This window comes from Platalea leucorodia (assembly GCF_965183815.1).
Source record: "Platalea leucorodia genome assembly, chromosome: 9".
Classification (NCBI taxonomy): domain Eukaryota; kingdom Metazoa; phylum Chordata; class Aves; order Pelecaniformes; family Threskiornithidae; genus Platalea; species Platalea leucorodia.
This window is the reverse complement of record NC_138831.1, coordinates 10,046,423-10,168,318: the sequence shown is the minus strand read 5'-3', so window position 1 is coordinate 10,168,318 and position 121,896 is coordinate 10,046,423. Positions and strand designations below refer to the sequence as shown.

The window sequence follows — 121,896 nt, the reverse complement described above, 5'->3', positions numbered from 1 at the left end:
GTCCCTGCCCTATGCTGCTTGGTGTGAACAGCAGCATTGTGGGGGACCGATCCCTTGGAGGAGCTGCTGGCTCAGGTGAACAGCAAATTTCTGCACTGGATTTTGGTCTGTATAGTAAAATTGTAAGGTGGCTTTTAACAGCTGCAGGTGTGAATCAATGGCAGTGTATGCCCTGTGTGCAGGCCGCTGTGCCTGGTGGTGTGAGCCCTCACTGGGGCTGTGCCCTGTCCTCCCCCCAGCCACGCTGCCCCGTGGGACAGGCTGCCAGCACCAAAGTGTACTGACATCCCGCTGTGCCAGCCACACTGTTCGAGCACTGGCAAAGGTTTTGCTTTGTTTCCATAGGGGAAAGATACTTCAGGGTGGGCTTTTTTATCCTGTATTTCTCTGGCTGTTTGTATATTATGGTGGTCTTGGTGGGTATGTGTGTGGGGAGGGTTGGAACTGGTATAAGTCCTGTCTGACAGCTACCATCATCACTGTGATCACTAGGATTCAAAATACAACTAAGGATGTGGTTGGTGACACTGAAATCCCTGGGGGGACTGCCCAGGCAGTGTGTTGGGGAGTTCCTCCTGGCTTGATGTTTACACGTGAGGGTCTCCAAAACTATAAGCAATGTGTGCTGCAGGCTGCTGAGGAGAAAAGCCAGAGAGAGGAGACCTCAGCAGTGTTGGATGGTTTTAGTGCTAGAGCTGCCCTCTCTGAAGAGCAGGTGTGTGGATGCAGGAGGGGCATCGTAGCAAAATTCACCTGGGAGGCGAATTGGATGGATTCCCCACGAGAGCAGGCTTGAAACAGGCGCCAGTGCCCTGGGCTGTTGAAAGACTGGTCCTGCAGCTGCAAAGTGCTGCTGCTTTGAGGAGCTGCTTGTAGGAGATACCCAGGGGGTAGGATTGGGTAAGTGGGGTTAGAAGAGCTTAGTCAGGATGTGTTTGTTTAAAGGATCTGCTTCAGCCTGACTTCAGTAATTAGGTAAGGTGTGCATTTCTGTTCCTTGGAAATACTTCATTCATTAATCTAATGGAGGGAAGGATTATGCAGAGATGATCTTAAAAGATGTTAAGCGAGGTTGGGTTTGCATCTGGAATGAACCCAGGCATGCAGCAGACATAACTGCTAGAAAGGGGAGCACCAGAAACTTTCAGGGAGCCATGCCACAGTTCAGTCTGTGCACCAGTGTCTTGGCAATATACCTGGTTTCATCTGTAGATTGCCTCCTATTAGGCTTGGACAGGGAGGTTGTTCTGGGTGACTGTGGGTGAAAACTTGGAAAACTGTAACAGTTTAGGATGCATGAGACTTTTTGTAAGGGAAAATAGATACTCTTTGCTGTTGTGTCCTAGCAAAGGGACTGGATAAAAGGAAGGAGAGTGAAATGATGAAAAGGATGAAATCCGTATGTGGTAATGGGAAGTGAGGATTAAGCAAAGGCAGGAGACTGCACCACAACTACAGGTATGAATTGATAAAAGCTTCTCTTAGCAAAGCAGTCCAGTAGCATGCCAGAAGTGCACCTACATGGAGGTGTTTCAAATTCTGGATGTTGCTGTCTCCAAGCTGAGTGCTCTGGATGCTGTAGGGAAGCCAGCAGCTTCTTTGAGGGTGCTGATTTTACACACATCCTCCAGGGATGCACAGTGGAGTGGGTGAATCTCTCCCTGAGTAGCAACAGTTCTCTACCACAAGGCAGTGGTAGCTGAAATGCAGCAAAGCATAGACACTAACGGGGCTACAGTGATGAAGGATGAGACATCCAATACCTCGATTTCTCCCTAGGAAGGCATTTTATTGGGGAGAATGAGAAAAAGAGACCTGAGGTCTGAGCTCCTTGAGCTGACCTGAAGAGCTGAAGCCTGAGTATGTTTCCAGCAGTCGAGGGGGAGTCCTGCAGCCATGGACAGGCTGGCTTCTCCTGCACTTGCTGGTACTGAATGCAGCCAGGCTACCTCAGCCTGGGATCAGCCTTTCCCTCCACGCAGTGCTGGCTCAGAGCTGCAGCAGCCAGTTGCATTTGTATGGTGGATCCCGTGTGCAACAAAACAGCTACTGAAACCTGCAACTGTAGGAACGGAGATATTTAAGGCATAAGAAAGGTATCCCAGGTTGTATTTCTAGATCAGATGAAACTTTCTTGAAACATTCATGGATCCTCTCCTTTCCTTCCGTGGGAAGTTAAGACATGGCGGCTGGTCGTTTGTCAAGTGATGCTGGTTGTCTTGATTCCTTAAAGCCTGTGTGATAGATGAGGCTGGAGGGGAGAGAAGTGGAAACAATACTCCCCATTCCTGACTCTGTTCAGTAAAACTAGGGCTGTGGAAGAGGAGGTACGTATACGTAAAACAATCTGGGAGAAGGAAGAGCTTTTTCTATTGTAAATTTGGCATTGAAGTTCTAACTCTTGTTTTGTTCTCTTTTTAGTCATCAAATATCCCCTTTGAAAATGGTTAAGTGAAAATCTTAAATCCTATGAAGCCACTTTCTTTTCCTTTTTTTTTCCTTCCAAGCTGGGGCAGAAGCAAACACATGACTTAGACACCTCCTCTGCCGAGCTCGCCTTCAGCATAGGTAGCAACAGGCTGAACCAGTTTGCTCATTGCTTTCGTCTCCTGACAGGCACTCTCTTGTCCTGGGTGCCCTGGGAGGTGCTTAGCCTCTTCTCCCAGGAATTCCCCTGCCTCCAGCCACCAGCTTGGGTGCCGTGGTGTGTGGCCAGCAGCCTTCCACCAGTGGCAGCTCCACGGAGGAGGCTTTGCAGAAGACCTGAGCTGAGGTTGGGGGACTGAGTGGAGCATCTGGATAGAGTTAAGGAGGGGTTTTTATGGCGTGTGGCAGAGGGTAAGGTGTGCAAGCAGCTTTCACCTCCAGAAGGTACCTGCCTCCGAGTCTCAGGTGAGAGAAACTTCTTGTTTGAGTTGACAAGTTGAGTTGCTTGAGCCTGGGAGACTGGTATTGCCTTTTGAGTTGGGGGGGGTGTGTTCCTGTGGTTGGTGGAGGTGCTCCTGGGAGCTCAGATCAGAAGTGACTGAGCATGAAGGGTATTAAAAGCCTCTCCTAAGCTTACTTTGTGTGGGTGTTGCCAGTGGCAAACCCGCTTCTGGTGTGGTTCCTGATGCTGGCCTGGCTGGTGGGTCAGGCACTCATTTGGACGCAGTGTTTACTGTGGATGTTGAGGGGACCAACACTTAACCACATGGGGTTGCTGCCCTGCCTTGGGCTGGGCACTGGAGCCTGTAGCGAGAACCTCACAGGCTGAAAGCATTTGCTACTGCAGCAGGAGCCAGTGCTGCTCTAGGCTGTGGTGGACTTTGCTGTCCTTGCTGATCACAGAGCCTCAACAGCTGCTCTGCAGGCAGAAGAGCAGGAATTTGGGGTGAGTCGAGAGGGTGGGTTTTGCTCTGTTGCCTGCCAGGTCTGTCCTTTAATAGCTCTGTACCCAGCCGAGGGAGCTGCAGGATGGGGCAGCCCATCTTCAGCTGAGCCCTTGCAGGGCTCTGCACCCCGTGCCCCCCTCACTGGGCCTGGGCACCCACCGAAACCTTCCTGGGGACTGTTGCCTTCAGGATCTGCTCTATACTGAGCTCCCTGGTGCTCTGGCTACTATTTAAGGTCTGCTCAAAACAGATAGATGCAAGAAGTTGAAAGCTCCCTGATTAATGACTGATACTTTCATGTGTGCTTGTGTACAAGTCCCTTAAATTTTAATCTAAAGATGTGGAAATGTTGGCTGCTTTTCTCCTTTCCCTTCATCTATCATAATAGAAAAACTTGCAGTAACCCTCAGAATATTTAGAAATGAAATTGCTGATAGAAATGTACTCTGGCATAAGGCGCAAACAGCTGGAAAATGTGCTTTCTTCTGCAGTATTTTGAGGATGCATAGCATCATTAAGGGCTATTCACTAGAGCTGGCACTGTGAGCCTATCCCATATGTCAGAAAACAAATGATCTGTCCCCACCTTTTGGTAGGGTATATCCCAAATGTGCAGTGGGCAGGTGACAGATCCCTTTCTCTGGTGACAGACATTCTGCCCATCAGCTCAGCCGTACCTCAAAAGGGATATGCAAGTAAATCCCTGCTACGGTAGCTGGCAGCAAGCATATTGAGAAACAGATGGTGCTGTGCTACAATTTTAGCTGCTGTAAGACCAATACATAATTTAGCAATACAGAAACATGAATTGTATTCCAGTGGTTGCTGCGTTCTTGTGGGGGTTTTAGTTGATTTAACAGTCGGCAGGAGAAAGGGGTAAAGGATATTATATGTAACTTTTTTTTTACTCCCAGAGGATTTGAAATGTGGTATCCACTAGATTTGTTTTTGAGTCCCTGAGTTTATTTTCCCTTTGCCATTTCTGTGTGAATACTAGGAATGAGTTGTGAGCTGTGGTGTGTGTGCTGAAGGAGCTTGCTGCCTCTGTGGAAGGGGCAGATGCCCCTGTGTCCTGCCAAGGCCAGTTAGTGCATGGGGAGGGGTGGGAAGGACAGGGCTGTGTAGGGGAGGGACAGTCCCCTCTATCTGTGCCCCTAATGAGAGATGTTACTCTGTCTACAGGCAGCCTGTGGTATATTGGAGCCCCTTTCTACAGTCTACAGCTGTGCTTTTCCTATCCCCCAAGACCTGGAGCTTTTCCCCACCCTAAAGCTACTGCCTGTCTCCTGACAGTTTCTCCAACCCTTTTTCCCCCCCACTGTGGCCTGAATATCCTTTTTTTTCCCCCCCACTGTGGCCTGAATATCCTTGTTTGCCTCGCTGAAGGATGATAAACAGGTTTCAAATGTAGGGGGCAAGAGGCATACAGCAGCCTCAGCTTTGGTGGATGCTGAAGATGGGACAGGACCTGGTGAGCCACGTGATATCCCATAGTCCACGGTGTCTTGTACTGAGAGGGGCAGGTGCATGTAATGAGAAAGAAGTTTGTTCCTTGTGTGGCATTTCAAGACTTGAGAAACAAGTATATGAGACACAAGGTAATGAAACTAGGTGTAGCAGGGCCCAGTCAGCAATAGCTGGAAGTCTTCCTTCTTCCTCCTGATGTAGTACTGGAGGAAGAGAAGGACTGGATGCTCTGGTTTCCCTGGGCTTCGTGTCCCCTGTCCTCTTCCCTTCCAACCACATGTGCAGGATGGGAGCAGGGCTCCTGGGAAGCATCCTCCAGCAGCAGCCGGGCAGGATGGTGTGACCTGCTGAAACAGGCAGGCAAAGGGCTTCTTGTGCTACAGTTTTGCCCATTAACCTGAATGAGAATAGCAGCTATTTTTTTAAATGTCAATTTGATCCTCTGACCTCAGAAAGGGCCTAATATGAGCACTCCAGCTCTGTTTCCAAGCATCCTCTTCCTGCTCCAAATGGCTTCCTTTCCCTGGCTAACCTCACATCGTGTCCTCTCCAAGGAGGGTGGGAAAAATGCATTATAATTTTGCAGTCTTGGCAAATGAGGAATCATGCCCATGAAAACAAATACCCGTTAATTAGGACCATGAAATGCTGATTGAATCACAGCTCTGATAATGGCAAGGGCAGTTTGCAAGCCTGCTTTATATCCCAAAGGGGAAAAAAAAAGAAATGAGAATTTTTCTTTTAAAAGCCATTGCAGCCACTCCTATCCATCTATTTAAAAGTTTCTCTGCCAACAGGTACTGCTCAGTTACTGCGTTGTTTCCATTTGAAGTACAAGGGGGAGACTGAAGTTATTGCCTAGGATAATTGTTAACAAATGCTGAATTCTCATTTGTGCCCATTATAGCAGGAATAACTCTTTTAAGTGTATGAATGGTCTTGGATTGACCCCTGTTAGGGAGTTTCTGTTGCTGCAGGACTGCCAGAAGAGAGATGAGGAAACTGTGGGGAGCCTGGCTGGGGTAAAGCCCTGTTCCTGGTGTGTCTACTTGCCTTCCCTCTCTGCCAAGGTGACTAGGGAAAAGTTTAAAGGGGTTAAACAACAAAACACTGGATCCAAACTATGTTTAAGAGCTTTTTTTTTTTTTGCTGAAGATGTGTTTTAACAGTCTCTGCTATCAACAGCCCTTTGGTAAAATCCACTCTCTCTGCCATCACCTCTTCCCTCTTATTCTCCCCAGTCAGCTACAAAACAAGTGACTCTGCTTGGTTTAGTAGTGGGCTGGGGTAACCAACACCCCTGCACCCATGTCATCACCCTCTGCATACACTGGGATATAAGGGGTTGCACAGCTTTACCTGATGGGTCTGGCTGCAGATGTGCTGGCGAGCCCCTGCTTGCCTGCTGAGGTGGGCGAGACCAGTGCTGTGCCACACGTCTGGTGGGGGACCGTGAGAAAGAGGTGAGATGTGGGGAAACCTCGTCTGGCGGGGACAAGGCTCTGTGTCCAACACCCGCACCCTGCTTTCTGAAGGGGTGAGGTCCTGCTTGCCTCCTGCCTTGAACAGGCTGATTCAGCAGCTGGGGCCACAGACTGTGCAGCCATCCCACCATCCCCTCCATCCCCTCCGCCTTTCCCTCCCGCTTCCTTTCTCATTGTTTGTGTTTCTGAATTTCCTTATGTCACTGCTCCCCGCCCTCGAGGCATCTGATAAAGTGTCAGGACTTTCTCTTGGTGCTTTTTTTTAAAAAGGGAGGGAAAATTGGACTGGGACTCCTTGAGTTTGTTCTTGGAGGAGCTCTGCTCAGCTTGGACATGTAAAATACGTGTTGTCTTAACTTGGCCCGTCTTTCTTGGTGAGAAGAACTTTGAATTTATGTTAGTATCAATGCAGATTTCTTCTCCAAATACTGAAAGCTTCAGGGCAAATGCAAGGGTGGTAACTGGGGGAGGACTGACCTTGTGTGGTTGGCTCCAGGACTCCAGGACATGTGGACATCATGAAGTCCAAGGCAGAGTTTTGGTTCAGGCTTTCTATGCCAATATATATGTTGTTGGCCCCAGCTACATGGGTGATTGGTTCCTGACCCATCCATGTTCCTGTATTCCCAGGGATGGGTAGAAAAAAAATATTTAAAAATAATTTTTTTAATTTTAATATAACATAAATAACTTTAGATGGCTTGAGTAGCTAATGATTGCAAAATGCCTGCTGAGGCCAAGGACAGAACAGCTGAGCAATGGCAGGAGGAGCTGCAGGATGTGGCGGTGAAGAGTCACCGTTGGGGGTTGGCCTGTTGGTGGGGCAGTGCGTGGAGCTCTCGTGGCATGCCCGGCCTCACTGCGAGCCTATTGAAGACAGTTGGAGTCTTTCCATTGGTTTCAATGGGCTTTGGATCAAGCCCATGGCCTGCTGCTTGTTTATTTTGGAGGCCTTTTAAGGGTAAAAGCACCCTTTCAAAGCTGCTCTTTTTCCTTTTTCTTTGGTTCAGTTGCTCCTTGCGCCCCATGGCCTCATGCCGTTTGGATGCACACCTACTTTCTGAACAGCTAGCAGCTCGTGTGCTTTGGAAAGCTTGCTTTAGTCCTGCTTGTAGCAATGTTTAGTGCCCTGTTATAAGCAATGTGATCCCTCTGCAGGGAAATGCCATGAGCTGTGCTTGACTTGTTTCCTTTTCCATGGTCAAACACTCAGCACCGAGGCTCACCTACAAGAAATGCTTACGCCAGAGCTCATTTGCTCTGACACCAGAACACAGTGATTTGCCTCCTTTCAGATTCTAGATGGTTATTCCCCATTTATTTGCCCAGAGCTGGCAAATGCGCACTGTACAGTACTTTTAGTAAAACGAGGCACTAATTGCTGTAGCAAGAGATGATACATTGTGAAATTGTTTTTTTTTTTTGCTTTTTAGCTTGAGAAGCACAGTTGCAGCAGACCTGCATTGTCAGAAAACATCACTCCATAGCACTGAGAGTGATGACAACTTATATAGATCTACAGTATCAATTTCTTTTTGCCTCTTCTGTTTACCAGGGATGTGTCTGCTGCTTTGTGATTGTTCCTCTGCAAAAATTGGCTAGGAAGATGCACTGCTCTGCCTCAAAAAGCTCTGAACTGAACTTGCCTGTGGCAGGTGGAACAAGACCTGTTGACTTCAGGTTGTGCTGGATCAAATCCAAAATAAAAATGGCACAAGGACAGTTCTCTTACTCAAGTGGGGCTGGATGCTGGTGGTCCAGCCTGGGGGAGATGAGGCGAGTACTGTGGCCCTGGGAGAGCATCAGCTGCCTGTGCCATGCTGCTGCCCTCATCCCTGCTGACCTCTGCCAGCCACTGACAATGGGGATGGGGCTCAGTTACTTTTAAATATGGATTTTGATGAAAAGCTTATATTGGTGTTGGTGCTTTGGTGTGCCAAATACTGAATGGACACAGAAATGAATTTTCCTCTGCTGGGTTTATGGTCTGAAACTGGGGGTAGGGAGAAGCACAAAGGCGTCCCAAAATAGTCTCCTTGTTCCTGTTTATTAGGATGTAGTAATCTAAACTCTGTCATTTGAGCATGTACACAGGGAAGGACAAGTCCTTTCCCGGGTGTACACCTTTCCTAGGCTAGACATGACCCATAAAGACTAATCAAGGGCAGAGCATTGCTCTGAGTCATGATTTTTCTGGAGGCTACAGCATCCTGGGTTACTCATCCCAATACAATGAATGCACTGAGGATGTAATTATAATAGTTAGACATCATTTATTCTCACTCTTTAAAAGATTCTTGCCAGGAGACTGATAGGTTTGGGTTGTATTTTTGTCTTTGTGGCCATATATCATGCAAAATGCTGAAACTTTACTATCTCATTTATGCTGCCTCTTACAGCGTTGTAGATCTCTGCCCAGTATTTAGGTTATGTAGTAATTCTACCCCATTTGCCATAGATTAACAAGGCTATAAAATAATCATAAAGCTGGGGCAGCCCTGGATTTTCATGCTCCTCATGTATTTATACCTACCACAAAATACTTCATCCAAAAGTAATTACCTGACTTCTTCAGGCTCCCTTTAATACTCCCTGTCAACTCAAAATGCTGGAGACGCTGCCCCATTTTTGGCTGCGACAGCAGCAGGGCAATGCCAGCATCCATCATGGACCGGTGCCCCAGGGAAGCCGAGCAGGTTTGGTACCTGTCGGGGAGTGTGGTGCCTGTCCGAGTGAGCAGTGGGAGAGTCAGGGAAGCACAGAACAAACCAGTGGGGCTGGACATGTTGCCCTGCCTGGCACTCCAGCCCCTTGGTCCTCCAGACTTTGAACCTACCACTCCTCTGATAAGACCCAAAAGCATTTCATGGCTCTAGTAAGGCGATGGATGGGAAAAGTGGCATCCATTACTAAAATGCAGACCATGGAGAGGCATATGGTGTTACTCTGAGGTGCTGGGAAGCTGTTGAAGCAGGCCTAGGTGGGAGGTGGAGGGGACTATGCTGACCCACCTGAATATTTGGGCATGTGAGGTGGAAATTTTGTCAGAATGGTGTGTCAGTGCACCAAACCTATTATAATTTTGCCATCAAAACTAGGATGCTAAAAGTATTTTGTGCGCTTTGCTACTCCCCTGCCAGTTTGGGGGAGGTAGAGGTATGAGTCTGCTAAGACTGCAGGCGTAGAGGGAAAATGTGGTTTTGTCCCTTCCTATCATTTATTTGCGGCATGTGACAGCTGTCTTTTCCTTTGCTCTGCAGGGTCTCAAGCCCACTTCTGTAGAGGCTCCTTGTCTCTTTTCAGGCTTGGGGACCATCTCCATGGTCTGGTTATTGGGAGAGGAGGCATGTGCACAGTCTGCATGTGAGTGAGAGTGACCTGCTATGGGGCTGGATATTAGGAAGGCAAAATCGGCAGCTTGGAGAGAAATCGCTCCTCCTGCCACAATTTCCAAAGGCAGTCACGGCCTCTCCTCTGTCCCATCACTTCCCACGGGTCATCCCTGCAAGTGTGGAGGTCGGGGGGTCCTCCCTCTCGCAAGGGCCTGGCCCGGCAGCAAGCTTGTGCAGTGTGAATCACTTCCTCCAGCAGTGCTATCACTGCCCTGGTCACAGTGTGGCTCTGGGCAAAGCCCTCTCCAGGAAAGGCGGCGGCGGTGGTGGTGTTGCTTTCTCTGCAGCCCTAAGGATGCCCCAGGTTTCCACCCTGTATTGGTTTGCTCTCTCGTTTCCTCCAGATGTGACTTGGGAGTAGCACTTGAGTGCAGGATGATTTCCCATGTCACTGGTGGTGACTCTCCTCTCCTGATGAAGCTTTTCCTGAGAAGGAAGCCCTTCCCACCAAGCAGAGAAGAGGATCTCTAGGCTCCTGCCTCATCCTGAAGCATCGTCACATTAATCCCATGGCCCTCCCAACACACCGTACTGTGTCCCTGGGGCAGGTCTCCCCCGGAGAGCTGCAGACAGCAGCACTGATGACTGAGCAGATGGCAACATTCCTGCAGGTTCCCAGCCTGCTCAGCTTGCCATCACCGGTGCTGCTGAGAAAGGGCATAAAGATGCAGTTTGTCTGAAAGCATTTGCAGACTCCGTGTGTGTAATAGAAATAAATCCTCTTTCAGCTGGGAATCTAATTTTTTTCTCATGTTTTTCATTCTTCTTTCCCCAGAAGTCTGGGGTGGTGTTTCCCCTCATTACATATCTTCCCTGTGTAAACTGACTTCATGGTGCTATAGACTTCTACTGACTTAGAAATATGTGTGTATAAAAATGTAAATACAATTTGTATATAGGTGTATGTTAAATAGTGACATTCATTAGAAGACGTGCTCACTGCTGCCAAATTGCACGTAGACTTCTTGAACTACATCCTCACCTGATTACACAGGTATGGACATGTGAGGTTTCGCTGAAGTCAGTGGAGCTGTGCCAAATTACACCCCTGATGCACTGGCCATAAGGTACTGGAGGAGCTAGATTTGTGTTATAAAACCTGGGTGGTGTGTTCTGATGGTGTGGTAGTGAAAGATGATAAACTCTGACTTGTGAAACTGGAGCATGTGCTACTTGTTTTGAACCTGACCTGATTTTGTAGTTCTAGGTATGGCGGGTATGAAAGTTTGCTGTTCGAGGAATCAGACTGCAAGCTGTTTAATCATTTATGAAGTTAAAAGGCAGTGGCACATCATTTCTGATGTGAAGTGCTAATTAGTTTACTATGGGATACACACTGCAGGAAATCTATGTTTCTGGCACAGTGGCTGGTTTATCTTTCAAAATGTGTTTATTTGTCAGGACATTGTTTGTATCATCAGTGTAGAGCAATATATGTACAGCCTGAGCTCTCTGAGAGGAGGGAAGAAGGTAGCACCTCATTTAGAAGTATGTAAGGCTGCTGTTAAATGAGCTTATTAAAGGCTGTGCCTTATCCAGAGAGGAGAGCAGTGGGTACTAAAGCCTCCCTCTGCAGCTGTGGATCATTTTGGTTATAGTTGTGGCTTTCAGCTATATTCAGCCACTTGACTTGGGGGTAGTTCAGTGGGCAAAAGCTGGGAATTTAAATTCCCAGTGCAGCACCTGGGGCTGGGGAGTGGGTGTTCCAATACCTACATCGGATGCTGTTATTAGCCTTAAAGGAGGGTGGCATGGCCCTTTCATGCAGATTTCATTTGCTTTCTAAATTAAGGTTTGGTAATGTGAATGGTGGTAGATAAATCTTTGTGGAACTGTAGACTTATTTCTGAGAGGTCCTCAAAATTAATGCTAATATAAAGGATTAAAGTGGGTGGGTTAGAAATATCTTATGACTTTTTTTAATCATCTCAAAGTACCAAATTGGTTTGCAAACACCTTTTACCAGAAGTTGAGTCTTACTTCAAAAACTCTTGATCAGGGCAGGTTGGATTACAGACATATCCTATGCACCGGTGCTGCTTTTTAAGCATCTTAGGTACTGAGAGGTTACAACATCAAAGAGAGGGTGCCTGATGACTGTATTTAACTTTATCTTTAAGTTGGTAATTAAGGGCCAGAGTGTAGCAAAAATGATTTTTGAAAAGTCACTTCATCTTTATTTGGGGTTAATTGCATTAATGCTCACAGCTTGACGGGCTTGTTTCATGACAGGAATTTAAAAAAAAAAAATGTTAGGGATATGCAGCTTCAGCATTGTCTGAGAAAGCCCTAATTCCCAAGTAATCAGGTTGGTCATGCTCATGAAAACTCCTATAAATCAGCACCTTTGGGCATTTTTTAAATGTATTTTTAAAAGCAGTGTGATCATGTGCTGTTGGCTTGTAACTGGAGCAAAATGGGGAAATTTTGATGAAAATCTGCACACAGATTTGTGCAGAAAGGAGAATTGTGTCTGGATGTAGCAGGGTGAGGTGGGATTGCAGCTGGTTTCTGGTGGGAATTCAGTGGACAATGTGGTACCGCAGCCCTTTGGGTCCTAGCATGGGCCTCGGCAATGCATATCATTGCCCTGAGACATTGCCCCAGGGTATCAGGGCTTGAGGGTTTGAGCCCTTGGAGTTGAGGTAACAGCAGATATCAAAATAGTGATGTGTGCCATGAAACAGAACTGTTTCTCATAACCTTGTGAGGGCTGTCTAAGTGGTTTTTTTGGTCTTTGAACTTTACTGTTTGCTCTACAGAATATTATGAATATTGGTTGCAATCATGTGTCGTCAATATACAAGGACAAATTATGGATTAAAGTGTGTTTTAAAGCACCAGTTAGGACAGACATCTGCTAGCCCATATAATTAGGCATTTTGTGCATCTGCACAATAACTCACCTTTTACTGTTGAAGGTTCAGAGACCAAAAATGATCAAAGTTTTAATTTCATTACCTGCCACCAGGGACTTTGTGTGTGTCTTTTTTCCTACATGTCTAATCAAACGTTGTATCTAGGGGCAATACTGCTTTGTAGATATCAGGGAAGATTGATGCTCTTGTCCTGTGGTCTCATAGGTAGACGAATTCTCTATTCCTATTCCTAAGCCTTTTTGAAAAGAAAAGCAGCATTTCAGCTAAGCCTTGTTCTGTTCATTTTGGCACAGAAGATAACATGCAAGGAAGCCTGAGAATCCACTTGGGATCGTCTTTTCCTACTATGTTGATAGCAAACCTTTGTTCTCTTTTTAATACTCGTTATTCTGGAAGTACGATCAATAATGTAAGGAAAAGCATGAATCTGCCACACATCAAGTTTTCTGTCTTCTTTTTAAGTGATGTTCTCCTTAGATTCCTGTTGTGTAGCCTTATTCCTTACCAGAAATGAATGCCCTGTTGTTCATATGACTGTACATCGGATAGATTTGCAGTAGCTGTCTCTTGTGTTCCCTTGAAAGTGGTACATACATCTACAAAGACCTTTCCTGAGAGATGTCTCCCCACGCCCTGCTTCCTCATAGAATAAAGACCTGAATACTACAGCCTTTGGAAACTGTCTGGGTATCCTACTGGCTTTCCCTTTCTGAATTTTGTGTGATCTCTGTTCTGTCTCTAAGGAGCCTGGATATTATGTAGGTGCTTCAAATTAACCCACCTGCAATGAGGTTCTGAAAGCGGAAGTCAATAAAAGAGTAAGATTGATTTGAATGGGTAATTCATCATCTGCATGTTAAAACACCAAAATCATTCTAAATTGCATTTAGTTCCTAGCATCATAAACGTTCTTTGCTTTTTTTGTGGGTGTTCAATGCTATGCCCCAGGTCCAAGGGACAGTGCACCATGGTGTGATTACTGCCTCATGTACTTGGGTCAGCTGGGAAGGTGAAGTCCTTATGGCACTTTCTTTGTATTTCTTTTATCACCTGCTTTGTCTGCAGAAGGGATGACAAGGTGTGTGTGAAGCTTTTATTCATGAGACTGGACTTGAAGTCCATGTACCCTAAGTAAGGGTGGGGGAAAAGGTTCTTGCCTTGCTCTCGCCTACACGTGGAGCTGTAACTTTACTATAAGAGCGTAAAACCTGCACAAGTAATAGAAATATTAATGGGTAAAGCGGTTGGGAGCACTGAGGAGAGAGGGCCTGAGTACATATGGCTCTGCCTTCTGAGATGGAGCTATCTGAGGCCATTGCTCAGGCACACAGTAACTTGCAAAGTATAAAGAGTAACTGTGCAAAAAGTCCAAGTTCTTATTTAGAGATACCATGGATCATAGACCAACTTAGGAAAAAAAAAATCCCTTGTGCTGTGTTAAAGGAGAAAATCCTCATCCTTAATTTTTCCACTCTAATTAGGTGATAAGGAAAACAAAAAGGCACTGAAGGCAGCAGGCACAGCAGAAGCATTTAAGCTTTTTGAAGTGGGCTGGCTGGATTTTCCTGGCTCAGGACGGGACTGTTCCCTGCACTATTTAACTACAAAGCTCCTTTTCTTTTCAAAATGGAGCTCAAAAATTGGATTTTCTTTTTTTACCTCAGTGTTTAAATTTGGATATGACTTGACCATAACACATAGATGCCATTGGAGATTTTCCTGGCTGGTTCCTCTCCAAAGCAGTGTTATCTGAGGGAATGGCAATTGCCCACTGCCGAGCCTGGCACTGGCTTAGGTTACTGGAATAACTCTCTGTAGATATTTGTCACTGCTCTCTCCCGGTGGAAAACAAACTTTTTCCATTTTGTACATTTGTGTTGATGTTAAAGTTCTCTAAATGCAGAACAGTAATAATGAGCACCACTGGAGGAGGAGGAAGACTTCCTTGTGGCCACCAGCTCTAAGACAGCATTCGGAGGAGCAATAAAACTCTTGGGGTGGGTTTATGGATGCTGGATTTGAATTGTAGAGCCTGAGTCTTTGCTTGCCTCTTGTTATAACAAGCCGTATCTCTCTGCAGTGGCTCACTTTGTAACTGCTTCTAACAATGTTTGAAATATAGTTGTTGTTTTCCCTGTGTGAAAGCAGGGCTTGGAGAGATTTAAACTCCCTGGCAGCAACATAGCCAATAGATATCAGCACCAAGGGGAGCAGAGTTGCTCTTGCTTCATTATGTGTAAGAGGAAAAAGTGTGATGCTTGGAGACACACAGGTCCAAAGCCGGTCTGAAACGGGCAGTCATCTGTCTACATAATTACATCACCCCCAGCTACGATATGGGAGCTGTCTGTGCGTGAGTGTAGGCTCTTGCAATACAAAGCAGGTTGATAAATATGGAGTTAAAAAAGTTCTATGAACACTTGCACTGTCCTACGAGCATGCAGGGTGTCTTCCTCCCATGAAGAGCATTTGGGACAATGCTGTTGTGATGCTGGTGTAGAGGCCATTTGCAGACAGTGCCCTTGGGGAAGCGGTACCAGCAACACCATGGGATGTTAGCTCTCTCATGCAGCCTTTACGCAAGCTGTTCCTGCCCCCTTTTCCTTCGTTTCATTGCATGAGAGAGACTACTTTTACAGAGAGGTTGCTCTTGCTGATGGCTTTAGCCAAAAATCTACTCTTTAAGGAGTTTCTTCAGCAAGGTGCTGATGGTGGTGTGTGGGGGACCCCCACAGCTTCTGTCCCATAAAGCTTAAGAAATATCAAATCCTTTGAGGGGTCTTAAAAAGATTAACTGCCCTTTAACTTCCACCTTCTCTTAGCTTTTAATAGGAAAGAGCTCACAAATGAAAGGTGCAGCTTGCTGGCATTAACAGATTGAGCCCCAGAAGGGCAGGGTGCTGCTTAATTTTATACTGACTGTCAAGGCAAGGCTGGATTCTCTTGTGGGCTATTATTTCAGTGTTTATTTGCTGTGGGCTGTTTGTGAAGAGCTCAGCTAGCATGAGCAGCTTTGTTTTTCTCATGCAGCAAGTGCTGTGTTAATGGAGTTATGTTAGTTTAAGAGTAGAGCAAAATTGTCTCTTTAGCAGGTGTTGAGCGTTTAATTGGTGCGATGCAACAACAGAGCGGGAGGTGCGGAGCAGGGAGATGGCTTTGTGCTCTGGGCATCTGCAACAACCTCAGCTGGAAGAGAAGTTAGTGCATCTATTTCTGCAGGAGTATTCTGATCCTTATTTTTCTGACTCTTGAAAGTGCTTTTTAAAATAGGATTTCTAGTGTATAATTTGAGCACGGGATCAGCCAGGAGAAAACGATGACAGCTTTGTTCCCTGTGTTGCAGATAAGGAGGTGTCAGAGGCAGATAGTGCTGGGTGTTAGGCGGGAGCTGTGTATGAAGCGCCTGCCCAGCTTACTGAAGTGCGGCAGCGATTTAATGCCGGCGAGCGGTTTCCTTCTTTTCCTCTAGTGTCTAAATGGGGTTGTTGTCAGGGCATATGGCAAAAGGGTTAAAATTTAATTAGAAAACATAGTGGTAGCTGCTGGAGCTTAACAGAGATTTATATAAGCTGCTAAGAAGGACAAGGCTGCTGTGTGAGCTGCTGGTAGGGCTGAGCTACTGCAGCCGCTGGCTCGGCTTCAGGCGCCGCGGGCCGGGGCATGCCTGGGAATCTGCCCAGGAAGCGCCGTGAAAGAGGAGTTTGTTTTAAGGCTTGACCCTGGCTCTGTGCAACACCCCTGTCCTCCGCCTGCCGTATAAAGCCGGGCTGCCATCATGCCAGGCGTTTGAACGCGGGAGAGAGAGCCAGCGGGAGCCAGCTGGGACGGGGATTTTGTTTTGCCGGCGGAGCAGCTCATGGCTTCGGTGTTCATGTGCGGGGTGGAGGATCTGCTGTTCAGCGGGAGCCGCTTCGTCTGGACGGTGACGGTGGCAGCGCTGAGGAGGTGGTACGCTGCCCGGCTGCGGGCTTGCCGGCAAGCCCTGCGAGCATGGTGTGGCCTCCGGGACGTCTACCAGGTAAAAACCCCTCGGTAATCCCTCCAGGTTTCGCTAAAAAAGCATCGTGCCACCTATGGACACGTGCTCGCTCACCTGTCTGATTCCTCAGTGGGCGCACCCCAGGTGAGGCGGCTGGGACGGGGTGAGGATGAAGAGCATCGTGCTGGAGCTGTGGCTCGCACAGCCCCAGTGTGAAGATACCCAGCAGGTTTATAACCTGAGAGTCTGCACTGATGTCCAATATTGCTTTCAAACAGCCAGGGCTGTGTGTCTGCCTTAAATTCAGGGTTTGGGGGAGAAATTTTCTATGTTAAATGTTTATCAGCCAGTTTATCTAAAACTGTTTTGGCAGCTGACTGCCCCCTGTGTTGCAGCCCCTCAGGAGCCCCGCACACTGCTGTCACCATCCTCACACTCAGGATCTGGGAGATGTAGCTCAGCTCTCAGCCTGTGCTGCCATCGGACACTCGGAGCACGATGCTGCTGTGGGAGAGACTGGCTGTATTTTTTTTTTTCTGCCGTTTGTGTTGCTGAATAGTGGCAGACTGTAATGTGATACACTTTGCGTTGCAAAGGGGTTGCTATTTGGGGGGGCTGCAGTGGGTCCTGAAACGACGATTGGGAGGCTCCCCTTCCTGCAGGCAAAAAATACAGCACTGTACTTGCAGTTACTGTGGTATCCAGTTGCAGTTAGGGTGGTGTCACTCTTTTTGGAGTCTGTTTTTACTGGCAGTTATTTATTTTTGTGTCTGTATTTATTTTTGTCTTGTGTGTAAACTTGTGATGTGTGCCTGGTCGTAGTGTCAGTGTGTGTGTTTGCTAGCTTATGCTGAATATTTCAAAGCTGCTTCTCCCATCTCCCTGGTGTGTTGCAATACAGAGAATGCCACAGTTCGTAGCAAACAGCTCTCCAGAACCATCAGGATGTAACTTCCTTGGGAAAGTCATGCTAAAAGGACATCTGTGCCTATTTAATCCCAAACGGATCTGTTGCTATTTAGCTTTAAGGTATGCCCAGAAGTGGGAGAACAGCTTTACAGTGATAGAAGTTCTTCCAAGTGCTTGAATGCATCTTGTACAGATGATGGATGTAAACACTTTGTGATACATGTGATGTGTGTCACTTGAGGAATATGGATTGTGTAGTTAGGGAATGCAGGAGTACAGGCATCATTGCTCCCTATCTGCCCACTTTTACTGACCTGAAGAAATGTGGGATGTGGCCCTGGCTCCCTTCTTTATAAATAAAATCCAGCTACACCTGTACTATGTGGGTGTTGTTTTTGGAGTCTGTTCATGTAAAGAGCATGGAACTTGGACTGCCTTCGCTCCCTGCTGTGCCCCCATGGAGGCAAACCCCATCCCTCCAGGGCTGGAATAACGGCTCGGTAAGGACCAGCTCTGACAACAGCTATATTCAGCCTGTTGAGCTGTGATTCTCCGATGGTTGGCTCAAAGTGAAAAGAGATTTTTTTTTTTTCCCCCCAAAACAAAGTGTGACTGTACCTCTGTCCAAACCTACTGTGTCCTAGTGGCTGTTGGTGGAATAATCTGTCGTCTTTATGAAGAGCATCGCTGACTTGTGCCTGTGTCCTAAAGTGGGGATGTGAAAATAGGTAAAACGAGGAGATGGGTCCTTGCATTGTCCTTCCAGGTGGCCCATGAGCCGGGGGGTGGATGGGGAGTGCCCTTTCCCTGCTCCCACAGCTTGTCACAGCCACGAGGAGAGCACAGCCAGACTGCTGGGGACATGCAGTGACCTTTTGCCCTGTGTTCGCTGCACTGAGGGTCGGACTGTGCCCTACCATCCCTGTGAGATGAAACTGGGCAGAAACAAGGCGACTCTCACATTTTAATGTCAGGAATTTCCTAGTGGTAATTTGGGGTGTATTAAAGAGGGATGGCTGAAAGAGTGCCCTGCAGCTCTTCCTTGGGTTGCATAACACAGTGTTTTTTTGCTGAAGTCTTGGCTCTTTGCTGTTAAAACCACTGGCAGTATCCTGGCTGAGTCCAGTGGGTGCAGGACTGAGCACACAGCATTAAAAGTCCCTGGTCTGTTTGGATGTCAGAGACCTGAAGAGGTTGAATCAGATACTATTTTTCTTTTCCTTCCTGCCAGGGATGCTATTTGTCTTAACTTCTTGCTAGAATAAGTCCTGTAGTTAGTGCAGCCACGTGAAAACACACTTTTGCCTTGTGTTCTTATTCATATTGGCATGTGGACAGGTGCTTAACAAAGTCCTTTCCCACCTTGGCTTCATCAAGAATGTTCATATTTCTGTAACTCCTTTGTATTCATATTCCAGGTGTGAAAAATAACATGGGTTGTATATAAAGGCTCTTTTGACTAAACTTGCACTTTTGCCCTCTATGAGGACTCCCTGGGCTGTGCCCGGTATAACAAACCAGGAAAGAAGGCAGAACTTTGTCACTGAGCTGTGTCCAAGGGAAGGGTGAGGTGACAGGCACTTGCACTGCTGGTCAGCCCTGGAGGCATCGGTTTGCTTTGATCCATATTTGGGGTTCATGTCTTGTGGGTCTGGCTGGTTTTGGGTGAGTTGGACACTGCTAGCAGTATCTTTTTTTTTTGAGTCATCAGTACATTATTGTGGTGAAAGGAAAGCCAGAAGGATTTCTTCTCCTTGGGCTGCTAAGTTTGTTATTGTGGTGGTGGGGTTTTGTGGTCTGTCTTTTTTTTAAATATAAAATGCTTGCTAGCGTCATGAGACCTGAGCTTGAGTCCCAGCATGGCGAAGCCACTAACACCTTGATGCTTCTACACAGGGCTCTCGCCTATGTCTTTTGCAGTTGGCAGGTGCGGAGGTTGTCACGCGGGCAGAGCTGTCTGGCCAGGGGAGGCTGAAATCCTCTCTGCCAGCATAAAGCCTTTACCTGCCTTAGCAGCTTTAAGTTGGGGGGGGGGGGGGGAGGGGGGAAACAAACCCAAGAACAAACCAGCCTTTGTCAGCTACCTCCTCTTTAGCCTTCTTGTTTCTAGCATGTGTGTAGGAAACACCTTCCAAGGTCTTACTGGCTGCTGTTTCACCCTTTCATTGGTGCAGGGACTTTGGCCCCGGCAAGCCAAGCTCAGGCGCTTTCCCAAGCTGGTCTCTGCTCCAAGGTGCTTGCCATCTTCTGTCTCATCTGCTAAAGGAGGAGGGATGTCCTATTTGCGCAGAGCCTATTCATCTGGAGGAGTTTGTGAGCCAAAGTGTTGGTGGGGTGTCCCGTTTCACTCTGAAATAACCTCTGCACCCATGCGAGGGGAGGAGGGTTGTACAGTATGTGAATTTATCCTCTCCGTGAGCGCTTGGGTTGTATGCCAGGGAACATTGTCTTGTCTATGGCAGAGAGCATCTGAAAGCCTGTCCTAGAAAAAAGACTTGCAGAGACAGCTGATGGAAGAGCTGGCACAGATCTTTAACTGCAGCAAGTCAATATGAGCTGTTGGGGCTATTAGGGCTTGGAAAAAGTCCTAGGTGAGAATTCAGCATAAAGCCTTCATCCAAGAGTACCCAGTTCCCATGTGGGCTGTATTTTGTTGCGGAGATCTGGCGTGTAGCGCTCTGGCCTGCCAGCTGGGCTTTGGGGGCCTTCCCAGAGCCCTCCTGATGCCCACAATGGGACAGTGTGGCACTTCTGGGTGTCCTGATACTAATTCCAAAATAAAGCTTTTGGCAGGGCTCTCCACATGTTGGTTTTATAGGCCACCTGTCTTAGATTTAATTATAGAGCAGTAAAACAGAAAGTGAAATTTTTATATAATGAGGTTAATAAGCAGCAGCAAAGCCAAAAACTTTCAGGATCAACATCTATCGCGTGTTTAGTTACTTGTGTTACCACTGGCCTGACTTTCATTGGGATGTCAATGCTACCATATTCTGGTGCACATCTTCCCCTGATGTATGAATATCAATTTTTTTTTTCCTATAAATCCCATGGCACAGTCATTCTTCATTGGCCCCTATGCTTTAAGCATGAAAGAAACATTGCATCAAAGTCTATTTGATAATGTAACTAATTTTGTAAATTAAAAACTGGTGAATGCTTTAGTGTCAGGGTTAAAATGCATGTCAGCCAGTCAGCTTGATGCAAAGTGGAAAAGAGAAGCCAGGCAAATTGTCCCCAAACTCCCTGCAGAATATGATGACATGTTGTGATTAATATCTGGTGGACCTGAAACCGGGTATGGGAGCATCTCTGTGATTAAGCTATTCAGTTACACTGGTAATTTGGACAACAATCTCTGGTGTAAAAGTGTAAATTGAATTCATGTGGCTTTTTGGACAAAGTGCTTTTTAACCTCTGAAAGGTCACTTCCTTTGCGTGAAGTAGAAAACAAAATTTGCTGATGAAGCACAATAAATAAGCTTTGTACATGTGTCCGTCCCATACGTACCTGGGGTGGAGGAGCGAGAGAGGAAGCGGTTGACTTCTGTTTCCTATGGTGCTAACGTAGTTGGTTTGGATAGTGAGGACCACGTTTCCTCTGCTACCACACCTTACCTTTAACATTATAAAAAATGCTGACAACAAATTGGAGATGCCTTTTTTTCCCTTCTATTTTCACAATGATGAAAAGCAGTGCTGGAGCAGTGAGGGAGAGCACGAAGGGGGAGCTCTGTGTTGTTAGGGCAGAGCTTTCCTTCCTCTGCACCAGACAGACCCTGGGAGCAATGCTCAGAGGAAATGTCTTGGGTGTCCTTATGGGTCAGGGCTTTCCAAAGGGAGCTTGAAGACCTTTTCAGAGGATGCTGAATATGTGCCACTTCAAAGATTTTTAAACTTGGGCACTGGGGATTACCGGTTGCTCTGGGAAAGCTTTGCTCTGACTGCTTTCATCCAGCTGTTTTTCTTTTTGAAAGGATCTAATCTAATTCTGTGACACTTCTCATGCATCACCTGCGGAGCTTTGGCTTTGCTTGAAACCCCTGTCATGTCCGAACACAGCATGTGGAGGCTCCCCTGTGGCTGGGGCTTTCGGGGAGCCTCTTGCAGAGCTGAGAACAGAACCGGCTCTAGGTGCTGCCTCCCAACAGCTTAGAGTTAAACTTGGCTTTACACGCTTCCAACAGCAGCTTTCCAAAGCTCTCTTCCAGAAATATTTCCATTTGAGCTCATGATATAGTGTTTTCTGTTTGAGAGAGTTTATTCAAACAAAAACATGATTTTTGTACCGCGCCTCTCTTCCCTAGCAGACAAACTTCACAACCAGACTGTGAACTTCATCTCATTTCCTTCAGGGTGTCACGGTGCCAGTTTCAAACAGTGCCTTCTATTCACTACCTGCTTTGGCCTGTATAAATATTTTTTTTCGATCTGATGCAGTTCACAAAATATGTTAGATTTCAAATGTCGCTGGCGCCACTTTTCAGAACCAGGCTCCTGCAAAAAGGTGTTGCTCCATGAACTTCTCTGGATAAATCCCCGTTTTGGTCATGTGCAGAGAGGCTGGCCAGCTTGCTCTGACTGGACAAGAGGCTCATGAAAAGGCAAATTAAATGTTTCGGGCACATGCTGGTTTTTCCATATTTCATTTTTTTGTCCTTCTGAGTGTTTAGCTTTGCGTCACTCCTTTTGCTAGTGCTGTCACTGCAGTTCTTTGCAATCTTGGATGGACTGTCCATGTGCTTAAAATAACACTGCTATCTCTGTCTCCTCATTTTCTAAAAATCAGGCCACCGTTGTGCAGTCTGCATTGCTCTTAAAACCTCTGAGTCATAATTAGTGATTAGTAATTCTACTAATCTTCTGTACAGATGGAGACCAGTTCATTCTCAGAGACTGCAAAGAGGATAAAGTTATCAGCGCTGGAATATATTAGCTTAAATACCCTCCCACACAAATACACATGTACACTTTTCCCTGCTAATTGGCCTGTCATTTATTTAAACATGCATCAACTCTGTGTGTTGGGGAAGGAGAGGTGGGGAGAATAAGGGTCATCAAAATGCTGAGAATAGCCTGAATGTGCTGCTGTTTAGCCATTAAAAGCCATCATTGACTATCCAAGCAATGTTTGGTTTAAGACTGATGTTTCCATAGTTGATTTTTTTTTTCCAGATGATGTAGAATAGGTGCTCTCCCAGTGATGGGTGCACCAGCGTTCATCTTCCTGCTCACCATTGGGTGCAAATGTGTGGTGCCAGCAGAGCTGGGAGTGGCGATGGAGAAGTTATTGCATGCAGCACTTACACCGCACGGCCACTGCTAATTATGTGCTGCTTTCTGAGCACCCTGGGTTTACCTTTCGCTGGGTCAGTGGTTTCTAGGTAGGGTGACATGAGCAGAAGGTGCATGAGGTGGGGAAGGACATGCTTTTTGGTATGTCGTGCAGGCAGGTTCCTGGCTTGTGTATGGGAGAGGAATGCAAAGGACTGGAGAATGGGAGTGAAGAAGCTGGAACAGCAGGAGAGGGCAGTGTAAGAATTACATAGCATGAAAGGTACAGGCTGTGCAGACAAGGAAAGAGACCAGGGAATTAAAAAAAAAAATCATTCTGACCCCATTCAGGTGTATGTCAAAACCCCCAATATTCCAAACTGAGCGCAAGCTTGCAAGCAATGTGGGAAAACAAACAAGTAGGAAAAAACAGCAGCAGGAGTGCAATAGGAGAGGAAAACTGAGGTTGTAGACAGACAAGAAAAAATAAGAAGGGAGCAATCTCTTCAGAAAGGTGGCTGCCCTAGGCAAAGAGGACCCCATTGTGCTGAGGGTAGAGTTGTTTGGCTGATGCTGGACTGGATGCGTCTGGTTGCCACAGTTGTTTTGGGAGAGCAAATATGTTGGTGTAGATGAAGCCCAATGGGAATCTGGTTGGGCAGGGGCACTTAGCAGGGGTGCAAGTTGGTGTTTGCTAAGCCATAGCAAAAGTGGGAGTAATTCCTCTCTAATATCAAGCATATTGCATCTGCTCACCTCATTCAGAGAGGCAGGAGTGTGCTGCATTTGCTGTAGGGTTATGTACCCTTTGGCGGGGAGTCGCAGTGCTGCCATCCCCAAACCCCAGCTCGGAGCTCTTCTGGTGGCCTCTAAATTGCAGAGACTTTCCCCTGCTCACCTCTTGCTGCTCTAACAGCTTCCCACTGCTAGAGCCTCTTACAGATATGCTGTATTTCTTTTAAACTGTAGTTTTAATTCTTGTTTAGAAGAATTATCTGTGACCCAAAGTAGAGCTGAATTATACAGCCCAGATCTGTATTTGTTTGGAAGCCCTGGATCCTCTGAGGAGCTGTGCTCTCCCATTTCTCCAGCTATTCCTGTCCCTGGGGTTGTCCCAGCAGGGCAGGAGTTGGCACCACCCAGGTAACATTCACGTCATTCCTCTAAGGAAAAATGACTCACTGTCTATTTTCCATCTTATTTTGAGGCTTTGGAGTATGTGTCTTGGAGACAAACACAAGTTTGTTACTCTGAAATACTCTCCCAAAACTGTCTCAGCTGCCACCCCAGTCTGGACCAGCTGGCTGGACTGAGCTGGCATCCTCCTGCCTGATGTAGGGCCAGCTCATGGTTTTTTCATGAAACCTGTGATACTGAGCATTGTGTGGAGAGCTTTTGTAGACTCATGAGAATATTAGCTTTTACAAAGTAACTTTGGGGGGAAAAAAAAAAATCCTCTTGTCTGCAGCTATTTAAAAGGTGGATATTTGATCCAAGCTAGTTCCTTTGCATTAAACAAGGAGGGTGAGACACCTCTGGCACCTCACTACATCCCAGGTGCCTGGGGTAGCCGGGATGGGTTGCTCTCTGGAGGTGTCTGGATTGCTGGTAACTTAGGGGGCAGCCCCAGTGCCTGGCCCAGGCAAGGGGAGCGGGGCTGACGCGCGTAGTTTGGTTGTGTGGACTGGGCAGCCCTGTTTCTGCTTCTCTTCACAGCAGCATCAGCAAGGCTCTGGCTGTACACTGTGCTCTGCAGATTAATGGAGCCCGTTGTCGGCCTCAAACGCTTGGTACATGGGGCCTCCTCTTTGGGGCAGTTTAGCCCCCAAGAAGGCTCAGTACATTTAAGAAGTGGGAGCTGTTTGTCTCTGAGCAGGTGTTGCTTTCAAAAGTTTGACCCTGAGGTTCTTGCTTCCCATTCTGGTAAAAGCAAGCTAGTTTGTTCCAGGTGTTGAACTTAAATTTTCTATTAAGATAGATCCATAGATTATAAAAAAAAAAAAATGATGGGGTGGAAAAGTCTTCATAGTTTGTCCTCTCTGTGCATAGTTACTTCTCAGTTGTGGGAAGCATAAATAATGAAAGGAGAGTTTCCAGCTGAAGGGAAGAGGTTGTTCTCACTCCCAGGTGAGGTCTTGGTGTGCATCCAGAGCTCCTACCTGCTCTGGTAGCATTTTGTGATGTTCCCCTTGGCCTATATCTTCCAGCCCATGTTGGATGCTGTGGACCTGGGCTGTGGTGTTCTCTTGGCATCAATCTTCCTACCATAATTTGTGCAACCAGAGGATGCAAGTCAATGGTGTAATTTAAAAGCTTGGGTACCCATAGTCACATCACATAACAGGAAATTAATAATGCTGAGCTGTGTTTGTGAAGGAGGAACAGGGTTGTACTTTAGATTTTGAAGTAACTGCATGTGTAAATTTGAGATCTTGTGCACCTGCATGGAGGTCAGGTTGGAGCTCTGGAGGTTAAAGCCTCCTGGATTTGGGTGCACAGTTCTTTGGTTTTCTGTTCTGTTTTTTTTCTTTTTTTTTTTTTCAGTGAAAGCAGTGTTATATAGTCATCTGACATTTCTTCTGGAGGAGAGCTCAGTTTTTGTGCCTTTGTGTGATACCTGTGCTCTGCCTGACACTGTTAGCGTTGCTGTGTCAAAGCCCAGAGGTGTGTGAAGCCTTGCAGGTTGATGTGCCAGAAGAGAAGAAATCGGAGAGATTAAGTATAACTTGGTGTTTTGCACACAGAAAACAGTCCTGCAAAGAGAGCAGTGGAACAGCAGGTAGATGATTTACTCCTGCACCTCTGCCAGCAGCAAACTGCGCTCCTGGAGACCAACTCTGACCCCAGAACAAATTCAGATTGGTGGCCAAGGGTATAAACTCTGTCTGCACTCCCGGTTCCCTCCCCAATGTGCCGTAGCCCATGTCAGAGGCAGCAGCCCAAAGCGTGCTTTGGAAAGGAGCTAGGGAAATCCAGTGAAACCCTGTACCCGGGGGTACCTGTCACAGCAAGGGACTATGGAGATGTGAGTGTATGAAATGAGGGCAGGTATACTGAGAAGACAAGCTCTGGTTATCTTTGTTTACCTGTATACCTTCAGATCTGTAGAGGAGCCTCCTTGCTGCCGTGGGGCTAAGCCCCTGCTCCCAGGGGTCAAAAGCGAAGGCAGTGGCTTGAAGTTTTAGCGCTGTGCCAAGTTTTAGCATAAAGGTCCCTTCTGTCCCCTGGGTGGGGATGAGCGGGGAGGAAGAGCCGGAGGGGCGATGGCAGCTCCCAACAAGCACAGCGCTGTTGGCATGGGGGTCCTCGGCTGGCTGCCGTGGCACAGGGGGGCTGGCAGGGACCCGTGTTCCCACAGCAAAGCGTCTCACTGCCCCGGGGCCAGTACCTTGTGCTATGGCTTTAGTCAGTAATTGATGTTTTTTTACTTGGTTTTGTTTCATAATAAAGGGGTTAATATTACAAAGGAAAAAAAATAATTGTAATGCTTTCCCAGCTTGCCTTCATTTTTAACAATCATGTTTCAGCCTCTTATGTCCCCTGACTCATGCTGGAAGGGCTTTTGTTTCTGAATCTGTAATCAAAGCAACAAATACGAAGGTCACTTCCTTGAGATTATATGGCAACGGAAGAAGTCTGGGATCGTGTCTCCCTTCTTCTCCCAGCTTGAATGTACAGAAAACACGAAGGTGTAGTACATGCATGCTGTTGAGTACTTCTTGGGTTTCTTCAGTCCTTTTAAACCACCAGGGTGTGTGGCTTGGAGGTAAGAGGCTATATTTTAATTTCTGATCCTTAGCAGCAACAGATAATGTTGTTTAGTGCTGTTACATTAAACATCATGCAGACCTCGGAGCTGTGAGTGCAGGAGAGCAGGCAGCCAAAAAGCAGCACAGAGCAAAGCAAGTTTGCTTTGGGGTACTTCGGTAGTGCAGGCTAAAACCTTTTTGCTTGGTCTTTGCCCTGAAAGATCAGCCTGTAAAAATTTCTTTGCATCTTTTCCACTCCGTTGTGGAGATAAGGGGCTGTTTGTTTACTCCCAGCATTTACAGCTGCTTTTTCCTGCCTTTGTTGTAAGTGCTGCCTTGGCTGCTTTAGGAAAGTGCTAAATCCAAGCTTGATTCTGGTAACTTTGCTGCAGCTGGAGAGCAGGTCTGTAATTTCTGATTATAGAGAAAAACCCATTTTCAGAGATTACCGTTATAGACTGCTCTGAGATATGACTTAAACTGAACAAAGCACAGATTCATAAGTCCTGAGAAAAGGCAGCCAGTGCCTGGTACAGTAGCTCCTTTCAGCATGTAACTATTAAATGTCTCATCAGTAAGGTCCCCACCCCTCTTGCCCCCCCCCCCCCCCCAAAAGAAAACAACTCATGAAGAGGTTGGCACTGGAGATGCAGCAATGCACATGGAGTTCGTTAACGGCTGTTGAGAAAAGAGCCTTTGATCTGAAGCGCTTGTTTTGCTTTAAAAGTGGAGTGTGGAGCAGTCCAAATCCGTCAAACCCCCCGAGTGCCTGGCAAGGTGCTGGCGGCTGGGCAGGATGGCTCCTTGCCACAGAAACGCTGCTCAGCGCCCGTTGCAGCCAATACCCGCTCTTTTGACTTCTTCCAAAGAGCTTAGGATTTCAGGCTTTGCTTGTTTTATTCGCTTGCTCTTTGCGCTTTTTAAAGAGTTACAGAAGTTAAAGGCAGTTCAGATGGACTTGTGATACAGCCCTTTTTAATTATTTTTCATCACCTGCTTACCTAATGTCTGTTCAAGGCTGGCATCTGGGTTTCCCAAGGGTCTGCTGCCAAGTGAGAGTGACTGGAAAAGTCCAGGGGGAGCGTGGGGACAGGGTGGGGGATGAGCTGGGTGCAAGGACCCCGATGGGGTGGGGTGGGGGGGAAGAGATGCAAGATGCCCTTGGAGGATGTGGTGCTACCTGGAGAGGATGGTAGATATTTGGTCAAGGCTTGCTCTGCCTAGGTCTCCTGTCCCAGGTGCCTTCCCTCAAAAACCCAACCCAGGGGTGAGTAGGGAGAAGCAAGAAGTACGGTGGAGGGGATGGAGGAACAGCCTGTGAGAAGCCATCAAAGAGATGAGGGAGAGCTTCAGGGCTCCCTTTCTGGGGCCGACATGGCATTTGCTCTGTTGGGTAGTCAGGGAAGCTCTCTGGTCCCACAGGATCTCTTTGTCCCCTGAGTTCCCAGGAGATTGCACTGGAACAAAACATCACCATGGGCCCGTGCACGGTAATGACCCGACTGCAGTGCCTCAGTGCTGTTGGTGATAAGCGTGTCTCCACCAGATGCTAATTTACTAGCTGTGTTCTGCCAAGGAAAGCAGATGTTGGATGAAGTATTTCATTGACTTGATATTTGTGGCAGATTTGCACGATTGTTTCCTATTAATTTTCCTGATTTTTAGGATTAGCTGTAGAGTTGCCTGTCTATTCTTTTCTTGCTGTTATTTTAAATACATTGCAAAGTGGTGGGAATGGTAATGTCAGCACGCATGGAATGACATGACCTGTTTGAGAAACATTTCAGTTTTGAGTATGACACCTTTATTAAATATAAGGAGAATACTGATGCAACAAGGGGGCTGTTTCTTCAAGAAGATAGCTAACTTCTCCCCCCCTGTCAGAGGGACTTGGCATCTACTCATAACACTGCTGACAAGATCCCATGCCCTTTGGCAGTGTCAGGAGAGGTGAGATGCTGTCTGGATGCTGCTTGTCAGCTGAAAAGCATGGGACCAGTGGAGCCAGCAAAGGCTCTTCTGCAGCAGTACATCCCTCTGCCTCGTGCTGTGGGAACCGATGCTGCCTGCATGCTTGTAGCACACTCCTCTGCGTGCTGGCGCACAGGTTGTGCGTGGCTGAACACCCCCTGCACCCCCCGGCATGGGGGGAGCAGCAGCGAGTATGTGAAACCACCATCAGTAGCATCAAGACAGACAGCCATGCCCCAAAATTTCCTTGTTGGGGATGAGAGGGGTTAGTTTTTTACATTGCACGCTCCTGGTAGAGACCAAGAAGCAGCAACTCCCCTGTTTATATTTTGCTCTTGGCAAAGGGCTTTATCTCCTGGCCAGGACACTGTATTTATCATTTTGAGGAAGACTGAATTCATGCGTTCCCTGGATTTTCATTTATCACTGTTCTTTCATTTTGTCTTTTCATTGCAATGTGCTCATCATTATTTCTGAGCATTGCACGTGAGCATTTTGGGAGAGGAGGATGAGCTTTAGAGCCCCACAACCTGCTCCAGTGAGTGGGATCTTTCTAATGACCACAAGAGGCTGTGCCTGTTGTTCTGTTCAAATCAGCAAACCATCAATAAAGCAAGTGAAAGAGTCCCTTAGATTTGCCATCCCCTGCAACAAGAAATAGTAGAATAAATGGAGAAAAGGAGAATTGCATGGAAAGTGTGTTGGCACTTGGCCCTGAAAAGCCACAGTGCCTGCAGTCAGGGAGAGCACTTGGGCTGTTGCTTTGCCAGATTTTTTTACTAGCTCAGCTGGTGGGACTTACATGAAAGTCAGTTGATGCTCTGCAGGAGCCAGGTTTTTTTAATTGTATCTTCAGTTCATGTGGCTATTTTAGGAAGGTGCCATGCAACCCAGAGAGCCTCTCGGTCCCCAGTTCCAGGCAGCATGTTTCATCTCCCTTTGCCAAACTTCAGCAGAGGTGACATTTCCATGGAAAGCATCATCAAAGGGCCATTTGTACCAGCTTGCACTTAAGTTTTCTCCAGCCTGTTTCACGTTAAAACATTATTTCTGTGCATGTTGTATTCAATCTGGTCTTCAAGTGTCTGTCCCTGCCTGGCTGCTCCTGAGACAAGAAGCACAGGGTCACGCTGAGGTTGCTGTGGGTAAATACCCCGTGAGCACTGGGACAAGACAGGAGTGGCACTGGGAGTCACCCTGGCATAGTGAGATGGGTCCCACAAGGTGGCTTGCCATAGCACAAAGGGTGAGAGCTGTAGACAGCCACTTCAGTGCATCACTGGCTATTTAACATTAAGCAGATACTGGCTTCTGTTAAGGTTAATACCAAGATAAATTATTTAAGGCAAAATCCTGTCCCTGATAAAGTTCATGGCCAAATTCATCGACTACATTGGAGCCAAGACTTCGGGCAAAGGTTTCTTTATGACTTAAAGATTAGGAAGGAGAGGCAGTGTGACTGGAGACATGGTCTGCTCCCTGTAAAGCTGGTGGAAGCTTTGCTGTTGCCTTTGAAGGGATCATGTCAAGTTTATTGCGCCTGCGTGAGCCAGGCTGTGGTGCTGTGGCAGGGAACCCACTGGCTGCCCAGGCTGGTGTGTGGAGAGACCGGGGGGAAACCTGAGTTTTCAGATGCAGAGCCAACCTTTGTGTTTAGCAGGAGGTATTGGGGAGTCCAGGAGACTTCATTGAGTGGAAGGTGACCAGGCAGAGGAGGCATCACCTGGGGGCTCTTGCACTGCACCCCTTGCTGCAAAGGAGGTGATGGAGAGGTGCGCAGTGGGACGGAGGTGCATTGCCCTTCCCCAGATCTACACCCCTGTGAGGGTGGAGTGCTTACAACCCCCCCATCCATCTGTGTCCCCCCCCGGAGTGCCTCCCACCATGCGACACTTGGTGACGGGCACCTACGCTGGGTCAGGGAGGACCTGCGGGCTGCAAACAGGCTGACAAGGAGTGCGCATCAAGGCATTTTTGGAGACCTATGTGGATCCTTTAAAAACTTTCCATAGAAATGCTGGTATAAAACCAAACTCCTGTTTATTATTTTTCTGCTTATTCCTTAAAGCTTTGAGCGACTCCGAGTGCTGGAACACGACGAGGCTTTGCTCTCCCAACAGACACACCAGGAAACTCTGAGGTCATTTCAAGCATTATAACTTTTTTTCCTCTTCCCCCCCAGCTGCATGCAGGCCCCTTCCTTCCAGGAGGACAGGCAAAGGCTTTTATTTTCTTGAGATGTGCCTTGTTAGGACAGCTCTATATTGCAATACATTCTTGCATCTTATTTTATATTTTTATCAAGCTGTGTGCATTTATGGGCCAGATGTAAGCTGGCCAGTTTTATCAAAGTCAATGAAGGAATGCTGATCTAAGGCAGCTGAGGATCTGATCCTAAATGCCTTCAGGACTGAAGGGAAAAAACCCCACCTAAATGCCACAGAAACTGAGGTCAGTCTAGGGGCTTCAGTATTGAGCTTTGAAATCTCTTACAGGCTTATGAGTTACAGAGAAGGGTTGGGGAAATAAAAAAACCTTACAGGAAATTACTGGGGATGCTTTATAGCTGGCTAACTGCAGCTCAGGTACAGATTTTGAGATGAAATTCTCTTTTAAGTGCAAGGCTGGTTCTCTGGGCTCCTACACCTGCATAGCAGTGCTGCTGCCTCTGAGACACCGGTCCAAAGCAGGATGGCAGGATTTTGGCCGCCCCCTCCCCATGCCGCAGGCTTTGTGGAGGCTGGGTCAGTGTGGCGAAGGGACAGCATTTCCTAGCTGACCACGTGCATCTTGTAAGTGAGTGGGAATATTGCTCTCTTGCTTTGTTATCCGTATCTTCTTCAGCGCTCAGACTGCTTGAGCCACTGTGATGTGCCTGTTTCAGAAACAAATGATTCAGTTTTTACAATCCATGTTCTAACGATGCACCACAGCCTGCTTTCTTGCTTTTAAAACTGCAGGTTTAAGGCTTTGTGTGCCAGCTATTTATTTAGTGAAAATGGTTCCCCTTTCTCTCTCATCGCTGGATGCATCAGTGCAGTTTTTTTCTTCCTGTAAAATACCTTCCAGAGCTTACTCACCTGCCAGTGAAGTTTATTTTCACATGGTTACCCTGCAAGGAGCTTATGGAAATAACGTGAGTGGTTCTGTGCAGCTGGGACCAAATCCCTGGTGTTGCAGTCGGGTGTTTTCCAGGCAGAGCCCCTGCAGGTGCTCGGTGACACCCATGCCTGAGCAAAAGGGTTTCTCTTGAGAGGAAGGGAAGACACTTGCTATTTCCGAAAGATTTCTTATGGCTTGTGGAGTTTGGGGTGTTAGAGATGTGAAGCCTCACTGGGGTGGGGGGTGGTTTTAAAGCTTACAGCAAATCTGTATTTATGTGGATGCAGGACGCTGGCACAGTCTGGCTGTCCCTGGGCAAGTCACCGTTACCCATCGGTGCAACACGGTTGTGCCAGAAGTGTGTGCACATGGGCTGCTGAAGCCCAAATCATGGCGCATCCCAGATGCTCTCATGCTCTCAAATGCTGGGATGTGTGCACAGACCTCTAAGCATTTTGACGGCAGAAACAGTTCCCAATTTAGTCTCAGTTATGTGCAGCTTATGTGTAATCCTCTCTTCTTTGGCCACAGAGTTGTTAGGGTTTAGGGTTTTTTTGGCTTTCCTTAATAGTGAAGACTCCAGACCTTCTAAAACAAAAAAGGCTTAAAAATAGAAGTCAGTGACAGATATGGCCAGCTATCTGTCAGCCAAGCGCTGTCTCTGTAATTTGCCCAGTTCTGGGAGGTGAAATCTGGTCTGGAGGGGGTGCAACACATTGGGTTTGCTTCTGACCCGAACTCTCCATGATTTCCCATTTGTAAGCTATGCTTCAGGAGATACGTTATTCTCTCAGCTTTTTTTTTGGCTGAAGTTTTTTTGAGGTTTCCTGTTTACACCCTGTCTAATTACTTTTTTCTTATTTTTTTTTCCTAACTGGATGACACACATGGATGTCTAAAAATATTGCATGTAACAACCAGCTTCGAATAAGGAGGATGTTTCTGCTGAAGAGAAATAGCATAAATATCCTGTATGGTTTTTTTCCCAAATAAACATTCAGGCTCAGGATATCACAGGGAATTGGTTTAAGTAACCAAGAAGTAGAGGTTTTTTTTCTCTCTACCCTGTTGTTTTTTTTGTTTTTAAAGGAGTGATGTTTTGGAAAGTCTGCCCCAATGACTTTAGGTGGAGAATTTATCTTAACTTTTGTGTCACAGGCGAGGTGGAGGAAAAATTTTTTTTCCAGCTATATGAAACCTTTCTGAACATGTTAACCTGCTATGTAGAATTGCAGTCTCACCCTATGCTTTAATTTCCACACATGGAGATTCTGAGAATCGTGTGCTTCTCCTTCATTATCTGCCTTTTTCACTGAAGATCTGGGTAAATTAGGTTCTTGCTGAAAGCCCGCTGCCAGTACCTGCCTGTAAGTTAGCAAGGCTGCAATATTTTGATTTTACTGCATTTCTGCATTGGACAGTGTTTGTCTCCTTTTCACTCCTGTCCATTTTGGAGTTTTTGTTGCTTACTTGTGTGCAGAGCATACAGGTGACTTTGGGAAACAATAAGAATCCAGCATCCCAGTATCTCAGTATGGTTTTGCCAAAAATGGGGCTGTGCATTACGTCGCCCCGCTAATTTCCTTTTCGGAATGAGATGAGATGCAGAGATACTTCCTGAATTCTATGCTCCTGCTTCTTTTACTGGATAATAGCTAAAATATTAGCAGGCTTTTAAAAATAACTGCTAAAAAGAACAACTTGGGGCACGTTGCAGAAATATAGCAAAATTGTTCATTTGTATGGACAATGCAAAATCAATGAGAATAAGCTGAAAACATAGATGTGTGTGTATATATATATCTCAAGACTGCTCATGCCACCTCTTAACTGAGCCAGACAGCTGTGCTCATCTTGTGATGGATTGGTCCAACTACATAGAAAATCAATTATATTGTTCAGATTAGCAAGACGAGCTGAATTCAAGATGAAAACATATCCTCTGAGGAGGAGCCCAGTGCCCCGAGAGCTGGGGAGTCAAATGCGGGTCCCTTCCCAGAGCCCAAGGAAACAGGCCTGCGAGCGGATGTGCTGCGGGGAAATAAATCACGCTGGTGTCAGTGGGAGAGTTTAAAAATGAGTCCTTCGCTGCTTTGGCTCCAAGAGCTCAGGGTCTCCGGTCGCTGAGCTGGAGGCACTCTTCCATAGCCAAAATCCTTTATATATTCTGTGATACTATGGTGGGGAAGTTCTCTTTTTGAAGCTCCCCAGCTCTTCTTCAGGCAAGAGGACTGGAGCAGACCATTGATACCTGTGGCCGTGCTGGAGTGTGTGGCATTGCTGTGCCGCAGTCATGTCGCATCTCCACATCACTGCGCTGGGACAATATGGGACCAGTGGAAGGCGACTGATACTCTAAAGCTTGTGAGGTGGTCTTGCGGCTGCAATAGCCTCTGAAGCTTTTGGTTCTGCCCCCTGTACAAATGAGGCTTGCAAAATGTGAGTACTATCTTGTATATAGGAGCCCTGTCTGCACAGGGGGGCAGCTCCATGTGAGGAGAGTTGTCTCCTGGAGATGACCTCTCTGGTGGGTGACACTCCTGATGCAGGAAGGGCTTGTGTTGCTCTGTGATAGTAATTGGGAGTGATTTGCTTCTGATTGTGTTTGTAAGTATGGAGTAAGCCAAGTGAAGTGCTCTCTGCCCCATCAGGAATGGGGTGGGGATACTTGGAGTGAGCTCTTGCACAGCTGCAGAAACCAGGGTGCTGGTTGCTGAAGCCTTTGGTCTGCCAGAGGAGGATAAGGGCTGATGTTTGGACTGTCCTAGCTAACATCGCTTTGTTTAGGGTCGGAGCCCGCAAATGCAAAGCTGGTGGTCAGCCCAGCAGAGTTGTGTTCCTCAACTGGGCTGTGGTGCCACGCAGTGAGTATCCATGTTGTGCCTCTCAGCCCAGGTGGAGAAGGCATCTTAGCAGGGATGTAGCCCTCAGATGTGCGTGCGTGGGCTGGGGAGGCAGAGGGGTGCAAGCAGCAAATGAAGGGGCTCCAAGGCTCCCCTCTTCCTTGAGCTACAGCAAGCAGCAGGCCCTGGACATTGCTGTTGTGTCCCACCATGCGACAGAGCATTCCTGGGGTGACACAAGCTCATTGCCACAGAGCTCTGGGGAGACAGACAGGAGCTGACAGGTTTGTCACAGTAATGGTATTTTGTGGTTCTTTATCGCTGAGCACCCTGGCATCCTCTGCAACTTCTTGATTGGGCTTTCCAGTACTCTGGGAAGCAGCTGTATGATTCCTTCTGAGATGAGGGACTGGAGACCTGGAGACTCAGGTACTAGATGTATCTATATCTGTAAATCAGACTTAAGCTATGTCCTTATGTTTTCTCATCAATAAAATCGGGGATATTTATATCTTGCCTATCTTCAGGGGTTTCATGAGGTTTAATTACTTTTGAGGTGCTTTGCAATTACCTTGGATAGCTGAATAGAAGCACAGATTATGGTTGGTATTTCTTTTATGTTTTAATCTTCCCGGCAACCTTCCTTTCTCCTCAGCACAAGGCTTTGTGGATGTGTTTGCTGTAATAGAAACCTTTTTTACTTAACAATAGACAACCGAGGCAATTAAAACAGTCAGAAGTGATTAATGTGATTTCACTGGGTGAAAGCTAAAGCAGCTAGCAATTAAATAATGGCAACCCTTGTGCTATCTCGGAGCAACAGATGGGAAATTATTTAAAAACACTATTGGATCAGACACTTCGCAACAGGGGCAGATTGGTAACAGTATGTCAGAGCCAGAAATATGCACCACCTTGAAGGGTGTGCTGATGAAATGATTAATTGATGGTAACATGTGACTTATTTATGAGCACACGATGGCAGACCTTCAGCTCTCAGGAACAAATGGACCTGTGATCAGATCATAATGGATTTAAGGGCTCCGGGCGGCATGTTTGGTGAGCGGGTAATTCGCAGGGAGCGTGCTGGAAGCTGGAATCGGGACGCTGCAGCTTTGCTTCCAAAACCTGAAGGATAAAGCGCTGGAAGTGGTACCCTGCTGGGAGCATGGGCCTGGGGCTAGAGCAGCTCTGGGCTGATGCCTCCTCGGGGTGCTGTACCGTGGGGTGAGGCTGTGGTTTGCATGGGGAGCATTGCTGCTGTCTTTGTGAGGGTGCAGTCTGTTCTGCACCCTTGCATGCACAAGTTGTCACTCTTCATCTGGCACTTCTCTACAAATTCACATTCACAGCAGTAGGATAAATGAAAAAGAAGGGGTTTCTTCCAGCTAGACTCGCTCTGCAAATGGTCCTTTTACTAGTATTGCCGCTTTGATGAGCGATGTGATGATAGGTGTTTAGTTAGTGCCGTAAGTTGCCAGCGCTGGTGCCACAGATGCCGTAGCCCCGTCTTCCCAGACACTAGACAAAGTTGTGCTGGCAGATGCCCATCTCTGACCTGTTGGCAGAGCTCCTCGGGAAGGGGCTCCCTCCTCGGTTTTGGTCAAAATGAGCTCAATTAGTTGAAACAAAGCTTTGTTAATTTGGCTTCTTACAGCTGAAACGGGCTGACTGGTGACAGAAGAGGCTGTGTCTCGGCAGCCCTCGCTGTGCAAGCAGCCGTGTGTTGAAACGGGGGCAGTGCTGGGGGAGGCAGGAGGTCTCTCTGGTTATACTGCAATTGGGTATAAATTGTATTTATTTTTAAGTCTTTAAGATTTGGATGTGCAGGACAGGAGGTGATGGGGGGGAGTACTGGTGGCAGCAGAGCTCAGTCCTGTCCTTGTCCTCGTCCCTGCGGAGCCAGAGGGATGTGAAAGGAGAAACCGCTGTGTGTTGCTGTTTAATCCCTCCGGGAGCCCCTATCTAAGCAAACCACCCTTGGCCTCTGCTCAGAGCTCAGAATTTATAGTCTGTGAGAAGCTTGTGCTGTCAGGAAAATGAGTTACTCTGAGACTGGGAGAATAAATACAAAAGCCAGGTTTCCTTCACCATCTCTTGCCTGGAGAGCATTGTGAAGCCAGTCCTCACCAAAGCCAGTGAAGAGGCCCAGAATTAGAACAGATTTTAAATAATGTAAAAGCTTTCGTGGAAATGTATTAGATTTCAAAGGGCAGATATTAAAGGGGCATAATGTGCAGCTATTTCTGAATTGCTCTCCTCTTAAAGAGAGAAAGACATGTTGTTTGCAAGAGAAGTGTGACACAAAATGGGAACCGAGGTGGTCCAGAAATAATGTTAGAGGTTGCAAAGCTCATCCTGTTCTTAATCATTCTATTCAAGCACCTGTCTTGACATGTGCAAGCACCTATGTAAGAATCCTATGGAAGCAATGACTTCTAATGCTTGTGAAGAGTTATCCAAGGGAGAGCATTAATGTGCTGCTAGAGACTCTATCTAGACTAGAGACCAGGTCCTCTGTCAAGGGACCAAATTTAGGCTGACCCATCTGCAGGGAGGGTTGGACAGATGGGGATTTCATGGGTCCCTGGTCATCTTTGCTCCTCACCAGAGCAAAAGGCCATTGCTGCTGCTTCTGGCTATAGTACTAGCCAGGCTGGTTCATCCTCAAATTAAATTCTCTCAGCACTTATGTCACTTTTATCTGATCCCAAGTGCTGCTAAGCACCCTTAATTCTGGCTTGAAGTTGATGGGAGCAGGGAGTGCTGAGGCAGCTCCCCAGACCGAGTCCTTGGAGAAGGACGCTCAGCTCTGGTACGGAGTCGATTCCCTTATCAGTGCAGATTAAATGCTTGCTACGTGCTGTCCTTGCCCCTGAGCCGCACGTGGGCCTGTGCAAGCCAGGAAAGTCATGGATCCTGCCCTTCCTCATGGTGCTGTGTTGCTCTCTTTGCAGATGACAGAGGGCCGGCACTGTCAGGTGCATCTCCTCGATGACAGGAACTTGGAGCTGCTGGTTCAGGTACAGACCCCTCTCTTTTGGGCACCGGTAGCATGGTGCCAGATTTCTCTACTTATTCCCTTTATCAGTTCTTTTGGGGGCTGATGCATAAGTGATGTTTGAAGAAAAGTTATATCTCTTATTAAAACAACTCATAAAGTGGAATAAATGGGCATGCTGTTAGGCACGCACGCCCCTCCTCAGAGCTGAATTAGCAGGAGGGTTTCCCTTGGACGTCGGTGCATAGCGGGCAAAATGTTTGCCATCAGTTTTGCATTCAGTTTTTCATCTGCTTTCACCCAAATTCATAAAGTGTATTAAATGCACCCCTTGTGGTGGTGTGTTTTTGTAATTTAGAAAGGAAGAAAAGTCTGTATTTTTGGAGGATGTGTTTTATTCCCATAACAGAACCCAAAGCATGAGATCCTCCAGTACACAATATTTTCTTAATTGAAAAATCCCTCCTGCTGTAAGTGCAGGAAAGCTTCCAGAAGGAGGAAAGCAGCAGTCTGTCTGCACACTTCAGCTTGATGTCGTGGGTTAAGTACATAATTGCCTCTCCATGCTCCGCATGTCCTGCGGCTCCACGGAGACACCGCATCCGACTGCCCCGAGTCTGATGAAGCCACTTCTGTATTGAGTTGTACAGCAGGGTTTTAACCTGGCCACGTGTACTTAAATGTCAGTATTTGCAGAGAGAATTTTTATTACATGTGAAAAGCCTGGACTGAAATGAATTAAATTATTTTTATTCTTTCGATAGCCCAAACTTTTGTCTCGGGAGTTACTGGATCTGGTGGCCTCACACTTCAACCTGAAAGAAAAGGAGTATTTTGGGATAACGTTTATAGATGATACGTAAGTATGTTCATTTATTTTAAACAGCTGTGTGATTATTGCAATGTGAAACCTGTCCCCAACACTGTGGCAGCTCAGTGTGATGGAAAAATGACTTTCTTTTGAAGAAGAAAGATTTTTCCTACCTTGTGCTGCTTGGCTGAGGAAAGGGGAGGGCACAAAACAGAAAATATTTGGAAAATATCTTCCAGACACAAACCAGAGAATCCTTGTAAAATACTTTCCTGACGCTTTCACTTTTCATGTTTGTCTCACAAGGTGGAAAAATTGATTCAGCAATGATTTCCGACGTGAACACCCTCAGCTTTCCTACTCTGCAATTTTAGTAACAACAAAAAGTTTTGCATTTATTTTCAAAATGAATTGTTCCTATTGCTTTGCACTTTAATCTCAAATGTTTTATTGAGTCTTTTAAACCCAAACTTCCCTAGCAGCAGTGAAATATGAGGTTAGTCCTTCCCATAAACAACTTTTCTCTAGCTTCCTTATTACTTTTAGCTATCCAAGCTATTCTGCAGACTACCAAAAAGAGCTGCAAAAGCAGAACATGCTCGAAATGCACAACCCTTCCTTCCCGGCAGCTGGATGATGGCGAGTGTGCGGTGGTGGTGGGTGCGGTTTGGTATCGCTGCTGATGTGAGTGGGGCAGCTCAGGCAGCCGCTGCCCATCCCCTGCCACCCTCCGCTGGCGGCTGCCGCGGGGCTGGGTGAGATGCTACAGCCAGGCTCCGGAGCACCACGGGAGTTCTGCTTCTGTGGCATTAACCCAGAGCTGGCTGGGTTAATTGAATCTCAGCTGGTGTTTAGACTCATGTCTCAGCATTGCACTGAAATGCTTCCTCACATCTGCTGGGTGCAGGACCGAAACCCGCAGGCAGGACTCTGCTGTCCAGGGCTGGCGTCTCCAGAAGAGTTACCTTCAGCTCCCCGAAAAAGCTGGAGCAGAGCTGCTTAGGGCAGTGGGGAAATGGAGTTGTGCACTAATACAGCCCCTAAATAAACCTCTTCTTGTCTAACGGGAATAATATTAGTCCCTGGTGCTCTCCATTGCTGCTTTTTATGGTGTCCTGGATGAAAACCTTCACCTACAAATCACGTCGGAGCCATGTTTGGGGCCACCCTGCCAAGGCAGTTCCCATCTGCAGGTGCAGGACTGGCCCTGGGGAAAGGGCTGGTGCTTGCAGAGCTGGTAGGAGCCGCTCGTGGGGCCCTGGCTGCAGCAGTGTGTTATTTTTACCAGCCACTCTCATCTTGGGCTCTCCCTAGAATGTATTTATGACATCCTTGTGCTTTCAAGTGTTGGAAAATACTTTCTTCCAGCTCTTCTGTAAATCCCTTGAGGATGCTGTTTGCAGTTGGCTTATTTTTTCCCCCAGAAGAGCTGCCATGAAATTCTTCTGGAGGTTTTTGGTTGCTTGATCTCCCTCACGGTGAGCTTTAAAGTGCTGCCAGGGGATTTACCTAAAAGCTGTTGGCTTCCCCAGAAACACCAGCGGGGCTCCAGAGGCTGCCTTGGGTGTATGGGGCTGGGCTGGGTGCTTGGAGGGAGCGTGTGGCCTCTGGAGGGCACCCATGCTTCAGCCTTTTGGGGCAGCCACAGGCTTCTGTGCTCCCCCTTGGCCCCAGGGTCCTCAGAGAGGTTATTGGGGTTTGGGGGATTTTTGTTTTCTTTCTGGCTTCCTTCCTATTTCAATCAGAGAAGCTGCTGCAGAGAGAACTGTTTCATACACCTGCCTCGCTTAATGAGCGTGCCTGTGGTAAACCCCTCTGCTGTGAAGTGGGGTTTTATGTCATGCTGGGACTGGGGATGGTGCAGAGCTGGAGGAGTGGGGGATACGGCTGCAGAGCTGTGCGGTCCCCGTGCAGCAGAAGAGATCAGACCCATTTCTGCTGTAGGCAAAAGTCCAGCCTCTGCTACAGATCAGATCCCCCCGCTAGATACGAGAAGTCAATGGAAGCATCCCTATCTATAGCAAAGGAGGGTATTTCAATAATATTTAGTTTTTCTGCGTGCCATGCTATGACTTTTGTGCTGCAGCTGAAAATACAATGGCAAAGAATGTTCTCTAATGTCCAAAAGTGAACTACATCAAAATCTGCAAGTTAGGAAAAAAGGAAAGAATTGGATGATATGTTTGCCTGCCTCAGAGCTGAACCTTGCATTTTTTTTAAAGTAGCACTTGGAATAACCATGAGCACTGAAAAGACCCCGTTTCTGTATTTCCTGCCCCGGTTTTTAACCGCCTCCCCAACCTGTTTCTGCAGAGGTCAGAGCGTCTGGCTGCAGCTGGATCACCGAGTCCTAGACCATGACTTGCCCAAGAAACCAGGCCCAGCAACTTTGTACTTTGCTGTTAGGTGAGTAATTGTTTCCACAGAGAAAACATTACCACTGGGGTTTGTTTATCACCAGGGGGTTTTGTTTAAAAGAACTGATTACGGATTTGATAAAGGAAATAAATGTCAAAGCAATATATTGTTTTTAGAAGGAGATTAGGTCCTGGATAAGTGCTGCTCTCTTTTGTATTTAACCATGAAATAAAGTCTTTTGGAACGTGGTACTTTTTAAACTGTTACTAGGACATTGTTCCTTGGTTTTTTTTATTTATAACCTTGTATTTTAAATATCTTCTTTGCCTGACTTGTCTTTAATAGTGCTAAATTTTAATACAGTTTGTTTAATCGTACTTACTTTTTCTTCTCTTACGTTTACTTAAGGGTTGTCTGTACTTGAAAGGGATTGCTGATGGCTTCTTTGCTCACACAGCTTAAGCCAGTCCCTAGGAGAGAATAAAATCCCTGGCAAAGTGATGATTTTGGCCAATGTAATTGCATTACTTTAGGGCTTTTGCTGGCAAAGCTCTGCTGGTTAAGGGCCTGAAAAAAAAACACATCCTATGAGACAGAGCTGTGCTGGCAGAAAAGACCAAGCATCATATTCTTAATATTATTGGAGTTTTTGTTTTCCTTACAGTCTATGAGGAAAATGAGAGCAGACTGACCTCATTTGCTTTTCATATCTTGGTAAATTTATGCCTTGCGTGCTTAATTATTTGAAGCACTTCCAAGGCAGAGCCTCTTGTGTAGTTGGGTCGGTTGGCACTGTCGCCTCACCACGTCCTCCACACCCTGGTCATCGAGGGAACAGTTCAAACAAGCAGTACTTTGTTTTTGCTGAATATGTGCTTATTTGTGATGGAGTTCAGAGCTTCTCTTCCCTTCCCCACTTCTAACAGAAAGACAGAAATCAATTTTAAAAGGGATGATGGGCTCTTCAGTTTATTCACTGTGTTTGAGGATCTGGGAGGCTAAAAATCTATGACTGCCCAAGAAAGCTGTGAAGGCGCCCACGTGACTTGGGCATTTCTTTGGTTGGGATTAATGCTGTTGGCTTGTGATGTTCATTTTGGTGCTCTCTGTTGCAAGATGGTCCTCTACAGGACAGGGTGTGCAGAGACCTGGGCAAGAGTTAATGTGTAAAGAGTGGGCTTGGAAAGCTCAACATCTGGAAGCTAATTTTAAGCCTGACTGGTCCAGGGTCATGAGATCCAAAACAAGCAATTAGGAGCCAAGGTGGTGGGCAGTAAGTGAGAAGCAGAGCAGAAGGAAGATGATACAGAAATAATTAGCAAATATAGAAACTGATCCGTAGAAAATAGATATCCCAGCAGAAAAAGCCACTTCAAAATCTGCAGCCCTCTTTCTTACAACTTTTTGGATAAGGAAATGACTCCAGGCCTTTGCTCCATGGCATATGCCTTGGGTGGTTAGTTCAGACACTTATCTTGTGTGAACACATTTGCCTTGTCATAGCCTATTCCTTAATTAAACACCCATGAGAGCAGCCGAAATACACAGTTACAGCTATGTGTGCCCATGGCTCAAACAGAAAAGCATAGTGGGGTGTGGGGCAAGTGGCATGGAGGGGCTGGGCAGAGAGCCCCAGCACTCAGCGGCTGTTCCCCCGGGGCTGGACAGTCTCCGGCGGTGCACGATGTGACAGCGGTGGATGCTGTTGCAGCTGCAGGGCGTCCCCCGGGCTGGGCAAGCCCTCCTGTGTGTTCGCAGTAGGTTCAACCACAGAATAAATACTGCTTCAGTGTCACTTTTATTTGAGGTGTGAGTATAATGAGGCAGGGCACTGAGCCACTGTTCTCATAACAAGCAGCAAATGTGCAACAGCATTGGTTCTCGGTATCTTACTGCACTGGACAAGTTTCCAGATGGGGGTGATCCTCAGATACTTGGTTATGACACTCCTTTGGTTCATAACTCCTCAGCCCTGAGCTTTTGCTGTTCAGTAATGAAACACATGATAATCCTTTCAGATTTTAATTATTTTTCTTCAGCTGGGATAAACTCACCCCAGTCACGTAAGTTTTCATATGGTAGACACAGCCCTGGTGAAGGGCTCTATAATGCAGATTTAGGACTTACAAAAGTGTCATTCTAGTTTCAAGGATGCTGACAGCATCAGAAGTAAAAGCAGAACATACACTTTATGGTGTTCCCAAACATGCCTGTCATCTCCTGAACATCCTTATCTCTGTGGTCCATTGTTCCCCATCTGTGGTGTGGTGATAAGAGTGTACAGCTTGTACCACGGAAGAAACAGAGCATGCAGACCTGGCTGGGGCAGGGAGCAACACTTGCCTGGTGCCCTCTTCCTAAATCCATAGATCCTACAGTCTCCTGCTCTGTACCAGCAGTGACTGGGAGCCACCTACCTCTCTTCAGAGCCAGGGGTACTATCCTGCTTCTGAGGATAAGTCAGCCATGTCTGATCCTTAGTTGAAGGAAAGTGCAAGTGCAAATGAGGTCATTAGTTGAGGAAAATCACCTTTTTGGTGCAGCCGAGGGAGGAAGGCAGGCTTTAGCAGGCTGAGGAAGGTCCATGCTGTAAAGGGCTGGTCTGGCAGCAGGCTGGGAAAGGACGAAGAGTGAGGCTCTTGCCCTCTGCTGCTCTGTGTTTCTGGAGAGAAATGTTCAAGTGTAAAGTGAAGTTTAGCAAAGCTGTTAAAAAATTACATCAGGTGGGATCAAGAGAGGGTGGAAATACCTGTGGCTCCTACAGTCCTTAGTGAAAGGTGAGTCATGGAAATGTAAAATAGCCTTTCAAATGTCTGGGGCAGGCTGCTGGGCTTGGGTCTGCCCCTTGGACAGGCTGCATGCCTGTAAAATGGGTAAATTATCTCCTTATCCTGCAGAGGCGTTCTGGGGAGTGCTTTAAACTTAATTTGATGGAACATGCTGTAGGAATGTGAAATATTAAAACAATTACTATTTAATGTATTGCTTGTCTCAAGTCACAGCATAAATACTGCATGCATTCCTAACAAATGCAGCAGGTGCTGGCTTTACTGCTTCCTACCATGTGCTCTGTCTGCTGCTGTGGACTTCTTCCAGTGTCTTGCAAATCATCTACACCAAGAGATCAGTGGCCGGAGCTTGAGGCTGTGAGGAGCCTTAAGAGCACCATGGGGCTGCAGGAGGGATTGGCCTGGTTCTGATAAACATAGTGGGCTGCGTGCCCTGTGTTGGCCATCCAACCCTTCTGCTATCAAAGGCAAGATATTGAGAAGCCCTGGCGTGATCTGCACTGCTGGGGCAGCGGTGGTGGTGGCCCAAGTCTTTGCTCGGCTGGGAAAAAAGTGTACCTTCTATATAGCACGGGATGGGAGAGTCTGGACCCAACGCATTCCTTCCTCCATAAGGAGGTGAAGCACAGCTATCCTGCTTTCAGATCCAGCTAAAGGAGGATTGTCAGGACCACATTCACACAAATTTGTCTCTCTTTAAACTGACTTGGCAGTTCTGCGCTCCTCAAATTATAGATGTGTTTTCTCTGCAACATTTAATGCATCTCAGCGCTGTTTGGTTTGATGCCCCGAGTGAGTCAGAGAAGCGCACAGACAGGTTGCGTGCGATTCTGCAGAGTGCCAGTGGCATACGTGATGTTTGGTGTAGCTCTGTAACAAACTGGGACCCATCTGCTAACCTTGGCTGGGCCGGAGTAACCAGTAATGGGATTGCTGCTGTTGGACTGTGCCTCTGTGATGTACCCGTGGCCCTGGGAAGAGGAAGCCGGGGCTGGGGAGGAAGGCAGCGAGCGCTGTGCAGAGTGGTGCCTGTAAGGCTGAGCTGGTTGCAGCCCTTCCATGTAAAACCCCTGGTTTTGGGCCTCCCATTGTCATTAGGATAGATGTGCCCGATGGGACGGAGCTGACCCCAAAGCGTTCCTCTCTGTGGTTTTTTTGCTTGTCCCTGTTTGCTTGGAGCAAAGTTAATGGCTCTCAGCCCGTGGCTGCGCTCTCCTCCTGGAGACAAGACGGTCCTGCGGGAGCGCCAGCCCCTCTCCTCCACAGGCCGGCTTCCCGGCCTGCAACGTGCTGTTCGCAGTTACCCTTCCCACTTCTGTGTTTTTTATCTGCATAGGAGGGATGGGCTTTGCTGCTTTAATGTTCGACAGGGTTTTCAAATGAGATGAAAAGTCATCAGATATCTACGATCCATTGAACAAGGAGTTTGTCGTTCCCTGTGCGCTGTTGGCTTGTGATTTTCTGCTTATTCCCTCCTAACAGGCAGGAAATTAAGTGCAATAGCTCATAGTTCCTCTGTGCTATTTTATTGCTAGAGAACAAAACATTGAGGAAATAAAATGATTTGGGCGGAAGATGAAACCTATTCAAGAAAGTAACTTTTTTTTTTTTCATTTTCAGGTTCTACATTGAAAGCATTTCCTTTCTCAAGGACAAAACTACGGTCGAACTGTTCTTTCTGAATGCCAAGTCTTGTGTGCACCAGGTAAGCCCGAGCATTCCTTTGGAGCTCCTTGTTGTGCATCTCCCATTTATTGCTCTTCTGCCACCTACGTGGTCCTGAAAACTTGCTAGGAGCCGTGTTTAATTTCTAGATCTTATTGAATTATTAAAATCTCGGTGTGCTCTCTCTCTTCCTTCACTTAAATGCTGGTGCTCCAAGCAAATGGATAAGGATGATGATGGCTTCCTTGTCCTGTTTTTGCAGCCCCGCTGTGTGCTCACTGCGCTAGAATAAGTCTTAAATACTCAAAAGCTTTTAAGCTGTTTGAAATCTGGGTTGTAACTTCGCAGGTAGGCTCTGTCTCAGTGGCATATCCTTCTATACACTGCATAGTAAGTGCTCAAGCATCTCTTTACTGATCTCAAGTCAAACTTATCTCAAGAAAAGCCCTGTGAGGAAGGTCCTATGCTGTGAACTTGGTTCCTAGTTTCCTGATTTCCTGCCTTAATTCAGTGAAGGAGTAAAGTAATAAACCCTATAAAGTAGTAGTCAAAACTAGTTATTAAAATACTTTTTAGATTTATTCTCTGATTAAGAAGCTTCCACTGTTTTCTTAAAATATTTGAATTGGTAGAATGTTTTTTTTTTAAAGTTACTTCATGATACAGTAGCCAAAATCTTAAAAAATAAGGTCAATCTGCTGCAGATTCATCTTGGTCTGAAAAAAGGGCGGTGTGGCAGCCACCTTCCACATGCCCCTCATAACCAGTGGTGCAATAGCAGCTGCAGTTCAATGAACTTTAGCAATGCCTGATGTTTCTGGGACTTTCCAGTTAATGTCAAACTTGGGAATCTTGCTTTTTTTTAACTTGTGGTTCAATTCAGTCTAAAAGGGTCACTCTGTTCTTACAACCTTTTCTTGGAAAACAATTCTGTATCATTAGCTGGTGGTGGAGCTTGGTGTAGCCAGCCAAAGTTTTCACCTTTAATATGCATATTTTAGAGGATTCTTATTCAGTATCCAGTATTTGTTATTTTATGGTGGGATCAGAAACCTGACGTGAAAGTGGTTAATGGTAAAGTTGTGACTGTGCTTTGTACAGGAATTGCTTTCTGGAAGAGTGGAGGAAATTGGGGCCTTTTTACAACATGCCAAAGTTTTAAAGATGTCTGAAGAACTTGGGGCCTCGCTGGTTAAGATTAATAAAAAGCAAATTCCATTTGGCCTATCTGCCATTTTAAATGAAGGGTCTTGGCAACTTGTAGTCATCCTTTCAGGGAAAACTGGAGCACTTTAAACAGAAAGCACAAATAATTTTGGAATTGGAAAATGGTCTGGTTTTAGAAAGGAATGTGAAAAATGCTCCTGCTATTGAAACAAATGCTGTCAACATCAAAACATTTGGTGCAAGTATACGTGTTTATATATATATGCATAAAGCATAAGAGAAAGTAAAGGAAGGGAGAAGCATAAAAAGCCTTCCCTCACTGATCGTAGATGCACATGTCATCAAACCAATAAGGAGTCACTTCTGGCCTGGTTAAATATTATTATTGAAGCAGCATAACTTCGTATTACTGAAATGAAGTGCTGATAGCATGTGAGGCGCTGATGATGCACTGAGTGCTGCAATAAGCAGGCTGTGCATCATCCAGCTGAGTTCAGGGCTTCGGGAGCTGGGAGAGGTTTGAATGAAGGCTGGTTCATGTTTTCCCCCCATGGCTTGCAAGGTGTGTGCTCTAATTGGTAGCAACGCAAAGTGCCAGCTTCCCTGTTCCTGCAAGGAAAAATGCCAGGAGCAGAGAGGTTTTTTTGTTGTGTCCAGTTTCTGTGGCAAGCAGAGGGACGAGGAGCATCGCTTCCTCCCAAGAGAAGGATCTCTGCGGGCAGCGCCGAGCCATTCAGCACGTAACGAAAGCCAAGAGCCCCTGCTCTGCCTGCAGCACTTTCTGTGCCCTTTCAGCACTTTCTGCCCGCAGCTGCTTCAGCAGAAGCCAGTTTATTTACTTTCAAGATACATTTGCTCCAGTGGCTTTTAACCTTCACTTTAGGTCTCTTCAAAGTATTTTATCCTACTTGGTAAACTTATGGTCAGTATCTAGGTTTCAAGTAGTGCATGAAATGCACGTGGGACCAATTCTCATATTTAAGCCCATGGGATGTGGACAAGAGGATGCACAAAGGCGCCTTGGATGTGCTCGCACAGTGTGTATGCTCCTGCAGTGCTGCCAGGCTCCGTTGTGCCGCAGGGAAGGAGGCACAGCATGCGGGACCGGCCGTGTTGGCTCCTGAATATGAGCAGATCCCCAGCTCCAGTGAAGCAAGTGGCTGATGCTTGCTGATGACAGCGAGGAATGTTCCCTGGCATTTCTCAGTCGTTAATCTATCTTGGGGAGGTTAGACCTGCCTTAGCTTAGCTTTTCTCTTTTTTTCTTTTTTTTTTTTTTTTTCTTTCCCCCCCTCTCCTTTCCTTGCTGCATGAGTGAGGAAACCCCAGTGTCTTAAAAAGTAGCAGCCTACACCCAGCCCATGTGCTCTGGGGTGCTCCTCAATGCACGAGGTGTGCTGGAGGATGCCCTGCAGGGGCCGTATCCTAACCTGGATCTTTGCATGAAGCTTCTGCTCTGTGTGGGCGAGGAATGTGGCTCAGAGGATAAATGCTGCAATACTGGGGTGCGAGAAGACCTGTGTGGATAAGATTTCGTAAAAACCAGTCGCGTGTTTTGCTTTCACAAAGCTGTTTCCAAAGTTTTCACAGTAGCTTCTTCCCTACAGGGGACACAGTGGGTGGAAGTGCCCAAATCCAGGGTGGTGCAGAGGCCTGATGCTTGAAGGAGTTTGTGTCTTAGACGTTCCTGAGCACTGGTGTGTGTTGACAGCACAGCAGTGTGTAGGTACCCGTGCTTCTGTGGCTTGTGTGCTTTAAAGGAAAATGATGCTTTCCTGAGCACAGGGTGAGGGGGTGATGCTGCCCTGCATACGAGATGGTGCGTGTCAGGGCTCCTGCCGGCGTGTAGGGGACACCACGAGAGCCAACCAAAGGCTTGGGCAAATACAGCCTGTGTGTTGGCGAAGCTTCATGCCAGTCCCTCCTCTGGAAGGGATTTATCCATGGTTTATGAGGTTCAGAGGCTGCATCATAATTGTATTTACAGTATTCTTCAACAGATCTGTGGGCAATCCTGTGTGTGAAATCCTGTAAGTGGCTGTATCTAACCACAGAGAATGGTATCTCCCTAATGAAGTCCAGCATCTCTGGGTCTAAGCTGGAGCTGCTGAGCAGTGTGTCTTGACCATCTTGTCCCAGATGACTCCAGAGAGGTTTTGCTCCCAGATGAGTAAAAACTCAGAATAAATAATATAGCATATTAAATATATAAAAATATTACAAAATATAATAAATTCCAAAAAATAATGGAAACAAACCCTGCATAAAACTTCTGGAAACAGAGAAGGCTAGCTTGGTGCTCTGTAGTGCACAAGACACACTGCTCTTTCTTACCTTTCAACTCCACATTCCTTCCTGCAAATCTCTCTGCTCATTTCTGCAAATCTGGTACCACTTTCCCCTGCCAAGGGTTGGAGGAATCTGGGGCTGGTGCATTTTGCAATTTCTGTAGACATTTTGGCAAGGAAGAGACAAGATAGACAATAAAATCTCTGCTGCCAAAAATGTATTTCTTTCTACTTGCCACCCACTCCCCCACCTCCGGGCTCTTCTATACAGTCAAAGCTCCTTTGTGCCTCTGGGACCTTTGCTGCTGCACCCCTGGTTTGTGCATCCTCTAGGACCTGTGGTGTTCCCTGTGCAGTCCCCCTCTGCCTTCCCCTCAGCCCCTGCGAGCAGCTGGGGAGCCGGGGGGGGTCCCCTTTGCCCAAAGCACAAGAGGGCTGAGGCCTTATTTTTACTTTTGCAAATCATGTTTTAGCAGTGTTACAGTTCTGCACCCAGAGCAAGAATCACTGTGCACTGAGCGTGAGGCATCCGTGGCTGCTCCTTTCACTGCACCCTCATCTTAACCCGCCACCACACCAGCATCTTCCTTCTGCACAGTGTAACGTAACACTGCTTTACACGCTTGGAGAATAAACTTCCTCTGCTGGATTTGCCAACATGACCCATTCAGCCTTTGCTGGCCTTGCCCTCCCCATGTCTCCTTGCATAGGAACTGAATGCAACATTTGCTGTTCTACTTGTAAGAGAGCGCTCGGTGTTCCCTCACCGCTGGTGCGTGCATAAACCTTGGCCTCCAGCCGATATAACAAATGCTGCCAATGCCCTCACCCTACCCTCCTTTCATGTTGAGCTGCCCATTTTTTCCCCTGGTCTGATGCTGCAGTCCTCAGGCCCTCTTGGTCCTGTGTGGTCCAGCCAGCTGCCTGGCTTCTGCTCTCCAGCATCCGTGCTCTTTGGGTTGGAGCTTGGAGAAGATGTAGCTGCTGCCAGGAACAGCTTGGGCCGCTGAGCAGGAGGTGGGAGCTGGTAAAACTTAGATCTCCAGGCCTGTGGAAGGGCCTCCCAGTGACTTAGTTATAAATTCATTTATCTATGTGTATTTTGGGAGAATGCAATGGCTGGAAGGATGCTTTGTGTATGTCTGGGCTCTGTTTTCCTATGTGCCTCTCTTTTTTTAAGGCTTTGAGAACTGCTGCCTGAAAACCTTCAGTGGTGACAACTTCAATTTAAAAGCTTGCTCTCCTGTCACTGGCTGTAAGAAGCTGGATTTAGATTTATAGTGATCTCTGAAATCTACTGTACAGCTGGAATTTAAAATAGTGAAAGCCTAGCACTTAGTTTCAGGTGAAATGGGTATCTCAGCATTATGTTTGCACAGGTATAGGGGAGCTTTATAACATGCTCAGTGTGTTATTGCACAGCCCGTGACCCTAGCTGGGATACTTTTAAGGAGGTGGGTCGGAACTGGTCACGCACATGTTGGTGATAAATTTGGAGAGATAAATTAATCTTTTCTTCTTTCCAAACAGCCAAGTTTGAAAAAATAACACCCTACTTGGCTAGCAAAGCACTGTCAAGTTTATTATGCATTAGAGCTAACCTCCATATAGCTCTGCAGCCATACGCTTGACTCTTTGCCAGTCCTTAAAATACGTTCTGTAAACTAAGATCTTGGTCAAGTTGGCCGTGTTCCCCTTTTCCTCTCTATATTTGGGTGTTGGGGGGGTTATTTATTTAATTTCCCCCTTTTTCTCAAGGACTTGCAAGAATTGCTTTAAAAAAAAGAAAAAGAAAAAAGTTAAAGGAAATGGAAGTTTTCAGAGGAGTCTGTAACCACAATAGCTTTGTGAACGGCAAAGCTTGTGAGCACTTGGCAGCCTGAAGACCAGTGCTTACCAAGAAGAGCTGTTAAAACAGACCCCTGGTGTGAGCATAAAGTCTGGCTGGCTTCCAGCTCGTGGAGAGCAAAGTGGCCATATATCAGAGACCTCTCGAAAGTTTTATAACAGATATTTCCTAATTCTCTCCCATCTCTAGGGAGAGGGGAGCGTTCCCATACAGCCTTGTAACACAGAGTAGTCTGATGCTAGCCAAGACTATTAAAATATCCTCTGTCTGTTGCCTGTATTCACTGTTCTGCTCCTAAAGAGGGCACGTGTAAAGCCCAGGATGAGGATCAGCAGGACTACTTGCCCTTCTGCACTTCAGGGCTGTTATCTTCCATGGGTGCTGGCGCCCACCTCTGTGGCCCAAATCCCCCAGCAGCATGTCAGCAGATGAGAAGGATGGAGCATGGTTATACCTGTTAACAAAATGTGACGGGAGGAGGAGGCAGGACGCCTATGCTGATGTAACCTGGCGGATCTCCATGGGGCCCCCTACTTGTTACCCCATGAGACCTCAGATGGGGCTGCGCTGGTGGCTTGGGGAGGGAACTGGCCGTGGTGTGGGTGTAGTCAAGGGACTCTACCCACCACCTCTGAGAGTGGTTGAGGTTGGTCCAAGGCTGCCTGCTGTAAAGGGTGATGGTGCCCCAGGGACCTGTTGAGGCTCTTGCCAGGGGAGGTGTAGGTTGTGTCCCAGCTGGGCTGGCCCATTGCATATGAAGGCTTACTTGGTTTGCAGCCAAAGCTTCATACCTCATGTCTCTTCACATAGTCACCTCCTTCTAAGTCTAACTACTGGCGTTAATTGCGATGGAGAGTTTTGCACCTTTGATTTCCTGGCCACAGGGTAAAGTAGCTGCGACAGCTCAGCCAGTTCTGTTACTGGCGTGTGTTGGGTATCTCACCGCGGCGCTGCGGTAGGAAAGCGAAAGGCTGTGATTATACGTTAAGTCTATTGACACTTGCCATATACCCTGGCTTGCAAACAGGGAAGTCTTTATGTCCTTCCCCCATTCTCTGCTTTTACTCTTATATTAATGCAAAAAAAAAAAAAAAAGGCAGCACTAAACGTGCTCCTGTTGCACTGAACTGTGTAGACAAGTCTCAGAGTAGCTGCTGCTGTCCCTGGAGTTATATCCAAGTGTTGGCTGAAGCACAAAACGCAAGCAAGGGAGACGGCTGAGGGTGGCTGGCAGAGATGGCAAAATAAAGGGTGTAACAGAGAAACCTGAAGCTTTCCAGGAGAGAGCTGTGGTAGTCACTGCACATGCACTGAGCTGTGTTCGGTCTCAGGTTGTGCGCGCTCTCACGTGGGTAGGAAGGGCTGTGGGGCTTACTGGATGAAATGAAAGATGTCATGGACCATCTAAGTGCTGTGAAGCAGCTGTGAGGCCGCCTGGGCCATCCAGGCTGTGCTCCCTGTGGGGTAAATGCAGCACGAGTGCAAATCTGAAGTGCCCTATTGAGGAGGGTCAGAAGGACTAGCCTTTCATTTGCTCCTGTAAGGGCTTGTATTCTGCAGCTCCTGCTGGTTTAGTGCTTCACTTTCCCTCCCTAATGTGCTGGAGGCGGACGCTTGCTTTGCTGTGCTTTTTCTTAGCCCAGTGTTTCTGTCTTTGGGAAGCTGGTCCCAGCTGAGATGCTCAGCAAAATTCGGAGCTTTCTGATGCAGGATGGGATGGGGCATCCGGTGCCTCGCAGGGCAGCGTGAACAGCAGGTGACACCACTGGGATTGCGATGTAGGTGTGAATGCTGGTAATCAGGACAGGCGCTTTAAAGCGGAAGGATTATTTGTTTCTGCTGTTTGCTTCGTTGGTGAAATTACACAGCGCAGCCACACCGACAGAGCGAGTTGTTGAATTTGCCTGACCTAGTTTCTCCTGCGCTGCTCAACTTGTCGTGTAACAGGTTGTGGCCGACAGCCCTTCCCCTCCCCAGCCCGTCCCAGGAGCTCAGGCCACCTTGTGCAGCCTCTGCTCTCAAAGACTACTTCAGTGCTGAAAAGCTGCTAAGCTTTCTGCACTGCAGGGACCTGCCTTTGCATCCTCGGGCTGTCAGGACACACCGCAGGGATACTGGATCCCTTGTGGGAAGTCACGGCAGTGCTGGGTAAGGGCACATGTGCTGGCATCGCTTTCTTCACTTATGCTGGGTCCACACCCAACTAATTGCCTCCCTCGGTTTGAACATCTTGTACGTATTTGGGTCCTTCCTTTCCTTCTGTCTAATTGCAACCCTTCTTTCTCTCAGCTTTTTATAATCAACTTTCAGCAGTCATGGGTGATTATATTCAATATTGTGGCTATTCAATCATAGTGGGTGTGTATTTGGGGGCGTCTTTGGTTAATATAAATTTAAGGGGTTGGTTTGAGGGAAGAGGTGTGGTAGTATCTCAATTCTCAAATCTCCACGTGAAATGTTTTTGCTTCAGTCTTTAACCTGTGGAGGTTACATGTGCTTTGAAGAAACTATCAGTTTTCATTTCTTGTTCTGGTTTTAAAGAGTTAAACATGACAGTTCCTGTGTTGCTTATTTTTTTTAATCTGCTTTAATCTGAGTTTACAGTCTAAAGATCTGCTTAGCATGGTTAATGCTCATCTGACTATCTTCGTTCTTGATCTGTGTTTTCATCAGGATTTCAGACTTGTATCTCTGTGACAGTAAATTCTAGTGTTGTTGCTGTGTCTAATGAGGGTTCACTGCTCTATTCATGACCGAGCCATGTGATCTTTATCGCATTCATAAGTCTGTCTGTGCAGCAAAAGACTTGAGCTCCTATCTGAATCAGGGGCTAAATTCTGCCTATGGGCACTGAAGGCAGGAGTTGGTCTTTACTAGCTGCTGAGATAGTGACCTATTCCTGCTCTGTGGTAATTGCTGCCTGGTTTGGACATCTGCTACAACCTTTTATTATTCTGATGTTTGTCAGTATGACAAAAGCCACTACCTGAATCTGCTGGACCAAATGTAGTGTTTAGATAAGCCAGTGGCCTTTTAGAGAGCTACGCAAGGGGCTAAATCTCTCTCACTGGTTAAAATGATTGGTCCCTGTGCAAACTCTAATTGAAAAATATGCTTCATCCCCTCCCTGGAGCTGCACCCGCTAGTCTGTTTAAACTTATTTACATCTAAAATATAGAAGAATCGGATTCCATTATCTGAATTACATCCATCTACTTAACCTCACACTAGTGACCTTGTTCCCACTTGGGATAAATCTAGGAAAACCTTCTATCTTCATCTTCAGCACACAGCCGTGAGAGCACTCGCTGCCCTGGCTCCCAGGGCCCCCCGCCTGCTCCCTGAAGTCTCTGCTTAAATTACCCTGGCAATTGCAGGCATTGAAAATGAGTCTTCTTACAGCTATTTTTCCCCATCTATTTTTTGAAATCTGACCTCGCTGTTAAAGCGATGCTAAAACAGAGACCCCCATCCACCATGCCTTGGGGGCAGAGGGATGGTTATAAAAATCAAAATATTGCCTGAGTGAGTGGGAAGAGTCACAGCTCTGTGTTCCTGAGTGACATGTATCGCTATATGGATTTGTGTCAAGGCAAGGGCTGTCCAAACTCCTTGACAGCCCAGGGCTGGATTACATTATAGCAGTGGCCAATTGAGGAACCAGATGGCACATAATGTTATATTATGATGGAAAATAATTCCAGGCTCAGAGGGGATTGTCCAAGAGACTGTCGCTTGTATAGCATTGGTCTGTTAGATAAAGGCTGAGCTGGGCTTTGGGATCCCTTGCTTCAAATCCTCGCTGTGCTATTTAGCTACTGCTGACCTCAGGGCAGTCCCTTCACCTCCCTGTCTCTCTCTTTCTTCTTTGATTTTTAGCCCCTTTAAAGGGTAGGGGTTCTCCTGATTGCTTTTGGGTTTTTTTGGGGGTTTGGTGGTGTTTTTGGTTTTTTGTTTTGTTTTTTTTGGTGCATAGCCTCCCTCAGAGTGGCCCCAGTCTCCTGGCACTGTTGTTATACAGTGATATGTGATAGTTAGGGCTGGTCCACCCTGTTCTGAGGTTTGCAACAGCTGGAGAGCTGTGGTGGCAGCCCTGCACCTGGGCTGTCCTGTTTGTCCCTTTTGCTCTGGTTAAGACACCTCCAAGTGTCTTGTTTGGGAGAGGTCAGGTTAGGGAGGACCTTACCTGTGCGTTCCTCCACACAGCTTCTACGCAAACGCGTTCGAAACCAAGGATATTGGCACAGCAAAACCCTCATCATGAAAGCAAAGACTGAAACTTCATCACATGAAGAAGGCAGTCCCCCTTCAGCCTGTCTGGTCTCCTAAAACCCTAAATGAAGTGGTTTGTGGGATCACTTTTAACGTTTGTGGCAATGCCATAGCAGCCTAGTAAAGTGACCAGTGCTCTTAATGCTTGTATTTAGGACAAAGTAAATAAACACAGAAAAGCAGCCTCGTAATTGCTATTGCTAATTAGTTAATGGTTGTGAGGTGCTTTGAAGATGAAAAGTGAAGAGGTGCTCGGTTATTAAGTCCCAAACACCCCTGTAACACCAGCAGCAGCTACTACTATAGGTCAGCAGAGACTCGCTGCTGCAGTAGCTCACAGAGTGCTGCAGAGTTTTTCTTGGAGTCAGCGACAAAGAGAAGAGGGCCTTTGATGTGAGAATTGCATTTGGATAGTGAAATCTCCATGAGTTTCTTGCACGCTTAAAAGGTGATGAGCCGCATGTGGCTGATTCCGCCTTGGGGCAGGGAGATGGTCTCGATGATGAGCTTTTAAAGTCCCTTCTGGCCCTGTTTTCCCTGATTTTGTGGTCCAGAGACAGCTTTGCTGAACTAGAGCCTGTCTTTCCTGCTGAGCAGAGGTTCCCTGCGATGGCATTTTCTCATGCCTGGGTTCCCTGCCTGCTGGTGCAGCAGAGCACAGTGCTGGGATGACCTGATCTCCCGTAATCCTCCCACTGCCATGGCTGGCCTCAGAGGCTGTTTGAGCAGATGCAATTTAAGCTAAAAAAAGGCAGCTCAGATGTGCATGACAAAGATTAACCTGATACAGACCTGGAAGTAACAAACTGCCTTCAAATTGCACCTATGTGAAGAGTTTCTGGGCTGCAATCCTTGCCTTTTCTCTTAAGCATCAACATGAAAGAGATCTGAAGGAAGGATGAACTTGAAGCTGTTCTGTTTTTTTTTTTTCTCCTAATTTGTGATGTGCCCCTCCTCCTCTTCTAATAAAATATGTTTGGGAATGCTTTGGAGGCTACTTCTGCATAGCTGTTGCCACACCTGTTGGGAAGGGGAAATTCCTCTTGGTCTGCCCTTGTGGAGCAGCCCGGGGGAGTGCTGCTGCTGGAATGTTTTATTGACAAAGCTGGCAAAAATCTTCCTTTCCCTGAAAAGTGAATTATTTGTTTATTCACTTTTGAATTTAGTCTCTGTGGGCCAGACCTGCAGCTGTGGTAAATTAGCTCAGCTCCAGATGTGCCCTATATATTTTGAAATGTCATTTCCCTGTATCTGTATGTAATTCTGTAGATCTTCCTGCTGCCCTGGTTTTGGCACTATTTCAGCTTTTGGTCTACTTTGTCCCCTTATTCAGCCACCAGATCCTGGGGTCAGAGGATGTGTTGGGATCTCTGTGGCACGAGATAGGCATTGTGTCCACTACCTTCACTTGCAGAAGGTCAATAATAAGGAAAAAAAAAAAAACCCAACCCTCTGTACTCATGGGATGGTTCACGGGCTCAGTTTTGTCCTTTATACACAGTTTGCAGGATGCAGTAGGTATAAGGGGTAGCTTTGATAACCCAAGAGTCCAACTCTAAGTACATCTCCTTTACTCTTCCAGTGTTACTGCTGGTCCCAGTATAGAACCAAGACCAGGGTTTTGTAAGAGACTAGCTTTGAAAGATTGCACTTAAGGTTGCAAGCACGAAAAAAAGGATCTTTGTGTAGTTTTGATGTTTTGGCATTTATCAGCTGCACACCTCTGAAGTCACAGAGCGCGTGGTGCTGTCAGGACAGGACTGGTTGTGGAGTGGGGTCAAGACACGGGAGATTTCCAGCACGGGGGTCCATGCAGTTTTTTGGAACATTGCCCTATGCCTCCAGCGTACCTGCAAGAACTGGAGGGTGTGAGATCCAGACTGCGTGGGGCAAAGGAAGCTTAGTTATGCTATCCTTGTGATGAGTATTACTTATCTAGCATCAGGGGTGTGCATACAAGCCTCCCAACAAAGAACCGCGGTCCCTGCCCCGAGGAGGTGTGCTTCAAGCCGTAAAAATACCTCTCGTTCAACCCTGCCTGCCTGCTTCACGGCAAGATTTTCGCGTGCGCGCAGGCAGATGCAACAACGCAAAGCAGCGTCCGGTAAAACGCAATAACAGAACGATTTGTAACGAAAACACGCGAGGGCGAGAGAAGGGTTTGGGGGCAGGAGGAAGGGTACTGCCGGGGGGCTGTACGTGCTCCCAAAAAGGGGTGGCAGCCGAGCGGACGCGGGGAGGGGACTCCGGCCCCGCCGCCTCCCGCGGGCGGAACGGGCGTTCCCGGAGCGGCGGGGCGGTGCGGGGCCGGGCGGGCCCCGGGGAGGGGGCGGCGGGGCGCGCAGGGTTCACCTTCTGCTCTTTCCCCGCCCAGGGGCAGATTGAAGTGGAAAGCGAGACCGTCTTCAAGTTGGCAGCCCTGATTTTGCAGGTAAGCGCCTCTTCCTCCTGCGTTTGGTCGGCGCTCTGATACCGGTAACTTGGGCTTGTTTTAGCCCAGCTGCCTTCTGCCTTTCTGGTCTTTTCCCCTCTACAAAGACAAGACCATGCAGTGTTGTTTCTACTCTCTGCAGCTGGGGGTGGAAGAAAAGCTAAAAAATTTGGGAGTTGCTGCTCTTGTAGGCAAGTGAGAGAAAAATTTCTTTGAGGAATCCTAAATTGAAAGAGAGAAGGAATGAGGAAAAACTTATCAAGGGAAGTAATTTATTTGGGCAGGTTTGCATCCAATTTATTACTTATTCTAATTTAAATATGTTCTGGAGATCTGGGAAGAAGAAAGTACAATACTGTAGCTAAATTTGCTATATTATGCTTGTGAATCTTTCAGAGCATGTTTTTGATACCTCTGTCATGTTGAAATATGTCAGTTTTTCCTCTCCTTAATCAAGTTTTCTTGTAACCCTCGTTATTTACTACTTTCTAAGAAATAAAATTCTGCCTTTAAAACGTTGGGGTTTTTTCCCTACTGTGTTCTCGGTGACAAAATGCTCCAGCAAAGCTGCAGTGGCTTGATCTGCCTGAACTGTTGTTTTCATCTCGAGCGAGCACAATTCCTCTCAGCTGCTGACCTGCTTGTAAAGCCGACCTTCAGCTGGACGTGGTCGGCCGGAGAGAGAATTGTGTTTTGCTTCATGTGCAGTAGAAGTGATGTTTGATTTGCCACGTGAAATTCATCCCCGTTTTGGAAGTGGCTTTATTTATGGTATAGGTGGATAATCTACAGCTGGAAGCGTAAAGGGCTGAGTTCTGTTCTCGAATGCATGCAGGCAGCCTTCATGCTTTGCATCGAGTGTAGCTGGGGTCAGGATCTGGCCACGGAGCTGTGGGAGTGGGGACGTGAACAATGCTGGGAAAATCGAGGACTTTTGAAGAGATCATGTTTTAATTCTGTCACTGTTTTTCAATTCTAGGAAGCTAAGGGGGACTATTCCAGGTAATAACATTTTCCTTTCTAATACTAGTGTGCTTGATGGATGTATTTTTCTGTGTTGGCATTGTATTGCAAACAATCAAAAATGGGGGTAAAGTCCAGCCGCGAGCAGCAAGAAAGTGAAATGTGCTGCTGGGCTGGATAAAATCTGAGTCTGCATGGTGAGTAATGCCTTTTGTGAGCAGGCTCTGAGTCAAAACAGTTTTTCAGGCCATCCCGCTTTGCTCCCCTCCCCAAACGCGGCTGCCGAAGTGGGGCAGGGAGAAAGCTCCCGCTCTTTCCTAGTAGAAGGCCTGTGCTTTGCACTGCGGCTTGGGTCCATCTGGATGACCTTCCCTGCAACCCTGCCCGCAACCCTGCCGGTACAGTGGCAGCACGTGCGGAGAGCCGCGGAGCCCGTCAGCTGCCCACGCCAGAGATCAATGAGCCGCTTTCTTCTGCAGCTGCCCCGCGGGGCCTCTCCCTTCCCGCACTTGACCCGACAGTTGTGTTGTAGCTGGTGTGCGACCCGGTTACTGGGGTTTAGCTGTCTAAAGCTGCATCATCAGACTGGGCTTGCCCTTGGAAATCGCTATTTACCGTGTACTGGTTATGATAACTGGCCGCAGGGGGCTGCAGGGAGGAGGTGGGGTCGCAGTTGGACCTGTTAGAGTGAAGGAAAAAAAACTTCAATTAGAAACAGCTCACTAAGCAAATAGAAATTCAGAAGATTGGCTTTGGTCATGTTAATGTTTTACTACTTGTTGAGTTTCTATGTGGGAAGCGATGTGTGTTTATGCTTTAGCTACAACGGCTTTCAAGAACCATACTTTGAAAATGCTCAGTGAAGAGCCGTCTGCTCAAATGCAGGGAGCAAGTCACATCTGCCTGCCAAACCCTGCAGCAGTGGCGTGCTCTGCTCTTCCTTCAGTGCGCAGTTGTCACGTAAGTGCCAGTGCTGCTGCCCAGGACCCCTTCTCCACTGCAGGACATGCTCTGTGAAGTCCATCACAACATCCTTCTCCTTTTTGTTGGCGTGCTCTCATGCCTGCAGGGAGGAAAAGATGTCCTTGTGACTGGGATCCACTAAATGGGCTGGCTGTACAGTTTCTGTTCCTAGCCATGCTGTAGACCTGCTTTGTGACCCACAGTATATTGCTTATAGCTGCAGTGTGCTGCGTTTTTCTCTAGAAAAACCACTCATCTTGCCTGATCTCACAGGGACACCCTAAGACACCCTAAGCTTAACTCGGTTTAGGCACAGATAACCAGAGAACTGCCGTTCACTTGACAAGAAGTAACTTGTTCAGCTGTAGCAACTGGTGGCATGCGCTCTCAATTCTCAAGAAAAGGGGTTAAGGTTAAAAACTACCTTTGTGGCGAAAACCTCCCTTATGTGGTTTGAACTTAACACTGACCCCTTATCGTTTGCTGTAAATAGGTTTCTAAGTATTGCTTCACATGCCCAAGAACTGCATCCATGGTTGTTTTCCATGCCTCCGTGGACACGTTGCAAGGAGCGGCTTGCCCGTGGTTACCTTCAAAAGCATTTAAAGAAAATTGGAGGGAAGAATACTGTGCTACAAGACTGATTTCCCAAGTGCAGCTCTTCCCCTAACAGTTGCATGAAAATAGCTGCAGCAATTGTTTCCTCTATTACACAAAACATATGTTACGCCTCCGTAGCAAATGAGCACAGCCAGCTGTCCCAGGCCCAGTGAGCGCACCAGAAGTGAAGGAATTTCTCGTATCACAAGTGGTTGTTTGGACCACCACTGATAAAGCATTAGCTTAATTACCAGCATATCTTAACAAAGATACTGCGGGACTGGTCTCCCCTGCCAAACTTGCCCACGATACAAAGAATACGTCCTTGCGGCGTTGCCGTTTGTGCAGTGTCTTGGGTTTGGCGTGTTCGATGTTCACTGTCATTTGGCAGTTCCACTTTGAATTGCTTTCTGGAACGTGGATCTTGCACCATTTATGCATGTGTGAGAACACGCGGGTTAATTTTTTTTTATACAGGATTAGTGCTCAGTCAACGCAGTAAATACAGGAATTGCCTGAAGTCCTGGAGATTAGCTTTCTGGAAGGGAAAGATGGGCCAGTCCAGACAACGCTGGTGATCTCTGCCTGATTGGTTTTTTGCACATCCCATAGGGAGCTTTTCCATGGGGACACGTCCCACAGTGGGGTCACTGCACGGCATTCCCGCTGACTTCAGCTGCGAACAGGCAGATCAGTACCAGGGTCCGAACGCTTCAAACTCCTGTGGCTCTGCGGGAGCCCCTTTCCCAATTCGCTGCTTAAATTCTCAGATAACGTCTTGATGGTAGCGAGCAGCAATCTCCTGAGAAACACCCTCCCTTACCCTGCGCTGAGTGGGTGAGCACATTCTTTTGAAATCTGTTTATTTTCAGTGAGCAAACCTGATGTGTGGGCACTTGGAGAAAGTAAAAAGTTTGGATGCCTCCACCACAAAGGTCGCTCCCCAGGGACTTTGCAGTCTGGTAGCACTGGCAGCGTGAAAGTATCAGGGTCTTTGGGGTTTGGCCCTTGCAGGTGGTTTGCAATGCACCTTGGGGTCCTGGGCTGGGCTGTTAGGACAAGGGTATGCACCTTATTGTTTGGAGAGAGGCTTTATGTAAGATAAACCACCCAAGTTGCACTTTGAGGGGACCCTGGCTTTTAAGACATCTTGATAAAACTTAAGTACGTGCTTCAAAATTGCACACAGCATGTCCGTTGTGTATATACCTGTTTTGGATGGCTCTGGTTTCTCAAAGGCGGTCTAAAATGACTGTGGGCCTCAGGAGGAATGATTAACGAAGATGACAGTGGACCAATATCGGTGTAGCTCACCGCACACCCAGTTCCTTTTCCTGTTTACTGAACTGGTGATCCTAGCCAAGATAATACCCCCTGCGTGTGATGAAGAGCATGTCACAGGGATGCTCGGTGAGCCATTCCTCTCCACCTTACACGGGACAGTGTGAGGGCTGCCACGGGCAGAGCGGTTCCTCCCGAGAGTCCTGCAGCTGTGATGTTCCCAGCAAGTCTGGGGCTCTCTGCCTTCCTGTGCAACAGCTGGGCACGTTTTGCTTGAGAGGAGGGATGTAACGCTTTGCTCGTGTTCACTTTTCACGACTCGTCTATGGCTTCCAGTTGACTGCTTCTCTGTTTAAACTGAATTCCTATCAGTTTTTCTCTAGCTCCTGCAATAAGAACCCAAAGCGAAGTATTAGTCATTAATAGTAGTTTTGAAACTCTGTATTAGTTAACTGCACTCCTCCACTCTCATATTTGCAAGTGAAACAGAAGAAGCTGCAAGCCTGATTTTACAAAATCTTGGCTTTTAAACTCTGTGCAAGGGTTTTAAAAAGAGAATTTGATTCAAGTTGCAGGTTCTGGCGTGGTTCAGTTTTGAGGGGAAAAAAGTCCATATTCTATTTATTTTAGAAATTTTATTTAAATTTTAAAGAAAGCTAATGTTTTGACACGCAAGCAAAATAATAGATCAGTCTGGTAATTATTCATCATGTAAATATGCAACATATAAAGTCTTGCCTCCTTAGAAAAGAAAGGATTTTAGCTGTTTTTAGTTTATAGACTAAGCATCTGCCCTCAAAAATGCTGTGCAATAGTATATAGTATTATTTTTTCTTTGTAGCTTGATAAAAGAGACAGTTTATAACTGAGATGTCCCAAATGCTGTCCTTCTAGCATTAGAAAAATGTCTATTAAAATCAGATTAGCTACAAGGACTGTATAAGGAAAGTAACTTTTAAAAGTTTATTTTCTGACTGATAATCTTGGATCATATTTTCCTGAGCAACATTTCTAGGACTGAAACCCAGCCGTGCTCCCTGGAATTTAATTAAATTGCTGGAGGAGGGCTTCCATTTTCTTTAAATAGCTGACGCATTCGATTTTGATTCTGGCCTGTGGGCTGCAAAGATAACTCCCGACTGGTATAACATAACACAGACAAAATAATGAATTCCTGATAGCTGACATGTACGAGGCACCGGGGGTTTATCATTACATGGGTGATAAATGCAGTTTGCAAAAGGAAAAGGTTTGTGTGAAAGATACCCCTGCGAACTGCAGCTATGGAGTAATCGGATCAGAAACTCCCGAATTTACAAACTTTACTGAGGGGAAAAAAAATTAAGTGCTTGGTCTAGGTGCAGAAAACTGATATTAACAATTTGCTCCTAATTAAGAGTGAGTGCTCACTATTAGATTTTTGGGTAGCCTTTGCTTGGGAAGATGACTGTTTCGCCAGACAAATTGGAAAATCTCTTCATAGAAAAGAATGTGGAAATGATAATGTGGGCAGTGCTAGAAAATACTTGCTTGGAAGAAGTTATAATTGTTGATAGCAAGGCACCTGTTCACTGTACACTTACCCCATGATTAAGGTAGCTTCAGAAACAGGACACACCTGAGATTTGTTGGAGGCAGCTTGTCCAGCCTGTTTTTTTGACATCTCCCCAGGTTCATATGACCAAATCTGCAGGTGTGGCCACGGCCAGGACTGAGGTTGGAGCAGAAATGCAAATTTGGACCAAATCTCCCAGTTGTTGCTACTCTCCTCTCTGGTTTGCATCCTGAAGAGGTCTCAGAGGGCTCAAGGTGGATCCATGTGGCATGAATGGAGCCCACCTCATGGGTGCCAGCCACTAATGGGTGCTCAGGCTATGGGGCCAGGCTAGAGCTGGCCTAAAGAAAGCACTGAAATGGGTACAGCATGGGTGTTAGGTCTCCAGCAGAAACCCGTTTGCTCCACAGACCTGCTCCTCTCAGGCTGCCCTGTTGGGGAAGGAGAACTGTTATGAACCGTTCACTGGAAGCTCTTTTCTAGGGCCATTGGGATTGGGGATGGGTTACAAGGGGATATTCATGCTGGTCTCATGCGGAGGCCAAAGACCTGAGAATAGTCTGGATGCCTTTTTCAGCCCCTGAGGATCCTTCCACGTGTATCAGTGGGTGATACCAAAGAGGTGGTGGGTCACCATAGGATTCACTCTCAGGGCATCCACCTGGTGCCTGTCATAGGCAGCACTGTGGTTTAGTTTTTGATTTTCTTTTCCATGCAAGTGCACTCTCTAAATGTCCATGCACTGATAGTTACAGAGGCTTTCTCTAGCGTGACCCACTGCTCCCCACGGGCTGTGTCTGCCTCGCTGTAAATCAGTGCTCGGCACTGGCACTGCAGTTGTGCTTCTTGTGTTCCACGGCTGCTTGTTTGCCAAGTGACTCATTGTGTGTTTTGCCTTTCAGCTGCGACTCTGCACACTTTTTCTTTAAATACCTTGCTAGGCACTTGCTCGTGAACCATTAACTCTGTCTCAAACCCAGCTGTGTGCTTTCCTGAGCTCGCTCTTTTGCAATAAAGAACTAATTTGAAACAAGATGAGCAAAGCTTTATTAACTTGGAGCCTGTATTTCACTTTATTTGGGAACATCTAATGAACCAAGGTAGTAAATAAGGAAGTTTAAGGAAAGTCATGTTTGATATATAATTTGATGCAATTATAATGATTCCCCTACTTGACAGGTATCAGATACCCACTTTCCCAAAGAGCTCTCTCCTTAACTGAATTTCATACCCTCTTCTTGAAGAAAGCTAGTTGAAAACTGCAGTAATTTTTCTCTAGCAGTGTGCAAGTCTTGCTTTTCTTCATGAGTCACTGCAGTTCGTTTCTGGCGTTATACAGCCCAGTGTACCATGAGGAACGGGTAGCTGAGGGAAGGCAGCCCGCAGAGGGGAGCCAGGCAGGGAGCCCCCAAACTCCATCTCCCTGAGCACTTAGGCAGCAGTTCTGAGTTGAAAATGTTGTTCTCTCCTGGTGTTTCATTTTTCAATAAAAAGTGGAAATTCAATGTGTAAACCAGGTGCAATTACAAAAAAAAAGTAGTTAACACCCCAGTTTTCTGCTAGAGTTTTAAGAGCAAGAGGTTTTTTCCTACAAGTGCTACTTGTAAATTCAGACAGTTCAGGGCAGACCAAAGCGTACATAGTCTCTGCAATGATGTAATTTTAATGTTTTTTTACAATTTTCTATTTTAAAGCAGTTCTGTAGGGGCTCTCAAGGAATTCATATAGTATGCTTATTATGTAGCAGATGAATTAGGCGAAATTAGGTGGAAGCACTGTGGGGGAAATGAGCAAAAAGGATTAGATGAAGAGGGGAAAAAAAAAGGATGTTTTCAGTAATTTAATCTGATCTCATGGGATTTACTACTTGTATAGAGCAGTGTAACTTTTAATATTTACACATAATTATGGCAGTTTGGTAAGGAAACACGCATTTTCAGATTTCATATGCATGATGTTCGTACAGTTTCCTGAGGGGCAGCAAAAGGGCTGTTGTGTTTTGTCCTCTTTAACTGTCCCTCTACAGTCCTTTCTTTTCTTTGCTTTTTTTCTTTTCCTTTAAGGCACTTTTAACTCAGAGAGGCAGTGCTACAGTGGGTACAACCCAGCCACCTGGGGAGGGCTTTTGTGTGTGCTCTTGCATCCAAAGCAGATGAGAGACAAGGCAAACATGGTGCCAGAAAATTCGTCATCCCCCAAGCTGTCTCCCATGCAGGGGACAAGTCGGAGACATGTTGCTGTCATAGCTGTTAGGCTTGGAGTAGCATCGTGGCATCCACAACCTTAGGTAAAAGATGCTCTCCTCCTTATCCCTGGAAATTCTCTCAAGTACAGGTTCAGCATTAAAACACATTGCCTTTTCCTGTTGTAAAATTAAATTTCATGGCTTTTGCATTACAATGTATTCACCTCCCTTCTGTTGAATGTCTGGAAAACTTTGTCAGGTCTACAGAGACTTTCTCCAGTCTTGCACCATCAGCTGCAAGCAGGAGTTTGGGCTCTGGTCTGACTCTGAACAACATCCTCACTTTAAAAGCAAAAATAAATCTCTCTTGCTTTTCCTTCCCGTGGTGGTTGGGATCTATCACGTGGGGTGTATTTTGTGCTTTGAGGAAATGGAATGACAGCTTTTCAGCCTCAGCTTTTTTGCTTTTGCAGATTTGTCAGGTCTTTATCGTTATTTGGATACTTTATTTTTCTTGTGGTTCCATGTATCTTTGTATCAGCATGCAGGGCTGTGATAACAAGCTTTAAACTTTGCTGCTGTACTCAGACATGCTAAAAACCCGCAACTAATATGGCTAAGCTGACTTTTGTGCGAGCAGGAAGAAAGCGTGAATGTTAGAAATAACAGTCTGTTGTTGCGAGGAAGGGTTTGGGATCCTTCAAGCATTGTATCAACTGTGAATAGTCATCTTTTGCTCTGCAGTAAATCCCCAGGTAAAGCAGAGCCGTTCTGCTTCCCGTCTGGTCTGACAGAGAAGCACTGCTAATGCGTGCTGTCGGTATGGCTGAGCAGCTTTGTACCAGATCCGTGGGACTGGGAGCCATCACCAATGGTAGGTGTGTTGTTCAAGGACCAGAGGGTTTTATCTTGAGAATATTCATATCTCACATCAAGAGCTGTAAAAGAAGGCCTGAGAATTTAGGACAGGTTCAGGTCGCAGATTTTCTCTAGCTATGGAGAACTGCTTCCTTGGCACCCCATTCCTTGTCTGCAAAGTAGAAATATGAATCGTGCCTCATCTGCCAGGGTGGCTCTGGGAGCAGCTCATGTTCTCATTCCTCTGGTCCCCATGCCCTCAGAGAGGTGCATGCATATAGCTGATCTGAGAAATGTTGGTTTTTTCCCTTGGTGCTCTTGGTCCGTCTTCCAAAAGTCAGTGAGTAGGGTCACTAAACCCCTGTAAGATCAGTAGGTACTGCTGCCACTCTTTCTGAGAGTCAGGCAGGGCTCGGGAAGCAGAGAAATTAGCCTAAAGGAGCAGGCTGGAGCTGGAGGTCAGGCCCAGGGGTCTAAGGCTGTGGTCCAGCCTGTGCGAAGTGTGGGGAAGGGTTACCCAGCCCCAGCCGTGCTTTGTGTTTGGTGCAGGTCCCTCTTGAGTTGCACAGTGTGGGAATCCACAGCATGGCCACAGCAGAGATGTATGACAAGCCTGGTGTTGAAAAAGCTATCTGCACTGCTTATCACGTTCCTTTTCGCGTACGGGGTTTGGAAGGCTCTTAGAAATGCTCCTTGAAATACCTTTCTGAGCAGGCGGTTCCTATCTGGTATTCAAGTGGCAGACTTTGGAGCCCTGCCTCGGGCAAAGCTCCCTGCTGGTTGGGGGGCTTAAGGTTCGGCTCTGGCTGTCCTATGCCAATGGGAACCCCTTGTTCATGGCCTTTCCAGATCCTGGTCTTCCTTCAATAGAAAAATAACTTTCTTGAGTGTGCCAGCAGACCATAAACTGAAAGGTTGGGAAATGATGGGAAACGTCTGGCATTTGTCACAAAAGAGGATTTGTCAGAGAGCACATTTCAAAATCCTGCTGCCAAGATCCTGCTGCTCTGACATACTCGAAAGCTGCTTAATCCATCGGCTCTTCTCATACCTCCCCTGCTCTGTCTTTCTTCCCCCCCTTTTTTTCTCTTGCACTTTTCACCCCGCTCGTTTCTTTTCCCCTCTGTTGCCTTGCTGCTTCCTCCTCACACCTTTTTTCTTGTGGTACCTTGAAAGGCAGACCAACCTCCGCCGGAGCGCGAGGTTGCCACGCTCTGCCCTGCCATTTAGTTTAAAACAAAACAAAAGCCTACAGAAAAGGCACCTGTTGCTGAAGCAGGCCAGCTGCAGTGTGATGGTCTGTGTTGCTCTCATCTGTGAACGTATGGAATGGAGCACCCTCAAGACCTTGGTGATGCCACCCTAAGTCTGGTCACTTTAGAAAGTCACTTTAGGACCGGGCTGGGGTGTGGAGCAACATGGGATGTTCTTGTACTGTTATAACATTGCTTGTAATCGTATAGCACAGGAATTCAGTGGTTCTCAAGAAATAGGACCATTACTAACATCATCTGACTAAGCTGACCAGCCCTCTGAAAACTTAGATTGTCAAGCTTTCAAGTATCTAGACTAATTTTGTGCTCTTTCTATGTATTTATTTTGCTAGCTCTAAATATCTTGAAAAGAATATGAAGAAAAATCCTCATGGAAAGTTTTTGAAGCATATTCACAATGCAGGGTAATATTGTATCATCTTTTAGCTATGAAGCTCCATGTTTCCCCGTATCTCACATACGATTCTCAGAAGTGTCCGCTGATTTTTAGGTGTCCAGGAAATAACTTTCAGGTTAACTTGAGAGGTTGGTTGATATTTTCTAAAAACAAGGCCACTCTAAATTCTACCTGTGGTGTGCCTAAAATTCATTTCAAGAATTAACCGAATATAAAATAATGATATTCAGAAAGACCCAGGAATTGACTTATTCTAATGATTGCATAGCAGCACAAGAGTAAGTATTTATGTGAGGTCAAGAGGCTTTGAGAATAGAGGAAAATCACTACACAATGCACTTTCCCCAGTGCTAAATTCCTACCTTGTAAAGTGTTATCCAACACTGTTCAGCAGAGGCAGGCACACCTGCCATCACTTTAGTCGGTTAAAAGTGGTCTGAAGTCCTATGCTTATCAGGTTGTTAATATTTACAAAGGTGATGTGGGCTGATAAGCTTTTATGTTGTAGTCCAATATATTGCTTTTGCTGCTCTGGGTGTGTCTGTTGCTCTGCACGTTTTATGCTAATCTCATTAACCACATCTTATTACATCTAAGCTCTTACCTGCGTTAGCAACAGGCATAAGCTGTTTTTGACAGTGGGCGCAGGGAAGAGCCTGGGCAGCCATTGACAAATGGTCCCAATTAGCACAGTTCTGTAAATTTTTGCCTAGCAGGGAGCGTTGTATCACTTGATTACAAGCTGTGAAGATGCACTTTCTGGGAGCATAAATATGTAAGTCTTTTTTTGAATTTTCAGTAATGTGCTTTAGGCAGTGTGTGCCATGACAGTCTGGCTTGGTTCCTTCCCAGATTTCTGGTGGGGTTTTAGCAAGATGCCTAAAACTTCACTGTAACGTCAATGGGTTGTAGGAAGCATGTGGGATTGGTTCTGGTTCAGTGCTAGAGATAGTAGTTTGAATGTGGAAACTTCTATTCATAGTATGGTACATGGTTAAATATTGCTATTGGTTATTTTAGAGACAAGCTGCCCTTCCATCTCCATAGAGCTGGCACTGATGAGCAGGGTGTGCTGCTGGGGACGTCATCTTGCCCAACGTTTGTTCGTATTGGGACAGAAAATTAAACATGGACAGTACCAAGAATGCAAGCTGGGGTTTGGCATGAGGAGAGTCTGATGTAGATTTTCATTTACATTGCCCAGATCAAGTCAAGTTCTGCTTGATATCTGCCAGAGAGAAAACTCCCATTTAGAGGGTGGAACAGGAAGGAAAGGGTCCGTCTGCTGGTTTTCTTTAATTCTTCTCCATAGTGGAAAAATACTTGAGATGAGAGTTTCCTATATTTTCCTCCTGGGGAATAAACAAACCTTTTGCCAAAAAATGTTCGGTCCTGTTGACTCTGGGCCGTTTATGTATTGAAATTATGCCAAGAACCACCAGTCAAGAAGCCCCCTCTGTAGCAGAGGTTAGATTAAATGCAAATGGGCCTCTCCGTCCCAACAGCCCAGTCCTCCTTCTGCCCTGATGAGAACCGACCATGGACATGCCAGATACAACACTGGTGTGTTTGGCTGGTAGATAGTGTAGGCGGTTGGACATCTGGAGCCGGGGCTGTCTGCCCTGTGATTTCTGTATCGCCTTGTGATCGTTGTGAAACCAAACAGGAACAGGTAATAATTCAAACCGTCGCTCCTGCTATCTGGAGTTGTCACCTCTGGGGAACGGCTGGGTCTCGGAGGGCTTGGGAAAGTGATCCTGAAGGTCAAGGGGAGATGTGCTTGGGCTCCTCGGTGCAGATGAAGTGATAATGAACTCTCTGGAAGGAGGGGGAGGACCATTTGAGGCTTTTATTATCCCTGAAGCCATGAATCATCCCCAATGCTAATCCTTGGGCATGCAGTCAGCAGATCTGGGCTGCCGTGTGCCAGCCTGCGCTGTCTGAAGGCATCCAGCAGGCAGGGAGCTGTGCCCTGTTTCTTCCAGGTCTTTTACATTTTTCTAGGATTGTTTCATGCTTTATCTTACAATCATGCAGGAAAAAATAAAATCCTCACGTGGCTTCTCGGAGACTCTCAGGCCTTGTAAGTCCATTTTGATGGGCTCCCTCCAGCTGCAGATGGATGGGACGGTGTGTCTGAACCTCAGGGTATGAGGTTGGATCCCTTCAGGAAGGCAAGTCCCAAGGGCCAACTTTGCCTCGTAAAAGAAGTGTATTCTCTGCTATTGGAAGAAGTTGGATGGGTTTGTAGGTTGGCAGAAGAGCAGAGAAGGTCCAGCTCTGCTGTAAGCTGTCACAGCTCCATGGATTCTGCCTGCTAATGAACTGCACCAGGGCCTGTGGTTCTGGGTCAGTGCTGGAGGGACATGCCCTGCATCATGGCACAGATGTGACTGGAGCCCTTTGGTCACTACATGTCCCAGCTCAGAGCCCACAAACCTTGTTGGGGAGAGGGGTGTGCTGGCTGGCTGGTGCTTGGTTTAAAATCAGTGGTAGACATTTCCATATTGATGAGCTGCTACTCATCACTCAAGCTTAACTAGTGCCCTCGTTTTGGCATTTGATAGGGATAAAGTAGCTACTCAAATGGGTTCAGAGCCGAGGGGCCCAAAAACCAAACAGGAAGGTGAGTAGCCCTGCTGGAGGCCATGAGTTGTGCAAAAGGTGGCATTTCAGAGCATGGTAGGACGCAGCTGCCAGGATTCGTGGCATTTCTGCAGAGTCTGTAATAGTTGGCAAAAGAGGGCTTGGGACCTGTCCACCCGGCTGTGGTGGTGACAGCTGGGGGTCACCTGTCCCCCCTGCCCGGCTGCCTCTGCTGGAGCTCATCTCTTGCTTGCCAGCATCGGCCTCGTCAGTGCTTCAGCCCTCGTGTCAGCGTTTTGTTGTTCACAAGGTTTCTAAATAGGGGTTTAGAGAGCAACCATTAAACCCTCTGATTATGAATATTGTAGGTTGAGAATCTATATTTAGAGGAACAGCCCTTTTGTTTGGTAAAAATGAGCTATTTTGTTATTGCTTCCTTCCAAAGCCTCTCCTCCTTCACTGTATTTCCCTGCCAAACCTGACTGCTGCGACAGCCATTGCAGTTATGAGTCAGGCGTAAAAATAGGAGGAAATTTTTATTTTAATAATCAATTATCTTATGATTGAAGTCAAAAGGGACCTCAGGAGGTCGTTTGGCCAAACCTCCTGCTCCAAGAGGAGATGTGAAATCAGGCCAGGTTGCTCACAGCTTGGTTTTCTGGTTTGGGGTTTCTTTATTTTTCGCTGTGGTTTCTGAGGCCTCAGGAGGGTGTGCTCTGTCTGCATTTTCACGTGTCCCTACAAAACCCTGGTAAATCTACCTTCTTGCTGCAAGCTGAGATGTTCTGCAACCTTTTGATCCCATCAAAATGGGCTTTTAAGGGGTGAATAAAACCCCTTCAGCTTTTGTGAGCATTGGCTGTATTTGAGCGTTGGAGGGAGAGATCCTGATTTTCTACCCAGCTGTCCCCATTTGTGGCACTTGGGTGCTGGCCAGCTTGCAAAGAAAAGTGCATATTCCTGGCAGAAGAGCGCCGGCCCGGCAAAGCTCAGCAACAACAGCTCCTTGGCACTAATTGACCTCCTTCTTGGCAACTTCATCAAAGAGGCTGAAGAATAAATAGGCTGTTGAGTGAACTGTTTCCTCGTCCCCAGAGGTGGTCCCTCTTAGTCAGGGTTGAAGCACATTGTCAGGGCTGGGGAAGAAGCTTGCAGAGCGATTAGCCTGTGCTCGCTGAGGAACAAAAAGCTTTAATTTACTGCGCCTTCCATGTGACATCTGCCATGTGAGACGGAAACGTGGTAGGGGTTTGCTGCCTCCTCCGTCTGCAGAGGTTGATCAGCGGTGCCCACGGAGCAGATTTCTGTGCTCTGGTCTACTCTACTGATTTTGAGGGAAGAGGGGGAACGTAGCTCAGATGAAATCTCTGATAGTGGAATCTGATGAAAACAGATGTCGGGAGCAGGAAAGCACCTTCAAGGAAAGCCTGGATGCAGAAGTCAAGGCAGATGCTGATGGACGTGACTGATGCATTCTTTACATAGAAAAGTCATGTTCGTGCTTGTTGGTGCTGCTGCGAAGGCACGCAGAAATCCTGTAGAAATGAGGCGTGCAAGTTTGAGCTGATTAATCAATGGAGCATATAAGGAAAAAATATTAACCATTTTACTGATGCCTGTAAATAGGTCTTAAAATTTTCTGCTGGGCTTTTTTGTGACAAATTGCATTCACATGCTTCAACCCCCTTTATTTTGTTCCAGGCTGGGCCTGGAGTCCAAAATATTTGAACTTTTTGTAGAATGAGCAGTCCAGGAAAACTATTTTCAGTGAAAGTATTTTGAAGTATATGAACTGAAACCCTTTGTTTTGAATCAGATCAGGGTTAAACTCTGGGATTTGAAAAATACCATGCTGCTTCATGAAGTTTATTGTCTAGAGGTAGGATTTTAGCTAAAGATAGAGCAAAAATTAGCACTACAAGCCTTGCTTCTGGGCAGAGGCTTTCCTTCTGCAGCTGTTTCAGGGCTCATTCTGCACTCGGCAAATAGAGTGAGTGTGTGGAAGGTAAATATTGATTCGGTGCTCCCGCCACAGTGGCCCGAGAATCACGTGTCTGTATAATGAGTTACAACATGAGTCTGCATGACACCATATACGTGACTGTCATGTGAGAGGGCCTATAGAGTTACGTTGCTATGACAGTCTGATATGGGGCAATGCACCCTATGGGGCAAATACAGCCCTTTCCTTCTGCTGAAACTAATGATTCCATCTATGATTCACTAGCAGTGACTCTGTGCCTTTTTTTTTTTTTAGTGATGAAAACACTAGAAAAGACTTGAAGACACTGCCTGTATTTCCTACCAAGACACTGCAGGAGCATCCATCACTTGCGTACTGGTGAGCTATTTAATTTAAAATGTAAATCGTTGCTATGAATTGTAATGACAAGATCACTTTTATACAGTTTTGCAAACTCTTTTAAAAGTTTTCTGCCTGTATGATATAGGACTTGGACCTAATTGCTCATGTTCAAGCATTTCCAGTTTTTAGAAGGTTATAAATTATGCAAGATCTGATGCAAATCCCTCATTGAAAGTTTGCTCAAATTAAATTGCTGGATCAGAAACTGCTGGATCAGAGTATGTGGGGACCACGCATTAGAAAGAGCTGAAATCTGAACTCCAGCCAAGCCTGGGTTTGCAAAGAGCACCTTGCTCTTCAGCTGTCACACAGTAGAGCCTCTGTGGTGGGTTGACCTTGGCTGGCTGCTAGATGCCCACCCAGCTGCCCTCCTCAACAGGACAGGGAGCGAAAATAAACTAGAAAAGCTTGAAACAGAAGAGCAGGTCCAATTTTGTGGCTTGAGTCTGCTGTAAAGGAACACAGCATTTGGGATGAATCAACAGTATTGTTTCCTTGGAATTGATGCCTTTGTGCAAGTTTGACTCCCTCATTTGTTTTTGTTTTTTAGGCTTGATGTGTACCTGATGGATTTTCAAGTATACTAGTACTTGCTTATGATTTGGTTTTTTTTTTTCCAGAATGAATACTGCTGGGTTTTTCTTTGCCTTCAGGTGTCTGACACTTAAATGCATATTTTATTTTGCATTCCGCTAAAACAAAATGTTGAAGTACATAACAGGAAAAATGCAAAAAGGTCATTGCTGACAAATCTATATTTCTTCACCTATGAAATGTCAGGGGAAAATACACTGGAAGGAAAACATTTCTGGTTTAACTTCTTCTAACATATGGGGCATTAACCATCCTTTGAAGTTTTGGTCCTTTAGAATGTGAAAATGAATTTATACAATTAGTACCATTATTCTGCAGCAGCATCTGCAGCAGAGCAGGCTGATCCGAAATGATTCGTTAATTAGTCTGGAACGCAGCATGCGATGGCAGAGATCAGCCAGGCAGCTCCACGCTGCTTAATGAAGGGTGGGAAAGAAATCAGTAAGAAACAGAATGTAAACCAGAGCAAGAAACGTACAGAGGGACACTTCTCTGCATGCTGAGCAGGCGTCTGAATTTTGACAGATGCCGTCACACATGAAAAAAGTCACTGAGCCTCTGAATTGGGTTTTGTGCTTGTGTTGCAGTGAGGACAGAGTAATTGAGCATTATACGCAAATTAAAGGTCTGACCAGAGGACAAGCCATTGTTCAGTGAGTATGACACTTGTTAATTTGTGAGGCTGATATTTTTACATTTTTTTAATTCTTTTTTGTTGAGAAGTGGCAATGCAGGCTGTTTTGGTCATTATTGCTTGCAAACTTTACCATTTGTATCTGTCAGATTCTTTTTTATTGAGTTATATTTCAAAGCTAAATTATTTGAAATTTCAGATTTCACAGGCTTCCAGTTAAGGTTGTGTGTCTTTATTCAGATACCTGAAATGTAAGAGAAATTATTTGAACCTTACTTTATCGGAAAACTGTTTTCCATACTGTGTTTGCTATCAATTAGTTTTCACACCAGACTCTTAAGGGCGAGTATTATCTTAGGTCCTGTAAAAAAACCAAATGCATGTTTGTTGAAATGTTGAGAATTTGGCTTTCAAAAGAACAAGGTCTTCCAAGATGCATACAGAGCCCATGGAATTTTATTTTTTTAATTTACCGTTAATATTACTGTACTTCCTATAGGCAAATGCAGTGGGACATGGTACTAACCAAGAAATTTGAGATGATTACCATGGTTGCATGCAGACAACTTGCAGTTTTTCTCACGTAGCTCGGTGCCTGCAACTGTCTCAATAATTCAGGGGCTTCTTTCAATAGGAACACGGGAAGAAATTGTCTGTTCAGTGGTTGTCTGAATTGTCTCATGGAACAGTCGTTACAACTGCATGAACACTTCGATTGGAGGCTGTCCATTGTAACCAAAACACCATAACGGAATAATTATAGACAGGTCTTTACCACCAACATTTCCCAAAAGGCTCACAGGTTCAGTTCAGAATTTTTACTTTCAGTTCTCTGACCTTCTGATAAGAGATTGAATGTTTTGTTATATGAGAGATTTTCCATTCGCTTTAGCTAGGCCAAAATATCACATCTTTCCCCGAGGCAGGATGCTAAGTTTTTTCTGAAAACATGGGGCTTCAATTATTAAGACCTTCAAAATATACAAATGATAAATGACATGTCCTGAATGTATGTGTGAAAAAAAATGTTAATAGATATTATTCCCTCCAGAGAAAATCATCTGATAGGCTATAAATCTGTCTACAGGTACATGAAAGTGGTAGAAGCTTTGCCAACATATGGAGTTCATTACTATGGAGTAAAGGTTAGTAAATGCCCATAGATAATGTGATTGCTTAGCTTATTACGTATGATTACATTCCTATAGGAGTAGTTTGATTCAGTGCTCTTCTATCAGAATTAAGCCCCCCATTTTTCAACCTCTATAATTTTCCTTCCTTCAATATTCTTTAAAAATTGTTTCCAGAGAGCAGCAAAGCATTATGTGCTACAGAAGACGGAAAGGAATCTTTGTAAAACCTTCTGTAATCCTATCAGGAGCTAAATTCATATCAGCTTAATTAAACTGGAGATCACTTCTAGATCTGAAGCAGTTAATAGTTTCCCCAGAGACATTGCTAATCAAGGTCAGAAAAAAACCCACAATGTAGAAGAGACTACTTCTAAGTGGCAGGTGATTAGTGGGTGCATACTTGGAGTGGGGAGATTCTGAGAAACATTTTTGGAGAGTGATGGAAATACACCATTTATTCCTGTTTGTAGAGCAGAGCCTGGGCCAAAGTGTTTTGTGCAGAAGAGTTCAGCAGAGATGATGTCTCCTTACTTTTGAGTCATGGCCATGACTGTGGTACCTGCGAAGCTGATGTTTTGTGCTGTTCTCTTCTCCTGCGGCTGTCCATGCCTGAATTCAGTGGATGCAGTCACTGGCCACTATTTTTTTCTGTCCCATAGCCTTCCTCCCCTCACAGCCACTCCTGCAACAAGAGACACCCCGTTGTTTCAGCAGCACTGTCACTTTTTTGTCCACTTTGCACAACCACCATGTAGTTTCTTGTCTCTGCCTGAGAAGGCAAGGGAGAAAGTTTTGACATTCACCCCAGCAATCCACTTCACATCAATTTGTTTGCGAAAAATGTCCTTGTTCCGTACCTACTTGTACTTGTCACAGAATGAAATGGGCTGTAATCTTGGAATTGCTTAATTCTTAAGTAGCTGTTGGTTCATGTAGACGTCCATTTTTCAGGATAAACAAGGAATCCCGTGGTGGCTTGGAATAAGTTACAAAGGAATAGGCCAGTACGACTTACAAGACAAAGTTAAGCCCAGAAAAGTAAGTTTTTTGCATTTGATTTTTTTCGGGGGGAGGCAGGTGGTGGTGCATGTCAGAATATGCTTTTTCAAGCTGTTGCTTGTTAGACTAGTGAGCAAAAGACAACGGGCTGGAGGGAGGAGGAGAATTCTGCTGGCACGGAGGCAGTAAAACTCTCCCTCTCACATAGTGGAAACTCCCTTTGGGAGCTTTGGCTTGTGTGTCGTCTTGAGTTTGGTGGTCTCAGGACAGTCTGGACAGGAATTTTGGCAGCCTGCAGGGATAACTGCAGAAGTATGAAGCAACTGGGTTTCTGCAAGTCCTGAACTAAAGGCCTTGTACCTAAGCAGTGTTTTCACTTGGCTTTCGTAGGTGTTTTTCGCGTGTGAAGTGGTAAAAGGCTCCACTGATATCCATGAAATGCAGGGGGAACTGTGTGAAACTGCAGGCCTGTTTAGGCAACTGTATGTTTCCATGATGCAACAAGTTGTAAGGGGGGATTGAGAGTACATGCCAAATACTGGAGGTCGTTCTTCTCTTTTTCCATCCCTGTGCTCTCCAGTGTGTCTCCTGCAGAGTGAACCCTGCCAACAACCTCCCTTGTTGTTTAAACAAGGCAGAGGGCCCCGTATCGCACTGCTGGCTCCCTCAAAGCCCCTGTCAGCCAGCCGCAACAGGCTCTTCTGCCGGCAGCCTTGAAAACCCATCATGCAGCCCAGGCACACGATGTGTTGGGAGCTTGCCCAGTCCTGTAGCTGCATACGTCTCCCTGCAACAGGACTGAGCCCTGATAGTCTTTGAAGAGTTATTTAACGCGCTTGGCTGGGGGGAAGAGCCAGCACTGCATGTGCAGGGGCCGGCGGTGTGTGGTTGCTTTCTGGTCATGTCTTTGTTGGAACATCTAAGCCATGAGGAGATGGAGACCTGGGGTTTTGCTGTTCTCCTTCCCCGGGAATGATCTGGGCAGGAGCTCACATGAAGTGAGTGCTTCCTGCCAGGGAATTTTATATTTGCAAAATGATATTGTTTAGTGTATTTGTGCCAAAAAACACAGCTTAACAAAACTTCCTTGTTAAGAGTAATTCCCCTTCAAGCTCCCAACTTGATCTTCTCTTTTTCCAGAGCAGGCTATGACTTGGTTTCTTTTGGTATATTTATATACCTGTGTGTCCAAGGTTGAACTCATATGTCCTTCCTTTGCTTTGTTTAGTAAAGCACATAGTTTCGTCCCAGGTCTTTCTTACCATGCCTCTTCTAAACGACAGTGACACAAGAGGAACCCTAAAAAATGAAGTCAATGTTAATGCAGCCATTGATCATCAAAGGAGAGCATCAAGGAGCTCCTCTTGCTCTTGAGCACTTCCCTGTTTGTAGGTAACATCTACAAGATTTTCAGGTCAGGTCAAACACGGATGGTTCTCTAGCCAAGATGTCCAGCTGTGACCAGCAATGCTTTCCAAGTAAATGCAGCCTGCCTGGCTAGAAGCATTGCTTCGCCAAGCAGTTTTTATGCTTGTGGGATTTCAGTTTACAACATCAACCAGGCAGATTAAGAACATTTTTTAAGGTCAGCAGGGCCCAGATACCAAGTCACACCCTGCTGCAGTTAGTTACAAGGCGTTGCCTTTGAACGTAGCAGGAGCTGTGTTTAAGAAAAATAAAATAAAATAAAAACCAAAGGTCACCTCTATAGTGAAAGTGTTACAATGGAAATTATAATAGTTGTCTCCTTTACTGTAATTATAATTATACAACCGAGGATAGAGATTAAAAGGGAAGGTGGGAGAGAGGAGCCTAAAGGCAGAGGGAAGGTTTAATGCCAATAAGCTGATTGAAAAAGTGGGGATGGATATGGCTGTAGTATCCTTACAGATTTCTGTCTGGTGTTAATAGAAGGGGACAAAAATGACTTAAGCTACAGCTTGTCCGAGTCATGACTACTTTTAACATGTTGCAAACAGTTTATTTATAGAAAAAGTGTATCAGAGTTTGAAATACAAAGTGCACTTCTGATGTGATCCATGGAAGTAATTGCAATCAGCTTGCTTTCGGGGGGGAAAACAGATGCTGGGTCTAGAGAGGCACCCACGTCCAGACTTGGTTTTGGAGTTAAAATGTTGAGACACTGCTGTTTATTTCAGTGTAGCTGTAGCCTTGCTGACTGTGGTGCAGCAGACAGAAGTTTCTTTTTAGCCAGTATTGTTGTTTGTTCATATTTATGAATGTATCGGAATATATTTCAGAGAGAGAAGAGTCTGTATAGCTTGCCTGAGTCTCTGAGGAGTCAGCAAGCACAGTCCTTTCTGAAGCAGCAGGCAAGAGGGGGAGTAGGCATGTGAACTATGTCTGTCTTTTGGAGCAGAGGTGCTAGTTTTGCTGGATTTAGCAGAATTTTCTTGCTTTGCTTTTCGGGATGGAGCCAAACTCACAACTGCCATGTGCTGGTGTTATCCTGCTGTTTATACTGTGGATCAAAAGTGCTGTTGTGTTTATCCCTAGCCATCTGGGAAAGAGAATCCTTATTGTGCTCCACTTCTCCAGTTAGTGATGTTTAAATATACATGCAGCTGATTAACTCAATAAAAGGGAAAGGCTGAGTCCAAGTCTAATGAACACCAAGCTGGCCTTTCCTAATTTTAAAGGTACAAGTGATCTCTGGGTGTGCAAACCTCTCTGATACTGGCTGCAGTGGGCAAGCTGTTGAGTTTCAGGTGGGAGGCTTTGAACAGGAATTGGTGCCTGTGCTCCAGCTGAATTGATGCCAGGCAGTTTTATGCTGCTCCCCATGTCGTCTGTGCCATGTTAATGGCTGCTATCAGATGTAGATGTAATGTGTTCATCACAGGCATCTGGTAAGAGCTAAGTTCATATTCAGAATAATAATATATATATATATTTAAAAAAAAAAATCTAACTGCACTCATTAATGCAGTGTCAATTAATTCCCAACAAATATAACCATCCTGCTCAAAAAGTGAAATCTTTTGGCTTTATCCAAGTAGGTCTTTAGGCAAAGAGACCTAAATATGAGCCTTGGAGCACAGTGGTTATCCCAAGATTTTGTTGTTGGATCAACACTGTTGTGTGAAGTCCAAGGTTGAGAACTCTTCACAGGAAACAACTTGCAAGACAGACCTGGATGAAGCAATCTCCAGATGCGTATCACCCAGCCTCGCCAGTGCTTGCACATGTACCGTCAGTCACCCGTGAGGGGAACGTGTGGTGGTGGAGAGGACAGTGTGTAACTCAGGGCTGGACCAGGAGAACCTGCCGTGTCTGTCTGTCTGTGTAAAGCTGGCTGGGGAGGTTTGAGTCTGGCTAGTAATATTTTGCTGGTTGACCTGAGATGGTTTGGAGAAAGGAGTTTTGTTGCTGTAAGTCACTCCTGAAAGCTTGTATTTCTTTGGAAGCGGTTTCTAGCGAAGCGAGCCCATGTTTTACCCCTCGCCCGGGACTGCGAGCTGATGGGAGCCAAGGGGAGCACTGTCCTCCAGCGCTGTAATAGACTGAAAATGGAGAATTATTTTTTGTGTCATTTATGAAAATTGTCTTTTTCTTCACAGATAAAAGCAGCGGCTCCACACTGGCTGGAGGTTACACTGAGCTCAGTTGATTATAATCCTGAAGTCTCACAGGGCATAAAAAGACTGGGTTTGGCAACCCTGGTTCAGATTTCAGCTCAGACCTAGGATTAACTCTGCAGTCCTGCTGCTTTGCGAACGTATTCTCCCTTCAGCTGCAGTTAATACCGAGAGATGCCTCCTGCTTGCAATGGGGTGGCATGCCAAGATCCTGTCCCCAATCTCCTCTGAATCAATTAGGAAAAGCATAAAACGAGTCCCAGGACTTCGTATGCTGTTTCAAAACAGAGTAGATCTCCCTTTTATCTCTACCCCTATTCTTCTCGCTGGTGAGATAAACAATGCGTCGTCTTGTTTATGGAGCGTGTACGAGGGTATGAGTTGAGTTTATTCTGCGTTCAGCCAATATGTGGTGATCCTCTGAGGGATGGGAATGTGAGAAGGCAGCTTGCTGGCTTTTTGACTTGTTCTCCCACTTCATTGTGTTTCTGTGGGCGACTCCCTGGTGATAAATGAACTATAATATCTGAAGAGAAGAACTAATCTTGGTATGGTATTGTTTCAAATCTACAAGGATTTCGATTCTACTGCTGGTTGTCTTGAATACATTATGTTCTCAGAAGTGTTTTTGTTAGAGTATACTAGTTTTGAAATGGGTAATATTTATGATATTTTTCTTTTACTTCAACATATACTAAGAGCTGATGCTGAAAGTTTTCCCTCGCGGAACATTTACTTAATGTAAATTTGCTGTCCTGCTTTGCTGAATGGTTCAGAACACAACAGCATTTATACAGGCTTCTCAGCAGGCGTATCTAACTAGGCAGAGATTTCTTTTACGGTGTTTATTTCTCGCCAACTAGAAGCCATTGGTTTAGACGAGATACTAAGTGTGCATAATTATTTAAAATAAACACAGAGCTGTTATGAGACCGCTCTGAAATTCAGTTCCTTCCAGATGTGCAGAAAGTTGCTTGAGTGTCACCTGCCCCAAAACAAACAGGTTTTGGGACAGGTTTTTTTTGGTGCCGAGGCATCTCTCATTCTGGTTAATGCCAATGCTAGTGAGAACTGGGCAAGGATGGATCATAATGTATTAGAAAAAAATGTGACTGAAGAGGCTTTTAGAGGACTGGCTTAATATGTAAGAGATGAAGGATGCCTCCAGGTGAGCTCTGCCAATTTATTATGCTGGCACAGGTGGGAGCCGTCTGCTGCCTTCTCTCAGAAGTTGCTGCAGGTGAGGCAGTTGGGCTCTCCTGCCATCCCCTCAAATGCCTCCCTCCATGGCCAGGCATAGCAATGTAAAACAAAAAGATTTCAGTTGAAGGTAGCATGCCAGACAGCAAACTGCAGCGGAGGGGCTGAAACACAGCCCTTCTTCCACCGTTGCGGGCAGGGTGGTAATTTCCTTCATCGGGGTGGAGTACATTCCTGTGGGCAGAAATCGTTTATGTTTCCTTGGTCTGAATTGCCAGATTTGTCTTGAGATTGCCGTTCCCAGCCAGTCCCTGTGATGCTGGTTGCCGAACCTCCTTCCAGGCACTGCACGTACCATGAGGTGCTTTGAAAGTGCTTCCCGAGGGAAAGGCTGCTGCAAATGCTGCAGTATGGTTTGCACTTCCACGCTGACCTTACCCAGTGATCCCTTGGGTGGAAATTCAGAGATGTGAGTAATTTAGCTCTTGGTCAGAATTTGCCATCAACCTTGGAAACATCCCAGGTGCAACCCTGGCACATGTTGTGCTTGGCCACGCAACCCCTGCAGCCAGCTTCTTTCCAGATTTTCACACCCTTGCGAAAAAAGAAAAAGAAGAAAAAAAAAAAAAAAAAAGGATTTTTTAAATCTTTTTTTTTTAAACAAAATGGATCAGGCTGATAGGAATATTAAGCAAAGGGCCCCTGAGCAGCTCTCTTGCACATCTCTCGAGGTGGGGGCTCTGCCAGCTCCTGCTCTGCGATCCTGATGGGGCCGTTTTTCCAAGCCAGTGAGCTCCTGCTGTCAGGCCCAGACAAACTTGCATTTTATTCAAAACTGGATGCAAGATCAGCCAGGTAAAAAACCAGCTGCTTCTTTTATTAAGGTGTTTCACTACTTAAGCAGTCTGTGTCTGCTTTGTGTCTTGTTAGACTACAATTACAGCTCTTTTAGCATGGGAAAGAGGGTTAGGAGGGCGATATCTTTTTGTTCAGCATTCTGTAGTGTCTCGAAGAGGATCACAGTAGAAATGCAGGAAGCTTAAACTCATGGGCTGGCAAAAGCAGCAGCTGGGTGGTAGGAGTCTGGCTGGTGCACAGAGGTGCCTGAGTAATGAGGTGTGATCAGAGAGCTTTGCACCTCCGCCTTCTCCAAAAAGACCCAGAAAACAAACCTTGACCAGGCCAAATTCTGCCTGTAGAGTCGGACAGGCAGCCCCTGCTATGCTCAGTGGGAGTTTTCCTATCTAAATGGATGGGAAGGCTATTAAGAAAACATTCATTAGCTCAGGTGGACCTAATCATCTGGTTAAAGGGAACATACATTGCAAAACTTCCACAAAAACATTTTAATTATTCCTAATTGTTCTTCCAGCCCTCAAAAACCAGTTTCAGATTTCCAGATTTTTTTTTTTACAACTCTTTTGTCTTTTAATATGCATGTAGTTTAGGTAAGATTGAAATTAGGAACGATTTAGAAACATGTCTATACAGAGTTAGGGATTATTTGAAGGGAGCAGGAAAACTCTAGTGCAGTGACAGTTTCCCGAGTATTGCCTTTTGACCACAATTTAGAAAAATTTTATCTGAAGGAGTTTGTAGAATTTCGTTTGGTTTACTCTGGTTTATTCTTTATTACTTTATTTTTGCCTTTGTTTGTATTGAGGCCTTTTTTTCCTCTTGTCTTCATGAATCCAGACATGTTAGGCAGAAACTTGTTAATACATTCCTTCATTATTATTTTTAAGTGCACCTGTATGAATACTATTTGTCCACAACTTATTCTGAAGCTACTCATCTAATCATTGGTCTTTTTTTTTTTTAATGACCTGACTGCAGGAGTTGATTGCTACGGAGCTTATATTGTTCTTAAGTGAGGTAGCTTAAGGACAGGGTGCTTTTCAGTCCGTAAGAGCAAAAATGTGTCCTGTGTGCAGAATTTCAAACACTGCTTCCCCATCTCTCCTGCCACGGAGCAGCAGAGGGGGGAGCTGGAGTTATCCCAGTCCCGTGTGTCTTCGGGCAAGGAGGCAAATATCTTTGTGCTGAATGTACCCGGCTGCAAATGCTTCGGGCGCCTGTCAGCTCCTTTTTGGGCTGGGATGGATCTCACAGGGTGGGGAGGAAATGGGGCAAAGCTCTACCCACATCCTGAGGCAATTCCATGCAGGTTTCCTTACAAATGCAAAGGCTTTTTTTTTTTTTTTTTTTTTTTTTTTTTTTTAATCGTTCTTGGCACCACAGATGATCAGGGATGCATCTCACCCGGGGGTTGCCGTTGGATTTGCACAGGCAGCTGCTCATGGAAGGGTGCGCCCAGCCCCTTGGAGTGCCGGCGTGTCCCTCTGCCGGGGCAGGAGGCTGCTCAAGGCGGTGGGGCAGCTGCGTGTTGTCCCCCTGCCACATGCGACCCTCTTCACCCCCGCTGCCCCTAGGACAGCTCACCCTTCTCCCGCAGCCCTCGGGAATGCCGAGCGCGTCCGGAGGGGAAAAACCCAGAGGAAGCGATAAAGGGGACAGGGTGTCAGCACCCGCAGCCGATAAGAGGCAGCGAGGCAGTGTTTTTTCCAGAGGTCATGTTTGAAGCACACCCGTCGTTTTTACGAGCGTGGGAGCGGGGCGGCCGGGAACGCGGCGCGATGCTTCTGGTCCAACCTGTTGCCTCTCGGGCGTGAGTCAACGCCGGCAGGGCCGGGACTCGGCCGCCGCGGGGGCCCGGGCTGCCTGCTGAGCCCCCTCGCCATGCTGGCTCCCACCTCGGCCCCCTGCGCAGCCTCAGGGTGCTCTGAAGGGGTGCAGCCCCTTGGTAGAAACCCTCGTCTGTTCTCTCCTCGGTTCAGTTTTCCATTTATCTTGAGGGAAAGGGTGGGTTGGGGAGGCGTCGCCGCCGGGAGAGGCGGTGATGTCAGGCATGTGTCAGCAGTGGGAGGCGAAGCCGGCGAAAGCGGAGCAGCACGACAGGCCGCCGGCAGTGGGGAGGGATGGCACGGCGGCCGCCTCTTGCTCTGCTCTTCTCATGTCGCCCTTGACGCTTTCCGGAGCGGCCGGTGGTGCCGGGGAGAAGGGGCCGGTGGTGCGGGGAGGTGAGTGCGGGGAGGGCAGCCTGCCCGGCGGGCTGAGCGGGGCGGGGGGCCGCCCGCCCGCCGGGGTCCGGCGGGGGATCCCTGCCTGCTGCGGCACCCACGGGCGCTATTGCTCAACGTCCGGACGTACTGCCTGAGCTGTTTTCTTGTTAAATTTTTTAAAATTTATTTATTTATTTAATAGCTTAATGCCAAGTTATAAAGAGGGCACTTCTGAAAGTAGTGTGATTGGACAGGGTGCCTTCAATACAAAGATAAACTTAATTAAGCAGCAGAGTAAAACTTCCACGATCTTTCAGAAAGTGACTTATTAGTTTACATAAATGACATTTCCCCTTTGCTGCATTTTTCATATAGCAGGATCTAATAATAAATTGTAGTATTACAAAGGAAAGTTTTAACTAAACAGAGGGAAAGGTCACTGAAAGAGCCAGAGTTTTCCCCACAAGCACAGGCACTGGGTTATGTTTCATTTACGATTTGTGTTAAGAATGTTTTAAATGAAGCATGGCATAATATGTAATTTTTTACCAAACTTGAAGTTCTTCTGTAGTCGGAGCGCGGCGTGTTGGGTTTTGGCAGAGGTGAGCGGGAACGTTGTGTGTCCTGGGGACTTCTGGTGCGGTGGCTACAGCCTTGAATGCTTTCGGAAAACTCCTGTGGGGAAGGAGGAGGTTGCTGTAATGGCTCGGGTGCCTGGGCTGGATCACTGACTTTCCAAGCTGATCTCTCCCACTTAACGCTGGCCCTGCCTGCCCGTCCTGGGTGGAAGTTCCTCAGGCACCTCCCCGCGGGCTCTGGCAAGCAGCCGGCTGTGAACTACAGCGTGTGCTGCTGCACCCCGTCATCTTCGGGTGACACCCTTGGGGACACCTGTACGGGTCTCCATGTGCACCCACGCACCCTGGCACTGCTGGAGAAGGGGGCAGGAGGTGGTGCTGCAGAAACCTGCACCGAGGGGCCGGGGAACAGCTTAGCCAAAGCTGGGCTGAGAAGATGCAGCCCCTGATGGATCATCTCTGGAGAGTGGCTAATGCTGGTGCAGAGGGAGAGCAGATTCGTATGAAATTCTGATCCCACGGGTGCAGCTGCCAAGCCCTGGTTGACTTTGATCTCTTCTCCCAGCTGGCACTTTGCAGGAAATCTGTGGTTTCCTTACAGAAGTATGTGTTGTGGGGTGGCTTCTTCTTGGAGCTGCTCTTTCTCTGTACGTTTTGTACCCCTGCTCCAGAATGTCATGCTGAATCTCTCACCCAGTGTCTTCACAAGAGAAAGGTCTTGGTTTTCCTCGAGCCACTGCCGTTCCCTGGGGATGTGCTGACTGAGGGAAGAGACCATAGGTGTCTATGCAATTACTTTGTATAGAGATTTTTGCATCTAATCAGAGAGAAAAGGACATAGCTGAAGATACACAGGAGTTGTAATTTGCTGAAATTGTATAACCTTGGGGGGAGAAAACTGGTGGTTCTTGGAGTAACACTGTTCTGCTTCTCTCTCCCAATTCTCCTAGCTATTTCAATGGAAACAGCTGGAAAATCTCTATTTCCGTGAAAAGAAATTTGCTGTGGAAGTACACGATCCCCGCAGGTAAGGCTGGAGGAGGCAGTTGTAGCAGCAGGATGAATCTTTACCCAGACTGAGGATTCATCATCTTGTGTTAACAGACGGGGATGGGAGGTGCCTCCGAGTTCAGCACAGACCTGAGTTTACTCTGGGCTTTGCAATACTGAGCCTGATCCTGCGTTTGGCAGGACAGACCAGGGCTGGGTCCGGTCTGTGGGCAATGGACAAGTAGTGCTGCAGTGTTGCAGAAGGAAGGTGATAGCCATAGTGAGCAACCTGGAGCAACTCTTCATGTGTTACAGCTCTGGGTGTCCTTCTCTCAAATTGCCTATGTTGTCCGCTGAGGGAGTTCTTGGAGCAGAAGGATGACTATTTGTCATGGCCAAATCTGCTCGCTTTACAAAACCCTTCCCTGAGAGGCCGCTGTAACGTGCCTGTGCAGCAGGAGATCCGGGAATGCAGCCAGCAGGACCTGGACAGGACTTTCTTGCATACCTTCTGCCCTCCCCTGCCTTGGCAGCGATGCTCCCTCCTCTGAGCTTGAGCCGTCAGGGGCCTGAAGGAGCACTGCCGGTTAGGATGGGAGCTCACCCGCAGGCTGCTTTCCTGTGCTTTCCCCTCAAGATCCCTCCCAAGAAGAAAGAGCCTTTGCCCAGGGTGAATTTCTGACTCCACCTTTCTTTCTGCTTCTCCTGCTGCCATTCTTTCTACCTCTGGCACAGGACTGCTGTGCCTCTCAGGTGGGCCAGGAGTAGCCACAAGATGCCCTGCTGATCCCTCCAGGTCCCCCGTCCTGCCCGATCTCTCCTTTCAGGGTGCCATGGCAGTCTGCTCGCCCTTTCTAGGTTTATAGCTTACCCAGCTGTTGGTCTCAGCGACACAATTGCGTTGCTGAACTAAAGGCACAGCAGTTGCTGCTGCTTCATGTTGCAAAGCTCAACCAGGAGGGGCTTTAACTTTAACTTTGTAAAATGAAGGGAAGGTTAAGAAGGAGGAAGGGCAGCAGCACCGGGTGGTGGGGAGAAGGAAATCCAAGTTTTCACACCTCTAAAATAAAGGCTGAGCCTTGCCTGGTTGAGAGAGAGGCATTTGGGACTTTAAACCTCAAAGATCTGTCTTGAAATTGCATTTCTTTTCACCTCCTCAGAATTTCAGTGTCAAGAAGGACCTTTGGTCAGAGTGGACTGGTAGTGCAAACCTGGTATGCAAACACTTCCCTGATCAAGTCCATCTGGGTGATGGCAATCAGTCAACACCAGTTTTACTTGGACAGAAAGCAAAGCAAAGTAAGTTGTAAGGCATTTTACTGTAGGCATAAGTTTCAACACCTTTCCTGTATATCCTCCAGTGTATTGTTGTTCCATGGATAAACTAGTCTCCAGAGAAAAACATACAAATTGTTTTTGTCCACGTTTTGAGCAGGCTATTAGTGACAGTATTGTAATTCGATCCATTTTAGCCTGCCTGCAATTAAGAGCTATGGCAGTGTAATAACAGAAGAGGGAATTCTCACTTCTCAGTATTTAATCTGCTTTTTCTTTTGTCTCCTTCTTGTGTTCATTTTGAACACGGTGCAAACAGCAATGAGATTTTTATTTGGGAGATGGTTCAGGCTTTGGGGGCAGAGGGGAAGAGGAATGCCAGCACCACCGTGTGCACCGCGAGCTCCTGCGTGATGCTGTTGCTTTAGCCCTTAATTTTGTGGGAGACGAGGTGTGAAATGTCATCTTCTGTGACCCTGTGTTCTGAAGTTAATTAGAGGTAACTTGATGAGGCTGGAATTATTTTTTTCCCCCCAAACTCCTTCAGGCAAAAATTCCTTCAGCTAGAAGTTTGGATGATATCGCCATGGATCTGACAGAGATGGGAACACCAAAAGTTTCAAAGCTAGTGACTTTGGAGGCAAAGAACCAGCTTATTATGGCCAGCAATGGCAGTTTGATCTCATCAGGTAAATACTTCGTGTAAATGCAAGGTAGCGAAGTACCGTGGGGCTTGTGTATGTTAAAAGGGAAAACAAGGCTAGCTGACCATAAATACAGTGACGTATGTGAAGGCATGTATTAGTTATGTATCTGAAACAGTAATGTCAATGGTATAATCTGCTGTTCCCCCACACACAACTAAATAAGAAAATAAAAATATGCTAGATGGATAAACGCCCATATACTGTTAGTCCATGAATAATTTGATATCAGTTTACCAGTCAATCAGTCCTTGAATGACTGTAAGTGTCATTAAAATCCGAGGGAAATTTGATCCAGGCTAACTTTAAGCGCTTGTACTAGGAGTTGAATTGCCTCAAGCTTCCTCAAGAACGAGGAGAGAAGATAAATGCTTCCAAATAAAGCTCAGCTCCGGAGTGGACTTTAGATTTCTCCCTTGACTCTGGAGGAGGGGAAAAGGAGGGAGGTAAAAGTCTGGCTGCCACACATAGGTGCCTCGAGGTGAAGCCCAAGTGGGGAGCCTCAGCCTGTCTTGAATGCAAAGTCAAAGCTAGAATATCAAGTATATTGTAGATACCCCTAACGCATTGATTTATATTCTGGGTGGTGGGTTTTTGGGGTGTATACTTGGGACTTATCATGCAAGTATATACAGTGGGGGTTTGAAAAAGTGTAGATTTCCTAAAAAGCTGCTTGCTGGATGACACAAGAGCTGGACATCGCACTTTGAATAACATGTTGTTTTACTGGGCTGGACTGCTTTGGGGAGATCTCTGCTTAACCTGACCACAAAAAAATGGCTTTTACCTGCAAATCCTCTGATACAGAGAGTGTATTTTTCAGGCTCTCAGGATTCAGAGGTCAGTGAAGAACAAAAGAAGGAGAAAATTATGGAACTAAAGAAGAAAGAGAAACTCCTTCAGGAAAAACTGCTTCAGAAAGTTGAGGAGCTGAAGAAAATCTGCCTGCGAGAAGCGGTGAGAACTGCACCTTATGCTGGGGTCGGGGTGGGCAAGAGCCCTTCTCTCCCCCCAGGCCTTCACGTGGAGCCCTCTCTGTTCCCTAGGAGCTGACGGGCAAGATGCCCAAGGAATATCCTCTGAGCGCTGGAGAGGAGCCTCCCCAGGTCAGGAGACGTGTTGGCACGGCCTTCAAGCTGGATGACAACCTGCTCCCGAGTGAGGAGGTGAGCGCTGCACTTTGTTTTCACAGTGAAGGTGGGGTGGCCAGACCGGTGACCAAAGCCAGGTGTAAATAATCCAGCTCTTCCCTGATTGTTTAAGAGAAGGCAGCTAGGACAGTCGCTTGCATGGGCTGGGAAATTTAGACCGGTACCGCCCTTATTTCAGCCATGCTCCCTTTGAAATGATCAGGAAGTTGGCTGTTTCAAAAGGCCTTAAAATCCCCTGACGTGAACCCCTGATTTCGCCACGCTGCTTGAATTTTAATGGACATTTTGCTGCTAATTAGAGAAGAGCAGGTGCATAAGGCCATTTGGCAACACATGACTATGAGCTTTTCTTAAGCATTGATTTGTGTCGGGTTGAGATTGTGTTTGAACCCAGAACGTGGCAGGGGTGTGCGCTGTCCCCCTTGCAAAATTATCTGTCCATAAGCATAGTTGTGTGACAGGTGACAGCAGGAGGAGACTTCTCTGGCTTAATGCAAGTTCCACCTAAGTAAAAGCTCTGTATATTGCTCAAGAAGCCAATATGAACTTTGCTGGCAGAGACTGACTCAGGAGATATGGTAATTCAGATATATGCAGTTTCTGGACACATACTGTTCCCCCTCATTCCTTGTGAGATTTGTTAACAAGCTGTATCATCCAAATAGTAAGTAGTTGCTGGGCACTTTGCATCTGCCTTTCACCAAAAACTCGCTGCCGTGGCTTACAGTGCTGGTGTAATCCATGTCTGCAGCAAACTGATGCTATTGAAGCAAAATCCTACTGACCAGATTTAATAACGTGTTGCTTAGCACCTCTGCAGTGCCTTTCATCCAAGCCTCTCAAAGTTGTTTACAAACAATTAATTAAAGCCTCCAACTCCCTGTTACGTAGGTATGGTGATTTCAATTGCCATTTTTAATTTCTCTAAAGCAGAGAGATTTTTGAACAGGTGTTTTCAGGCTTGGACTTGGAGCAGGAGGTTTAACAGCCCGCAGGTTGGCTTGTGTAACAGAAGGGTCTAAACCTGAATTTAGGTGTCTATTTTACGTCACCCAGGCTTGAGAACTTTGGACCTTTCTCAAGAGATCTCATAATCTTACACTTGTCAGAGAAATAAGATGTAAGGATTTAACATGCTTAGATCGTCTTGTGTATAAACTCTGGTATTTCTGTGTTTTATGCTCAATATTTCACTTCATTACCACAAAAATAGATCTTCTATCCAATAACCATCGCTGATAATTTCTACCCAGAGTAGAAGCAAATAACTCATCTCATGAATTTGCAGGATCCCGCTTTACAGGACTTGGAGAGCAATTTTATCATACAGCAAAAGCTGGTGGAAGCTGCAAAGAAGCTTGCCAGTGAGCCAGACCTCTGCAAAAATGTGAAGAAGAAAAGAAAGCAAGAATATGCTGATGCTGTAAAAAAGCTGCAAGAGATAGAAAATTCCATAAATGAATATAGAATCAAGTGTGGCAAAAAACCAACCCAGAAATCAACTCTTACTCTACCAGGTAGGCAAGAGAATTCCCCATGTTCTGATGAAAACGGGGGGAGGGAAGTAATTTGGCTCACAAGTTTTGTTTACATCTCCTCTGTATGATTTTTATCTTCTCCAGGGCAATTAAGTAAGAAAAACAGAGATGCAATTGCTGTATCTGATACAGTAAGTGCACTGCTTATAGGCTGAGGGCAGAATAAGCTGCAGTTTTAGCAACAAGTGCAGGCACGTTCCAGCACCAGGTACAGACTGCAGGTGCTATACATAGAGAGGCTGGCAGGAGCATCTCAGCCAAAACTGGTGTGGTGTCCGAATTCATAGTGTATTGAGTGCAGTTGTACGTCTAAGCTGCCATATGCAAGACCTCTCTCCCTTCCGCAATGCTTGAGTTCTAGCGTGTGAGTTTTTCTACAGGATTGAGGAAATAAGGATCAAAGACTTTGTTTCTTGATTAAAAAGTACTGATTTCCAGGAAGACATAAGCGAAGTTCACGAGTTTATGAATACAAATAGTGGCAAACACATTTTTGACTAAATGCATTTGCCATTGATGAGCACAGTGAAAGCAGATACCCTTGCCTTCTCCATTCTGAAAGTGTGATTTTCCTCAGGGAGGTGAGGTTCTTGCTGCTTCATAGGATAAAGCATGGAAACTTGCTAGTATCCAAGCCAATTGAAGGAGTTTGGGAGTAGTAAAAGCTCATCAGTATTGCAGGTTCTTTAGGTTCTTTAGCGAGTAACAGTTTTAGGACATGTTTTACTTCTCTCCATGGAAAATGTGGATAATTGTTAATGTTTAATTGATTTCTTTTTTCCCCTTTGTCCTGGAGGAAATGCCGTTTCGTGAGGTTAGTGGGGCTTTTCCTGGGAGTCGCAAAGTGGGAAAGAAAATGCAAGATTTTTCTACTGTTTATATCGATACCCTCTTACTGAGCCTTGAGATGAGACCTCTTGCCAATATGTGTTTTCCCTGGAGGATACCCTTCTCCTGTGCACTGCTGGGTTTCTCTTGGGGAAACTTCCACCCTGCCCCATTCCTGTTGAAAGCTTGGTTTGGATTCTTACCCAGCACAAACCACGGCAGCACTGGGCTATCCATCATCACAAAGTGCTTGTTCTGAAAGGTTGATGATTGCTATTTAATGTGGCTCAGCTAGGTCCTGATTGACGGAGATGAGGAAAACATCTGTTTTTCCAGTCTCTTGCTCACCAATCTGGATACTAATAGTGGGAGGCCCTGTATTACCTGGGACATGTGGTGTGTAGTAACAACCAAGAAGTTACTGAAGGCCAGTGAGCAACGAGAGCCCTGTGAGGCAGCATCCGTGCACAGTCACTGCTGTTTGTTGCAGGTGGTTTTTTTGTCTTGTGCAAACAAGCGACTTAGGAGTTGGTCCTTACACATTCAGCCCATCATTTTTCAGCATTTGATGCATCCTTGTTTGCTGTCTGAGAAGGTGGACACAGCCAGAAGGGACTGGACTCCGTGTCTCAGAGGGTCTCCTGTCCTGCAGGCAGGGACTGCAAGACAGCAAATACTTAGCCAGCAGTAAGTTAGCTGCATTCCCTTCCAGTTCCTGACTCTTGCAGTGCAATGTGTTTTTGTTTAGCTGAAGTAGAATTGTCATCTGCTTCAATAACTGATTTTATGTGTAACCTGTTCACCATTGCTGACTGTACTCTCGGGCTCAAGGTACAGGGTTTCAGAAAGCTGAGTAGTGATGAGTCACTTGCGGCTGTGAATTTGGGGAATGACTTGTTGGAAATGACGTGTTAAATAGCAACATTGATTTATTGAATCAAACCATAGCTATTTTCATCCCAGCCCCCAAGGGACAGGAGGTGAAGGACATACTGGACTGTCTCCTGCTCCCCATGTTCCACTGTCCCTTTCCTTTGCTTCCTCTGTAGCCTGGAGTTTCTTCCCCTTTTGCCGGGAACTGCACAGATTTGGGATTTAAATTCAGAGTGCCCCCATATGTCAGCATTGCAAACCCCACATGAATCCAGCAGTGTAGCTTTAGGCTGGCTTTTTTTTTTTTTTTCCTAGGTAGACTTTTTTCCTCCTTGCACTGGGCCCAGTTCCATATTTCACCACCACATGGTCAAACTCATGTGAATAAGCTCCCCTGAAGCTTTTTCCCAGTGTCGGGTTGCAAGCAGAGCTGCAACCCATTCTCGGTGGTCTGACAAGTCCCCGCAGGGCAGGGGCCAGCCCTGTTGTTTTGCCGTTCTTGAAAAGCTGCTCTGTTTACTGAATTCTTGTAACCAGACCTTTCCTCGCAGCAAAGCGGGACAGCAAGGGAGCAATGTACGCTGCATGTGCTCATGATGACTGATGGGAGAAGCAGGTGTCATACACGAAGTGGCTGCCACTGTCGTCTTTTGGTGCTTCCTTCCCCTTGTGCATGGAGGTTCACGCAGACCTTTTTCCCCACCGGTGCCGTGTCTTGCCAGAAACGGCCTAGGAACAGATTTTTCTCTGGGTTCATTATCTCTAGTCCTTTTTTTCATCACCAGCCTAATTTCGCTGCCGCTGCTGGTCTGTTTTAAACCTTAGCAAGGACAGGCTGTCTCTGAGTGAGTGACAGCATGTAGTATCAAGGTGAGAGGACAGGCAGGTGCAGCAAAGCGCTTTGAATAAATAACAAAATGTAAAAGAAACAGAAATAATTTGCAATGTCCGTACAACAGTTACTGCTCTCTGTGTTGTTGGAATTTGCAATAACTTGATTGAAATCAGTGGAATTATTCTGGATTGATATTAATTTAATTGAAACAGAATTTGTTTGCTGATGAAACATTCAAAAGTGAATGCCAAATTTCAAAAGGCATTTCGTACCTACCTGGTGGAATTTCAGGTGTACCTAGAGGAGATTAGATGCTAGCAGCCAAGATCTACATGTCTGTGTAGGCTCCTGACTCCTATTGGAGCACCAAAGCACCCTGTGAGATCTGTTGGAAGTTGGGTGGAAAACACCTTTGTAAATCTTGGCCTGATTCCCATTGCAGTTGAAAAAAACCTCCTTTGATAATTACGTAGGTAGCTTGCTGAACTGCAGGGAGTACAACTAGGTCGCGATATCTTCCAAAGCAGGGCTGTCTTCAGGCTGTTAAGGGCTAAAGCGTGCAGAGGGAGCGTTACAAGTAGCAGCTGTCTCTGATGCTGTAGAAAATAAACTGTATGTGATATTTGGAAATTAATGTTGGGTATCCTGTGCTTAAAGTGCTTGTTTCCGTTCACAGATGATATAATTCCATCTGAGAGCAGCTCCCTGTCCGATACAACCACCTATGATGATGGTATGTTGCTTATCCTTTTCTTCTTATGAATTGGCCTGTTCAGAGACATTCCTTTGACTTAATGTCCTTTAGCCTACTACTTTGGTGACTTTTCGATGACAAATTATAGCAGAGGAGAAAAGAGCTTAATCAGGAATGTGTTTCCTCATAATGGGTTAGTTATTGAAAGTTTCTGCTCTGTGAGCCGATCTGAGAGCCGATCTGAGTTGTCCTTAGAGAAGGTGATTGGTTTTAACATGACCAACCTGCAAGCTGAAGGCTTTGAATTTCAAACAAATACTTCATCCCTAGGACCTGGCCGGAGACAGATGAGCGGCTGGAGGAGTTACGAGCTGGGAGGATTTGCCCAGCCCTTCTGTCCTCACAGCTACTATAAAACTTAGAAGAAAAAAAAAAAAAAGTAGAATAGTCACAGATATTAACGATCTGTTTACGTTTTTCTGTTACCTAGTGAGCTTGCATCTTGCATGGGTATGGTGTTTGCTCAGCTTACTTATTTCACACACACACCCACAAATACACACATTCACGCCCTGTTCCACAAGGTGGAAAGGACTTGGCTTGCCTCTCCCTTAAACCGGATAATCATCATTTGGGGACAAACATTATCTAAATTATTACTCACTTTTCAGTTAGGGCCTAATTCTGATCTCACTTTGTCCCAGTTTTATACCCATACAACCCATCTGGTGCTTTAAAATGGAGTTACACCTGATTCCTGCTTGTACAAGTAGAAGTAGAGCCAGGGCTTTGGCTTCTGAAAGTGTTCTCTGTGATGCTCGTCCTGCATTTATATGCATTAGTTGGAGTTTCCTCTTGGCTCTGATGGGACCTGGGTTGTGCCCTAAGCAAAGTGAGAGCAAGGATCAAACCAGCATCTTGCCAATTGCCTTCAGCCAAATGTGTCTGTCAGTTGTCTTTGCTCATTCAGTCGCTTTTGAAGTCAGTCCCTTTTAGGTTGTATTTCAAAACTAATTCTTAAAATGTCATTTTCAAGTAAAGAGCTGGAAGGTGAGGGAGAGGAACTGGCCTTTGCAGAGGCTGAGCTTGCCTGCTCGGCTCTGGGAAAGCTGTGCTGCAAACAGGTGTTTTCCCAAGGAAGTTTCAATTTGTGATCTGGCACAGCCCCAAGCTGTGTGTAATCTCCGTAGGAGTCGGTGCTGCTGAGATCCGTATGAGCCTCCGCGAAGTCCTGTCCACATGAAGGAGAGCTCAGTGCAGGCAGCAGAGCCTTTCTAGATTCACAGCTTCTGTCCTTGTCTCTGTAGTGCAAAATGTTTCTGCTTAGGGGCTACAGATTTGCACATAGGGCAAAAAAATCAAGGGCTTTGCTAACAAAACACATATTCCTTTCCAACAGTCAGTGAATCGCTTCCTGTGCCAGCACAGAGACCCAGCTCTGCACAGCTTTCTCCAAAGCTTCCTCCACCAAAGTCCCTCGGGGTGGAGAGAATTCATCTCAGAAAGTCATCCATAAACGAGCAGCTCTTGGAAACCAGACACTCCAGGTAGGGCACGTCTCACTGCTGCCGTGCTCTCCGCCCTGCTGGCATGAGCTCAGTCTTGCCCCTGCCAAGACTCCTGTTGCTATCGGCACTCCAGCGGAGCCTGCTGCCTCCGCGCTCCTCTGCGATTACAGGATTTGGTGATGGGAGCTAAATTTCCTGTTTAGTAACAAAAGTGTGTATAAGCAGTTGACACGGTCTCCGAAATTGTCGGCTAGTATAGTCTTTGTGAAGAGGTTCAAGACGGGTGAGAAATTTAATAGCAAGGCCTGTATTTAAGGAATTGCTCGTGCCCACCAGTACCTTGCCTGTTTTTTCTGCCCTTCATTTTGTTTCTTCAAGACTTCGGGTGCACGTATTCTGTGTGCTGTGACCTGCATGGCGTTTAACCTAACTGGGATCGTCTCCTTCATTACAGGGACCCGCTTTCGACTCACAGCAGTCCTTACCGAACCCTGGACCGGCCGCCCCAGCCCCATGGAGGGAGAAGCATGCCTACAACCCCCGTGCTCACACGCAATGCCTACAGTAGCAGCCACTTACAGTAAGGGGGCTTTGTTTTAAGTGCAATGTCCATCTTAGGCAGCAGAAGAATAAAAGCCAATGGTGTTAAGAGGGCAAAGGGTCCTTTGCCGTGCAGCTTTCCCTACAGCAGAGTCAGACTGTAAAAATGTCTTTTCTGGATATTGGAGGCACAAGGTTAATATCAGCCACCATCTTCTGGCACAGTCCTGCACCAGCTTTGTGACATGCGAGTGAGGGCATTTATGTGAGCCCTAACCCTGCCTGGCAAATAGCAGCACGCACAAATGGGTGTCTGCATAATTAGGAGTGATATGGAAGCTGGCACACAAATATTGCCTATCTGATCATGAAAGACTATAGGAGAAGGGTCATTTCCAGATAGGCACCTATAGGGAGTTTTAACAAGTAATGCTTGCTCAAAAAGTTTCTATAAAATACTTGTAAGAGAGCCAGAATTTATTTTACGGTTCCTTTGTAGCCTCGTTTTCTAACAAAGTGAGGCTTATGAAATTATATTGTCCGTCAGCTAGTGGTTTCCCCACAAAAACTTGTTCACAAGCTGACAGATGTCTGCTGTGGATTATGTTCCTGCAAGACTCTGAAAAAGTAAGTGGCCAGATCAAGGAGAGAGATCCCAGTCAGTGCCCTTACTATGGGAAGAGAGCAGCAATGTGAGCTCACCTGTATTATTAGACAGAATCCATGCTGGGGAAGGAGAGATGCTATAAATCTTACAATGTTGTCAAGAGCTCATGGTTTATTTGGTTGGGGTAATGCAGCCTTGAGAGACAGAGCCATAGGAAACCCATCTTCCTATGTTCTGCTCCTAGCTCAGTTACTTGTGTAGACTTTACCTCCTTAAAAACTGAGAGCGCCCTCCTGTAAATCATTACAGAATGTGAGTTTGTGAGCTTTGCTGCATGTATCCCTGTCACTGGTTAACCCTGCTCACCATGATATATTTTTTTATATGAGAGATCTCCTACTGTTGCAGAAAATCTAAAATTCAGCCAAGCTGAACTTCGTGTAATGCAGATATTCTACATAGAAAGATAAGACTGGGTTTGTGTGGTGCTTTGACTGGGGAGGCAGCATGCCTGACTTGCCCATGCGTGCTCTCTCCAGCTCTGTGTGTATGTTTGCACGTGACTGCCTTTAACCAACCTACACCTGTGTTGTTTCAGGCCAGATGTTTCCCCGCACCATTGCCGGCAGCGCAGCGGAAGTCTGGAATCCCAAACCCACCTGCTGTCTGAGACTCCTGCTGAAAAGGCAGCCTTCACCCTCTCAAAGTCCCAGCGAAGCAGCAGCACAGAGATCCTCGATGATGGATCATCCTACACTAGCCAGTCAAGCGCCGAATATTACTGCGTGACGCCTACTCCTAATCCATATTATACTACTCAGACACTCGACAACAGGACCAGGGGTCGAAGACGGTCAAAGAAACAAAACATTTCTGCTGCAAATTCAGGAAGTATGCCAAATCTTGCCCAGAAGGATATCCGCAATGGTGTCTACCACAAAAGTCAGGAGCAGCCTTCCTCTAGTTACTATATTTCTGGATATTCCCCATACACCGAATCTGACGTTTATTACAATGGAGGATATGTTTATGAGAGTGATACGGAGGGACAGTACAGTGTCAACCCTTCCTATCGCTCATCGGCACATTACGGATATGACCGTTACAGGGAATTCAGGTCTTACCATGAGGATGAAGTGGACAGAGTACCGCACAACCCATATGCAACCCTAAGGCTTCCAAGGAAGCAAGTTGCTAAAACGGAGCATATAACCAAAAACATTCACAAGGCCTTAGTAGCAGAGCATCTCCGTGGTTGGTACCAACGTGCCTCCAGTCAAAAGGAACAGGGTCATAGCCTGCAGGCAGGCTTTGAGTCTGACAGAGGATCTCAAAGGAGTTTGGGCTTTGCTGGTCTGCAGGCGCCGTGCTCTCCTAGCAGTCGGGTGTCGTCTTTCTCTTCGGGTAATGTCTGATTTCTTCTGAGTGTTTTTCTAAGTCCCTGCTGTGCATCGAATTCTGCCCCCCTCCGCTGCCTCAGTGAAGTCAGCAGAGTAGAAGCAAGGCTAGAGCTCTGTCCTGAAAGGTAGATGGATAGGATCTTGTTGTTCCATGCTTGGGAAGAAAGACTTGCTTGTTGCCTCCTCCTGTGGGTAAAACTGTCTTTTACTCTTTGTAAGCGCAGCAGTCCAAAGAAGCAGAGAGCCACATGGGTTTCGAACAGGCATATTTACCAGCTAGGAGCAATGTGCAAAACTTCATGCCATGTAAATGCAGTTGCCGTGATGGCTTCCAAAATACAGTACAATGAATATCACTGAATGGGTCAGAAAGTCTTTTTAAAGAGATGCCCTAGCTCCAAAATACCACCCGCACAGTGCTTTCCTCCCTACAGGGCTTGTAAATCGTATTTTGAGTTTGCATTGTCTGCTTGTGTGTTCTGCAGAAACCCATAGAGATCGCTAATGAGAATTGTCTCATTTGTCTCAGCTGATTTAGCTGGAGAAAGATCTAATTTGCTGTAATTTTTTTTTTTAATTCCAGCATCTTCTGCAAACACCGCTGGGAACTGGCGAAACCCACTTGCACTGGGACTTTCAGACTACGATACGTTGTCTCATTCCTCTTATGCCAGCTGTTACGGGAATGTTTATGGCAACCTTCCTTTGCAGAGCAGGTGAGTAGAGTATATCAAGATTTTCTGCCCTTCCCTCCTGCATTTCACAGGCTGTTAAAACTCCTGAGAAAATCAGCTTGATTTCAAAGGGCCAGGATGAAGAGTAATTATAAAATTGACTTTGTGAGAGCAAGTGTTCTCTGTGTGGAGTAGATCAGGTGTACCACCACTAACTGTAACACGGATATTCAAGGAAGGGGGAAGCAGTCATAGTGAAGGGTGAACTCATTTATTTCACAGCCTTTTCTCTGGCTGGTGCTGGACCATCAAAGATCTTGCACTCCCTGGTAGCTGCGATGCTTGGAGCAGTGTTGTGGGCAGGGCACCCGCTGAGCCCAGTCCCTCTCACCCCCTGTGACAGGAGGTCTCTCCTGCACCCGATCAGCAGTCCAGCAGGACACAGTCCTGTTGTGTTCCTGAAGCTGTAGTGCCTGTGCTGATAAACTTTTGGAAAAACAAGGAAGGATAAGCGATAGGACTAGAGGAAATGGCCTGAAGTTGCACCGGCGCAGGTTTAGATTGGATATTAGGAAAAACTTCTTCACCAAAAGGGAGGTCAGGCCCTGGAACAGGCTGCCCAGAGAAGTGGTTGAGTCCCGATCCCTGGAAGTATTTAAAAGCCATGTAGATGTGGTGCTTAGGGACATGGTTTGGTGGTGGACTTGTCAGCGCTGGGTTAACGGTTGGACTTGATGATCTTAAAGGTCTTTTCCAACCTAAACGATTCTATGATTCTATGAACACCTCTCTTCAACCTCACGTCTGAGTGCTGGCGTTCAAAGGCGATACCGTCTCTGCCAAGCGCATCTTGCTTGGCAGAGCTTAACCCAGGAACCAGGCGGGACGTGTTGGTGCTTGCAGAACTGCCCTGCTCGTGGGGGCTCTCCCGAGGACTGCAGGGAGCCCAGGGTCTGCTCTGTCCTTGCAGAAGTTCCTGCAACTCTCTCGCTGCTTCTACTTGGTGTTTTCGGTCTCTTCCCCGGGCTATCGTACACCGGCTGTTACCAGTGAGGACAGAGGCCTCCTGTCCAGGGCAATGGCTCTGCCCACACAAATGCCATCACGTTTAAGTATGCTTATGCTAAGCGTAGCCAGCTGTAGTAAGTACCCCAAGTTTGTGCCTCCTGCTTCATGGGTTGCAGTTTGCACTTGCTGCCAGGCTGACTTGTGTGAAATTACTGAATTTTTAATTTTTTTTGTTTTAAAATAAATGAAAGCGTAAGAAAAGACATAAAAGCTTCTGCTAGATCCTTGTTTCTAAGCTAAATGCTGTGGGCTTTTTATTGCAGTGATTTAAAAGATCCTACAGTAAGTGTTTAAAAACACAATTTCTACTAAATTCTTAACTTGCTATAATTGGGCTTTGAAAACTCTGCTTATTTTGGCAGCTTTATCTAAAGGAGGTTTATTAGCTATTAATTTTCCATATTCTGAATCACTTGTCTAATCGTTCATCTGTTTTATTTTCTATTTTAATGTGATTATGGCAAATGAGCAATCAATACGCCCTACGGTCTTGACAATTTTGAGCAGCTGAGATCCTGTTGCACACAATTTTACTAATTACAGCATGGAAACTGGGTTTGTGTTTGGATCCAAATTACGCTGGGCTGAACTCATAGTAACCAGCATTACTTCAAGTCCAAGGGAGTTGCATGAGTTTGTGCAGCACTTGGGGGTCTGGGGAAGACCCTCAGCTCTCACTGACCCCCGATGCCGTGTCTCTCTTACAGAGCGTATGCGGAGACCAGCCAGCTGGGTGGCGATGATGAGAGCCAGTTGGAAGAAGACTTGCACAGCAACGAGCAGCGGTTATTCTGGCACGAGGATTCAAAGCCCGGGACGCTCGTGTAGACCACCTGAAGCCCCGCATTCGTACCCTTGCGTGCCTTGCACAAAATGCTGTGACTCCGAGGCAGATCTCGGGTGGAACTTCCAAACTGAACAAGAAAAGGAAGCAGGCTGTTTTGCTGGGAAAGATTACATTCAGCATTAAGAGGGACTGTAGCACAATGACAAAGTCTTACCACGAATGGCGTTTTCTTTCTGAATCTTGGTAGCCCACACGAGCAAGGGCAAGCCACAGTTTAATCTACGACTAGATGCAGCACTTGGTTGAAGTATTTATATTTAGCAAGCACTTTTTTGGAAGATTGGAAGGTGTTGAAGGCAAACCTCAGAGAAAAAAAAAATGTGAAAAGGAGACTCTTATGGAAAAACCAGGAATTCTAGGAGCACAATTCTGATGTCTGAAAGAAGAAGAAATGAAAATTTATTCTGCCATGGCTTATGATGACCTGGAAGGACTTTCATAAGCTTATGAAGGATAGATACTGTGTGTGTGAGTGAGGCAAAGGGTGACTTAATCAGTATTGGAACATTACTTGAAGGAAGGCTGGATTATTTTTTTTTTATTATGGAGGTTTGAATGAGTTTATCCATTTTTGGGGTGTTGTTAAGAGTGTTTGTTAGCACCACAAGCAGGTTCTGGAAAGAAAAGAATTTGCTGACACAATATGCCATGTAAAACTATAAGCGGTTGTGGATTTTGGAAACGGAAGCAGTAAACTTTGAACTCTCTTTTCCGTGATAAAGTGTAATTAATAACCTCCCATTTTAATGACCTTTCCATGGTACAGCCTCACTGTGTGGAGGAGTAGGCAAATTTTCACGGTGGCTGCACAGTGACCCCCCTTCATCGGGTGACGATCACATTTTGCTCTGCCACAGTGAATCGAGGATCCACAGTGGGGAGCTCCAGTGATCACATGGCGAACAATTTGATTGTAACGGCCAGTATTTTAAGGTGGATGCAAACACAAACAGCCAAGTGGGTGCCTTAAAATGAGGGGCATTAGGATTGTACCGCGAGTCATCTGAACTGCCAGGTGCGTTGCAAAGTCACTAAGTGACAGAACAGCATTTTTCACAAAACCATTTGTGTAGGGAAAAAGTGCGACTGCAGTCTCGATCTAAGAGGGATAAACCTACCTCACGTCATCCATCTGTAGGAACAAATTGGCATGGGTTATCTTGCGTGATCTCCGACGACTCGCTTGCATTTGGTAAAATCTCTCTGGTTTCTCAGCTGTACTGTGCTTCAGGATTCCATAAATGGTGCTCTTTTTTTCTTTTTTACAAAGGATTAGTTACTCCTTGTTCATATTGTGAATAGAAAAGTTTCTGATAAACTTTTTTGACGTTTTTTACCAGTATTCCAGAGCATGTAATATATACAGAAGGACACACTTGTTAAGCTGGTACTTAGTCGTTTGTATTATTAGAGTCGCGATTTGGAATTAAACGAACAAAAACAAAATAAAAAATAACTTATTTCCTTGGTTTTGCATATTTGTATAGCCTTCTAGAAATGCGAAAGCTCTTTTTGCTTATTCTTTTACTACTTCTGAATTTTTTAGACCTATTATTTTGTATAGGTCAATAAACTAAAAAGTGTGCTTACCAAAACCACTTCAGCATTCCTCCTATTTCTACTTGAGTGCTCGGAAAAGTGCAGTGTGTGTTATTTCAGGGCTTTAAAGTAAGAGAGAGTAAATCACTGTGGTCTGATTTCTTTTGCCGCGCGGTGTTAGGTTGGGTGCTGAGGGTCAGTGGCCTCAGCTGCCCTGCAAATCCCCCAGCCCGGGGCAGGGGAGTCAGCAACGGCCACGCTGTTGCTGGGGGAAGCTTGGCCCAGGGGCAGTTCAGACCCTCGCAAAACCCATCTGTAGGTCTGAATTTCTGATGGTGCAAGGAGTGGTGGTCAGCACCTTTTGCCGGGGCCTCTCGGGTGCAGCTGCCCTGCAGGAGCAGGAGCCGAGCTGGGCTCGTGCCGAATCCTCGTGGGAGGGTCGCTCTCCCTGGACCCGCTGCCCAGCCTCAGCCCGGCAGCGATGCGCAGACAGAGGTGGTCTCATGTTTCTGGAAATAAGTCTTGCTCATCTATCCTTGCACCTAAAAATTGCTGCAGCCTTTCCCATTTGGAGCGTGGCTCTTGGGGTTCGTGTTGCTCATCTGCTGGGTCCTCTTTTGAGTTTGTGCCCTCTGAGATGCCCACCTTTCTGGAAGAGCGACTTCGCTTCTAGATGGACAGCTGCATTTGCACCCTGGGCACCAAGCAGTTGAGGTTAGTCAGTCTCACTCTCTTCAGAGTTTTGTCATTTCCTACTCGTTACGGCATCCATAAGCTTCACCACCACTGAATTTTATACTTACTTCCAGGTTGTTGGTGAAAATAGATATTCACAAGAACTTGCAGATACGCCCACTAAAAATAGCCCCAATGTCATCATATTTTTCCATTTCTCCAAATAGTTTTTGAGGTTTGTTTGCAAGTTGCATTGAGTCATGCTTGCTGCTGTTACAAACCGGTGGTGTTTTGAGCAGGAAGCCGAGTGGTGCGAAGTCCAATACCTTTCCCAGAACTAACGGTATCAGTGCAGGCTGGCGGTTTTTTATCAGCGCTCTCAAAGCTTTTCATTTAAAAAAGGAAATGAGGTGTGTAACGAGGTCTGTGCCCCGTTTAAAGCGTTGTTTGCATTCCTTTATTTTAACGCTGTAGCCACTGAGTTTTGTATTGGCTTTTCCATTAGCATTCAGGATTTAGCTCTGTCTAACACATCCGTGTTGGCACAACGCTGGCACTCAGCCTGGCCTCCCGGCTTGCTCGGACAGGACCAGGACAATTTTGGATGATGTTGTTGAGAAGATGGGAATTTGAGGTGAGTTTGGGTTGAGGATGGTTTGCTGTATGTGGGGATATTGGGCATAAAACCTCTACGGCCAGAGTTCAGAGCCTGATTGCAGCTTCCAGTAAGCAAGAGCTAAGCTGCAGAGGAGCTGGAAATGGAAGAGCGGTAGCGTGGCAGGTGTGGCACTTGTCACCCCTCTTGTCGTTCTCCGCATGCCTGGCCCTGCAAGAGCTGTGCTCTTAGGAACTTTTATGAAGGGTGGCAGTACAGAGTGAGGAAGGAGGCCCAGAAGAGGAGAGAATAAGAAGACCTAACTTCTCTTTCTCAGATGTTGCCTGGGGCAGGTAGGAAAGGGCTGGGGTCGGCCTTGGGGAAGGAGAGGGAGGGCACAACGTCCCGTGGGACCTCCCCCCCATTGCCAGCAAGGGAGCTGCTGATGCTGCGCAGCTTCTGCAACACCTGATTCTTGCCTGTTGTTCCCCAGGACCCTTAACTTTGCCTTTTGCAGACCTCTGGCTTACTTACTGGAGCAATGTTTTGATGCGCATGTACGACTTTTCACAGAGACCAGGTCTCTATAATGCATCTGAAGAGGTACTAAAGACATACTTGTAATTATTACCATATTTGTTTACAGCTGAAATACAAATTGCCTGTGCTTTGTTTGAATGCCTACCTCATCTGCGCTGTCTGCTGTTTAACCCCAGCCTGTCCTCCCCAGGATTACTGAGGACATCTAGTGACTGACCAGCAGCATTGAGAAGAGCCTGCCTGTCTCTCATACTCCTCTGAAATCCTTCCTGCCCCTTCCAGTTTGAAGAAATATTTAGAAATTCTTATTTAATATGATCCAGAACAATGCCAAACAGGTGAACAATGTGAAACACCAATGTAAAACGCCCACAGACCCACAGATTCAATTTTACAGTGTCATAAACATCTTTGTCTGCAGAAGGTAGAAGATGCTGCTGACGAGATGAGAGCGTGAAGGGGAAATAAAAGCCCACAGAAAACTGTACATAATGGAGCATTTCTGAGTGCTTTTTAGTTGATGGATGAAGAAGAAAAAACAGTCCTTGCCAGGAATCCTTAAAAAGGCATTAGGGCACTGGGCTAAAATAAGCCATGCCTGATGTTTTTAATTGCTGTCTGCTTTTTCTCTGCTGCTTTGAACAGAAATACTCTGAGATGTGGGAAGTCAAACTCCCGTGGGAGCTGCCGCAGGCCCTGCGGGAGGCTGGTGTCTGACATTCCTCCGGCGCAGGGACCGTGGAGGGATGAGGCTCAGACCAGGAGCCCCCTCTCCGAGCACAGGCAAATCTCTAAAGATCACAAATCTTTAAAATTCACCCAAGTATACTCACGTGAAACTTGTTGGCCAAGGTGATTTAATACGTGATGCGACTCTTGCAGGTTTCTGCTGACTTTTCAGTTATGATCTTGGACTTGCTCAGCTTAAACGCGAGCAACGTTGCAGCAATGCTTTGCACACAGCAAGGCTGTGCGGCTCCTGGGTGGGTGCGAAGCCTCCGCCGTGGCCCAGCCAGTCCTGAAATGTTTGTAGGAAATCCTGTAAGGGCTGAAGGTTTGCTCCATCTCCTGGGCTTTGGGGATTAATGCAGGAGAGCTGCTTCTGCAGGCAGCTTCTGAGCCTGGGGAGAAGCTCCCCGTCACTGCGCTTGCCTGGCACTTTCTGGGTAAGTTAACACGTCTCCTAGGAAGATTTCTGCTTTCTGTGTTATTCTTTGATCTCTTTTGTGCTTTTCTATCATATTTAATAGATTTCTAAGGCAGAAAGCTGAGATCTTCAGCTATAGCAGAGCCTCACGCAAATACTGAAATCTACCAAGTTAAAGCAAATAAGAGCAAACTTCTAGTTGTGTTTATTTTATTGAATAGTTATTAATTTAAGTCCAATTATCTCTTTTCCATAGACTTTTTTTTTTTTTTCCTAGGGATCTTGTGCCAGGGGAAAATCTCTGCATCCTTAGGAATGTTTTATCTTGTCAGTAACAGCAACTTTCTGCAGTGGTTTTCAGATTGCTTCTGTCACTTTTTGCAGCTGTTTGAGGTAAATATGGGAGGGGGAATCTTATTTTGCAAATGTGTGAAGACATAAACAGTTCTGTGCACTTTTTCTTGTTGTGCTACACACGGCATCGTGTCTCTCCCTGCCGCGTCCCCTCGTTCTTGTGCTGAAGGCTCCAGGCTGCTGGCTGCCGACTGCACGGAGAGTCCCACGTCGTTCCTCACATCGGTCGGGGATAATCCAGCTTTCCAATCAAGTGAAGCAATAAACGTGGTATTTGTGTAGTGCAGGGGAAGGGGACCTACGGCTCTAATCTGGGGGCAGCCCACGTTTTCCCACATAATGCAGCCTTTGTTAGAATCAATTAGCATTTGGATTTATGTAATTTGAGTAACTCTGCATATATGGATGTTTGCTGTTTCACCAAGCAGTGAGAAAATGGACCTTCATCCTGGCATAGGTGATGTTGCCAGGGAAAGGGACGAGGTTGTGCGTACAAACTTTGTACGATGGATTTTTGTTGTGGCTGGTATTTCCACAAGTGGGCCTTGCCTGCACCAACGCATGGTTGGTACTTTGGAGACTCTGGTCTCTCTCTCCCTGACCCCAACATTGGGACCTACAGGTGGGACCTTCAGGGTTGATCTCACCCTAGGCCTGGACAGAGGAAGAAGAGGCAATTGTACGTTTGCTGTACTGTCGTCCACCTTCTTTCCCTCCACCTGCCCTGTCCTGTCACAAACTGGCCAAGCGCCCTTGCGTGCCAGGACAGTGTGTCCGCAAGGCCTGGCTGAGCTTTTCAAAGAAGACACTTTCTCCCGTTCCTAGTGTCGCTGTGATGCCCCCGCTACCAGCGGGTAAGGGTGGTGACACCCCGTCTGATGCACAACCCCCGCCTTGTCTGGCAGGACCTTCCTCTTCCTCTCATAGCTATTAGACACAGATTCCGGACCACATGGATCATCTGCCAGGGTGGGATTTATCATCAAAGGCAATTACCCCATGCTCTGACGCAGCAAGTCAAACCTGATGTGATGTTTCCTCCTTGGAAGAAAGAATGGTGTGAGTCATGATTGGTGCTGGTAGCCCAGGAGGACACAGGACACAGATGTGAGGGCCTTCATGAAAGAGAAGCAAGACCTTTAACCAAGAAGCAGCTCCTTGTCATCCATCCGACATCGTTATCTGTGTCTGTCCCTCATGAAGGGAATCACCATAAATCCTTCAGCAAGTCCTTGACTGCAGAGGGATGTGCTCCGTCTCCCAGGGCATCTCCCGCCCATCTCAAGTGCAGCAGGCATGAGTCTCAATTTATATTTAATCATTAGAGTGTCATCAAAGAGCTGCGGATGGAGAAGAGTTTGCAGCCAGCCGGGGCTCAGCTGGAGTAACTCTAGAAGAAACCCTTCCACCTGTTCCCGGGCTGAGGTTAGGGAAGGACGTGCCCCATGCGTACATAACGAAATCACCATGCGGTCTTGCCAGCATCATTGCCTGCGGGCACGTTTTAGTGGCAGGATGATACGAGGTATGGAGCTGTGATAGGTTTGAACGCTATAAAAGAAAGATACACCCTATGTTTAATGTGAAGGGTGACATTGTTTCCTAGAATGACTCCATTTCTTATCATATCTGATCTGGCATGTGCTGAATTTAGCGTTTCATATCAACGTGGAGGTGATTGCTTGTTTGAAAGGTTATGATGATGGCTGTCGCTCCTCCAAGAGTCCTTGGTGTTGTGTTATAACAGTTCTGATCTAATAGTACTGCCACGCACCATTTGGAGGGAAACTATAAATTTGCCTGAAAAGGGGAGAGGACATTTTAAAGTTTAATTCTAGCGACTGGTTTTAATGTGAGGCTTTTGTCACTTGTGAGGCTCTGCCATGCAAAACCAGAGCATAGATAAATTGTAAGAATAAAGATAGAGTTAATAGTAAATAATTGCTAAATTGGATATGCTGCCACAGATAGGTTCTTATGCAGACTGCGTGGAGAATGAATGTCTCCTCTGAGGGTCCGAGCTTGTATTTCTGATGCAAAGTATTGAACCTCTGAGCCTGGGCTTGTCTTGCACACAGATTTGGAATAATAAGCCCTCAGTTAATAATAGTAAATATTTGGGTAAATGCCCTGTGCAATGCCTATGGGTAGTGTGCGATTCAGCGCTGTCTGCCGGTGCTGCCTTGTGCTCCGGGCAAGCTGCGGCTGTCAGACAGGAGCCAGCGCTGCCCCGTGTCTCCATCCCCAGGTGGCTGCTGGCACAGGGGGTTGGTGTCCCCGTTTGGCCATAACTAGCCTCCGCTCTGTCCCAAACCAGGTGAAGCCACATCGGGGCAGCCCAGGGCACCCTTTGGTTTTGCCCATTGGTGAAAAGTCCCAGGCAGGGCCGTAGCTCGGTCCCTGAAGTTATGGTCAGACATTCAACATCCCCTCATGAATCGCCTGTTCCCCGTAAAATAATAAAATTGCTCACAGTCTCTCACAGACCCATTTTCATTCATTGCAGGCTGGTTTTCATCTGTTTGGCAGCTGTTAGCACTGTGCTTTGGGAAGATGAGGCAACGAATCGCCACCCAGGGATGAAAACGTTCAGGTATTTGGAAGTGCTTTGCCGAGGTCACATAAATAACAGAAGCTGGGAAAGTAGTTACGTCCCTGCTAACTTGGTATTTTAGTGCTGAGTATTTCAGCGTTTTGCCCGTGATCGTGCTATAAACGATATCTGGGAGTAGAAACTCCTTCCTGTAGCCACGGAGCTGCTGCTTTGTAAATGAGCACAGTGCAAAGAGGCGTCGTGTGTCCTCTGGCTGTGCTGGGAGTGCTGCTCAAGCCACTTTAAAACATGGTCAGTAAAAAAAAAAAGTGCATGTATATAGGCAGGGGGGGATGGCGGGTGAGGCGTAGCATTGTTCATTGGCAAGTGAGAACAGAAACTCGGGCTTCGAGGGTGAAATTTGGAACATATTTTGGCTCTGAATGGGGCAAAAGTTTGCCCTGGGTCAGTCCAGACCCCAGGACCAGCTCAGTTGCGCTCGGTGTTATCCTCAGCCTCTCACCAGCTAAATGTCACTGTCAACATTCATATGTGGAGCTGTCTTCTGCCCCAAAATCATGAGGGTTTGGATGATCTTTTTACAAACGGTTTAAAACAGCTGAAATGATTTAGAAATCCATCAGTTAATTATTTAACCCTTCTTGCTGCAAACCAAGACGTACACATCTGACTCACCTGTGCTTTTCCCTGCGGGACTGCTTTGGACACACCAGTGCGGGGGGCAGTACCCTGACCCAGGCTGAAATTTTCTCTCCTTAATTTCTGGCATGACCAAAGTCTCCTCCATGCTTCCCCCTTTCTCCCTACACATTTTAATATTTTCTTTTCCCTGTAATAAGGAATGTGGATGATGACAGAGGTGGTTTCCTACTGCGTAGGGAGGACCCAGCGTAGCTGTTTTCAGGCTTCTCTGAAAATGGAAACTAAAAAAAAAAAAAAAAAAAAAACCAAAACCCACACTGTTCTTTTTTGGGGCCAAATTCGAGGCATCCAGGTCCCACTGAAACAGGAGACGCAGCTCCGTTTGCTCCTCTTGGAGGCGAAGGAAACGGCCAGACCTCGATGCAGTGAGAGGCAGTGGTTCGGTGACTGCTGGGGCAGGGGTGGGGGGCTCGCGCCCCCGTCCTCGCTGCTCCATCCCGTCCCCGCGCCAGCCGCCACCGCGCCTGCTGCTTCACATGGGGGCTTGACTTTGCAGCTCCCTGTCGAGTGACTTGAGCAAATACTTCGAAAGTCAGATGTCCTTACTCTATTTAAGCAACAAACTTAATCTGGTATATTTATATCTGTAACAGTTTGGAGGTGTAGTGTTTGGGTTTTTTTTTCCCCCCAAGATGATCCCTGGTGTTTTTCCCACAGGGTGTCTCTCTATGATTGCTCTCGTTACTTAGTGGTTGTTATTGTTAAGATCCCATCATCTGACCCTTTATAATCCCCATATTGCATTACACTGCATTGCTGGACATGCTTGATGTATGCTACTGTTTGTCAATTTTAGACCATCCCATCGAGCCTACGAGTTTCTTAAAAGCGATGCAAGATTATGTTACGCAGGCACATTCTCCGACTCGTTCCAGTTAATGCCTTGGCACTTGGAAATGCCATGGATTGGTAATAGAGGGGAATAAATGTGTGGGGTTTATAAGCAAAAAAAATGAAAGCCAACATTATAGAAATTACTCTCAAGCATTTGGCATCAGCATGTGTCCCATCAATTATCTTAAAAATAGAACACGTTTTAGGCACTTGAAGCATGGTGTGATGACCGCCTTCGTGTCAAAGGGTGACACAAGGGTCAGCCCCTCTTGATATTTGCGTTAAAAACTTCTCAACCCTTCAAGAGAGAGAAGTTGAAAGTTTTGAAGGAAATGCACAAATGAGAAAAATCAATGAATCGAAACAATTCTGAACTAGAGCCTGCTGGGTTTCATGCAAGAGTTCATCCATATGCGTGTACCTGCCTTAGAAATAGTAAGCAATAAGTATGAATTGTTCTTTACTAAGGGCAAACCTTTTCTTCTATCAGTTTGCTCCTAAAGTTCTTTCATTTAACAGTTGTTAGGTACCTACTTAGCATGAATTTTGTGCTGCTACCCATAGGGATCGCTTTGTGATCACTGCAGGTACCTCTTGTCTTCTGCTTTTGCTGTGAGCAGAGGTGCTGGCACAGCTCGCTGCTGTTTGGTAACAGAGCACCTCGTGCAGCAGCTCATTAGTCCGGGGATTCCTGTGCAAGTGTCAAATTGGCATGAAAACTGTAAGTGCTACTGATGGAAGTGGCTTTCCCGTCTTAATGAAGGTTGAGGAATGAGTGATAATTTTGGAAAGCTCTGAAAGGAATACCCGCAGATGTTATTAGGAAGAAGATGGGAGTTTTGCCTTGGAAAAGACTTCTAGATTTGGCCATGAGTGTGTCCCCAGCCTGGAGGGTGTCGTTTGTTGCCTTAACGTGCCATTTCCAGTGTATGAAAACACTAAGCAACGTGTTAGAAAAGGAAGTGAATCCTGAACTCGAGGTAATTTATGGAGGAGAGACCTAAAGTAGGCAAAATGTGATACCCACCTTGGAAATCTGTGGGATTAACACCCATGTCACCAGGAAGCCCTTTGCTCTGCATCCGACGGAGAAGACATCGCTCCCAAAAGTATAGTGTTGCCTAATCGTGGTATCGACAAATGATATATTTCTACTTAGAAGAAAACTTGCTTTTCAAATACCTGATAGTGTTCTCAGTATCCCTGTTTTCCTTCTCAGGAGGACTTCATGGGTTTGACCCTACTTAACTTAGCAGATCTGACAAGACCATGGCCCGAGATGGCCTGGCTGAAGATCATGGAAATACAAGAAGGTGGCCAGGGGCTTTATTTACAGTGAAGAAATTAGCAAGCGATAAGTAACCACTGAATAGACAGCTTCTGTGACCCAAACAGCATCGTTTGGGAGAATAACATACCAGCTACTGAAGAACATTGATTTATTTGATAACATCAGGAAACCATTTATGGACTCTATTATGGACAGCAATCGCTGGGGGTTAAAACTGCTAGACCAGATAGATTGATGTGTGGGTCTGCTGTTGTGCTTGCTAGTGCATAATATAAAATAAGGATGTCCCCTGAAATACCAAAGGGGCAAATGGAGCCATTAGGTTCTTGGCTCGGATTTTTGTTATTTTTTCCTTTACCACTTATCTTGTCTTAAATTTTTGCCCTCTTCCCTGCTGTGTAACAGCACTGATTAAATGAGGACCTTTGGATAATGGCTTTTTAATAGAGGTTAACAGGGCTTTGAACATCACGTTTCCTGTTACAAAACACAGCAAAGAGAGACCATCATCACGCAGAGACTGTTTTGCTGCTGGTAGACTCCTGCAGAGCGTGGTTGAGACTGTAACGAGAAATATGGCTTAAAAATTGGTGGGGCTTGGCTTCACAGCCTCTTGTCTGAGGGTTCTTTCCTATGAAAGACGCATTCACAGTTGCAGGTGAGGATTTGATTCGACACCCCCTGCAAAGAATATTTGAAATTATGAGGGGAAATCTTCCTAATCCAATAAACAGTCTGAACTGTGGCATACTGAAACTGCACCTTAGTGGAAAGATTACCCACCCATGCTACTCTGCTTTTACAAAGCAGCCATGAGCAAAGTAGTGTTGGAGATATGGCTTTCTGGTTTGCCGTGTAAATTTAGAAGCCTATAAAATATTCTGAACAAAGAAGGAGGTACTTCTTAGCTGGAATGGACACAATGAAAAAAAGGATTTTGGGTAATCTTCTATAGTTACAACAGTTCTATGAATATTAGCAAAGTAAATCTTTGTAGTTGCTTATTAATTTTGTAAAAAAAAATGGTAAAAGGTAGGAAAAGAATGAACCTGAGATGAACTGTCGGCCAAGATCTGTTGACAGTGCAAATAACGTCTGTGATAGAGATAGGCCAGTTCAAGAAACAGGGCGTTGGCATTGCCCCTGGGCAGACTGGATGGGAGCAGGGCGTGGATGTGCTGTGGGAAATGCTATGGGGAAATGCTCCCTCTGGAACTACTCAGGCTGGTTCAAAGGGCTGGTGCCCATCCCCGCATGGAGCCCTGTCCCCAGACACAAGATGTGTGTTGTACTGACTGTTCACCAGCCTTTCTCCATCTTGGAGGGTTTTACCTTAACGAGGATCTGGTGTCTGGGAGAGCTCATCAATTGCGTGATGGCTGCACTCACACCAAAACCACCTGCAATGTTTAGTCAGGGTTTAGACCTGGCTAAAGGCAGTGAAGAGCTTGCAGTCCCTGGCCCTTTTGAGATAGCTGAGACATTACGGATACAGAGTGCTGGTTCTTCCCACGGTGCGGAATTTCACCTGCACACCTCGCAGGTACCACTAATGTCACTCCACCCACCTATGGCGATTCAAGCATGAGGTGAAGCACTGAAAGGCGTAGTGCCCCAGGAATCCTCTAGAAAATGGCCGTCTCCTGCCTTACTCAATGGGGGACGCACCAGCTGCACTGAAATGTCAGAAGGGTTTGCACAGCTGACAGGTTGCTGAAAATGGAGCATGGCAGCATCGCCATAAATTCTCTTTATCCAGCCAAGTGCAGCTTAATATAGACTTAGCTGCACGGTCTGTCTCCCGCACTGAGACCGAGAGCTGCCACAGCTCATGACCAAAACATGAAGTTGTTGATTTAACCGAATGAAGTACTGGTAGTGAGAAAAAAAAAACAAACCCACAAACCTTTAAAATTTATCTTTCTCTTTAGGTTTAAAAAGCAATAGAGGAAGGAGAGAAGAAAGAACATGTCTGAACTCAGCCAAAACTCTGATGAAGAAGTGTGTCCTGAGGACATCGATGAAGATGAAATCCTGGCAAATCTGTCCCCTGAGGAGCTAAAGGAGCTGCAGAGTGAGATGGAAGTCATGGCCCCAGACCCCGAAGTCCCAACTGGGATGATACAGAGGGATCAAACGGAGAAACCCCCCACGGGGAGCTTCGACCACAGGTCCCTGGTTGACTACCTGTACTGGCAGAAGGCATCCAGACGCATGCTCGAGGACGAGAGAGTTCCCGTCACCCTCTTGCCCTCTGAGGTAACAAGCAAAAAATCACAAATATTTGTTATGCATCTGCTGTGGGATCTATTTTATAGCTTTAATAACTAACCTGCTTCTACTTCCATCCCCTTGCGTAAGGTATGGTGCAAACAAATTTAAATTCATCCTAAAAGCCTTGGCAATGTCAGGATCCAGCTTGGATTGACGTCAGGGTTAGTAATTTTTTAATTGTTTTTCCTAAATATTTACTTAAGCTTTTTAATATAAGAAAATCCTAATTCTGTTTCAGTAAAGCGAATCACTAAGAAATTGTCATAAAACCAGTGTGGAGGATGTAACTCAAATTTGTTTGACTTTGCATATGGAACACCACCATATTGCTTTTCCATAGAAGACTACATTAATCATATGTATTAAAGTAATTAATTAACAGAATTTAATGTCATACTGGAGAAAAACCCAAACCACTGCATTTTAACAATGTGAAACATTCACTAACACCCAAGCATGCAAACTCCATGAACTAGTCCAACCCTTGTCAATACCGTACTTAAATTTATTCTACTATCCCTATGACTTTGAACTAAAGTTACAGTCATACTTAGATATTTTTCAGGATGAGGGCCACGCTTAAAAATAGGTTAATAGAACAGAAACTTGGCCAGATGAAACACATGCATACCTGAATCCAACTGATTTTTATTTTTTTAAACACTAATGTTTTTGCTAATACACAGCAGCACAGCACAGCACGGACTTCCCAGGGCAGGTTTCATGGGCCGTCTCTGGAGACGGGGGGAAATCTGTGGGGTTTTTTTCCCTCCTTCAATACTCTTACCCTCAAAGAAACAATCTTTTTTAACGCTTCTGAGGTTAAAGCTGGAATTTGAGTGTAGAGCTGTCTGCTGCATTCACAACTGGTCAGGCGATCCCTGCACTAAACCCATCCACTACCACAGCAAACAGAAGAGTAGAAGTGACTTTGTGGCAGTTCTGTCTGACTTTTGGTGAAGCACAAGCCATGACACTGCCCTGCCTGAACTAGTGCAAATCTTTTAGGAAAATACCTTGATCTTTCTTAGCGCTTTATTAGCATTTCTCAGTGATGGAGGATCCACTGCAAAAAGATGCTTGAAAAAAAATCTCAGCTAGGAGGGTCTCTGGAGATGGTGGAAGTTTGCAACTAATTCTGTTTTGATGCTAGAAGCCCCACTGCCTTGCAACACCTGTGTGTGGAGTCCAGTTTCCTATCTCTGGACTCAGAAATAAAACCGAGCTGATATTTTGCTTTATCTTCTTTTACGTGCTGCTTTAGCTGTGATGCTCTGGCAGGTACCAGAGCAGGCGGCCTTGTTGTCTCATGTGCTGGGTGACTCCACTGTTGTTGTGATGTGCCCTCTTCACTCCTCCTTGGGCTGAGCAAACAGCCAGTGGTTAACACTGATTTCCAATGGTTTGTGGCATACGAAATAAACTTTCCCTCTTGTCAAGGAAATAATAAAAATTACACAAAATCCAGAAACAGACTTTGGATCAGAGACTGCTAACCCCCAGAAGGGTTCAAGGACCACCTTAACATAGCATTAAATACATACAGGATTTAAGTGTCAGGATTTAATTGAATAGGCAAAGATGAGAAACTGGTTTGCAGCTGCTTTAAGAGCAATCGGTCCTGTGTTCCCAAGCAAGCTAGCACAGCCCTGACTTACAGGCAATGACACTTTTAAGGATTATTCTGTAATGTATGGGCATAGAGGTATCTAAATCCAGCTGCTACATGTTTATTTGAGCAGAAAGTTAATGTAACAAAGCTGCATTCGATTATTTCAGCTGTGAGGTTTTGTCTTCCTCAGAGAAGTGCTGCAGAGACGGAAGGAAAGGCCGGCGGCAGCGGCGAGGTGGCCGGCGGGAGGATGCCTGGAGCAGAGGGGAAAGAGAGACATTACAAAAACGAGCACTTGTCCAACTCAGGAACACAATTTGGGGAGACAAACAATGGTGGAAGCGATAAAGGGAGAGAGGAGGATGAGGATGAGGAAGCAGAGGAGGAAGAGGAAGATGATGAAGAAGAGGAGGAAGAGGAAGATGAGACTGAATTGGAAACGAAGGAGACTTACACCAATGAGAACCGTCACAACGATCAGATAAGTAAGAAACCAGGTACAGAATCAGCAGAAATCACAGAAAAGCCAAATGAAAATGAAAAGAAAATATCAAAATTAAACATCCCCAAAAAGTTAGCACTGGATACCAGCTTCATGAAGCTAAGTGCCAGGCCTTCAGGAAATCAAACCAATTTAGAAGAGAGTTTGGAGAAAGTCCGAAAAAACAACCCGGACATGAAAGAGCTCAACCTGAACAATATAGAAAACGTCCCCAAAGAAATGCTGATAGACTTTGTCAATGCCATGAAGAAGAATAAGAACATAAAAACATTCAGCTTGGCCAACGTGGGGGCCGACGACAACGTGGCGTTCGCGCTGGCTAACATGCTGCGGGAGAACAGGAGCATCACCACGTTGAACATCGATTCCAATTTCATCTCTGGCAAAGGGATCGTTGCTATCATGAGATGCTTGCAGTACAACGAGACGCTGACGGAGCTCCGCTTTCACAACCAGCGGAGCATGCTGGGCCACCAGGCAGAAATGGAGATCGCCAGGCTTCTGAAAGCCAACGCCACCCTCCTTAAAATGGGGTACCACTTCGAACTGCCGGGGCCCAGGATGGTAGTGACCAACCTGCTCAGCAGAAACCTGGACAAGCAGAGGCAAAAGAGGCAAGAGGAGCAGAGGCAGCAGCAAATGAAAGAGCAGAGGGAGTTGATAGCGATGCTGGAAAATGGACTTGGGTTGCCTCCTGGGATGTGGGAAATGCTGGGGGGACCACTGCCCCAGCCAAGGATGCACGAACCCCCACAGGCCCCGAAACCACCCGTCCCCGCGGCTGTGTCTCTGAGCAAAAGGCAGGAGAGCACGAGGCAGCCGGCCCCCGAGCAGCCGCGCAGAGAGAAGCCCGTCAGCTTCAGAGTGGTCAAGCTGAAGAAGATTCAGCGCAAACCTGCCGTGCCAGAGTATGTGGAACCTGCCGAGAAAACCAACCTCAAAGACGTCATCAAAACACTTAAACCAATTCCCAGGAGAAGGCCGCCTCCCCTCGTTGAAATAACCCCGAGAGATCAGCTACTAAATGACATTCGTCAGAGTAATGTCGCTTATCTTAAACCGGTAAGTGCTTAGCGATAGATGCAAGGGGAGGGAATCGCATTCACCCAGCGCGCTCCGGAGCTGCTGTTTGAAACGTCGGCCATTCAGTGGGGCTTGCAAGCGCATCCGCACGCTGTGTGTCGTTGTCGTTTTGCATCAGGCTGCCATTCCTGGGATGCAGGTGGTGGTTTTCCCTGGCAGCACTAAGGTACGGCTTGCACAGAGAAATGACAGCAAGCACTGAGGCTGCAGCCTCGCATGTCCCTGTCTGCATCCATACAGGTGAAAGAAAGAAAATTCACTCAGGAGGTAAAAAAACCCACAGAAACTCAATGTTAGCATACCAGTAATAGCATATTAGTTATGGTAGGCATATGCTATTATAAGATGTTTGCTTCAGGAGAGCAACAGGTATTATTTTTCATGTTAGCCTGTCCTCAGTCCTCCATAAAAACCATGTTTCTCTTTCCGGCAGCCCTCTTTTTCTTTAGCTCTCACTTTACACAAGAAAGCACTGTCACTTGGCCCATTTGATAAAGGCTTAAACTGAAACATTGGCAGCAAAATAACTTACCCAAGGTCACTTTAAACTGGACAGAGGCATGAACTGGGTTTCCAGTAACACGCTGGCCACACTCCCCTGCCTGCAGCCGCGGTGGGTGCCCAGGCCCCGGGGCTGCCCGCGGTCAGTAACCGTGCTCCTTCAGCGCTGCCACAAACCCGCCGGGCCAAGGCTGCGGGAAGCAAGAAGGGTCTGCGGTACAGTTGCGGTCCAGGACTGCCTTCGGTTGGTCTGGTTTAAATGAAATTAAAAGCTTTAGTGTGAGGGGAAAGTCCCAAACTGTGATAACTGCCTCTTGGTGATGCCCTTACTTGGTATCAAATTCATGGGCCGCTTCTCAAAATGCTGGCCGCCAGATTTAACCTTTTGCTTTCCTGAAATGTTGTATTTCTTTGCATTGTACCATTATTCAAGAATACTAAAAGCTGACTGATCTATTTGTAGCTAGTGATGTTGATGCATCTGTTTGTGTTGCTAAGGCTAGACAAAAAGGACAGAAAATCCTTTGCAATTAAAAATGGTCAAGTAGTATTTTGTAATTCATATTTTGTTTAATATTGACGTTTTTATATAGTGGGACACATTTTGCTTTCATTTATACCTACACAGAAATAATTATCCCCTCAGTAATTCCAGAGAGAGTACTTTGTCCTGAAATTTTGGCAGGGGCAGATCCTGCAGTGACCCTGGTCCAGGTTTAATGTGAACGTTCTGCCCTCAAACCAAGTTTTGGGGCTGTGGTTTCTGCTGGCCAGTCCGACTTGGCTGCAGCCAGGGCCTCTCCTCAGGGCATTTCTGGCCTTTCTAGGCCAGTCTAAGTTTTGTATTTTGGTGCCGTGTCTAAGATGCCAAGACCTGCTCTTGTAAAGGTCACGGTTTATCTGTACAGGCTAAGATGGTGCTTGTGACGTCAGGGTGGTCCGTCATTGCCACGGGATCTGCTGCCTCCCCTCCTCTCAGGAAGATGGAGGATGATGGCGCCGGTGCTCTGGCGGGCACAGCCCTCACTTTGCACGGCAATGATTAAGAAACCCGGGTGCTGCCAGGTGCCTGGAAGCAACAGTGAACTCCAGCCATTCCCCCCAAAATCCTCGGGAGGTTTCTCTAAGTGAGGGCTGTGGGGTTTGGGGCGGAGGGATCAATTCATGCTCCATCCTAAATGGGCCAGATAACAACTCCTATCACAGCCCATGGAAAGGTGAAGCAACGGGCACACGTGTTGGGGGTTTGGGGTTGGTTTTTGTTTGGTGATTTTTTTGGTTTTGTGGGGGTTTTTTTTGATACTCTGTCACTGGGCCAAAGGGCTTGGATTTGGGGCATTAGGGTTTTATTCTCACTTGCCTGTGGGACTGTGGCAACTCCGTATTTGCCTCGATATCCTCAGCTCCATCTCTAAAATCAGGTTTTACTGCTTGAGCCGAGCTGCGTGTTTGTTCACTCCGTGGCGGGACTCATTGCTTGCAAATTGATTTCCTGAGCATTAAGAATTGCAAACAGCAAGTGGGAAATTACAAACAAAAGAAGTTCCCCACCAGAGCTCCTTAGAGCTCCCAGCTGTTGTATTTTTGATCTTTTTAGTTTCTGAAGGTTTGTATTAAACCAGATGGGTTTGGGAAATAAGACTGAGAAATTTGCCCCTCCTAATACTTGCTGTTCTTGTGCAGGTGCCATTGCCAAAGCAACTGGAGTGAGAGACCAGACTGACCCAAAGAAAAGAATTTGGAATAAAGACTATTCAAGTTTTGCTTACAACTGTTTCAGCAGATGTTTTCTGCAGAACCCAGGTGGTATATACAACTCTTTGGGAACAAAGCTTGAGATACACACTCTTATAAGTGTGGTGAAAACGGCTGGCATGGGAAAAGTCAGTGCTAAGCGTTTCCATCAGGTATCAAACAATCCCGGTGCCATCTGTCTGCCAAGCGGATTTGAGGCTCCAGTTTGTTGTGGGAGTATTTTCTCAGAGGCATCAATAACCTTGTCTTTCTAGTTTGTCAGCAAACTATTTTGCTTCCACATTGTCCTTCTGCTGCCAGATTCTGCAGGAACATGCTGTGCTTTCTCTTATCTTACTTTTCACACACATGCTCCTTTATTATTCTCTTGTCCATGAGAAATGTATTTGGTTTCCATGTATACAGCTTCATTTTTTAGGCTAAGGAAACAGAAATGAAATAAAGCTCTCTCCGTACGATGTGTGCAGCACTTCCGTGGCTAACGAGACACTCACAGAGCAAGACGACCGCTCTGTACATCAAACACCTCGGCTTGATGCTTTCAAGCTACCTCTATTGCAGAACATAGTTCAGTGCGTATAGCACCTGATCAGCATGTAAAAGCTGATGCCATGCTCTGTTCCGAGAGCTATAATCTTCATTCCCCACGATTCAGCTCTTCCCATGATGTAATTCTTAATTACAGCCACCTTGGAGAGCACTGTAATGCCCTTGCAGGGCGCTCTCCACACCACGCTTAAGTGGCAGGAGGATGAGCCTTACCCCCCTCTTTGCCAGGGTTTCAGGAAACTCATCATTCCTCCTAGTATGGGGTGTGAATAGCACGTCTCACCCCGAGCAGGGCTGGATATGATGAGTTTACACCTGCATATACACAACTTAAGTTTTTCCGTAATATTTTTGTGAAATTTTTTCTCCTCCCCTTTTTTAATCACATTAGATTTTTTTGCTGCAAGCCTTTTTTGTAAAGCAGCTACAGGTAAGTCACACTGTTGTGGAATACATCCACAAGAGACCGGGGGTTTTTTTGTTTCTTGTTTGGTTTTTTTTTTTTCTTTTTAAAGAAAGCCACTTAAAGCTAAAAGGCATAGGGAAAGAAGAAAGCCTTTCCCTTTGCTAACGTGCAGCTCCCCTGCCTTCCTGTGGCTGAATGCTTGCTCAAAAGGCACAGCTTTGCAGCTCCTGGCAGGCTTTCCTTCAGGTGAGTTTCTCCTTGCTCCTGCCTGTAACTCTTAGCAACCTTCCCCCAGCAGCTGAATCCCAGTCCCACCCTGCTCCCCCTTCCCACATTTATTTTAATAGTCCTGTAGTATCTGCAGTGTCCAGGACCTCCTTGAATCCAAGGCAGTCTCCATTACCCTTAGTTCAAATTTTCATTTATCCGTGTCCTTTTCATATCTATCACCTGCTCTCTTTCAAGTCTCCATCTTCCAAACTTGTAAAGCTCTTTCACAGCTCTGCTTCTGTCTGCAACAGTAATGCTACATACTTGGGAAACTTGGTTGATGCCTAATCTGCCTAAGACATAGCAAGTAGTTTTTAAGTATCAGACAAGGGGGAGGGGAAAGCCATTTCTGCGTGGCAGAGAGATAAAAAAGGAAGCAACATTTTCATTGCACCTGTTTCATACAGCCCTCTTTTTTTTATAAAGGATAAAAGTAGGAAAGGGAAGGAACCAAGCCCTCACATGGAGCATGGCAGCAAGTGACAAGCGCAAAAAGCAACTCACCCAGAAAGCTCTTGGAGCCCACTGCTCTCCACCTTGACTCCAAGGCCAGGCTAGCACAGCTAAGAATTCAGCAGTTAGGACAGGGAGTTACAGAGGAAAATAAAATATAGTGTTTTAGAATCTACAAATCAAGCTGCCAGGTGCAAATTACTGCTAGACCCAGAAGGAGCTGACACACATTAGCAGGGTATATACTGCAGGACCTGTGAAGCCCTGCTCTGAGCCATATTCTCCCACTGAGCAACCTCTCGAGTGATCAGAGGGGGGAGGCAGCCAGATACAGAGGCTGAACTACTAGTTTGACTGCAGCAGAGTTGGCTTCCTAGCCCTGCTGAAGGCACAGATCCCAGTAATCTTAGAAGCAGAAATCCCTCCCAGATAATTAAAAGAAATGTAAAATCCCAGTTAAGTAAAGTAGAGTTATATAAGAGATTGAAACAGCACAAACAAACGCTTAAGTACTCCACCTCTGTAGATGAGCCTTTGTAAGGATGCAAGAGCAAGGCCATAACATTCCTGCAGCTCAGAGGTCCCTCATGCCTCCACAAACGTCCTACAGATACAGAGCATTCAAAGCCAGCAGCTCCCCACAAGCATGGGCTTGCAGCACGAGCTGCAGGGTGACAGCAGATCTCCCACCACCACCATTCTAGGGAGTCTCACAGGCAAGCTCAAATTTCCAGCCACTTTTCCCAACCCAAAATAAATGCACTCAGTAATCACCATTGGAGTTTATTTTCCTTCATAACTGTGCAGTTTTTAAAATTCTACAATAATGATGAAGTCATAGGCTACTATGTTCTTTAAGTGTGGAAACAGGTTTCAAAAAACAAAGACCATGCGCTACAAGTGATGAACAGGCCATTGACTCTTCAGCTGGAATATACAGACATTTTCAATAAATACTGATCACTTTAACACTTAAATGGAATGACATGTTCAGATTTCTACACAGTCCCCTATGAAAACAGCATGGTAAGTTACATAAAAGCTTCAACTTTAAGGATCCTTGCTTTTTTTGTTAAATTAATTAGTTTGTTAGAAAAGAGAAATGCAAGAATATTTGAAATGGAGTGTCACCTGGACAACTTTCCCCCCCTACTGTTGGTAAGCTCTTGTTATCAAGATAAATTCCATCCAAGCTGGCAGTTAAGTTTAAATAGATATAAAAGAATCCCACACACCAGTTTCAGGAGTTGTTACAGGCAAATATCTTCATGAATTTCTAATGGGTTTTCAAAAACTGTATCTTGACATTTATTGCTTTTACTTGTAAACCTGAAATCCAGTTTATTCCTTTGAAGAGTGGCAGAAGTACAGAGTCAGTGTGAGATGCATGTTTTACTTGTATCTTTGCATTCTGGTTAAGAAGAAAGAAAAGGATGACCCACGCTCGAGAACACACATACACCTCCATCTACAAAACAGCCTATACAGACTAAAGCAGAACAAGGTAAGTCCTAAAGTAGCAGTATTTAAAAACATCAAGAGGGTAGAAACCTAGCTCATCCAATGTATCTGAAAGCTTTTTTTCCTCCTCTGCTTAGCCATAGTTTAGCTGGTATGCAAGGAAGCTTGGTTCTCCTGCAGAGAGGAGCAGTTTCTATAGATCAAGATTTTGGAGAGAACAAAGGTGCGTTTTACTGGAACTGGACAGAGGCACAGTGCCACATATATTCTTCATACTTAGATCTATTTAGACTGTTTCCCGCTGCTAAAGGAGGAATGTGAGGTGAGGACAGGAACCCATATCCGTTACAAGTATTGCACAGTTTTTCCACTTGCCAGTTAAGCTAGCGACATAGTCTCAATACAGACCGCTCAAGGTGGGGGATTTGGAAGATGCAAGGGATACCTACTTTTGATACGTTTCAGCTCACCTTGAACATTGCCAGCCTGCAGGTGCTACCCAGCATAAACTGGCCAAACTGCCATCTTGTAGAACTGAGATGAAAGGGGTGTTACTTTTAATAGACAAATTTGCTACAAGACAGTTTGAGAGACTGCATTCCATAGGTTTCCATCTCTTCCTCCTCTACCCCCCAGAAGAAGAGACAAGCAAACACGTTTAAGTTAGTATGTATTTGTGTAAACACCAGAACATTTTGCTATACAATAGAAAAAAGTTGCTGCTCTTATGTTTTTAGAGGAGCCCTGAAGATCTTGGAATACCTATGTCCTGCAACTATTAATCTGTACCACGTGCATTTCCTGTTTTGTACACAAACTGAAAGCAAGCTTGAACAATAGTAAATAGCAACTACACTCCTGCAACAGGTAAAAATGTCAAGTTGCAGCTGCTTACTCCTTTGCTTTAGATATGTAGTCAGCCAGTTTGTTGATGCTATCCTCTTGCTGTTCTAGAGCATCCAATATGATGCCCATCGGGGTCTTCTTCAAGCCTATTCCTTCCATCTTGTTCTCCAGCTTGTTCTTTATGTTCCGGAGCCTCAGAGAAGCATGGACAAACATCACTGCATGACAGAAACACACTTTTATTAATTGTTAATGCTCAACGAATGCATAGTTCTTGCAGCACTCAGCTTAAGACACACACCAATGCCATGACATCACTGGAAGAAGATGAAGTCTCAATGACTGCTTAAGTAACCGCAGGTACCCATTTAATAATAACATTAAAGATGGCTTGTGCTGTTTTGTGTGTCCCCTTCCCCCCCAGTTTTGTTTTAGGATCATTTAAATAGAGATAGTAAAGGCAACAGCCAATTTAGACTCTGCAGACTTATTTGAGAAAGCTCGCGTCACATGCCCCTAGCCACCCAGAGAAGAGGAAGAA

At 46.2% G+C, this 121,896-nt stretch overlaps 3 protein-coding genes across 3 annotated transcripts in view; 2 read left to right on the top strand and 1 right to left on the bottom strand.

Annotated features, from left to right (window-relative positions):
• Positions 1–16,452: 16,452 nt before the first annotated feature.
• Positions 16,453–100,848, top strand: FRMD4B (FERM domain containing 4B; the record flags this gene model as incomplete). The annotated part of the gene is made up of 24 exons (XM_082321242.1): positions 16,453–16,614; positions 37,381–37,446; positions 38,189–38,283; positions 40,549–40,641; positions 43,287–43,370; positions 45,003–45,087; positions 56,998–57,054; positions 58,034–58,056; positions 71,974–72,057; positions 73,263–73,328; positions 74,397–74,454; positions 75,394–75,480; positions 84,831–84,907; positions 86,031–86,169; positions 86,693–86,834; positions 87,673–87,806; positions 87,896–88,015; positions 89,289–89,517; positions 92,751–92,807; positions 94,168–94,315; positions 94,731–94,856; positions 96,022–96,827; positions 97,407–97,539; positions 99,273–100,848. 24 exons carry the CDS (start codon positions 16,453–16,455, stop codon positions 99,391–99,393), a joined length of 3,192 nt encoding a protein of 1,063 aa, XP_082177368.1. The 3' UTR covers positions 99,394–100,848.
• Positions 100,849–111,471: 10,623 nt separating this feature from the next.
• Positions 111,472–117,828, top strand: LMOD3 (leiomodin 3). The gene is made up of 3 exons (XM_082321364.1): positions 111,472–111,902; positions 113,720–115,093; positions 117,299–117,828. The coding sequence occupies exons 1-3, from the start codon at positions 111,612–111,614 to the stop codon at positions 117,323–117,325; spliced, it is 1,692 nt and encodes a 563-aa protein (XP_082177490.1). The 5' UTR covers positions 111,472–111,611; the 3' UTR covers positions 117,326–117,828.
• Positions 117,829–119,815: 1,987 nt separating this feature from the next.
• Positions 119,816–121,896, bottom strand: part of ARL6IP5 (ARF like GTPase 6 interacting protein 5) — a 10,248-nt gene continuing 8,167 nt past the window's right edge. Inside the window, exon 3 of the mRNA XM_082321829.1 lies at positions 119,816–121,573. Within this exon, the coding sequence (XP_082177955.1) occupies positions 121,401–121,573 (173 nt within the window). The 3' untranslated portion in view covers positions 119,816–121,400. The remainder of the gene's footprint in view (positions 121,574–121,896) is intronic.

Bases quoted from the DNA above. Each gene is read 5' to 3' on its own strand.
- LMOD3 (XM_082321364.1), top strand. From the start codon at position 111,612: ATGTCTGAACTCAGCCAAAACTCTGATGAAGAAGTGTGTCCTGAGGAC. The intron at 111,903-113,719 runs GTAACAAGCAAA...TGTCTTCCTCAG, and splicing joins TCACCCTCTTGCCCTCTGAG to AGAAGTGCTGCAGAGACGGA. The intron at 115,094-117,298 runs GTAAGTGCTTAG...GTTCTTGTGCAG, and splicing joins ATGTCGCTTATCTTAAACCG to GTGCCATTGCCAAAGCAACT.